Source organism: Ceratotherium simum, chromosome 33 (genome assembly GCF_057802395.1).
Source record: "Ceratotherium simum simum isolate JZ-2026a chromosome 33, ASM5780239v1, whole genome shotgun sequence".
Lineage (NCBI taxonomy): Eukaryota > Metazoa > Chordata > Mammalia > Perissodactyla > Rhinocerotidae > Ceratotherium > Ceratotherium simum.
The window spans coordinates 27,790,916-27,917,840 of NC_141932.1; the positions used below are offsets into that span (position 1 = coordinate 27,790,916).

Below are 126,925 nucleotides of genomic sequence, written 5' to 3' on the forward strand. Positions count from 1 at the left end.
TCTGCTCTAACTACACCGCTTCTCTTTTATGTAAAGATGTTTTTTCTTAGTCCAGGGCTTATTAAATCTTCCCAAGAAAATCCCCTTAACACCAAGAAACTGGGAAAGCTCACTCATGGGACTCTGGGGCAGAAGCAAATCAACTACTCCACAAAAGGAATTTGCTTTGAAATCTTATTTTCAAAGTTATGGTTATTTACCTTCTTCTCCATAGTAAACCTCTGATTAAATGTAAAATAAATACATAATTTTCCAGAAAAATCAGTTTTTTCACCAAATCCTTCAATAAAGCTGATGCTCCTTGAAGATGCAACATTCCTTTACCTACTTCAGGGTTGCGGCGAGTGAGGCTCTCGGTCACATCCAATCATCCAGACAGCCGCCACCTCGCCTCAGGCCCGCAGGCACACACGAGAGGCGCACACTCGCCACACAGTCAGGCGCCTGCGTCCTCACACACACAGCGAGTGACTCACGTCCATGTCTGCAGGGAAGGCCCAAGGAAACAAATCTACCAGAACTGCGCCCCATACAATTTCAGTCAGTTACAGACACGCTCACAGAAACACAGTCTCACGCACTCCCAGGCAACCCCATTACCGCAAAGGCCCCCACAGCATTCTCAGTCCTACACAGCCCGACGCACAGTCCCAGTCATAAAATCTCCTTCACAGCCCGCATTCTGGTCCTCGCAGTCCCACGATCTCCAACTCAAACCAGCTCCGCCCAGTGAAACAATCGCAGCGGAACCACTCCACAGACACACACACAGCGCGGTCCGTGGTCACAGGACTCCCCAGACGGCCCCACGGAGAGTCACATTTACGCCCATCCCGCTTTAACGCTCCTGCCGTGACTTTCTGGGGACAAAAGGCCGGGAACCCCGCCCTGACCGGAGCCAGACTGGATCCCCGGCGCCCTCTACTAGCCGGCGGGACTGACGTTCCGCCTCTTGGAGCTGGCCGCGCCTGCGCCCTCGGCGCGTGCAGCCGGAGCTCCCAGTGACCCCCGCGCGCGACCCGTTAGGCCCCGGAGACTGTGGGTTTGACTGGGCCGCGGGGCCCTCGCTTCCGCTGGGCATCACCGCGAGACCGGTTCGGCGCCCAGGTGAGCAGTCCGGGCTCGGAGCGTTGGTTCCGGCCGTCTGTCGGAAAAGCGTTGCGGCCCGGGGATGAGGAGAAGGAAAGGAGGCGCTGCAGCACCGCAGAGCGTCGGGACCCCGCGCCTCAGTCCCGAGAGTGCGCGAGAGCGGCGGTGGGGCGGCCGTGTGCGGCTGTGTGTCTGTGGGCGTGACGGGGCTGGGGCGTGGCATCGGGACTGTGCGGTTGGGAGGCCCGGTTGGGTGATGGCGTTTGTGAGACTCAGGTGGGTGCAGAGCCTCTAGCGTGAGCGCAGGTTGCCGTGGCCGCGAACTGTGTGACTCCGACCCTGGCGTCACAGCTGAGCCCTCTGCCCTCAGCCGCACGGGCCCAGCCGCGGAGAGGGCCCGCAGTCGGACATCCGAGCGCCGGAGTCAAGACCCCCAGCGCCGAGGCTCAGACCCGAGCTCGGGACCGGAGAGTTAGACGTGGACGTGCCCGGGCTGACTCCTGGGAGTCCTCCCAGCGCACGCCGTCCTCGGGCGCGGACACGCGGCCTCGCTCGCACGCTTACGGCGCCGAGGGGTCCCACTGCAGGTTCCAGAACCACCGAGTTCCCGCCGGGACACTGCTGTGAAGTCCGCTTCCCGTCCCGCACCTCCGCGCCCCTGGCCTTTCCCCAGTGCTGGGAGGGGTCAGCAGTACTCTCCCCCTCTTCCAGCGCTCTGGACGTGGTGGGGGGGGCGGGGACAGGTGCGGGGGGTGGGGACAGGTGTGGGCGGGGCGTGCCCTGCTTTAGCCAGGCTGTTGTCCTAAGATCCGCTTCTTCCCCATCTTGTCAAACTGGACGAGAAGGGTCCTGAGGAGGAGGAGGAATGAGTTACTGTTGCCCATCTTGAGGGTCAAGGTCAAGGCGAGTGGGTATTTCCTCTGGTTCTGTGGAATGCGTTTTTATTTTTTAGGACATGGGACCGTTTGCCTCCTCCTCCTTAAATGGCCTGTCCGTTGAATTATTACCTACGCCCTCTCCCTGGTGCCTATGTGCACATGTCCATTTGGCAGACACTTCCCATTCTTCTGTGAGCTTTCTTTTTATAACTATGTGTAAAGCTCTTGGAACAGTGCCTGATACTTCGTAAGTACTTAGTAAACATTAACTATTTGTTGTTATGTGGTGGTTTTCAGAGATTTCCCATCCGCTTCCAATAGAGGAAGAGAAATGAAAATACCATGCTAATTGTGATGGGCACTTTTTTTAAAAAAATGAGAAGCTCAAATGGTCTAGATAAGTTTTTTTTTTTTATTGAGGTAACATTGGTTTATAACATTATATAAATTTCAAGTGTACATCGTTATATTTCGACTTCTGTATAGACTGCATCGTGTTCACCACCAAAAGTCTAGTTGCCATCTGTCACTGTACATATTTGCCCCTTTACCCCTTTTGCCGTCCTCCCAGCCTCCTTCCCCTCTGGTAACCACCAGTCTATTCTCCATATCTGTGTGCTTGTTTCTTGTTGTTTTTATCTTCCACATATGAGTGAAATCATATGACTTATTTCACTTAGCATAATACCCTCAAGGTCCATCCATGTTGTCACAAATGGCAGGATTTCATCTTTTTTATGGCTGAGTAGTATTCCATCATATATATGTATACCACATCTTCTTTATTCATTCATCTGTTGATGGGCACTTAGGTTGTTTCCAAGTCTTGGTTGTTCTGAATAATGCTACAATGAACGTAGGGTTGCATATATCTTTTTAAATTACTGTTTTTGTGTTCTTTGGGTAAATACCCAGAAGTGGAATAGCTGGATCATATGGTAGTTCTATTTTTAATTTTTTGAGGAATCTCCATATTGTTTTCCATAGTGCCTGCACCAGTTTACATTCCCACCAGCAGTATACAAGGGTTCCCTTTTCTCCACATCCTCCCCAACACTTGTTATTTCTTGGCTTTTTAGTAATAGCCATTCTGATGGGCATGAAGTGATATCTCATTGTGGTCTTGATTTATATTTCCCTAATAATTAGTGATGTTGAACATCTTTTCATATGCCTGTTGGCCATCTGTCTATCTTCTTTGAAAAAATGTTGAGATCCTCTGCCCATTTTTTTTTTTTTTTTTGTGAGGAAGATCAGCCCTGAGCTAACATCCATGCCAGTCCTCCTCCTTTTGCTGAAGAGGACTGGACCTGAGCTAGCATCCGAGCTGAGCTTCCTTCACTTTATGTGGCACGCGGCCACAGCATGGCCTGACAAGCGGTGCGTCGTGTGCTCCTGGGATCCAAACCCAGGCCGCCAGCAGCGTAGCACGCGCACTTAACTGCTAAGCCACGGGGCCGGCCCCATCTGCCCATTTTTTAATTGGGTTGTTTGTTTTTCTGTTGTTGGGTTGTATGAGTTCTTTATATATTTTGGATATTAAGGAATTCTTAAACAAAGGTAATTTAAACCCATTTGGGGCTTTCATGGAACCAGAAACCCCTTGAAATTATGAGTAAAATTGTGGTAAATATTTCTTAATATACCATTGTTCTGGGGAGGAAGTCCATAATTTAAGGAGATTATCAAACATGACCCAAAAAGATTCAGATCCACTGGCCTAGAATCAAAGACTGTAATATCTGAGAATGTTCTTTGGGATAACTTATATAAAATTAGTGTCTTACAATGGGAAATTATTAAATAAATCACAATCCATCCATGTGATGCAATTTTATGCCATTGGTATTATGCGAATCATGAGAAGGAAAAAAAGTAGATGATCGATTTTAAGCAAGGTGTTTGTAAGACATTTTGCAAAGATTATATCTAATATGAAATTTTAATTATTCAGTAGAGAAAGGCAGAGATAAAGCATCTATTTGTACCAAATACTGTTCTGTATAGTTTGGAATAATTTGGGAATGCTGCTTACTTTGATTGTGTTCAGGCACAGAAGAAAAATAGTGAAGGAAGCTCGTTGTTTTTGATGAAGAACAGTAAAAGAATTGATGAATGTTATTTATTTCTACCATGCCAGGGTTTTTTTTTGTGGAACCCCCTCATGTTACAGGCCTATAGCCTCACATTTCTGTTAACAACTAGAAGATACTCCCTCTCCCCAACTCTGTTTTTTGTTTTATTTGTATGGAAATAGTTTAATTTTTGTTTTTGATGATAGAATTAATGCAGGTTTATTGTAAAAAGAAAACAAAATACAGAGACCTTATAAGGAACTTATAAAGAAGAAAATTTTAATTGCCCATCGATTGTCCCACCATCGAGAGTTAATGAATATTACTATTTTGATGATTGTTTTTCCAGATATTTTTCTGTGCACTTGTGTACATATGTTTGCTTTGCAAAATAGAATCACAAAAATTGATTATTTAAGGTGATAAAAACTATCCAACACTTTGAAAAAGAAATCCAGTACAGTCATAAGATTTATTATATTGTTATGCCTGTACAGAGTAAAGGGAAGTGCAGTTGTTCCCCTCTAATTTGAAAAACACTTCAAGAATTTACACCTTTTAGGATTATGGAGACATTGATTAAAACAATTACTAGAGCAACAAATTATTAAGATATCCCTTCAGAAATAGAGACTTTCTTTTAGTGGTTTAAGGTTACTCCTAATTACAGATTTATAATAACAGGGGAAAAAAGTGGTAGTAGTGACATATTCAGACATTATACAGAAGAACTTGAAACGTTTGTAATGTGTTCAGTATGACACCTTATCAAATCAAATTTCTTGAGTTTTATGATGCTAAATGGTGTCTCCTTGCAGCTGCTAGGGATGGAGAGCAAGAGAGGCCTTGTTCTACTGCTTACTTCTTGATTTTTGTGAATCTTTTTTTTTTTTAAGATTTTTTATTTATTTATTTTTTCCCCCCAGAGCCCCAGTAGATAGTTGTATGTCATAGCTGCACATCCTACTAGTTGCTGTATGTGGGACGTGACCTCAGCATGGCCAGAGAAGCGGTGCGTCGGTGCGGTGCGTCGGTGCACGCCCGGGATCCGAACCCGGGCCGCCAGCAGCGGAGCGCATGCACTTAACCGCTAAGCCACGGGGCGGCCCTCTTGATTTTTGTGAATCTATTTTACTAACATTATTAAGAAAAATTACATTCTCAAGCCTAGTTCTAAAATGTATTAATATTGTAAGAAAGAGCAGTGCTGAAAATCTCAAGAAATTTACTATAAGGAAAAAAGAGAAAGGGCATCCTCATATTAAAATTATTAAAGAAAATTATTAAAGAAAATTTATCAAAAATTTTTAAATTTTTTAATTAAAAATTATTTAATATTTTATTTAATAAATGGAATAAGGAGCATGTGATTTTTTTTATTTTATTCAGTGCTTATAATAAGCCATTTTAAGTGCTTTATATGTATTATATTATTTAACCTTCATAACAGCCCTATGAGATAGATACTGTTATTATTCTCTAGTTTAATCTATGAGGAAACAGAGGCACTGAAAATTAAGTAACATGTCCAAAGTCTCCTAGTTGATAACTGTCAGAGCTTTGATTCATATCCTGGATCCTGACAACAAAGCCTGTATTCTTCATATATGAACCACTTTCCAAAATTGTGCATATTCTTTTTAGTCTACCTACTTGGTAATTTATCGTGGATATCATGGATACCAGTATCATCATTATTAATAATTACATAATATGCCTTCATATAGTGAAACATAATTTATTTAGCTTGTTGCCCACAGTTAGGTATTCTGACTTTTGGTTATAAGTTATTCTGTGATGAACTTCCTTGCATATATCTCTTTGTGTACTTCTACAAATATTTCAGAAGGATAAATTCCTAGAAATGGAATTTCTAGGTTGAATTATCAGACATTTATAGAGTACTCACAATATGCCAGATCCTGTGCTAGTGCTTGGGGAAAGTACAGTGACTAAAATGACGTCTTGCTATCCTTAAGTTGCTTATTATCTATTGAGGTAGATAAACCTCTGCAGGAATAAGACTAAGACAAGTGTGATAAAGGTCATTGAAACAGTCAGATGGCATGGCTTGGGAGTTCCTGGGAAGGAGACGTCTCTGATTATAGCAAGCACTGTCAGGTTGTGACCAAATAATACCACACCCTTCGGATTTCTGTGGAGGTAAATGGATTTTATGAAATAAGCTTTATGCCTCACAGTTGTTATTCTCATGATGTTGATGCAAAGTGAGACCAACAGGGCAAGAAGCTTCAGTAGCTCTTTGGAGGACATCATGGCTAAAATCACTGGTTCAGAAGCAAGATAAATGCATCAGTCAAGAAGCTATGAGAGGCAGCAGCAGTGAAACAAGGCGTTAGTTGGGGATGTTTAACCATTCTTTTCCTGACAAAACTCCAAGGTACATGAACAACTTACAAATCGTAGAGTTTGTTCAGGTATGGGGAGCTGAAATGAAAAACACGGCAGCTTTTTTCTCCAAGTTCAAGGGATGACTGCTCTAAAAAGTGAGTCTCTTTCACCTATTTGAAGAAAAGCTTCCTGTTTGCAAAATGTAAAAAATATATTTCCAAAGTGTATATCACCATATAAAATTATGAAGTAAATACAAGCAAAAAGAAGAAAATTAAGATCACAATGTTGAAATAAGCAACCTTTGCAGATTTTTTTCTATCTGTTGATGCCTGTTAGTGCCTCTTTATGCTGATATATATGTATACTTTACCAATATAATCATAATGTCCATTTTATTTTATTTTTCTAAAGACTACATATCTTCAATATTTTGTATGTCCTCATATATTTTCTAAACCTTAGCGTTTAGTGATTACTCTGCACATACACAAATATGTATATGCATACAGTTATTTATGCCCTGCCATAACAGGATCACACTACTCACAACCATTATTACCTACATTCTTCACTCAACACGTAGCAAACATATTTCCATCTTTCCGATTAAAGATCTACGTCATCATTTTTAAATGGCAAGTTTTTTCACTCTATGGATGCTTTATAATTTATTTAATCTATTTCCTACCGAAGGACATTGAGGTTCTTTCCAGCTTTTTTCATTATGAGTAATGTCTGTCAGCACAGTCTTACATCTTTGTCTACATAAACAATTATTTTCTTTAATCCCAAAAATAGAATTTCTCAGTCAAAGGGTTTAAGTGCATGGTTTAAATGCTGCTTGTATGTACTTTTAAATTTACAAAGTCTGCAGGTTAGAATATTCATTTCCTCACAAACTGGTTAATATGGGCATCAGTACTCAAAGTGAGATTTAATATCCTTTGGTGATTCGATGTGTTATTTCTATTTGTTAGTGAGTCATGCATGCTCATGTTTCTCTCATTGGAACAAGAGATTCGTGGTTTCAGAGGCAAGAGCTGGAGCTGAATGACAGCTGACTTTGTGGTTAGAAAAATGAGGAGTCCAGATGCAGCTTTGCTATTTACTAACTGAATTTCTGCAAGTGATTTCAGCTCTTTTAGCATGAATTTTCTGATCCAGTGCATAGATAGGGTAATTATTATTCTACATAGCAATCCTGAGGATACAGTTACTGTATATAAAATAGGCATCACATGAAAATTCTTGATATATAGATATGTGTTACCATCTGCCTGTTGAGAGCATGAATCCACACTTCTTTAGACTAGGTTGTAAGAAAGAGAATGGCAAATGAAAGTCATTTTGGAAAGCAATGTGGATGATTCTAATTGAAAATGGTTGAAGAGCCCACAAGATTCTGGAAGTTATTATTATGGCTGCAGGCAGGCAGGGCTGCCAATGCAGCAGTTTTGCAGTGGTAATGGCTGCCAGAGTTGGTCCTTATGAATTTCTCTCTTTGTATCTGATGAATCCAAGCAGGCCTGTGAGAATTTCTTTGAAAGAAATCCTGTTTAGATGATGTGGCCTCTTACTAGCCCTGAAATTTACAAGTAGGGATTAGATTTGTCAAGATTCCCTCAAATCTTCCTCAGTGTGTGTGCGCGCGCATGCGTGTGTGTGTGTGTGTGTTGTGGGGAGGTCAAGGGAGGGGAAAGGACATATTAGCTCGAGTCATTTTGGGAGTTCTGAGGCCTGTCTGATCTCATGGCCTCCTTTTCTGCCCCCTAGCATTGGCCTCTGTGAACTCTGCTTCTCCATGCAAGAAAACCCCAAGGAGGACTGACCAGTTCTTGAATTTCTAAACCATGGCCCATGTAAGTTACTCTGTCTTTCTCCTGGAAATACTGTCATGTTAAGATCCTATGAACATTTCTCTATCCTGAAACTTTCTACCTATCAGAGCCACATCTAATAACCTTCTCCCAGTTCCTCCAAATCCAGTGAGGGATGAGGCTAAATAGAACAATGCCTATCCTATGAGTCCTCTTTTTTCTGGTCTTTGTTCACATATTCATTGAACAAATCATTCAGCATCTTTCATATGTGCTCAGTCTTTTGCTAAGAGATGCAGTGGAACAGAAATGAAATCCCTTGAGAGAGATGTTTGGCCATTTTGTGAGTTGATGAGAGAGGATGGGATCATTTGACTACTCGTGGGAAAACTCTGAACTTTTCTGGACTTGAGTTTTCCAAGTATATAAGGTAAGATTTGCTGTTGGTTGGCCTCAGCCTCAATGTATGGTGAGATCTCATGCTCTGTGAGGCTTTTAGGACTGGGTAGGGATGTGGTTGGGTGTTGCATGCAGAGAGATCAGGGATCTTCTCCTGGAATCCCTAAGAGTTATCCACCAGGAGCAGGGTTCCATTTGTAGGTGAACAGGATGTGCTGGTCTAGAATGACATCTTTGTGATTCTCGATCACCAGTATCCAGAATCTACATCAGTATGCTCCATCTCAGGATCAAGGAATGCATACAGTGAGGGATGGAAAATGATAGCCAGTAAGAAGATCATGCAGATACATAATAGTTATAGACCCTCAGAATTGAGGAGGACCTTAAATATTTTATATAGACCCAAAATATTTAAGTATAGAAGAGTGACTAAGTCTCATATGTCCATTGCATAGACTGTTATACAACCAGTTTTTTTTTGAAGTTCATTAAAGAATCTCATAAATGGGAAAATGCTTGTGATATGATCTGATTCAATGATGAACTTCGAAGAAATTCTTTAATTGTATTCAGATCCTTTTCTAACATAGATGTATTATAGGGAAACTTGTTTTAAAATCTGTTCTATAAGGGGAAAGGGTGGAAGAACTCACACTTCTTGAGAATTTATGAGGGAGGTATGTAGCAGGCAGAAGGTTTATATAAGGTATTTCAGTTAATTGGAAAACTCATTGTTTTTTTCTCTTTCCCACACATCTTTGGATAATTAAGATATGCCAGAGTACACAAGAGGCTATCTCTGTAGCAGCAGGATCCCTCAAGAGAACACATAGGCATGCTGCTTAGGGCACGCTCTTTTCCTAACTCACTACGTTGCAGGCTTCCAGCCCAAGCCTGTTTGCTTGCCATATGGTCTGTTTCCTTAGTATCTCTTCCATCTTTTCTCCTTCCATCTTAAAAACGAATTTTCTTGAATTTTAATTGTATTATACGGTTTGTCATTTCAGGGATCGGTGATGTTCAGTGATGTGTCCATAGTCTTCTCTCAGGAGGAATGGGAATACCTGGACTTGGAACAGAGGGACTTGTACAGAGATGTAATGTTGGAGAACTACAGCAACTTCGTCTCATTGGGTAAAGTGATCTGCCTCTCGTAATTTAGACTCTGTTCTCTGTAGTATCAGCTTTCTTCTCTAGAAATTTCAGGAGTATATTTCAAGAAATTATATGAATTTCTGCTCCCTGTTCTCAAGGGAATGATTTGAGCCTCATTTGTTTGGAAGTGAGCACCTCCATTAAGCGTATTCATCTTCTGTATCCTTAAGTGGCTTTCAGGCCTTCCTTAATGATGAAAGGGCTGGATTAGAAACCTGGGTGATTTACAGCCTTACCAGTGTCAAAGAAATCAGGTTTCATTTTGCGTTTGAACTCAGAATTGCTCTAGGTGTTTTGTTATTTGTTGGTATACCTATAAGGAAAACAGCTACAACCTGTATCTTGGTTTTTCTCTGACTGGTGGTAAGTTGGATCAATGGGATTTATTTACAATTCAAAAGAACTTATTCCTTTTGTTAATAAACAAAGACATTCACTTTTACCTACTTTTATGATTGAATGTTAAAAATCCAAGAACTTTGCATTTAACATTGTATGAATATCCTAAGAAATAACGATAAATGCCTTAGGAAGCTTCTTGTTTTCCTCTCAGCAAAATAACAGTAAAAATAAATAATAGCTAAAAAAAATATGTAGTGCTTAGTATATAATCTAGGCAATGTTGAGATATAGATGTGTATTAATATAACCTTCACAACAATCATGTAAGATATGTATAATTATTATCACTATTTTATAGATGAGGAAAATAAAGCATAGAGGTAACTTGTCCAAGGTCACACAACTGAGTTGTGGCAGAGGCAGGATCTGAACCCAGGCAGTCTGAGCTCTCAACCACTGTTGCCTCTCAAGAAGGAGTACTTGTATGAATATAAATTAAAATAAGACCTTTTCCCTCCCTCTCTAATCTCTGTTTATTATGTAACCTTAATGTGAATGTTTTTTAACCATCTTGCCCTTTTTTGTTCTAAAGGCCTTATCAATTACCATTTGACCAATAGTTTATTAAAACTTTAACCAAGACTGAATCAAAGTTGTTTCAAATTTATTTTTTATTTCTATATCACCTTACATTTCTTTTCTTCTAACCAGGACGCTTCATTTCTAAACCAGATGTAATTTCCTTATTGGAGCAAGGAAAAGAGCCCTGGAAAGTTGTGAGGAAAGGAAGACGACGATATCCAGGTGAGTGAGGGCCAGTCGTGCAGGAGGAGGCCATCATCAGAGGAAACCGCCCAGCTACTTAGGCAAGAGGCACACCCTTCTGATGTTGTTTAGAAAGCCCTCTATAAACGTCCATGGCCTGAGGAGAAAAAGTCTGAGACCTGGGGAGCAAATCCAGATCATAGTTGGGGGTACTAACAGAACTACTTCTTTATCCCATTTACCATTCTTCCTTTTTTTTTTGTTCTCTCCACTTTTCCCTCCCTTTGAAGGGGGCATGGGGTGGAGAAGTGCTCCCTTTGTTGCTGTTGACAGCCATTCTATCTATATTTTGATTCAGTTGCTTTCTTCTTTTGCGTTTATAGATAGACAAATAGTTAGCCCAACCCCTGAGCTGGACATTATGCTAGACACTATTGATACAGTGGTAAATAAAACCAATAGAGTATCTGTCCCCATGGAATTTACCTCATAATAAGAGAAACATAGTAACTGTAAATAAATAGAAAATATAATGTCAGGTAATAAGAGAGAGCTATGAAGAAAAGTGAGCAGAGTAAGGGAATAGAGAATGGGGTGGGATGGGAAGGCTGTTTTAGTTATGGTCAGAGAAGCCTTTTTTTTCTAACTTTCTCATAAATTTTTAAATGGGAAATAGTAGACCACACAGAAAAATATGCTTGACATTGTAATAATATATGTTTTATCAACAATTAAAGTTTCATATGAATTACTCTAGAAGACAGATCCTTGGATTCTTATCTGCCTTTTTCCATGTGTGTATATATGGAAATGTGATAGACTATAGGAAGAAGGATCCCTTGGTGTAGCTTCTACCCCTGTGCTATTTTCATCTCTTTTTGAACCTCTTGTTAAAAAAAGATCCTTAAAATTCTTTATATAGAGATATATGTTATCATTTCGTATTTTGCTCTTTGTATATTCTTAAGTCTGGCTGAGGAGACTCTTTTTAGGCTAAAAGTTCTTATTTTGTAACAATAGGGCCATTTTAATGCCCACGCTATTTATAATCTTATATCTCCTGACTCGTTTTCTACCAAAGGAAAGAAAAACATGCCTTTTTTTCCCAATCCTAACTTATTTTCTTATTTACATTTAGGTAATTAAATGACATTTACAACTATTAGTAGTAAAAAACAAAACGAAATGCAGAGGTTCCAAGTGAATAAGAAAATATCAGTTTAGTCTGTAAACATTTAGCCATAATAACAATTGTTGACTCAAAGTTAGATGTCTTAAATAAGATCATTCATTTTTTTTTCTTTTCTTCCTTTGTTTCTTTCTTCAAGTTTTATTGAAGTATAACATGCATACAGAAGAGTGGGCCAACGAAGGAAAGCTTTTTTGAGGAAGTAATATTTGAGGGGAGACGTGAAGGGCTCAAGCCGTGTGACTTTCTAGGGGAAGAACATTCTGAACAGATAGAAAAGACCTAAAGAGGAAGTTACCTTTGCATGTTTGAGAAATAGCAAGAAGGCCATTATGGCTAGAACAGGGAAGGAGAAGGGAAAGTAACAAGAGATGAGATCAGAGTCCGGCAAAGGCCAGATAATATAATCATTAAGAGAAATTGGAAACTATGGTCTGCTTTATGTTCTAAAATGATCCCTCTGGTTGAGTACAGAAGCAGGAATGACGGGTATGGAGGCAATTTCACCTGTTCAGACTAGAGGTAATGGTGGGTGGATAAGAAAGGCAATGGTAGGAGATAGTAAGAAGCTGATAGACTTGTGATATGTATGAAGGTAGTGCCAAAAAGAACATGCCTATGGGATTATAAGTGGAGTAAGTGGGAAAGAGTAAAATCAGAGGAGGAGCTAAGGGTGTTAGCTTGAACAGCTGGGTGAATGGAAGCACAGTTTACTGAGGTGGGGAAGATAGAGCAGGTTTGAAGGTCAACATTAAGAGTTTCTGTTTTGAATATTTTAAGTTTGAGATGTGTATTATTCTTCCAGTTTGAGATGTTGAGTAGGCAGCTGAATATGTACACCTGGAGTCAGGGAGAGATTATGGCCTGATATACACCTGGGTGTCTTTACTTTATGGTTGAAATTGAAATCCATGGGTCTGAATGTCATCATCTGAAGAAGGCAGGCAGACAGAAGAAAGCCGATAGGCGAACTCCATCAGACAGGCACTCCACCATTTAGACCTTTGAAAGAGGGGGCAGCAAAGGAGATGGAGAAGGAGCAGGCACTGATATAAAATGAAAACAAAAGAAAATGTTTCAGGTGGGAGGGATAGAGAACGAGGACTGAGAATTGACCCCAGGTTCTGGCAAATGGAGAATGCTGGTGACCTTGTCAAGAGTGATTTTAGTAGAGTCAGGGTGAAAACGTGATTGGAATGACTTAATGAGAAAAGAGTAGATGAGGCAGGGATGAGAATGAGTATAAGACAACTCTTTGAAGGAATTATGTATGAAGGGAAGCTGGGAAATAGAGTTCATTGTTACCCTGGGGATATGGGTTATAAGCAGTGTATTTTATGATATGAAATATTAGAACATGTTTGTGTGCTTAGGGGAATGATTCTATAGGTAGGGAAAATTGATGCAATAGAGAGAGAGCATAATTGTGGGAGCAGTGTCTTTGAGGTTGAGTTGGAGGAAGAGGATAGGATCCAGGGAACAAGAGGGAATAAAAGAGAAAACAGGGCCGGCCCCGTGGCTTAGCGGTTAAGTGCGCGCACTCTGATGCTGGCGGTCCGGGTTCAGATCCCGGTCGCGCACCGACGTACCGCTTCTCCGGCCATGCTGAGGCCGCGTCCCACATACAGCAACTAGAAGGATGTGCAGCTATGACATACAACTATCTACTGGGGCTTTGGGGGAAAAAATAAATAAATAAAATTATTAAAAAAGAAAACAATGTAATTATGAACGCAGGTAGGTTGGTCAGTGTGGTGGAGAGGACAGAATATTCTTCTAATGTTGCTATTTTCTCAGTGAAATAAGAAAGATGATGATGAATAGAACATGAAGATTGTTCAAGATTAGCATTCAGTATGGACTTATTCAGGATGTGATTAAAATTGGTTCTCAGAAGTACAGTTCCTTGGATGTCAAGTTTTATTATTTTCAGATCTTTGTACACTGTCCCCAGTGTTGAAATGCAAATAGGACTTCCTTGGAACCAAATCTTCTATATCCCAGACCTTCTTGTATCAACAAAGCAGGGTGGTTAAAAAATAAAATGCCCAGGGGCCTGCCCAGTGGCGTAGTGGTTAAGTACACGTGCTCCACTGCTGGTGGCCCAGGTTCGGATCCCCGGCAGTGCACTGATGCACCGCTTGTCAAGCCATGCTGTGGCGGCATCCCATATAAAGTGGAGGAAGACAGCCCTGGATGTTAGCCCAGGGCCAGTCTTCCTCAGCAAAAAGAGGAGGATTGGCATGGATGTTAGCTCAGGGCTGATATTCCTCACAAAAAACCTCACAAAAAAAAATAATAATAAAATAAAATGCAATGCCCAAACAGACTAAGTAATAAGTCCAGGTGATTTATGTGACATTTTTCATTCAATTAAAGCTGGTTCTCTTTAAAGGGGGAACTGCCTTTATGTTTTTATATTTATGTATTTTTAGCTAATTAAAGAAAAGACATATTTTTCTATATTCTCATCAGCAATCTTTAATAAAATAGAAATCCTTTGATCCAATCCGTTGGTAGTTGGTCTATTAATTCGTAAAAATGTGTTAGATATTTTATGTACATACCATAAAAGTATTAACTCTCAACATTAAAATGTATGCCAATACTTTTGATATGTATCCAAGCCTTCCTTTTTATTGTCTCATATTTAATTTTTCATCTAAACTGCATACATAAAGCATAGTCTATTATTTCTAGTTTTAAATTTTTTTAAGTAGAACAAGAACCAGACTTGCAATATGAGTGCAGAACCCTTCTTGTTATGTTTTCCCCTGTCTTTTACTATTATCCTTCCCACACTAAATGTTTGACCACCGTGATTTTTAACAATGTGTATTTATGACCAGTTTTTCCAGAGTGTTCCATTTCATTTTCATAGAATCAGTCTCTTCTCTTAGTTACTTATGAGTTTACATATTATTTAATTAAATTAGGTACTTTCAGGGAAAAAGTGAAACTGGCTTAAACTTGTTTGGAACAAACACAGTTAACTCTTGTGAGGCAGGAGAGCTTTGTCAACTTGTCCTGTGGATGTAGCTATATCCCCAAGACTTGACTAGCCACTAGCATGTCTCTCATGCCCTAGCCTCCATGTCTATTGCTTACTCTGGTGGCAGACGAATAGTTGCTGCCTGGCCTAAGGGAAATAATTTGCAGGATTCAGTATACCTGGCCACTTTGAACACAGTATTTACTCTGTTGTTAGCTATTGTGTCCGTACCTGCTCAACTTCTCAGCGTGAACACCCCTGGTAGGCCACTCTCGCCTTATGCAGAGTAATCTCCCTTTTGTGATTCAGTATATGATTTCTTTAGAAAATCTAATGCCAAATGCTTCATGAGTGTTTTAGAGTTTTCCTCATAAAGGTTACATATATATTTTAAGTTTGCTTTTTGTTACTGTCTTGACTGGGATCTTTTTTCTCCCTTATATTTTATTGTTAAATATGTATATAAAGGCTATTAGTTTTTGTATTTTGAATTTATGTCCTATTAACTTAATTCTGATACCATTTATATTATTTAAACCTCTTAAGTTTTCCAATTATACAGTCATATGGAAATAGTTTTACCTCCTTTTCAATTCTTCTACCTCTGATTTCTTTCTAATATTTAAGTGTGTTGACTAATAAGCTGCCTTTTTGTGTTAAGATTATATATTTTTTCATTTTAGGGAAAGGATCATTCCTGTTTTATGGAGCTGTTTTTTTAAAATCAGGAATGGTTCGTTTTTCACTTGTCTTTTCAGCATCTTTGGAGTTGATATGTCATTTTTTCCCCCCTCCTCTGCTCTGTTAATATGTTGAGTTATCTTAATAGATTTTCCCATATTGGACCACTTTAACATTCTTTTTTTTTTTTAAAGATTTTATTTATTCATTTTTTTCCCCCCAAAGCCCCAGTAGATAGTTGTATGTCATAGGTTCACATCCTTCTAGTTGCTGTACGTGGGACTCGGCCTCGGGTTGGACGGAGAAGTGGTGCCTTGGGGCGTGCCCGGGATCCGAACCCGGGCCGCCAGCATCAGAGCGCACACACTTAACCGCTAAGCCACAGAGCCGGCCCAGTTTAACATTCTTTGAATAAATAACGCTGGGTCTTTCAGTGTACTGTTTTATTAGATGTTGAGAGTTTTTACATCAGTTTTCAGGAAATTAGTATATAGTTTTCTTTTTATGAACAATCTTTATTTAGCACGATATTACTTCATGAAAATAGTTTGGAAGTCCTCCTTTTTATTAGTTCTCAGTCTAAATAGAATTTGGATGGCCTATTCTTTAAAGCTTTAATAACCTTTTTAAAGCCTTTTTCCTGAGAGAAGGAGATGGTAAGTCTGACCACATTGTCTATTTGCTCTATGGAAATTAGTCTATTATACAGGATATCTCTTCTATGGTCAGTTTTGGTAAATTATATTTACCTAGAAAATTATTCATTTTAGCTATGTTTTAAAATTTATTGGCAAACTAATCTTTTTTCCAACTATCTTCTGTATTCATGATTATTTTCATCTTGCCATTTCTTATTTTTATGTCTTTGCTTTCTTGGCTGTTTTCATTATATTAACTAATGGTTTATCTATTTTGCTGATTTGTTTTTTAAAAGAGTCTGTTTTTACTTTATGTGTTAGTTCTTTTTTTCTGTTTTCTAACTAATATAATTATGCTTTTATATCAGTTAATTTCTTCCTTCTGCTTTGCTTCAGTTTATTCTTTTTCTAATTTGTTTTTTTTTTTTATGAGGAAGATTGGCCCTGAGCTAACATCGGTTACCAATCTTCCTCTTTTTGCGGAGGAAGGTTAGCCCTGAGCTAACATCTGTGCCAGTCTTCCTCTATTTTGTGTATAGGATGCCACCACAGTATGGCTTGATGAGCGGTGCGTAGGTCCACACCCGGGATCCAAACCCACAAACCCTGGGCCACCGAAGGGGAGCACGTGAACTTAATCACTGTGCCACTGGGCCAGCCCCTGATTTTAATTTTTTTATACAGACTATATTATAATTGAAAACATCATCCTTTTTCTCTCTCATACACAACTCATTCAGCACTTAAATTTTCCTCTGGCTATTTCTCCTACTGGCTTACCATCCTCTGGTCTATGTGACCTTTGTTAGCAAGTTCTTCACAATGAACTGCAAGACGCTTTGTCTCTGTTAGTGAATTCTTTACATTTCACATCTTTTTTTTTAACTAAGGATTTCATAAGAACTTCAATAAGGTATAAACTTGTTTCCCTGTCTGAAAATTCACTGGGACACATTTCTAGAAAATATAGGAATGGCCTTGCCCCTGAGGGGAGGGAAGGGAGAAGACCTGAGCAAGAGGATGAAAGAACAGAACCAGCTGAGCATTTGTAAAATGGATCAGTGATAGGATAGGTTGAAAGGGAGATTCAATAAGTAGATCTCCTCAGTACCTTGTTATGATATGGAGACAAAGAAAAAGTAACCCTTAGCTATTTGAAGGAGGGAATGGGCAGTGCAGAGAATACTGCATAGATAAGGTATAAGCAGTGGAAGGATGCATAGTAATAGATAACCACCACTGTCAATTTATATATTTAGCTGGGCTAGCTTGCATGAATAAAGGGAGTATTTAATCATTGTAGTAAGGTCTGAGAGATTAGAGGCAGAGAAATATATTCAGAATAAGTATATAACTGTGGGAATTAAATGAGTGAAACCTGTTATATGCTATGGTTTTATTATTTAATAGAAAGTAAAGTAGAGGGCCGGCCCCGTGGCTTAGCAGTTAAGTGCGTGCGCTCCGCTACTGGTGGCCCGAGTTCGGATCCTGGGCGTGCACCGACGCACCGCTTCTCCGACCATGCTGAGGCTGCCTCCCACATACAGCAACTAGAAGGATGTACAACTGTGACATACAACTATCTGCTGGGGCTTTGGGGCAAAAAAAAAAAAAGGAGCAGGATTGGCAATAGATGTTAGCTCAGAGCCAGTCTTCCTCAGCAAAAAGAGGAGGATTAGCATGGATGTTAGCTCAGGGCTGATCTTCCTCACAAAAAAAAAAAAAGAAAGAAAAGAAAGTAGAGATTATTTCTCCCCTTAAAGAGGTTTAGGGGTAAGAAAATACGCAGAATAATAATTGGAAAAATTAATAAATATATAATTTCAATATAGATAGACGTTGATCTATAATACATAACAGCAACACAGATATATAATAACAACATGGATTTAGAGACTGTCAGTAGAGTCAGCCTTAAAGGAAGTGACTTTAACCTAAGACCTCAGGATGAGAAGGAGCCAGCCATGCAAAGAGCGCAATCAGAAGATCTGTGGGAGCTAGAGCGGACTGTGAAACATCCTCAGAGGTGAAAGTAAGTTGGGACGTGTTCTAAGATCTGAAAAGCGGCTTCTCTGCTTTTCAGCGGTAGAAAGTAGCAGTAAAGGTGAAATGGTTTGAGGTGTGTTATAGGTAAGCAGAGGCCTTTTAACCACAGGGAGTTTTATTTTATTCTAAGAATAAAGAGAAATTGTTGAAAAAAGTTAAGTATGAATTCTCAACCTTTCTCCTGCATCAGAATTGTATGGAGAATATTAAATATAGGGCTGCCCAGGACTGTAAAATCTGATCCAAGTGGTTTAGGTGATATTTAAACCTTAATATTTGTAACAAGCTCCCTGGTGATTCTGATTCACATCTCAATTTGAGAACCACTGACAGGGCCGGCCCTGTGGCGTAGCAGTTAAGTACGCGCGCTCTGCTGCTGGCGGCCCGGGTTCGGATCCCGGGTGCGCTCCGACGCACTGCTTGTCTAGCCATGCTGAGGCTGTGTCCCACATACAGCAACTAGAAGGATGTGCAGCTATGACATACAACTATCTACTGGGGCTTTGGGGGAAAAATAAATAAATAAAATTATGAGAGAACCACTGACTTAAAACGTTTACTTCGTCACCAGTCTCACTTTCTTAGATGAACTTGCGTTTTTCCTGGTGTTCCCTTATGTTTGTTTGTTTTCAAATTGTATAACAATACTCTTAGAATTTCATTGGGCATTACTTTGGTTATCTTTTATTTTTATTGTAGAAATTTTACTTCTTTTACAATGTTAGCTCTCTTATTTTCTTTCAGATTTGGAGACCCAGTATGAGACCAGGAAGTTATCCTCAGAAAATGACATTTATGAAATAAACTTATCCCAGTGGAAGATAATGGAAAGAATTAAAAACCATGGCCTTAAGGACCTCATTTTAAAAAATGATTGGGAGTCCAAAAGAAAATTTGAAGGGCAAGAAGGATATTTCGGTCAAGTGAAAATTACATCTCAAAAAGTGTCCTCTTACCAGAAACGCACATCTCTTACTCCACATCAGAGAATTCATTTTGTTGAGAAACCCTATGAATGTAAGGAATGTGGGAAGGCCTTTAGAGTACGCCAACAACTTACTTTTCATCACAGAATTCATACTGGTGAAAAGCCCTATGAATGTAAGGAATGTGGGATGGCCTTCAGACAAACTGCACACCTTACTCGACATCAGAGACTTCATTCTGGTGAAAAACTGTATGAATGTAAGGAATGTGGAGAATCTTTCATGTGTGGCCCAGACCTTAGAGTACATCAGAAAATTCATATTGGTGAGAAGCCCTATGAATGTAAAGAATGTGGAAAGGCCTTCAGAGTGCGTGGACAGCTTACTCTCCATCAGAGGATTCATACTGGTGAGAAACCCTATGTATGTACAGAATGTGGAAAGGCCTTTAGACAATATGCACACCTTACCCGACATCAGAAACTTAATATTGCTGACAAACTCTATGAATGTAAAGAATGTGGGAAGGCCTTTTTGTGTGGCTCTGGCCTAAGAGTACATCACAAACTTCATACTGGTGAGAAACCCTATGAATGTAAGGAATGTGGGAAGGCTTTTAGAGTACGGCAACAGCTAACACTCCACCAGAGAATTCATACTGGTGAGAAACCCTATGAATGTAAGGAATGTGGAAAGACCTTTAGTCGTGGTTATCATCTTATTCTTCATCACAGAATTCATACTGGTGAGAAACCTTATGAATGTAAGGAGTGCTGGAAGGCCTTTAGTCGTTACTCACAACTTATTTCACATCAGAGTATTCATATTGGTGTTAAACCCTATGACTGTAAGGAATGTGGGAAGGCCTTTAGACTACTCTCACAACTTACACAACATCAGAGTATTCATATTGGTGAGAAGCCCTATAAATGTAAGGAATGTGGGAAGGCCTTTAGGTTGCGCCAAAAACTTACTCTACATCAGAGCATTCATACTGGTGAAAAACCCTTTGAATGTAAGGAATGTAGGAAGGCCTTTAGACTTAATTCATCCCTTATTCAACATCTGAGAATTCATTCTGGTGAGAAACCCTATGAATGTAAGGAATGTAAGAAGGCCTTTAGACAACATTCACACCTTACCCATCATCTGAAAATTCATAATGTTAAAATATAAGAAAATCTTTTTGTTCTGTGTTGTAGAACACTCTATGAATGTACTAAGTAATCCCTTTTGCTTCATACATGTAATTGACTTGGCGTAAGAGGTTTTATATCTTAAAAGAATAAGTTAATTTAATATATTCTACCATCACTCAAACCTGATGAACTTCACATTCATTCTAAAAACTAATCCTATTAATATAACAAATGTGGGAAAGACACATTGTCATCTCTATCCCATTACTTTCCTACTTGTGTTATATTGAACAAGGTGATTAACTGCTCTGTGATATAAGTTATTCATTTATAAAATGGTACTATAATACTGCGGCAGAGTAAAAATTGCTGCAAATTCATTGACACTCCTCCCATTAAAAGGTGGAATCCCGGGCCAGCCCTGTGGCGTAGTGGTTAAGTGCACACATTCTGCTGCTGGTGGCCTGGGTTCGGGTCCTGGGTATGCTCCAATGCACCACTTGTCAGGCCATGCTGTGGCGGCCATGACATATAAAGCCATGCTGTGGCTTCCTCGCATATAAAGTGGAGGAAGATGGGCACAGATGTTAGCCCAGGGCCAGTGTTCCTCAGCAAAAAAAAAAAAAAGAGGAGGATTGGCATGGATGTTAGCTCAGGGCTGATCTTCCTCACAAAAAAAAAAAAAAAAAAGAGGTGGAATCCACATCCTTTACCCTTGAATCTGGGCAGACTGTGACTTTGACCAGTAGAATATAGTAGAAGTACTGCTGTGACAGTTCCTGGACCAAGGCTTTACTGGTAGATTTTACTTCATCTCCTGGAATACTCTCTCAAGTTCAGACCTTGAACTGTTGTGTTGAACAGTCTGGCTACTCTGCTGAAGAGACCACATGGAGAGGACCTGGGACTGCATAGAGAGGGAGAGAGACACTCTGCTGAGTCCAGTCTTCCAGACATGCCCAAGACATCAAACATTTGAGTGAAATAGTTTCAGTGGCCACCAGCTGGATGCCACCAAGTGACCTCCGCTGACGCTATACAGAACAGAAGAATCGACCAGATGAGCCCCTACCCAAATTCCTGACCTGCAAAATAATGAGATATATTAAAATGGTTGTTGTTTTAAGCCACTAAATTTTGTTTTTTATTATTATCATCGTTAATATTACTCTTTTGAAAATTCCTATAAAACACTATGGGCACAATGAATATAGAAGTGCCCTCCACCAACAGTCATCCTTATTGAATTTCAGATAACTTATTCTTGTTAAAATAGTGAAAGTAAGAAATGCTTTTTCAGATTGTTCATAAAAAAGCAGATATTCTACAATCTACATTCTCTGGCCCCAGACTAAATTTAATTTAAAACTAACAAAGGATAACAAAAAGAACTATTTGGGAATTTAAGATCACCTGTATTATAATTCCTGCAATAATTATTTTTAAATCCATTGTAGCCTTTTTTTTTTTTTTTGGTGAGGAAGATTCTCCCTGAGCTAACATCTGTTGCCAGTCTTCTTTTTTTGCTTGAGGAAGATTAGCCCTGAGCTAACTTCTGTGCCTCTGCCTCTATTTTGTCTGTGGGTAGTCACCTCAGCATGGCTGACAAGTGGTGTAGATGTGCCCCTAGGATCCGAACCTGTGAACCCAGGCCACTGAAGTGGAGCACGCTAAACTTAACCACTACACCATGGGACCAGCCCCCGTTGCAGGCTTTTTTTTGATGCTCAGATTGTCCTATCTTTGGCCAATGGGAATTTCCTCAAATTGGGTCCTGTGTTCTTTTTGTCATGACCGCTATAGCCTTTGACAGCTGCTTTTTCTGACCAAATGCATTGGTCAGCTCTGGACCACATTAGGGCATTTATTGATCAATAAAGGGGGAAAGTGGAGCATTTTTCTTGCCTTTCCTTTATGAACTATGTTTTAAGACAACCAAAAGTTGGTGAAGGACAGTTCTTTATTATTAGAGAATTCTAGCTAATAAAGGTGAAAGGAATGATAGAATTTGAAAAATCACACTTTTTAAATTTATGAAATAATGAACCTTGGTGGTGATACCAGTGGATGTGAAGACCATTGGGTGAAAGATTGATAGGAAGCCTTTTAACAGATGGAGTACAATGACAATACCCACTAATCTGTATTAACATCTTTAAATTAGATCAGCCAGGCTCTGTGCTTCTTGATGTGATGCAATGGATGTACACAGCACCACCTGTGAAGTATTCTTGTCCAAGATATTGATCCTGAAGGATAATTTAATCTCTAAAGGTAATTACCAGTTTACAGGAAATGGAGATTAAAGAAATTAATAACACAAAGAAGCAAACAACCAAATCCAGAATGTGGGAAATTCCACATAATAAATGGTCTAGTTTTTTAAGCAGTATATGTCAAGACAAAATAAAAACATAATCTTACAAGTTAAAAGAGACTTAAGAGACATAACGATTAAATACATTACATGGAATTTACTGAGATCCCTGTGTTAAAATGTACTGAGAATTTGTTTTAATCAGGTGTGGTTAGACATGCGGACACGGAAATGATTGTCGTGAAGGAAGAAGTTTATACTCCGAGATCCCTAGAAATAGCAGGCACCACGTGCCACGCAGGTCCACGTGGGGAACACTCAATTCTTTTGGGAGGGGGAAGAGGGGAGAGGGCAGAGCATGGTTCAGAGCCTTTACTGGAGGTTTCCTGTGAAGGAAGGGATGGGTACTGGTTAGGTACACTGAGCGAGTTTAGGATTGGATGGTTGGAATAATTTTGGTGGGCTCTGACCTATAGGGGTAGTCCCTAGTTGTCCGGTACCTGGGGTGATTTAGGGCAGGGGGAATATTGGCTCGGTGTGTGAGAGTTTGATAAAGGAGATGGTCGGGGGACGGGGGTATCATTTGCTGCCTCTGGGAATTTGCTATCCTTGAGAGGGGTAGTCTTTCCAGGATCAAGTCACCAAATGCCAGAGCATCAAGAATACAGAAAATATAGTCAATACAATCCTGATTTGGACAAATAAGTGAAAAATTTTTTAGATTATTGTGAAAATGTAAACCTAGAGTGAGTACTAAATTATATGAAGCAGTTATTGTTCATTTTCATAGGCATGATGATGGCATGGGTGTGGGAGTGTGTACGTGTGTGTAAGTCCTTATGCATTAGAGATCTATACTGAGGTATTCAAGGGTGAAATCACGTCACATCTATGATTTGCTTTATAATACTTCAGGAAAACAAAAGGTGGGAGTGATAGATGAAACGAGATTGGCAAAATGTTGCCAAGGGGTCGAAGCTGGATAATGAGTGCATAGGATTCATTGTGCTATTCTTACTACCTTTGCATATATTTGAAAATTTCCACAGTAAAGGTTTTTTTAAGTAGAAAATCAAATCTGAAATTTTGGACTACTTAGTGATAAATGATAATGTGGTGCCTACAAATAAAAATTTGTAGCAAATCACCAAAGCTCTATTTAATAGAAAATTAATCACCTTAATACATTTAGAAAACCTGGTTTGAGGAACTAGTTTGTCTTGTTTACCACTCAGTCTCCACACCTACGGTGCCTATCATATAACAGGCAATTGATAAATGTGTTGAAAAAAATAAGCATTAACTTAAGCTAGAAAATAATTTTTTTAAAAAACTAAGGTAAGTAGAAGGAAGTAATTCATACAATAAAAATAGAATAGTTAGTAAAACAGTAGACTTTATCCACAGGTGTTCTTTTTGAAAAGACCGTGAATATAGAATTGGCAGTTATTATTGAGGAAAAAAGCTGCCTCAGTACAGCTTTATTTATGGGAAAGGTGAAATAGCTACCTATATCAAGGAGAATTAAAAGTTTTTAAAGTTATATGTGTATTACTATATACATATATTTCAATATGTATAAAAATACAGAGAATGAATTATCTAAAGAAACCTAAATGATCTAAGTTCAAGATACTATAGAAAACCTGAATAGATCTATAAACAAAGGAAAAAATGTAAATGTAGTTATGATCGTGTTTTTTAAAAACTAGATTCAATAGTTTTGCAAGCCATAAAAAGTTTTAAAGAATAGATAACCTCTAACAAATTTTTGCCAGATCATTCTATAAGGCAATATCCCAATAATAAAATTGGAAGAGGATAACCCCTAAAAAGCAAAATCGGGACCAGTATCACTTAAGATACAGGCAAACATTCTAAATAAAGTTCAATAAATTGAACTCAGTAGTTTATTAAAACAATTATGAAACATAAAACGATCTACCAGGAATATCCAGGGGCCTGACCTATTGTGGTTTAATTAGGTATTCAGATTTTAGGTTTTCTAACTTGGGCAATGTAACAATGTTGGAAAAAATGAAAATGAGCCAGCCCCAATATCTTCTAGAATGTTTCTCACTCTCGATTATCTTACCTTCATCAACTTTATAAAAGGAATAAACAATAGATATGAAAAATAGGCATTCAACACTTAAAAATTATTACCTTCCACAAAGTAGAAATGAGTATTGCCACAACACTTCGTTTTCAACCAAACCTGTAATGTTGCTGTAGGCATACATTAAGACTTGTACCTACAAGTCCATTTTGCTCCGAGTGGGCAGATTGGGAAGATGCATTGAATAATCATTCATCATCTAGAATAATACATTTTTCCCACTCATGATTTCAAACTGTTTTTAATTTGTAAACAGTACATACAATGTTTACGCAAAAATGTAACATAAAAAAAGTCTTTTAAGTGCTATAATACAGTTAGTTTTTGCTAATAAGTCAATGTGTTTCTCCTCCATGGTTACATTTTCATGTAAACAGAGGTCTTCTGGAGACAGCACATTAACTCAGAATTTCTGAGACCGTGTTCCACAAAACAATAGTGCTTAATGGTACTTGAAGAAAACGAAATTGTGGCCAAGCAAGCATGGAGCTCTGTATACTGTATTTCTTGGGAAAAAATTATTCACACTAAGTGCCTATCAAAAGACTATCAAAGAAATGTTTCATTTTGTCTAACCCAGTGTACGTCAGACTTCACTAGAGAATTCCCATTCCCAATACCTATTGCAGGTGTGATTCCACTCGGGCGGATGTTGCCGTAACCAGAAGGAGTGGCTTCAAGGATGGAAATGTCCTCGTTATGGCAGGTGTGTGCTTACCTGTGTGGTGAGGAAAGCAACTCACATCATGCTGTCCAGTTGTTAGCTACTTGCTTTTTCTTAAAATTTAAAATGGTGCTTTTCAATAGAGTAGAAAGCCTCAGCCCTATTCTTTATATAAATACACTATATATATTTAGACCTTTTATTGGTCAATATTTAGGTTATATACAATTTCTCACTGAAAAATATCTTATAGATATGTGTGTTTCTTGCTATACATAAGCAAGAGTTTCTCTGAGGTATTTACCAAAAAGTGGAATTGTTCAGTCAGATTGTATTCACTTTCAACCTCACTAGATAATGCCGTGAAAGTGGAGAGCATCATTGTGCCAATTTACAACCCTTTCAACCAGTGAAATATTATTTCCTTATATCCCCACTTCTGGTATGTGCTTTAATATTTTTGTGGTTAATAGTGAGTTGAGCATCTTTCCACATCTCTTTATTGCTAAATACTGTAACTTGCCAATTCATGTCTTTTGCCCATATTCCTTTTTTTAAGAACATTCATGTAAGAATTGTGGGCTTAAAAATAACGTTCTAGTTAGTAATTCTTTACTTAGTAATGTAAATGATGGACTTACCTTCTCCCAGATTGTGGCTTATGTCTGTTTTTATGGTGATATTGTCATATTAAAAATTTAAATATGGATACAATCATAGCTTTCATTATTACCCAATAATCTTTTTAATTTATATTTTGCTAGACTTGGTTTTCTAGGAAGTTATGTCAACTGCAAATAGACATAATCTTGTCTTTTTCTGAATATTTATAGTGATTATTAATTATTCTTACTGTAATAGAAAGAATTTCCAGAACAAGATTTAGAATTAGTGGTGATAGCAGGCATCTAATTGTTTTCCCCAATTTAATGGAAATTTCTTAGTGCAATGTTTGCTCTAGGTTTGAGGTAAACAGACTTTGTGTGGCTCAGTTGTTTCCTTCAGTCTCTATTTAACTTTCTTATTAGAAATGCCTGCTGAATATTGTCAGATGCCATTTTGGCACACTGATATAATGTTTTTCTTCTTGAATGTGTTAATTTGATAAGTTGTACTTTGGTCATTAAGACAGTATGGTATTGGTGCAAGAATAAACAAGTAGACCAATGAAACAAAATAAAGAGCCCTGAAGTAGACCTACATATATGTGGCCATATGATTTATGACAAAGTCTCCTCTGCAATGTGGTTGGGAAATGGTGGTCTTTTCGATAAGTAGCTCTAGGTCAGTTGCATATCCATATTGATAAATTAATCTTGGCTCTTACCTCTACTACACACAAATCAATTCCAGATGCATTAGTGATCTAATCGTAAAAGATAAAGGCTTTAGAAGAAAACGTAGAATATCTTTCTAGCCTTGAGGTGGCAAAGATTTTTTAAACAGAACACAAGAAGCACTAACCATATGGAGAAAAAAATGGTAAATTTTATTATATTAAATGTAAGAATCTGTTTTCATCAAAAGACACCATTAAGAAAGTGAAAAAGCAAGCCACAGAGTGGGAGAATATATCCACAATACATTTATTTGACTGAAGACTCATCCAGAATATCTGAAGAACCCCTACAGATCAATAAAAAGACAACCAAATAGGAAATGGGTAAAAAAATAAGCACTTCAAAAAAATGGATATCCAAATGGCCAATAAAGATATCAAAGGGGGGCTGGCCTGGTGCGTAGTGGTTAAGTTGGCACACTCCTCTTCGGAGGCCCATTCGCAGGTTCAGATCCCAGGTGCAGACCTACACACCACTCATCAAGCCATGCTGCCATGGCACCCTATATATAAAGTAGAGGAAGACTGGCACAGATGTTAGCTCAGCGACAATCTTCCTCAAGCAAAAAGAGGAGGATTGGCAACAGATGTTAGCTCAGGGCCAATCTGCCTCTCACACACACACACACACACACACAAAGATATAAAAAGACACTCAAGTTCACTAATTATCAAGAAAATGGAAAAATTAAAACCACAATGTGATATGACTATACAAACCAGAATAGCTAATGAAAAAAATGTGCACAAAGTGCTTGTGCATAATGCATACCTACAGTGTGCCCCAGAGTGCTCTAGCCTTTGACAACATGCTAGGGAATGTTAAAGACAAGATCCCCAATCACCAAGAAAATCTGGGGAGCAGACAAGTGAGTACCTAACTTCAGATACTGATAAGGGCCATGAAGAGAAAAGATATCGGGAGGGAGAATTACTGGAGGGGGACAATTCAGTTGGTCATTTCATCTGAAGTACGTACAGTATCCATAGTGGTACCAGTACAGGTTTTATACAAGAATAGCGAGGCTAACACTGAAAAAGAATAGCTACCAAAGGATGCTAGTCCTACCAGATATTTAAAAATACTAAAAAGTCTCTATAATCAAAATGATGTGCTACTCATGCATCAACAGACCAGGAGAATAGAACAGAAAATTCGTAAATTGGGCCGGCCCTGTGGCTTGGTGGTTAAGTGCGCGTGCTGCAATGCTGGTGGCCCGGGTTCGGATCCCGGGTGCGCATCGAGGCACCACTTCTCCGTCCATCCTGAGGCCGAGTCCCACATACAGCAACTAGAAGGATGTGCAGCTATGACATACAACTATCTACTGGGGCTTTGGGGGGAAAAAATTAAATAAATAAAATCTTTAAAAAAAAAAAAAGAAAAGAAAAGAAAATTCATAAATAGACCCAAATATACAAAGAATTTAGTACCTGAAAGAATAGGGGAAGTGACATTTCTCTGAGAATACCTTTTTGTATATTTTTTACTATGGAAACTATGTTAATGTTTTACATATTTTAAAAATCAATATCAACAAAGAGGGGAGAGACCCTAAATTGGAATATAAGCAAATCAAATATTTCCCCCACACTAAAGGGGAAAAAAGAACTAACCCAGGCAACTTTTGAAGACAATTTGACCATATTCCCTCAGGCTAAGACAGAAAAAAAACTTGTAAATAAATAAACTCCCAATTAGTAGGACTGATTTACACAGTTATATAGATTAACAATTCTGAAACTACTTCATATATTCTAGAATCAAGCAAAAAAGTAAATACATTGTAGCTGTAAGTGAATATAATGGGAGCAAGTTTATCATTGCTGGAGAAGGAAGTTGCAATATGGAAAGGAGGCGGCTAGAATGAACCCTGTGGTGCCGGATAGCAATTAGAGGTATCATTATAAAGTTACGGTTTTTAAAAATATATAGATAAATATAGAAATACATAGGTGTATGTATACATGTATTCATATTATATACAAATATATATTCATATTATATACAAATATATATTCATATTATATACAAATATATATATTCATATCCATATATGAATATATATATTTCCTAGTGGAGAGGACATGGAAGCAATGACATCTTAGTAACAGTGAGCATATCCAGCACCCGGATCCAAGGAAACAAAGCTCCCTAGAAAAACAGCATATGTCAGTGCTGAGCAAAGAAAACACAAATGAGATTAGAATATTTTGTGGGGGCAGAAAGTAGGAAGTGCTCAAACAATAATTGAAATATCTCAAAAAGTCACAGTGTCAGTCTGAAGGAGTTCCCAGTTGCCAAATCTGGGACAATCTGAGCATCAAAATATGTCATGATAGTAACAAATTGAGTAAAACCATTGAGTAACCCAGGGACTAAAATAAGAATCCATGAAACATGCTTTATAGTAGAATGCCAACTTACTAATTTACAAAGAAATGATGGAATTAGAAAATCACCATCAATTAACCATCACAGTAATAATTGATTCTGGTAAGAATCAATGGATGCTAAAACTAGTGGGTAAAAGTTTGATGAGAAACAGATGTTGATTATCATTCTAAAATGTCTCTCCACAAAGGGAAAAATAGTAACATTGCAATGAAGAAACCTGGAGGCACCACCTTAACCAAGTAATCAAAGTTAACATTACCGGTGTGGGACAAAATGACATCCTGTACCTCCTGTTATAATGCACTGAGAAGAACAGAGCAACTCCTGTGATATTCCAGCCAAAGGGCATAACCAGAATCTAATCATAAGGAAATCACAGAAAAAAATGCAGACTGAGCAATGTTCCACAAAATAAATGGCCTTCAAAAATGTCAAGGTCAAGAAAGACAAAGCTTGAGGAATTATCTCAGATTAAAGGAGACTAGAGACATGACAATTAAATGTAACATATGATCCTGGACCAGAAAAAAATTTTTTTCTCTAAAGGCTTTATTGAAACCATCATGAAATTTGAATAAGGTTTGTAGATCAAATAAAAGTATTGTATCTGTGTAAATTTCCTAATTTTGATCATTATTTACTGTGATTATGGAAGAGAATGTCTTTGCTTTTAGGATGTATTAACACTGAAGCATTTAGAGGAAAAGGAACCTGTGTGTGCAACTGACCTCTCTGAATGAAATTCCAATTGTTCAGAAAAAAATAGACTCAAAAAGCAAATGCGATAATTGTCGGCAATCGCGGAATCTATATGAAAGGTATGAGGAATTCTTTGTGCTGTTCTTGCAACTTTTCTGTAAGTTTGAAATTATTTCAAAATAAAAAGTTTTACTAACAAAGAGCAGGTTTGCATTCTGCCTCCTCCATTAATTGCTCCATGATGTTGGGCAAGTTATTTCACTTCACTGTGCCTCTGCGTCTGTCACGTGAGTATCCAAACAGCACCCACATAATGGGGTCGTTATAAGGAATAATTAATACATGTAACATTCTTAAAATTAGGCCTGGCAAATAAAAAGAGCACTATAAATTTTAACTTTTAAAATTTGTATTTGAAAATTTGTCTTTTTTTACCTCCAAGAAAATTTCTTCTCTTTTTTTTCTTTGCATTCCCTCTCCTTCCTTATTATTGATTTCTCCTTCTAGAATTCCTATTGGACATTAGAATTTCTGGTGCTGCCTTTCACATGTCATTTTCTCTCTTGTTTTCCATCTTTATTCTTTTGTACAGAGTTTTGGGAGAAACTCTAAGATCGATTTTTCTATTCTTTTAGTCACTCCCCCACTATCTTCAGTCTGCTATTCAGCCAAGAAGAGTTATTTAATTCATGTGTTTAATCTCCAAGAGAGCAGATTGTGTGTGTGAGTGTTTTTAACTCTAATCTGGTTTTATGTACATTCTTTCTTTCTAATATTTCAGGGGGTGAGGATTGAGGCAGGGTGGGAGATGTAGAGGCCTAATAGAGTTTTAAGGGCTGTGCTCCATGTTCCTGAGGTCCAGACATTGGGATCCTTGAAACACTCTAGTATCATTATAATAAATTTCACTTTCACTTGTTACTTCTTAATTAATAAGGTCTAATGAAAGTTTTCTGCATTCATTATCTTGTTCTATAGCCTCATACTTTGTTTTAGATAAACTTTTTCTTTTAGAATGGTTTTAGATTTATAGAAAAGTTGCAAAAATAGTTGAGTTCCCAAATAAAGAGCACCCAGTTTCCCCTTTTGTTAACATCTTACATTACTATGGTACATTTGTCACAACTAATAAACCAATAACGATACCTTATTATTAGCTAAAGCCCATACTCCAGTCAAATTTCCTTGTTTTTATCTAACGTCCTTCTTCTGCACCAGAATCTCATCCAGGATACCACATTACATTTAGTCACCCTGTCTCCTTATGCTCCTCAAGACTGTGACAGTTTCTCAGAGTTCACTTGTTTTTGATGTCTTTGACAGTTGTGAGGAGTACTGGTCAGTTGTTTTACAGAATGTCCCTGACATTGGGATTGCCTAATATTTTTCTCCTAGTTAGGCTGGAGGTTTGGATTTTCAGGGGAGGAAGACCACATGAACTGCCATTCCCACAACATCATATCAAAGGTGCATGCTATCAACATAACTGACGTATCACTGATGATGTTAACCTGGAACACCTAGCTGAGGTAGTGTTTGCCAGATTTCTCCACTGTAGTGTTACTTTTTCCCCCTTCCCATACTGTACTCTGGGAAGGAAGTCACTATGCACAGCCCACACTTAATGGGTGGGGAGTAAAGCTCCAACTACTTGAGGAGGGGTAATCCACACAAATTGTTTAGAATTCTTCTACGTGGGAGATTTGTCCATTCTTCTCCATTTGTTTATTTATGTATTCAACCATTTGTTTATGTCAGGATGGACTCATGGATATTTATTTTATACTTTGGGTTATAACACCCGAAGTTACCCAACCCTATGTTACCTTTTTTTTGCTCAAATTGTTCCAGCTTGCTGTTGTGAGCTCTTTCATTTGCCTCCTGTGTCCCTTTGACGTACCTCCATCAGTTTGTATTTTTAGCACTTCTTTTACTTTCTGATACTACAAGATATTCCAGGCTCATCTTGTATGTTTCCTGCCCAGCTCTCAGCAGGTAGAGCTAGAAAATGTATTTGTGTATACTAACGCAAGTATATATACAGATCTATAAATATATATATGTGTGTGTATATTAGCTAAACGTGAGTTCATATTGATTTCTCTGACTCTAATCCAGTAGCACATAGTTCATTCTAGCCTTCCGCCACTGGCTGGGCCAGAACCTCCCTCTCCAAGAAGAAACCCCACTGTCTACCATCCATTTATTTATTTGTTCAATACCAGTATACATGTACAATGGTTTCAGAATTGTTTACCCATACAATTTTACCGATTAGAGTACAGTGTTTATGTACATTTGTCTTTAGACTTATAGTTTCTACTCATTTCCAAAGTTCCTTAGGTCAGCTTCTTTTTTTCCCCATACTCTTCAGTGACGTTTATCATACATTCATAGTACAGTTTGATTCTTTTGTCGCTATTTGAATTTCATCCCGGGATCCCTCAGGATGGACCTAATTGATTTTTTTAAATGCATATACATTAAGGTTCACTATTTGTGTTGTGATGTTCTATAGATTTGGACAAACGCTTAGTATCATGTATCTGCTACTATAGCAACATACAGAATAGTTTCACCACTCTAAAACATTCCCCTGTGCTTCACATATTCAACTTTCCCAAATCCCTAAATCTCTGGCAATCAGTGAACTGTTTTACATCTCTATAGTTTACCTTTTTCAGAATGTCGTATAAATAGAATCACAGAATGTAGCCTTTTCAGACTAGCTTCTTTCACTTAGCAATATGCTTTGTGCAAGTTGTTTCTTTAAGACTTGCTTCTTTCACTTAGTAACACGTATTTAGTTGCTGGATCACATGGTAAGACTATGTTTATCTCCACAAGAAATTAATAAAGTATCTTCCAAAGTGGCTGTACCGTTTGGCATTCCCACCGGAAATGAATGAGAGTTCCTGGTGCTCTGTACCCTTGCCAGCAATTTGTATTGTCAATTTTTTGGATTTTAGCCCTTCTATTAGGTGAGTAGTTGTTATGGACTGAATGTTTATGTCTCCCTAAAATTCATATGTTAAAAACATAACCCCCGGGCCGGCCCGGTGGCTTAGCGGTTAAGTGCGCGCGCTCTGCTGCTGGCGGCCCGGGTTCGGATCCCGGGCGTGCACCGACGCACCGCTTCTCCAGCCATGCTGAGGCCGCGTCCCACATACAGCAACTAGAAGGACGTGCAGCTATGACATACAACTATCTGCTGGGGCTTTGGGGGAAAAAATAAATAAATAAAATCTTTAAAAAAAAAAAAAACATAACCCCCGATGTGATACTTTTAAGAGGTGAAGCCTTTACAGGTAATTAGGTCAGGAAGGTGGAGCTCTTGTGAATGGGATTAGTGCTCTTACAAGAAGAGAGAGGTGAGCTTGCTTCTGCTCTCTCTGCGCTCTGCCATGTGAAGAGGAAACAAGAAGATGGCCATCTGCACTCCAGGAAGTGATCCCTCACCAGACACCAAATCTGCCAGTGCCTTGATCTTGATCTACTGGCCAGCCTCCAGAACTGTGAGAAATAAATGTTTGTTGTTTATGCCACCCGGTCTATGGTAATTTGTTATAGAAGCCCAAATTGACTAAGATAGCAGTGGTATCTCATTGTTGTTTTAGTTTGCAATTCCATAATGACAAATGATGTTGAGCATATTTTCATATGCTTATTTGCCATCTGTATATCTTCTTTGGTGAGGTGTGTGCTCAAAGCTTTTGCTCTTTTTTCAAATGGGTTGTTTATTTTCTTATTGTTGAGTTTTAAAAGTTTTTTATATATTCTGGATATGAACTTTTATTAGATAAGTATTTGTAAATATTTTCTTCCAGTCTATGGTTTGTCTTTTCATTCTCTTAACAGTGTCTTTCACAGAGCAAAAGTTTTAAATATTTAATAAAGTCTAACTTATCAGTTTTTTCTTTCATGCTTTTGGTGTTGTACCTAAAAACTCATCAACCATCCTAAGGTCACCAGATTTTCTCTTATTTTTTTTTCTAGAAGTTTTATAGTTTTGTGTTATACATTTAGGGCTGTGATCCATTTTGAGTTAATTTCTGTGTAAGGCGTAAGTTCTGTGTCAAGGTTTTGGGTTTTTTGTTTTATTTTTGCATATGGGCATCCAATTGTTCTGCACCATTTGTTGAAAAGATTATACTTTCTCCATCTAATTTCCTTTGCTTCTTTGTCAAAGATCAGTTGATTAAATTTGTGTGGGTCGGGACCGGCCCCGTTGTTTAGCGGTTAAGTGCGCGCGCTCCGCTACTGGCAGCCCCGGTTCGGATCCCAGGCGCGCACCAACGCACCGCTTGTCCGGCCATGCTGAGGCCGCGTCCCACATACAGCAACTAGAAGGATGTGCAGCTATGACATACAACTATCTACTGGGGGCTTTGGGGGAAAAAAAGGAGGAGGATTGGCAATAGATGTTAGCTCAAGGCCGGTCTCCCTCAGCAAAAAGAGGAGGATTGGCATGGATGTTAGCTCAGGGCTGATCTTCACACACACACACACAAAAAAATTTGTGTGAGTCTATTGCTGGGCTCTCTCTTCTGTGCCACCAATATATGTGTCTATCTTTTCACCAATACCATGCTGTTGTGACAGCTCTAGCATTACAGAAAGTCTTGAAACCAGTAACATGAGTTATCCAAACATCAGCTTTTTATATAACCCCATACTTTTATTTGGAACATTTTTGTTTCTTGAATAAATCATACTTGTCCTTTAAGATTCAGTTCAAACATGAGCTGTGGAAACCATGTACCCATCATTTTAATTCTCATTGCATCCTGTGCTTACCCTGATTATTGTACTTATTGCTATATGCATATAATCTCTTTCTATAATTTTGATGCTCAGAATCTGCCAGTCTTATCAAAGTGGATAATCAAGAAAATCTGCTGTACTGAGTGGAACAGACTGGATATCTGAAGTGTCTATATAACATTCTCACCCAATAGTTGGCTATACTACACTCAAATCTCTGAAGGAGTTTTTTACACCCACATGTCTCCAGTCATTCATTATTTATATGTTTAAGCACCTGGTATTTGCCAGGAATTAGGTGAGATGTTGCTGATAAACTGACAAATAAGAGCCCTGATCAAGCCAGTCCTATCAGTCCAATTTCGTACCTAACATATTGTATTAAAATGGTCATTTTTCAGTTCTTGGCTGTGAGCTCATTGAGGGCAGTAACTGGGTTTGTTGGGGTTTTTTTTGGTGATTTTACTTATTAATTAACTAATTTATTCATATCTCTGATGCATAATAATGCCTGGTCTATGTGTGTGAAAAATATTTGGTGAATAAATTATGAAGGACTTTTGGGGCCAGCCCAGTGGTGCAGTGGTTAAGTGCGCACACTCCGCTTCAGTGGCCCAGGGTTTGCAGGTTCGGATCCGCGGCACACACCGATGTACCGCTTGTCAAGCCCTTGCTGTGGGGGCGTCCCATATAAAGTAGAGGAAGATGGGCACAGATGTTAGCCCAGGGCCAATCTTCCTCAGCACAAAAGAGGAGGACTGGCATTGGATGTTAGCTCAGGGCTGATCTTCCTCACCAAAAAAAAATAAATAAATAAAATAAAATTATGAAGGACTTTTGTTTCAGTTAAATGTAACTAAGAAAAAGTATTAACTTTTTCAAAGTAGTAACACCTGAAGACAGGGTGGTACCAAAAGGCTAATTAGATCATTAAAGCAAAAGAAAAATGTGGCTGTCTTAGATTCACAAAAATAAAATACCATCATAGCAGGACACAGTGCCACTTTCCACGGAGATGTCCTGAACCTGCAGATTCTTTTTCTGGAATTCAGTCAAGTACAGGATGAACACTGTAATAAACGAAATGTATTCCTAAGTGCTAGATAGGTCAACTGTATTACAAACTTAATTGATTAACTTGCTTTATTAAGATGGCGAGCTAGCACACGATTGTGAGCTAACAACAATCCTAGTGAACTAGAAAGACAAGGGAGGTATGCATTCCAGGAATTAAAAAATAAAAAAGGCTCCTAACCACGATGGAGTAACAGATATCCAACTAGGCTTCTTGCCACAAACAATCCAAAAACAAGGCAAAATATACGAGGCAATGGTTTTCACACATTGGACAACAGGCAATGCAGGACTATGCTCATTGACAGAAGAGAAAAACACGAAGCCCATGATTGCCTCTGCTTTCTGCCTGGCACCACTTTCTGGAACATGGTATGGGGAGGATAGCTCAAGTAAACTCAGAATCTCACTGAGCTGAGGAGGCCAAGAATAGAGTTTGGGGATGCTAAGATGGCTGGAATATGTAGGGTAGGGTCAAGAGAATCATTTTCTGCAAAAAAGGAGCCCCAGAACTGTGCATAGGGATCTCCTTACACTTTTAATTAATACTAAGTTGTGCATGTGCAGGGACAGACTCCACAAAGCCTAGCAGAGAACAGCTGCTGGGGAGCTGTGAGCTGAACAGAGAATCTAGAAGTCACACAGTGTGGGAAATAGGAAGTTCCAAACACTCAGTGAACAGACACTTCTGAACACCCTGGTAGTCAGTTGACACCCTAGGAAGGCCACACTTTAAGAGCAGGGTTAAGCGAGCTCTAAAGCAAAGGCTACTCTAGATCTACCAGACGAAAGCTCTAAAGTAGGCCTTGAAGGGATCAAACTGATCTGCTGGTAAATTCACTGGCTGCTATAAAAAATCCATACTCTTTAAAGCAAGATAACAAAATCTGAACTCTCAACAAATAGCATCCACAATGTACAACATACAATGAGAAATGACCAGTCATTTTAAAAACCAGAAAAATGTGATCCATAAGGAGGAAAAAAGCAACCAATGGAAATAGTACTTGAGATTACCCAGATACTGGAATTAGAAGGTAGTATAAATATGTTTATTAACTTAATGGAAAATATGGTCAGAATGAATAAGTGGACAGAAACCTCAGAAGAAAAATGGAAAGTATAAAAAATAGACCTGGGAATGAGAGTTTTATAACTGAAATGAAAATTTCACAGAATGAACATAAGAGCAGATGGGAGAAATCAAAAGAAAGGGTCAGTGATCTCCATGATAGATCAATAATAATTATCCAATCTGAAGTACAAAAAGGAAAAAGATTGAAAAAAGAAACAAAGGTACTTATGGAACAATACTATTAAGTGACCTACTGTACTTCTAAGTAGAGTCCTAGAATGAGAGGATTGATAGAATGTGGTAGAACAAAAACTATGACCAAAATCCCCCAAATTTGATAAATAGAAAATCTTGTAATCAGAAAAAAACAACACATAACATTGGGAAACAAAAATATGAAGGATTCCTACTCAATCAGAAACAAGAGAAGCCAAAAGACAATGGAATCATATCTTTAAAGCACTAAAGAAAAAAATGTCAACTCAGAATTCTATCTCCAGAGAAAATATCCTTTTAAAATGAAGATAAAATACAGATATTTTCAGTTAAAGGAAATTTAGATCATAACTAGCAGAACTGCAGTACAGAAAATGCTAAAGGAAGTTCTTTAGGTTGAAGGGAGTTGACATTAGTTGAAAAAAAAGACCAACATGAAGGAAGGAAGAGCATCAGAAATGGTAAATATGTGGGTATATATAAAATGTTTTCTTCTCTAAATGTTATTAAAACATATGACTTTAAAAGAAAATAATGCAACACTATGTGATGGGATTTATAATGTACGCAGCTGAAATACGTATGACAACAGTAGGACAAAGAATAAGGAGTGTAAATGAAAGACTATTGTTACAAAGTTCTTATATTTTACACGGAGTGGTGCAACATTAATTCTAAGTAGAACTGTGTTAAATTAGGATCCATATTTTAATCCCTAGAGCAACCTCTAACAAATGCATAGAGGTACAGCTGAAGAGCCAATGAAAGAATTCATATACATCAGAAAAAATTGATCAACCTCTCCAAAAAAGGCAGGAAAGGAGAAATATTTAATAAAAAATGTGGCAAATAGAAATCAACAATATAGTAAACCTAAATCCAACCAAATTTATAATTATATAAACATAAATAAACTTAATATTTCAATGAAAAGCCAAAGACTATCATACTGGATAAAAAATGTGAAACCAAAACTACATGATATCTACCAGAAATGTATATGAAATATAAAATCTGATAGGTTCAAGGAAAAAATATGGAAGTAGATCAACCATCCAAACAGTAAGCATAAGAAAACTAGAGTGACTATAATATACAAAATAGATGTTAAGACAAGAGACTAGAGAAACCTTTCATAATAGAAGGTTCAGTTCATGGGGGACACACAATCGTAAATGTGTATACACTATATAACAGAGCTTCAAAATACATGAAGCAAAAAGTGAGCAAACTAAAGGGAGAAATAGACAAATCCATAATCGTAGTTTTCATGTATCTCCTATTTCATATACAGTTACTGCTTGCAAAATGGGACTTAAGATTGGCCTAGACATTTTTAAATGATTTCTAAAGTTTTATACTCTTGGAAGAAGAACAAATTCTTCCGTTTATTAACTAACATATCAAAGAATTTGAGATGGGGAGGATGCTGCAGTGTGGTCCCTGGCGGGCTTATCCCGTGTCTTTCCTGAACAAACCCAGGACAGGAGAAACTTAATTACTCCTCATCTGAGAAAGACTTCTGAAGATACTCTTCCTAATGCTCACTTTTCAGTCCTCCTCATCAGGAAGGCAAACAATTATAAATGCATGTGCTTAATGGAGCTTGAAAATACTTGAAGCAAAAACCTGATAGAACTAAACGGAAAATAGAAATAGACACACCTCTCAGTAATTACAGAACTAGATTTTTAAAAATCGGTAAGGATAAAGAAAACCTGAGTGACAATATCAACCACCTTAACCTAATAGACTTTTATAGAACAATACGTTCACAACTGCAGGAGGGAAGAGAAAAAAACCGCAAGGAAGGAGGGAAGGAAGCAGGGAGCGCAAGCAGGCACGAGCGACCTTTGTGTGTCTAGGTTCTGCTCCAGGTTCTATAGGGTTCGGGGCATATTTTTATTGAGTACTTATGTATAACCACATCCCACTTGGGTATATATACTGAGCACCTGCTGTACGCCTAATACATATATTAGGGCCTGCTGGTACCTAGACCTCTTTCTAAGCCCTGGTAGGGCTTCCTCAGCGACAATCACAAACTCGACCTCGCAGAGCGCGCTTTGTTCAAGCCGGGGCAGCCCCTCGGGGTAGCCCCTCCCCCGCCAGCCCATCTTCAAGCGCCTGGCCCGGCTCCCACGCTTGCGCACTCCGCGCAGCCCCTTGGGGCGGTGACCAGGCCCTCCCTACCACGGACTACATTTCCCACAGGCCTCTGCGACGAGTTTCCTTCCGGCTTCCTTGCTGGTGTGGGCTCCGAGAGGTGAGTTGGTCGCGTGCATTGAGGAAATGGGCGCGGGGGCGGCGCGGGGGCGGCGCGGGGGCGGCGCGGGCCTGGGTGTGAACCGGGTTGCAGTGACTGTGGAGTTTGTGACGCTCACTGGGCACTGGGTGCCCTGAGGCGTCCCCTGCCCCGCCCCCCGCTTCAGGGCCGCACAGATCAGCGGCCCAGAATGGCTCCGAGTTAGTTGTCTGGGAAGGCCCCCAACAAAAAGACGCAGTCTGGAGAACGACTGCAGGTCTCAGAACCACAGCGTAACCAGCGCTCTCCCGCGAGGAAGCTGCCGTGGACTCAGGGACAGATTCCAGTGCTGGCCTTTGTACTCGGGCCTTTCTCTCTGATCCCGGGAAGGGCCAGCTCTACCCCAGGCCCCGTCTTCCCCTCGGGTTATGTGTGTGTGGACAGTGGGGGCGAGTGGGGTAGGGGGGTGTGTCGTCCGTTAGCCAGGCCGGCCGAGCTCCAAGGATGGCTCCACGTCTCAGGGTTCCGGCCTCCTTCCCCCATCTTCCTGATCTTTGGGAAGGAGAGAGAACGGAGGAAATAATTATAGATGAGTTTGTGTTTCCTCTTTGTTCCATGAAATATGATTTTTATTTTTCCGGGCACGGGAACATTTGCTTCTACTGTGAAAGCGTGAAAATCAGCTCGGACTGAACAGTTAACAAGCAGCCCTGCCGTTAATCAGGCTGGGAGAGAAGAGACAGTTAAAGCCAGCTGCAAAGTTATAGAAAATGCTATGGCTCCCCAGGTCATGCAGCAGTTGTAAAATGCCATAACGACTCCTCCTTTGAGAGATTACAGCTGTCTTACCAGTGATGCTCCAGACCCGCTTTGGTGTTTTTATTACTGGGGCTACCCAATTGCTGAGCTGTCCTGCTTCATGATAGCACTCAATGTCCAGTTAATCCCTGCCTCTCCCAAGTTCACCCCAGAAACAGCAACCATTCCCGAGCTGCTCCCCGCTTCCCTCCAATCCTCCTCAGAATCCTTCTACTGGAACTCAACCTTTTACAAAAGAGCTTTTCTTCTCCCTCTCCTCCATCGCATTCCAGACGTTGACGTTCCTGTGGAATTTCCTCTCTCTGGAGGCAATAAATCTGATTTTGTGAGACTATACAGGCTTGTTCCAGGTAGACTTGAGCTGATTAGGCTTTAACATGGGTAATATCCTATCCTTGACCTGGTGCATTGCCCTTCCTTCCCAGTGAACTGTGGGGGTGATGAGGGTAACCTCCCCCTCGGTGGCTATTCACGTGAACATTTAGTTCCTGTTGTGACATGCTTTTTCTCATCATTTGAATGGCCTCCAAGTAAACCTCCTCAACAGAGGCCACCTGCAGAGCTTTATTCTAGGCTGTGATTTGTTGAGAAGGTTAGAGTTGAGTTGGAATCATACACTACGTGTCTTTGATCTTCTCCATTGCCCTGAGTTCAGAAGCAAGGAAAGATAGGAGATGGTTTGATTGGTGACAGAGTCTTCTGCTTTTGAGGCTTTTAAGAAATGGAAGTATGATAGTTTTTAACAGAGAGGTCTGTGTTAAGAAGGATAGGAAGGGAAGACATTAGTAGAAATTTGAGAAGTGGTTTCAGGTTTTTGACAGTGTTTGTTTCAGGCCACATATTTATGTGGTCTTATGAGAAGCAGTTTAGTGTAGTGGCAATAGTACGGGTTATGGAGTTAAATGACCAGGGTTCTAATCCTAAACCTGCCACTTAGAGTTGGGTGAATTTGGGGCAATTTATTTCATCTCTTTGTGCCACAGTTTCTTCATCTGTAAAAGGAGGATAATGATAGAACCTCTGTATAGCATTGCTTTGAATAGATGAATTAATATATGTAAAGTCCTCAGATAATGCTTGACATACAATAAGTGCTCAATAGATTTAATTGGTACTCTTATGTTGTAATTCCATGTTTTTCCTCATCACCCAGATCCAAAAATTGTGAGGATTTTGTACTTCATCCCTCCACATACCCCCGTTTTGTAAATTGTTGTTTGGAGGAACTGCCTGTCAGTGTGAAGTTTTGAAATTTATTAGTTAGCATTATAAGAAAAAGCAGGGCTGAGAAGCTCAAATTTTTTATGGAAGAAAAAAGAAAGAGCAGAAGAGAATTTTCTTTAATAATTATGGGAAGGAGAGTATGTAGTATTCATCTTCAGTGATATAGCTGACTTTTATTGAATGTTTGTTTGCTACTTTAGTGCTTTATCATATATAGTGTCTTATTCAATCCTCATAGCAACCGTTTGAGAAAGAACTGGTAATCATCACTATTTATTATTATATTTTTTTAGTGAGGAAGACTGGCCCTGAGCTAACGTCTGTCGCCAGTCTTCCTCTGTTTGCTGAGGAAGATTGGCTCTGAGCTAACATCTGTGCCCATCTTCCTCTATTTTTTATGTGTGGGACACCACCACAGCATGGCTTGATGAGCGGTGTGTTGGTCTGCGCCCAGGATTCGAACCTGCAAGCCCCAGGCCGCCAAAGCAGAGCGTGTGAACTTAACCACTACGCCACTGGGCTGGCCCCGTTATCACCATTTTATAGGGGAGGAAACTAAGGCTGAAAAGTTAAGTAACATGTTCAAGATCACACAGTTAATAACTATCAGAGCTGAGATTTGTATCCTGAAAGTTTGACACCAAAGCCTATATTAGTAATTACAACAGTATGCCAAGTCTCATCGTTATATATACTTTAAAAACAAATCCTTCCTACCTTACTCAGTAATCCATCATGATGGAGGGAGGAGATATTAATCTGATGACAGCAAACACTGTCAAGTTAGGTCCAGGTTATACTGAAGCTGTGGGGTCTGTGGAGGTAAATGGATTTCCTACAGTAGGGTTTTTGCCTTACGATGTTTGTATTAATGATGTTCTATGAAAGTGAGACTAGTAGGACAAGAAGATCCCACAGCCATGGGAGAGCTGCATAGGGATCTTAGCCAAAGGATTGGCTCAGAAGTAAAATAAACCCACTTGTCAGAAAGATGTGAAAGGAGGCAGCCGTAAGACAGCCATCAGTGGGGAAAAGACGCCAGTCAGGGACTTCTTGCCCTCCTTTTCTGGCTGGTGCTCCAGCATCCATGGGCAAATTAAATCCTAGAGTTGGTTCATGAATTAGAAGCTGAAATAAAAAAGAAAGTCACTCAGGAAAAACAACAGCTGTGTTTAGAGTATCCAGAGCTTTCTTCTCAGTTCAACAGAAGACTGAAAGAGACCCTTGACTGGGAAAGTCTGTCCTTCTTTGGAGTATTTGTGGACTTGGGGTCACGCTATGTTTAGTTTGATGATGAGTGTCACTGGCTGTCACTGTAAACATTTGAACTGGTCCTTCCTGGCATACATGTGATTTTTTTTTCTGTCAAAATAGTTTAATGCCACATATGTTGGGATTTTTTGTTTCAAACACACGGCTTCACTCATTTCATCAAAATTATGGCAACATCATCACTTCTTAATATTTGCATGGTTTTCAATACTATAGGTGCACTACAGTTTATTTAATCATTTCTCTGATTAGATTCTTTTCAGCTTTTCCCATTATATGTAACCATATCTGTCAACATCCCTCTGCAAACGTTTTTATGTACAAATAGTTCATTGAGTCCCAGAAGTGGAGTTTCTGCTTCACGGTTTTCAGGTTACAAGATTTAAATGCTGCTTCACATAGTTCTAAATTTGCATCCACCTAGTGTCCATTTCCCTGTGACCTTGCTAATAAGTCTTTTAGATCTTTCAATCTAATCACTGTAAAAAGATATTTTTTGGTCATTTAACACGCATATCCTTAATTACTGGTGAGGTTTGGTATCTTTTGAAACGTTATTTCTATTTTTTAGTGAATTGCCCTTGCTCAGGTTTCCCTCAGTGAAGTAGGAATCCTAGCCTTCAGAGGCAAAAACCAAAGTTGAAAGATGGCTTCTTAGTTAGAGAAACGTGGGTGCAGAACAGAGCTCCGCCACTTAATAACTGCGAATTTGGGCAAACAGTTTGACCCCTGAGCATCAGTTTCCTGAGCTCTTGGAAGGCGAGAAGAACTCCTTTGCAGAACAGTGCTGAGGATCAGCACCCATCACATGAAAGTTCTCAGTGACTGTTTGTTGTTGACTAACTGTCTCGATCATGGATCCCCGCCTCCCCTGGATACTGGGTGGCAGAGGATGTCATGGTGTGAGAAGTCCTGACTGGGATACAGTAGTGAGCTCTCCTGGCTGGGAAGAGCCCAGAGCTGCCAGGCTCAATCTGTGTGGTTTTCTGTCTTTGTGTTCAGGAAGTTCAGGCAGGATCCTGGGGGCTCAGAGGAGGCTCTATTTGAATAGTGTGGCCCTTTCTCAGCCCTGAAAAGTTCTTCTGGAGGGGGGAGGAGCTGCTCAGGACAGGTTGGAGTACTCCAGTGTCAGGACCAGATCCACGTTGCCAGATGGGGAACTGGTCAGAAACCCTCCTGTAGAAGTATCTGGGCTTCTATACCAAGTCCATCATTGTTTAGCTGGGTTTCTTCAGGGCTTGGATTTCTTCAGACTCTATACTCTCCTCTAGTTTGTGTGGGTTTAGTAGTGGGAATAGTTTGGAAGTAAGAATGGAAGGGAAAAAAGCTTATATTAACATAAGTCATTTGGGAGCTCTCAGTTACAGCTGGTTTCATGCCTTCTTTTTCTTCTTCCAGCTCTGGCTTATCTGGACTCTGCAGTCGTCCAACAGAGGAATCTTGAGGACTGACCAGTTCTTGCAGTTTGAAACCATGGCCCATGTAAGTTGATGTTTCTTCCTCCTTTTTGAGATATTGTCAATTTCTAGTTCATGTGTACATACTCATTTCTTATCCTGAAATTTCCTGTTTAACAAAACTCCATCCAAGAACCTGCTCTAGTTCCCCTCATTCCTGTGAGGGCTGGGGACAAATAGCCCAGTATCCCGTCTCTGCATCCTTCCCTTTTTTCCACTAATGTGGACCATCTCCTCTGTACAAAATCTTCTGTTGGGAGCCATGAGCAAGCAAAAGTGAAATGCTTGAGAAAAATGTAGGCTTTCTCTGCAGGATGTCCCCTCTAGTAACATTTTCCAATAGAACAGCTTTTGATTTTAATAATTAAACTTCAGAGAATGTATATTTCTCTGAATACAGTGATTTTTAGCCTAGTTGTATGAAGGAAAAATTTGTGTCCCCAATACACAGTTTGACATTTTTTTAAAGTGTTTTTAACTTTTTATTGACATATAATGTACATGGAGAAAAGTACACCAATCATAAGTGTACAGCTGAATGAATTTTCACAAATTGAGTATATCTGTGCTGCCAGCACTCAGGTCAAGAAAGAGAACATTACTAGCACCTCAGATGCCCACCTTTGAGTCCCTCAGTCCCCACCCAGTCCAAATGTAACCTCTACCCTCACTTCAAATACCATAAATTAATTTTGCCTGTTTTTAGAACTTTATATAAGTGAAATCATATAGTTCAAGGCACCATTTTTTAACAAAAACAGTGTGCAGGAAGAGTCTTGTTATATTCCAAATACAGTTGCTAGACCGTCAGAACCATTTGTGGATGTTTTGAAATGCATGCAAGGATCGTGAAAGGGGGTGTGTACAGGTGGTGCTGCTGGTCGTAAAAGAGGCATCAGAGCGTCATACTGAGCGTGCGCCATTCCTGCCTTGATGCATTTTCGTGGTGCACCTCATATGTGGCCATTGTTTTTGTCTAGTATAAAATGAGTTCCTGAAAAGTTGGAAAAGTATTTAAGAAAATTGTGGAGAAACAAACAAAGCAAGGGAGAAAAATGAGTTCAGTAAAAGAGACAATGAAAATACTAAAGCCAGAGATACCATGTGTGCACTGACCCATGTACTCTAGTTCTATACTGGGGGGAGATGTGAAGCTAGTCAGAGGGTTGGAATTGATGTATAATGCATTATAATTCTTTGCGTTAAAATGATGGGAAAATCGGCCCCTGGTTAAAAATGTAGTGTTACCATGTCTGAGGTTCAGGAATGGGTTATTGATGTTAAGTGAGAGATCCCTGTTTTGAGCTTTCCTTGAAGATCTGTGGTTTGATGAAAGAGAGAATTTGGTGCTATTTGACTGCTTACAGGGAAACTCCAAACTTCTCCACACACCTGAGTTTTCCAAGTGCATAAGATGGGATTTATTATTGGTTGATCTCAGTCTCTGTATGTGTTGAGATCTTATGGTTTGTAAGGCTTTTAGGATTGGGTGGATTAGGTAGGGATGTGGTTGGGGGCTTGCAAGGCCTAAAATTTCATGTGCCGCCTTGATATCTTTGTCAAGGCCTCAAAGGCCTACCCATGAGTTCCTCTGCTCTCGCCAGATATGCCCCCCATCTGGTGGAAAAGACTCCCTACTTGGCTAGTTCCCCTATCAGGCAGACCAGCCAGACTCCTCCTGGTCCTCATCCTAATGGGTTTCACCTCCCTGCCAGCCCACAGAATTACTCAGACAAGCCCATCACATCCTCCTTCGGGAACCAGGGAACATCTCACCCTCCTTTTACTACAAAGCCTGCCTCCCACACACCCTGCTTGTTCACTGTATTCCTGAGTGCAACCCCTGTGTGGCCCTGCATGCCATGTGGTGTCCTCCTCCCCCGGGCTGTGAGTATATGTGACTGATAAACTGCTGTCAGTCTCATCTGTCCAGTGTCGGATATTCAGCCATCTCATACTGTTTAGGGTGAGGATCCCTCCCTCACCAGTGGTGTGAATAGGCCGTGATCAGAACAGGACTGCAGACAGAGAGATCAAGAATCATGTCCAGGAAACCCTGAGAGACGAATACCAGGAGCAGAGTCCATTGTGTAGTTTTACAGGATGTGCTGGTTTAGAGAAGAGTTTCTCAACCTTGGAACTATTAATATTTTGAGCCAGAAAATCTTTTATTTTGTGTGTCCTCTGCATTGTAGCATGTCTAACAGTATCCCTAGCCTCTACGAATCAGATGCTTATCACCCTCACACCCCCTCCCCCCAGTTGTGACAACTAAAATTGTCTCCAGACATAGCCAGATGTCTTCTGGAGAGTAAAATCACTCCTCATTGAAAACCACTGGTCCAGACTGATATCTTCACGATTCAGTGAGGGATGGTGGATGATAAAATAGTAAGAAGGTCATCTGGATGCGTAAGTAATAGGTAATGTAGACTGTGAGAGTTGAGGAAGATTTTTGAGTTTATATTGAATTAAAACATCTAAATAGAAAAAAAAAAGAGAAATTGTATCTAAAATATTCAAAATGTGGACTACCATGTAGCCAATTTTAAAACATTTACTAAAGAGTTGGTCATAACAGGGAAAATGTTTATAATAAAATCTGACTTTACGGACTTGTCTATTTTTTTAGAGATTTTGTAGTACATGTAGAAGAAATTTTTATCAATATTTTTTCATCATCATTAAAGGGAAAAGAAGATAGAAGACCTCGTATTTCTTAAGAATTTGTGTTGGAGACACAGCTTGCAGAAGGCTGTTTCATTTAATTGGGACTTTTTTTGGTTATTTTATTTATTTCCAGATATTTTTGGGTAGAAATTTAATCTTAAGGTAGCCACAGGGCTATTCAAGACATGAGCCCTCTGCTTCAGTGATACTAATTTTCTTACTGTCCCCTATGCATGTCATAAGTTTTCAGCCCTACCCTATTGCTTGCTATGTGGCCCCCTGTCTGCAATGCAATCCTCGATCTCGTCTCTTTCTATTTGAAAAATATTTCATTTATTTTCACAAGTAATACATGAGTTTTATTTTTTCAGGGTTCAGTGACGTTCAGGGATGTGGCCATAGACTTCTCCCAGGAAGAATGGGAATTCCTGGACTCAGCTCAGAGGGACTTATATAGGGATGTGATGTGGGAGAATTATAGCAACTTCATCTCACTAGGTAAGGCTGTTTATCCTGAATTATATTGGCTTTCTCTACTGTCAGTTTCAGACTTAATGTTCTGAGAAACTGGATAAGTTCTTTCTCTCTGTTCCAAAGGAATGTTTTAAGCTTTGTTAGGTTATAGAAATAGGCCCCTCCATTTAACACTTCTTCACTCCCATCTGTTATATCCTTCAGACTTTCTTCAGGCTCTGTGATTTCCTTGTTTCCTTAGTATCCAAGGGGCTGGGTTTCAATTCTGGGTTGCTTACAACAGAAACACTGTTCAAGAAACCAGATTTCACATTGTATTAGAGCTTAGAATTGATGTAGATGCTTAACAGTCCTTTCTGATCCACCTAGACACGGGGGTTCGGAGTCTCTCTAAAAATGAAAGGAGCCTGTAGAGCTTATGTAGTATGAGATAGATCCACCAAGGTTATTTAAAACTCAAGTAAACACCTTCTGTTTCCTGTAACAGACATACTCAGTTCTACCTGCTTTGTGGTTGAACATTAAAATCTAAGAATTCTGCATTTAATGTTGAATGACTATCTTAGAAAGGATTTGAGGATGTCTCAGGAAGCCTCTTATTCTCCTCTCAGCAAATTGGTAACAATAAAAATTAATAGCTAATACATACACGTGTGTGTATATACATATAACTGTATATACTTGTGCTTAGGTACTATTCTGAGCATTGTACATTATTAATTAATCCTCACAACAACTCTGTGAGAAATATACTACTATTATCCTCATTTCAGATGAGAAAACTTAGGCACAAGTGGTTAATAATTTGCCGAGGTAATGTAGCAATAAAGGGAGGATTTGAACCCAGGCAATCTGGATTTGGATTCTGTGTCTCAACCACTACACAAGACTGCCTCTCAATGGAACTTGTATGAGTTTAAATTATATTAAGGCCTGTTCTTAACCATCTGGTGTCCATCTCTTGTGGTCCTGAGGTTACCCTAATATGAATATTCTTCAGCTGCCTTGCATTTCTTTGCTTGTAGGCTTTATAAAGTACCATTTTGATCTATAGGTAATTATAAATTTAACCAAATCTGAACCTAAGGACTTTTAAGCTTATAGTTTCATATCACATTATCTTTTAAGCAGGACCTTTCATTTCTAAACCAGACACAGTTACCTTATTGGATGAAGGGAAGGAGCCCTGGATGGTTGTAAGGGAAGGGACAAGAAGACACTACCCTGGTGAGTGAGGGCTGAGCAGGCATGGGGAAGTCATTACTACAGGTGATAGCCAAGCTTGTTAGGGTAGAGGCACACCCTTGAGATGTCACTGGGGATCTCTCTTCAAAAGGCCATGGCCTGTAGTGGAAAGGCCTGAGACCCAGGAAGCAAATTAAAATCTTTTAAGTCCGGACTAGCAAAGGAACTTCCTATTGACCTGGATTACAGCTCTCTGTTTCTCGTCTCTCATATTTCTCTCCCACTTCAAAGCGAGGAGTTGTTCTCAGTAAAAGAAGAAAAAATGACAGTAAATATAAGAGCTGAAATCAACAAAATAGAAAAAGAAAAGAAATAGAAAAAAATTAATAAAGCCAAAACTTGATTTTTTGAAAAAATCAACAAAGTTGATAAACACCTAGCTTAACTAATCAAGAAAAAAAGAGAGACAACATAAATTATTAATACCAGAAATGAGAGGGGTTCACTTCACATCCTATAGCCATTAAAAGAATAATAAGAGAAAACCATGAATAACTTTATGCCAATGAATTTGACCACTTAAATGAAATGGAAAAATTCCTTTAAAAATACAACTTACCAGAACTAACACAAGATAAAAAAAAGAAAATATGAATAACCTTACATCTATGAAAGTAATTGAACTCATTATCAGAAGTCTTTCCACAAAGAAAATGCCAGGCCTGGATGATTTCACTGGTGAATTTTATTAAATATTTAAGGAAGAAATAGTGGTAATATTATGCAAATTCCTTCAGAAAAGGAAAGAACACCTCCCAACTCATTTTATGAGACTAGTGTAACTTTTTTTTTTTATTTTTTGGTGAGGAAGATCAACCCTGAGCTAACATCCATGCCAATGTTCCTCTTTTTTTTTTTTTTTGTTGAGGAATACTGGCCCTGCGCTAACATCCACGCCCATCTTCCTCCACTTTATGTGGGATGCCGCCACAGCATGGCCTGACAAGCGGTGCATCGGTGTGCGTCCGGGATCCGAACCCGGGCCGCCAGCAGCAGAGCGTGTGCACTTAACCACTACACCACTGGGCCGGCCCCGAGACTAGTGTAACTCTTATACTATAACCTGACAAACAAATTAGCAAAGGGAAAAAAATATTACAGACTCATATCCTTCATGAACATACATGTAAAATCCTTAACAAAGTATTAGCAAATCAAATCCAGCAGTATATAAAAATGATAAAGGGACTGGCCCAGTGGCGTATTTAAGGTCACACACTCTGCTTCAGTGGCCTGGAGTTCATGGGTTCGGATCCTGGGCGTGGACCTACACACTGCTCATCAAACCATGCTGTGGTGGCATCCCACACGCAAAACAGAAGAAGATTGGCACAGATGTGAGCTCAGGGCCAATCTTCCTCAAGCAAAAGAGGAGGATTGGCAACGGATGTCAACTCAGGGCCTGTCTTCCTCACCAAAAAAAACCCCACAAAAAACAAACTACAATAATCAATACATTGTGGTCTTGGATAAGGATCAACGAACAGAACACAGACCCTAGGTATAGACCTCACATACACTTAAAGGGTCGTTTATTTTTTGACAAAGGCATCAAAGCATCCAATGGGGAAAGGAAAATGCTTTCGTCAAATGGTGCTAGAATAACTGGAAACAAATCTCAACCCCTACCTTATACCAAAATTAATTTGAGATGAATTTTAGACCTAAGTATAAAAAGTAAATGTAAAAAATATAAAAAGCCAAAATAAAAGCTAAATATAAAAAATAGAATTAAAATTAAAAAACTAAATATAAATTTTATAAAAAATATAAAAGCTACCTATAAAGTTTTTAGAGGAAAACATGGGAATGACTTGGTAGTAGGCAGAGATTTCTTAGGTGAAAGCAATAAACCATAAAAATAAAAAATTGATAAATCAGACTTTATCCAAATTAAAAACTTTGTCTCATCAAAATATACCAATAAAAAAGTGAGTAGATAAGTCACAGACTGGGAGAAAAAAGTAGTAAAACATCCGGCAAAAAACCCTTATCCAGTGTATATACTACGACTCAATGCTATACGATCATGTGTCGCTTAACGACAGGGATACGTTCTGAGAAATGCATTGTCAGTTGATTTTGTCGTTGTGCAAACATCGTAGAGTACACATACACAGATGATAGACGATATTGCCTACTACACACCTAGGCTATATAGTACTCATCTTATAGGCCCACCGTCATATATGCGGTCCGTTGTTGACCAAAACATTGTTATGGGACACGTGATTGTAATGATAACCCGATCAAAAATGGGTAAAAGGTGCATCCATACTATAGAGTAGTACTCAGCAGCAAAAAGGAATAAACTAGTGATACACACAGCATCTTGGGTGAACCTCAAGTTTTTCTCTAAGTGAGAAAAACTGATCATAAAAGGTTATGTACCACCCAACTCCAATTGTGGAATATTAATGAAATAACAAAATTATAGAGATGGGAAATGGATTAGTGGTTGCCAGGGCTAGAGATGTAGAGAGGGGAGGGAGTGGTTAGGACTATAAAGGAGTAACACGAGGGAGTCTTGTGGTTGTGGTACGGTTGAGTGTCTTGTTTGTGGTGGTGGTTACACAAGGCTAGACGTGATAAAATTGTATAGAACCGTATACATACACACATGAGGGCATGTATACCTGGTGAAGTCTAATTAAGCTAAATAACGTTAATTTCTTGATTTGAATATTGTATTATAGTTATATAAGAGACTTTTCCTGTACATTTCTTTGCAACCTCCTGTGAATCTTTAATTATTTCAAAATAAAAAGTAAACAAAAATCTCCCATTGGGGTTGATGGGTAAAATATTTGAACAAAGAGAGGCGCTATTCTTTTTCTTGCTCAGTGACTGCAATTCATCTGTATCTAAATCTGTATTAGCTTGAGCTGCCTTAACAAAATACCATAGACTGGGGGACTTAAACACCAGTAGTTTGTTTTCTCACAGTTCCGAAGGCTAGAAATCCAAGGTTAGCATTTTTGGGCTCTGGTGAGGGCTCTATTCCTGGCTTGCAGATGGCCCCCTTCTCATACTGTCCTCACATGGTGGGCAGAGAGAGATCTTTTTCTTTCTCTTATAAGACCACCAATCCTCTCGGATTAGGACTCCACACTTATGACTTCATTTGACCTTAATTACCTCCTAAAAGCACTGTCTCCAGATAGCGGCACACTGGGGGTTAGGGCTTCAACGTATGATTTTAGAGGAACACAATTCAGTCCATAGCAATGTCTATCTATATTGGATCCAGTTTCTATTTTGATTAGTTTATGTATTTATTTTGTTGCCTAAAAATAAATTCAGTCATTTATTAAGGGCTGGGCAGTCTAATCTCGTGTAGGCTAGCCTGGATTTAGGGGGTCAGCTACCCAGGCTTATCAATGGGAGCTGTATTGAGTGCCCAGTCTGAACCAAGCACTGTGCTAGACACCAGTTGACAGTTGTGAACAAGAGTGATGGGTCCCAGCAGTCGTGTTGTTTGCATCATAATAGGAGTAAGGACAGTAAGTAGCCAAGTAAATAAATAGTGTTAGGTAGTGACAAGCATTATTAAAAAAAGTGAGGAGAGTTAGGGAATAGAAATTGGCAGGTGTAGACGGGTTGGTTTTAGGGTGGTCAGGGCTTTTTGAGGGGATGTTATTTGAATGGAGACATGAAAAAAGAGCTCAGGCCGTATGAATATTTCAAGCAAGAGCAGTCCTGAGAGAGCAGCAAATGCAAAGGCCTTGGGTCGGGGGGCAGAAGCTTTGTATGTTTGAGGAACAGCGAGAAGATTCCTGAAGAACAGCCAGGATGATTAGAATGGTGAGGAGGATTACTCTCACTAGCACGGAGACTGCTAAAATTCTACTTGGATCTTTAGCCTTTTAGAAGTTGCTTTCTGTGTAATTGCTTGCCTGTGGTAGATGTACACTTTAAGAGTCAGCAGATGTCTTAGGGGAGAGTCCATGCAGAATGTCGGCTTAATTCAACGTTTGCTTTCTCACCAGGACCTTGGTGTCTAAGCCTGGCTGCTTTGGTCGTTCAGTAGTGTCCTAAAACAAATTTTATTTTAATTAACCTTTTTAGTTGTTTTTAGTGGGTTAGTCTGATAACAGCTTCTCCAGGATAGGCAGAAACAGAAGTCGCCTTTCCCATCTTTTGTTATAGTATTTCTATATTTTAGATCAAATAACATGTAATTTATGTTCTGTAACCATAATCCTTACATTATTAGCAGTGTATTAGTACTAGTCGTAGAGTTAAAAAGATTCAATGCTCATACCAATCCTTATGATTTAGTTTTGTTTTTCTTTCTTTGGAGGTCTGTCTTGCTTTTCTTTAGTTTATTCTTTATTGTATTCCTCAAGAAAGGCTCATGGGTCCTAATGAAATTTATATACTTAGTAATTTACTTTATTTAAATATACCTGCATACACACACATATTTAAGTTTTAGAATAACAACATCCAATTATCAACAGTATGTTTAATGAGAATTTTTAATATTTTTATTCAGTTTGTTGTCATCAATATCATACTATTTTAATTATTGAAGCTTTTCATGGTTAATTATTTGCTAGTGTCAAGAACTGTGAAGCGTCTGCAATTTTACCCCACTTGCAAGCTAACGAGTTAGCCTGCCACAGTGTTGTGGATGCTGCGGAAGACACAAGACTCCTAAGCCGTAGACAAAGGGTTTTATTGCTCACGGCACAACAAACAGCAGTATATTGGCATCGGTCCCCTTTGCCTACAGGTCCCATGGGGGTGATGTGGATGGGTCTCAGTGGATCCCTGAACACGCAGTGAGCTGCATTATAGGAGAGGAACCCTGAGCTTAGGGAACCAGATCTCTCATAATGGGCAGTAAGCACGTATGACCTTTGCTCCGAGGGAGATAATACCTTTGTTATACTGAGCAGTTAGCAGACCTGCCTATTTATCCAGAGAGAGATACTATCTCTACCTTCCAAGGCTGTTTGTTATACAAATGTTCTTGAAAAGATAGCCCAGAATAAAGGTAGTCAGTGCTTTTCATTGCAAGATGTGCAAAAATGGTGAGTTGAGCTGAATACCTAGTTGCTATTTTTCATTTTGTTTGAATGCTTTCCTTTTTTTTATTATCATCTTAGCTAATGGTTAATATGTTTCACTGATTTTTTTTTTAAACAACCTCGGTTTCTTGTGTATTAATTTAATTCTTTTTCTGTTATCTAATTAATGAAATTCTGCTTTTATTTTAAGTTATTCACTCCTGCGTTCCTTAGTATATTTGGTGTTCTTTTTCTAACGTTTGAGTGGGCTACTCGTATTTTTTTCCTTCATTTTTATTGCTCTGAGAATTTAAATATATCAGTGAATTTTCTTCTAAGATCTGTAGCAATATTTCATAGGTTCTTGATAATGTAGTATTTTCAATATTATTTTCTAGAAATTCTACAATTTAGTAGAGAGTTTTTAAAATTTGAAGTGAAGATGTCTCTTGGTTTTATGATTCTATTATTTCTCAGTTTGTTTCATAGTCATCAGACTATTGCTTGAGTCATTTCGACAGTTTTATACATTTATACTATAGTCACAGAAAAAAACTTTCCTGTCTCTCCTATGCCATTTTTCCCCATCTCTTTGCTTACTTCATTCCGCATTTAGATTTTCTTCCTGCAAGTCCTCTATCTGGATCACTTTCTTCGAGCCCACGTCCAACATAGCCTTTACTTTTACTCTCTTGCACTCAGGTGATACCCGTCCCCATTCCATATTTGACAGTCATTCTGCTATACTCAATATCTATCTACCCATGCCTTTTTGCTCAGGATTTCATAAGCTTGTCAGTGTTAGCATGATTGAAAAATATTTGAGATTGTTTTTTGGAAAGTCCAAAAGTTGCTTTGGCTATGTGGATGGGAAAGGAGCACCTAGGGAAGATATGAAGGAACAAATATTGGAGTAAATGTAGTGTTGATAAGTAATAGTATAAACTCTAGTGGAGGTAAGCAAGTCATTGCATGTAGTGCAGTGTAGAAGATTAGAGACAGATGTACATATTTGTTAGTGATTACATAATTCTGGGAATTAATTATGAGTAGCATCTATTGTGTATTTGGGGTTTGTTATTTAATGGTAAATGAATAGAAATTGTTTCTTCCACTGGAGAAACTTAGGGGTAAGACACTAACAGAATAACAAATGAGAAAATTAATAAATACATTATTCCAAAATTGAGAAGAAAAGTGTTCTATAGAAGAGGAGCAGGTTGCTGGGCTAGAGCATAAAGTGTGTAGATTTAAATAAGGTCAGCAGGAATAGCCTCTCTGAAGAAGTCGTGTTTGAGACCTGAGGATGAAAGAAGCCCACCACGCAAAGTCAGAGGATTTCTCGAAAAAGAGGAACCTGTGAACAGTGCTATTTGATGGGAACTAACAATTGTAGTGCGTTTTGTGAGCTGAAAAGAGGCCTTTATGGCATGAATGGAGAGAGTAAATGGGAGAGGAGTTGATAAGCAGAAGCCTTATTATCCACACTCAGGTAATTATATTTTATTCTAATAAAGAGAAATCACTGAAAACATTGAAGTAGGGATACTCAAACATTGATCAGCATCAGAACCATTTGTTGAAGAATATAAATAAAAACAAAACAAAAACATGCCCAGAACCTAGTCCTGTAGATTTGGTTTCAGTCCATTACGGATCCCTCTCTGTGGGTTTAACAAGCCGTCATGTGATTCTTATCCACACCTCAATCGGGCCTCCAGTGGTTTCACTCATTTCCCTGATCACCAGCCTCACCTCCATTCCTGGACTCTCTTTATTTGCTGTGTTTCCTTTGCCTTTTTTTGAAATGTATGAAAATATAGTGTGTTCCATAATACAATTAATAACCCATAATACAAATTTGCTAAATAGTGATATGAAACAGAATGATATCAGTATAATGTGGAAGTTGGTTCACAGGTAATTTTCCTAGTTGAATGGAGCCAGAACAGTAGAAGTAGATTTATAGCATTCAGCAGGAAAGGCAAAAGCCTCCGTTTGATGCTTTATTGTTAGAAGCCCTTTCACCTCTATATTAAGAAAATTAATAATAAATGCCTGCACACAGGGTTCCCTCCCCAGAGACATATACCATCAACCTTGCGTGGCTCCTAGCGAAAGACTGGTTACACTTCACCCTATTGCCACCTTAATGGTAGCCTCACTGGCTCAGGGCTTTATTTTCATGTGCAGTGTCTCAGCACCTGAAATCTGGCATTTCCACTTTATTTTTATGCATTGTAATATCCGTGAAGTGGCCTTCAGCCATGCTGATTGCCTTTTGGGTTATCTCTTGTGATGTCAGTTATTATATTTGTTAATGCTCTGCTAATAAAGTTGCATAGGTTTGAGTGGACTTCTCCAGCCCTATTTTCCTCATAAACTCTAATTTTTGGTGTGTAATTTTGCAGAAGATAAGGTTTTTTTAGGTACACATATGTGGTATTGTAGCAGAAACGCCTATGCTCTAGAGATGTTTAATCCATTCACTTGTAATAGGCATTATTTTAAGTGCTTTTAATTTCTCTATAGAAGTTTTCTTCTGGAACAGGAAAACAGCACGTGTTTGCTTTCTTGTTTTCTTTCAGATTTGGAGTCCAGATACAGGACCAATACCTTATCTCCAGAAAAGGACATTTATGAAATATATTCATTCCAATGGGAGATAATGGAAAGAATTAAAAGCTATAGCCTTCAGGACTCCATTTTTAGAAATGATTGGGAATGCAAAAGCAAGATTGAGGGGCAAAAGGAACCACAAGAGGGATATTTTGGGCAAGTGAAAATTACTTCTGAAAAAATGACCACTTACAAAAAGCATAATTTTCTTGCTGAGTATCAGCGAGTTCATAATGGAGAAAAGTTATATGAATGTAAGGAATGTAGGAAGACCTTTATTCGTCGTTCAACACTAAGTCAACACCTGAGAATTCATACTGGTGAGAAACCTTATAAATGTAAGGACTGTGGGCAGGCCTTTAGACAGCGTGCCCACCTTATTCGACATCACAAACTTCATACTGGTGAGAAACCCTATGAATGTAAGGAATGTGGGAAGGCCTTTACAGTGCTCCAAGAGCTTACTCAACATCAGAGACTTCATACTGGTGAAAAGCCCTATGAATGTAAGGAATGTGGAAAGGCCTTTAGAGTACATCAGCAACTTGCTCGACATCAGAGAATTCACACTGGTGAGAAACCCTATGAATGTAAGGCATGTGGGAAGACCTTTAGGCAGTGTACACACCTTACTCGACATCAGAGACTTCATACTGCTGAGAAGCTCTATGAATGTAAGGAATGTGGGAAAGGCTTCGTATGTGGTCCAGACCTTAGAGTACATCAGAAAATTCATTTTGGTGAGAAACCCTATGAATGTAAGGAATGTGGAAAGGCTTTTAGAATATGCCAACAGCTTACTGTCCATCAGAGTATTCATACTGGTGAGAAACCCTATGAATGTAAGGAATGTGGGAAGACCTTTCGATTAAGGCAACAACTTGTTCGCCATCAGAGAATTCATACTCGTGAGAAACCCTACGAATGTATGGAATGTTGGAAGACCTTTAGTAGCTACTCACAACTTATTTCACATCAGAGCATTCATATTGGTGAGAGACCTTATGAATGTGAAGAATGTGGTAAGGCCTTTAGACTGCTCTCACAACTTACTCAACATCAGAGTATTCATACCGGTGAGAAACCTTATGAATGTAAGGAATGTAGAAAACCTTTTAGACTGCTCTCACAACTTACTCAGCATCAGAGTATTCATACTGGTGAGAAACCTTATGAATGTAAGGAATGTGGTAAGGCTTTTAGACTTTATTCATTTCTTACTCAACACCAGAGAATTCATACTGGTGAGAAACCCTACAAATGTAAGGAATGTAAAAAGGCCTTTAGACAACATTCACACCTTACTCAACATCAGAAAATTCATAACGGAATTTAATAAAGCCTTCAAATGTACATTGTTACAGAACATCAGAAAATTCATTTTTGAGAATTGTTTAATGCTCACAACTAAGCATAAGAAATTTTATATTACAGAAAAAATATGTTGCTTTAAAAGCCTTCCATCACCGGTCAAACATTATTTATCTTCAGCAAATCCATTTAAGATGATAATATAGTGAATGTAGGAAAATCTTTAGCCTTATCTATCATTGTCTCTATTTCACCACTTTATTACCAGTGTGTTATTGGACAAGGTACTTAAACTTCTCTGCCTCATTTTGCTCACTTGTAAAATGGTGATAATAGTACCTATGTATATTAGTTATTTATTGCTGTGTAATAAATTACCACAAACTTAGTAGCTTAAAATAATACACATTTATTATCTCACAATTTCTATGGGTCATGAGTCTGGGCATAACGTAGTTGGGTCCCCTGCTTCAGGGTCTCTCACAAGGCTAAAATCAAGGTTTCCGTCAGGGCTGGATCTCATCTGAAGGCTTGACTGGGGAAGGGATCCACTTCCAACCTTACATGGTTGTTGGCTGAAGGCTGACCTCATTCCTTGCCACATGGGCCTCTTCAGCATGGCTGCTTGCTTTATTAAAGCTTACAAGCCAAGAAAGCAATAGAGTCTGCTAACATCACAGAAGTTCTCTTCTTGTGTAATCTAATCACTCGAGTAACATGTCATCACCTATGCTGTTTTCTGGTTAGAAGCAAGTTAAACTGCCCTACACTCAAGGGAAGAGGATTACACAAGAGTATGAATACCAGGAGGCAGGGACCATTGGGGGCCAATTCAGAGTCAGCCTACCACATTGTATAATAGAATTGTTGTAAGGAATAAGTTGTTAATACTTGGAAAATAGCAGCCACATAGCATGTTTTCTGTAAATATTATCTACAGTTGTTATTATCATCGTTACTATTAGTGAATTTGTATGAAAGGAATATCCTATAGAAGTAATAAATGTAGAAATGCCTCCTGTCACTGCTCAGCACTTACTAAACAAGATAATTTATTCTGGATAAAATCGAGAGGTTATATTGAAGTGAGAAGTTCTTCATCACTTAAGTTGCATTAGAAATTTTATGCTGAAAAGAAGCATTATGTGAGTGTCATGAATGTGAGGTTGATAAGAGTACAACTGTTGAAGAATCAAAGAGAAATATGAAATTATTTTCACATAATAAATTCCAAAAAGTAAATATTTTATAATTCCTATTGTCTGACCGCTGTTCAAGATTAATTAGAAACTGTCAAGAACATGGCAGAAAGGAAACTAACCACTTGGAAATTTAATATTGTGTGTGTGCATGTTCGTGTGTGTGTGTAAAATTCTTGTATAAAAGAAAGAAAATGTCATTCCATTTCAGTCAGTATATTTTTTGATGCTCAAATCACCTCATCTTCAGCCAGTGGGAGTTGGGTCTCTTGACGTGACTCCGATAGTAGTTTGATAGTTTGCTTGGTTATGGCTGCACAATTTGCTCAGACATGGAAGATGTTTGGGCACCAATTCATTCCAAAATCTATAAATAAGAGAAAAAATAAGCATTTATTTTGCTTTTCCCATGTGAACCAAGTTTCAGGGCCACCAAAAGCTCATAGAATTAAAGTGTGTATGTGTTTTTTTAATTTAAGAAATCTAACCAGTAAATACAGAAAGATTGATAGGATTAGAAAAATCTTTCTAGTTCCCTAATGGAATAATGGCCCAGAAAATGACCTTCAATGGATAGTAAAACTATTAGGTGAAAGATTTTTATAGTGAGAACTTTATAGTGGATTTATCAAGCTGACCATCTCTGAACTCTTTGATCAATTTTAACCTCTATAAAAGTGGGACTATCAGACAATATGCACCTCCTGATATAATGCATAGGAAATACACACCACTGCCTATGAAGCTTTATTGCCAAAATAATGACTGAAGGAATCAAACCATTAAATCAAATTCTTTAAAACTAAGAATTTGGGGAATAGATGAATGGAGTTAATGGCACCACAAGGAAGCAGCCAAGCAGATCCAGAATGTGTAAAATTCTAGAAAACAAGTGACCTGATTTCTTCAACTAATGAATGGCACGAAAAAGAAAAGAAGGGCAACTGTTAACAGATTAAAAGAGACTTGAGAGACATCACTTAAATTCAATATGTAGGCATTACTCGGACCTGTGTAAAAAGACATTCTGGAGACGGGGAAACATGGACGTGCATTGAATTTTCGGTGATATTTAGAAATATTAATTTTGTTAGGGATGATAATATCAGTGTGGTTATTAAAAAAGAAAAGATCATGTGTTAGAGATACATACTTACATATTTATGAAATGATAAGATATCCAGATTTGCATTACAATACTCCAGCAAGAGAAAACAAATTGGCAAAGAGCCGGGAAGTAGATGTTGATAATTACTGAAGTGGAGCGGTTTGTTTGTGGGGTTCATTGTTCTAATATTTGTACTTTTTTATGTATTCGAAAGTTTCAATAATAAAGTTTAAAATCAAAACTGAAATTACGGACTAATTAGAAATGATTGTTAATGAGATGCCTGCATATCTGAACTTGTCAGATGTCACCAAAGTTCTATTCAGTGGGAAATGAATGCCCTTTAATGCATTAATGCGTTAAGGAAACTTGGTGGGCCGTCTTCACCTTCTTCACTTATCTGCAGCAGTCAGCACTGGACCTCTCAGATAGATAAATGTGTTAAAGGAATGAATAAGCGTTTATGTCAAGAAACCAGAAACAGAACAAAATAAAACCAACACAAGAGAAGCAAAGTACAATTAAATGGAGAAATTAAGAGTCTAGACAATGGTAGACTTAATCCAATGTTAATGACTATATTTTTGCAGATCTAATCAAGGGGAAAAGTGCAAGATAATACATTTAGAGCATTAGCAACGATAAAAGTGACATAACTAGAGACTACTAAGGATATTTTGTTTTAATTATGAGGTAAGACTATATGTATGTACTATATATATTCCAATACATGTAAAAATATAGAGGGATTACATTTCTTTCTACAAGAATGTGTTACTACAACTGACTGCTGTAGAACCCAAATAGACCGACAAACAAATGTGTGTGTATGAAGTTCTTGTTTAAGAAAAAAAATCTGATAGTTGTAGCCTTAAGAAATAGATAATCCTTAACAAGATTTTACCAATTAATTTTACACAGCTAAAATAATCCTGATACAAAAATGGGTGAAGATAGCTCCTAAAAAGCAAAACGTAGACCAGCTTCCTTTATGAAAATTCTGTTCTTCATATTTCTAAAGAAAATATATTTAGAATTTATTTTGAAGTCAGTCTTCACTAATAGGTCAGTGCGTTGCCTTTCCCAAGTAGCAGATATCCCAGGAGACCTGTGTTTAACATGGCATAGGGCCGTAACCTGACATTTTCCACAAGTTTGCTTCAGGGAATACTACTCCTTGAGGATATGTGAAAAAAACGATTTTTTGGGAAAAAGTGTAAATGAAGCAAAGCACAAAAAATCTACTTTTGGGGAAATCCAAGTCCACATTATCAGCTTGTCAAAGGATGTAGCAAAGAAATTTATCTTTAAGAGTGTATCTCAAACTTACTTCACTGTGGAATTCTCACTCCAAGTCTCTCTTAACGCTGTTAGAATGTGAAGCACTTGGGTAGAATGTGAAGCACTTGGGTAGAATGTGAAGCACTATGGTTTGCTACCATAACCACAACGAATGTCTTCCAGGACGTCATTTCAGACAGTGTGGTGAGTGAGTGTGTTGGGAAGGGGTGAGGAAGGGCACTTGCCGTTGCAGCTCACATCCTACTCTGAAGCAGCTTCCCACTTTTCTCTAGAATGGAATAAATTCTAGCCTGGTCCTTGATAATGTGTATACTGAACATGCTGAAATATTCTATTAAACACTGATTAGGTCATAAACGACTTTTCATTGTAATAAAAATGCTGTGTTGAATACCGTTTTGTGTATTTTCTTATTTAAAGAGTTAAGAATCTCTCAAAGCTGCATATCTAGAGTGAAATGTTCGCTGTGGGCTGTATATATATAGTTCCAGGTCACAGATTGCCGGATTGTTCTCATCATTGCACCAATTTTGAATCCCTTCAATTTTTTTTTTTTTCTTTAGGAGCACAAATTGCTCTTTGTTTTTTTGTGAGGAAGATCAGCCCTGAGCTAACATCCGTGCTAATCCTCCTCCTTTTGCTGAGGTAGACCAGCTCTGAGCTAACATCTATTGCCAATCCTCCTTTTTCCCCCCCCCCAAAGCCCCAGTAGATAGTTGTATGTCATAGCTGCACATCCTTCTAGTTGCTGTATGTGGGACGCGAGGCCGGAGAAGCGGTGCGTCCCTGCGCGCCCGGGATCCGAACCTGGGCCACCAGCAGTGGAGCGCGCACACTTAACCACTAAGCCACGGGGCCGGCCCTAAAGTGTGATTTTAACACTTCAAATAAACTGAGGATTCTCTCAACTGCATTTGTTAAAGAAAGCCAATACGTTTTTGAATGTGAGAGAACTGAAGAATACTGAATGCCAACAAAACCACAAAAATTTCGTAATCACTCAGTTCAAACAATAAAAATGCTGGAGAACAATTTCATGATAATTACAACTCTCACTATAATGTCTGTTATAATGGACTTGCTAAACTTAACAACCAAGATACTATACAATGGATGTAGATTATTTTGTCACATTCTGCATTCCATCTTGGGATCATCTGGCCTCCTAAATATTTTTAAATTTGTATACATTAAGGCTTACTCTTCATGCCTTAAAGTTCTATGGGTTTGACAGATCTTAATGTCTTGATTCACCGTTACAGTATCATATGGAACAGTTTCATTACCCTAAAAAATCTGGTGTGCTTCACTTAGTCAGCTCCCCCCTCCCGCCCCCATCCTTGAACTCCTGGCAACTACTCACCTAATTACCATTTCCATAGTTTTGCATTTTCCAGAATGTCATATAATTGGAATCATACACTATGTAAATTTTTCAGGCTGGCTTCTTTGACTTAGTAATATACATTTAAAATTCCTCTATGTCTTTTCATAGCTTGATAGTTAATTTACTTTTATTGCCAAATAATACTCCTTTTTATAGATGTATCACAGTTTTTGCTTATCCATTCACCTATTGAAGGACACGCTCATTGCTTCCAGCTTTTTGGCGGTTATGTATAAAGTGACTATAAATATTCACATGCAGGTTTTTGTGTGGACGTAAGTTGTCAACTCAATTGGGTAAACATTAAGGAGCGCAATTGCTGGATCGTATGGTAAGATGATGTTTAGTTTTGTAAGAAACTACCAAACTGTCTTCCTCAGTGGCTGTATCATTTTTCATTCCTACCAATAATTAATGAGCGTTCCTGCTGCTCCTCATGTTGGTATTGGCAGCAGTTAGTACTGTCAAGGTTTTTGGGAATATTAGCCATTCTAACAAGTGGATACTACATCTCATTGTTCTACTCTGCAATTCTTAATGACCAAACACAATGTTGAGCATCTTTTCATGTTTATTTGCCATCTGTAATGTCTTTGGTGAGATGTTTACCTGGATCTTTTGCCCATTTTTAAATTGGTTTTTGTTTTGTCTTCTCGGTGAGTTTTAAGAGTTCTTTTTATATACAATCCTTAATCAGATATGTGGTTTGCAAATATTTTCTCCAAGTCTGTGACTTACCTTTTCATTCTCTTTACAGTGTATTTCACAGAGCAGACATTTTTAACTTTAATAAAGCCCAACTAATCATTGTTTCCTTTCATGGATCTTGCTATTGCCATTGTATCTAAAAATTCATCATAAACCCAAGGTCAAGTACATTTTCTCCTGCTTTTTCTTCAATATGTTATAGTCTAAAAGTTTACATTTAGATCTATGGTCATTTTAATTTTTCTGTAAGGTATAAGAAAGGTCTGTGTCTAGGTTCTTTTTTTTAATATGTACATCCAATTGTTCCAGCACCATTTGTTAAAGAGACTATCCTTTCTCTATTGCCTTTGCTACTTTGTCAAAGATCTGTTGACTGCATTTGTGTGGGTCCATTTCTGGGCTCTCTATTCTGTTCAGTTGATAAATGTGTCTTTTCTTTCTCAAATACCATGTGGTCTTGATTACTGTAGCTTTATAGTAAGTCTTGAAAATACGTAATGTGAGCCAAATTTGTTCTTCCTCTTTAGTATTGTGTTGGCTATTCTGGGGATTTTGCCTTTCCATATAAACTTTAGAGTAACTTTGCTGATATCTATCTACAAAATAATTTTCTGGCGTTTTGACTGACATTGTGCTGCATCTGCAGATGAAGTCTGGAAAAATTGACTTCTTCACAATGTTGAGTATTTTGATTCATGAACTTAGATTATCTTTCCATTTATTTAGTTCTTTGATTTATTTTGTCAGAGTTTTGTAGTTTTCCACATACAGATCCTACAGATATTTTCTTAGACTTTGTTATGGATCTGTCAAAGTAACACAAGTGCAGCACAGGGTGCCAGATAGTGAGCCATGGTTCAACAACAGACCACAAGAGAAATTGAAATAGAGTTTATTACTCACAGGTCCTGGAGGAAGTACCAGGCATGACTCATGGGGAGGTCAAGGCAGAGCACAGACAGAAGGAGAGAGAGATAGGACCTGGGGCACATACCTTTATTAGGGTCCATGGTGGAGTGCCTTGGTGTTCCTGGGCTAAGGTTGGATTAGCGAATTCAAATCAAAAGAGTGGAGTTTTGGTAAGCCCCACAGGGGTCTTACCTAAGGGGTGCACAAGAAGGCGCTTGGAGACAGGGGAGACTGTTGATCACAAGGGCTATTGAGGAAGTCTTATAAGGAACTTACATTTGCTGTGACTCCATGGGCTGTTCTCGAGTGCATGCACTTGCATGAGGGGGCTAGTGTCAGTTTAAGGTCCCTGTGGGCTGCTTGACCAAACATCCAAATGGACGCCAAGGCAGCAATACTATGGGTGGCTTAACTAAACTCGCAACAGATTTATACCTGTTTTTTTTCATGCTAATATAAATGGTACTGCATATTTAATTTCAAATTCCAATTGTTCATTACTGGTATACAGGAAATTGACTTTTGTATATGTTATGAGGTTCCTGGATTCGATCGGAGACGTAAAAGACACTCTCCACTCCAAACAAATGAACTGAAGGTATATTTTATTATATAGAAGATAGTAAAGGTGATAGTCTGCAAACAGATCCGAATAGGTCAAATATTAAGAGGGAAAAAACATCAGCTCGACTGGCAAGGGAAGATATCCACATCGGCTGAAGAGAAATGACACAAATCAACCAGAAAGAGAAACACCAGGTTGACCGAAAAGAGAACACATCAGATCAATGACTTCATATCAAATCAATGACTTCACATCAAATCAGTTACTCACAACATCCACACCCCACTGCCGGAAGAGTCCTGTCAATCGACGCGGCTGGGCAAGGATCACACGTCCTGGGCAAGGCGTCCCTTCCACAGGTGGAACTCTCACCAGGTCTCAGTTTCCAACAGTTTTTATACCATCAATAATTTTCAGAGTAAGCAATTAGAGTTTGCAGAGCAAGCATTTAGTGTTTCCATGCACAAATGGTTATCAGTGGCGTACGTGCACTGAGCCCTCTGGCTAACGTCCCAGCCCAGTAATTGTGTACGTGCATTGTTCTCTTTGGTTATCGTCCTAGCCCAGCACAGATGGCCAGTCCATCCCGTGCTACGACGCTCCAAGAGCCTTGAAATGTTACAACTTGCAACTCTCTCCGTGGGAGAAGGGCCAGTTCCCACCACACAAAAAGCACCTTTATATTTCTTTGTGTGCTGGTGGCTGTAGGTCAATGGAACAGCCAAACATGGCTGTACTCATGTCAAGACAGTATATTAACCTGGTATTCTGTGACCTTTATACTTGCATATTAGTTCCAGGAATTCCTTCTTGATCCTTTGGGGTTACATAGATTATTGTGTCATCTATGAACAAACAAAGTTTTAGTTCCTCCTTCCAGTCTGTATAACTGTTATTTAATTTTCTTGTCTTATTAAACTAGTAAGGACTTCTAGTATGATGTTGAATAGGAATGGTGAGAGGGGATATCCTTTCCTTGTTCCTGACCTTAGGGGGAAAACATGCAGTTTCTCCCCATTAAGTATGACGTTAGCTGTAGGGTTTTTGTAGATGCTCTTTATCAAGTTGAAGTTCTCTTTTCCTAATTTTCTGGGATTTTTTTGTTTTTTTATCATGAATGGAGATTGGATTTTGTCAAATGCTTTTTTTTTTTCTTGGTGAGGAAGATTGGCCCTAAGCTAACATCCATTGCCAATCTTCCTCTTTTTGCTGAGGAAGATTAGCCCTGAGCTAACATCTGTGCCCATCTTCCTCTATTTTGTATATGGGACGCCGCCACAGCATGGTTTGATGAGCAGTGTGTAGGTCTGTGCCCAGGATCTGAACCTGTGAACCCAAGGCCACCGAAGTGGAGCGCATGAACTTAATCACTACACCACTGGGCTGGCCCCCCCAAATACTTTTTCTGTCATTGATATGATTATTTGATCATCTTCTTTGGTCTGTTTATGTGGTGGATTACATCAATTGATTTTCAAATGTTGGCCAACCTTGCATAGCTGGACTAAATCCCACTTGGTCATAGTGTATAATTCCTTTAATACATTGTTGGATTCAACTTGCTCATACTTTTTTCTGAGACTTTTTGCATCCATGTTGATGAGACATATTGGTCTTTAGTTTTCCTTTCTTGTAATATTTTTTTCTGGTTTTGGTATTAAGATAATGCTGGCCTCATAAAATGAGTTATTAGCGTTCTCTCATGATTCTATTTTCTGGAAGAGATTGTGGAAATTGGTATCATTTGTTCCCTAAATGTTTGGTAGCATTCACTGTTGAAACCCACCTGTGCCTGGTCTTTCTTCTTTGAGGAGATATTATTGCTTCAGTCACTTCGATATAAAGAGCTATTTGGTTATCTCTTTCTCCTTGTGTGAGTTTTGGTAGTTTGTGTCTTCAAGGAATTGGTTCACTTCATCTAAATTATCAAAGTTGTAGACATAGAGGTGTTCATAATATTCCCTTATTATTGCTTTAATGTCTATGCAATCAGAATTGAAGACCCTTCTTTCACTTCTGATACTGGTGATTTGTGTCTTCTTTTTTCTTGATTACCCTGGCTAGAGATTTATCAATTTTATTCATCTTTTTTACAACCATTGCCAACCTTCCTTTTTGCTTGAGGAAGATTCGCCCTGAGCTAACATCTGAGCCAGTCTCCATAATAGTATGTGTATTATCATTATCATCCTCATCAACAGTTAATAGGTCAATCAGGATCTGTTCTAAACACTTTACATGTATTAATTCATTGAACTGATGATTCTTCGTACAATCTTTAGAAGCAGCCTAGGAAGCTCAGGAACAGTTAGTTGATGAGTGGGCACTTTTTCAAGCAAGCACAGAACTTTTATACAAATTGAGAACACACTGAGCCATAAAACAAATTTCAACACATTTCAAAAGGATTAGAATCATATAGGATATGACTATCGTAGTAATAATTGATTCAATGAATAATCATCAATGGATATTAAACCTTTGATGTCAAATGGGATATTCATTTTAAATATCTAAACTCTTCCCACATATTACTTATCACAAAGAGAAAAATATTCTTTCCAGTGGAGAATCCTGAAAGCACCACCTTAATCAGGTGATTAAAATTACCATCACCAATAATAGGACAGAGTCACATCATGTACTCCCTGACATGCCTGAAGAGTTATTATATACTACTTGTGTTAATAATTCATAGGGGCGGCCCGGTGGCTTAGCGGTTAAGTGCCCGCGCTCCGCTACTGGCGACCCGGGTTTAGATCCCAGGCACGCACCGACGCACTGCTTGTCCGGCCAAGCTGAGGCCACATCCCACATACAGCAACTAGAAGGATGTGCAACTGTGACATACAACTATCTACTGGGGCTTTGGGGGAAAAAAAAAGAGGAGGATTGGCAATAGATGTTAGCTCAGAGCCGGTCTTCCTCAGCAAAAACAGGATTAGCATGGATGTTAGCTCAGGGCTGATCTTCCTCACAAAAAAAAATCATGAATGCAAAGAGGCATATTCTGAACCTAATCATGAGGAAACATTTAACAAACTCAAATTGAGTGATGTAATTTAGCACATTAACAGATTAAATAAGTATTTAGACAAATTTAAGAGAGTACAGCAGTGTAGACACAAAGTAGACACAAATCAGAAAAGGAATGCAAAACAATTATTGAACAGATCATCTCTTTTATACATTGAGGGCCTCCAAAAGAACTTTACAAAAGCGGCCCAGAAGAGAACCAGCCAAGTGCAGACAGCAGTGTGGCTGAGGAAGACCAGCTCTGAGCTAACATCTATTGCCAATCCTCCTCTTTTTTTCCCCCAAAGCCCCAGTAGATAGTTGTATGTCACAGTTGCACATCCTTCTAGTTGCTGTATGTGGCAAGTAGGAACTTGATCTCTTTTTCTCTCCAACACTTAAGCTCATCCATGAAGCAACCAGAAACCAGGGTCAGCGAGCTAGGAGAGGAGAAAAAGGCCTGGAGAGGCAGAAGCTGTCCATGTCTTCCTTCCTCATCTGCCATCTTACCCACCTTGCAACATGCCTCAACTAAGGGAGGGAGAAGCCCCATCTGTAAACAATGCTTATGGTTTTGCTCTCTACACTGGACTGAGTCAGGGTACAGTCTGTGCATTTCATCCAGGGTCAGAGAAAGTATTTGTTTCATCAAATAAATTTAACGGGACAGTGTCAGACAAGGAATCTGCCATATCATCCTCCAAGTTGTGATTACTCATTACAATTCACGTACTTCACCCAGACTCTAGTGCAGTTGGAAGCTGGCATGCAATCGGGTTTCCACCAGGCACTACTGGCACCTTGAGGTGGAGGAGGTTAGCATAATAGGGTGAACATCATGGAGTGGACTTACACAAACCTAGACAACATGGCCTACTACACACTAGGCTATATGGTACTAATCTTAAGAGACCACCATCCGTTATGCAGTCCGTCGTTGACTGAAACGTCGTTATGTGGCGCACAACTGTACCGTGTGAAGCACTGTTCAAGGAAGAGTGTGTCTGGCTTTTATCAGCGGACATGTGCTGTGTCTGGGCGTTTATCCTGACTACTTTCTTCAGGCCTGTGCAGCCCATAAGCCTCATTCCTTGGCCTCTGAGAATTCTTCAAATTACAAAATATCCTTTATTAAATCCCTTGCTGGTGAAAATACTACATAGAATGGGTTTTATCTCCAATTGTTGTTCTCTATTTTACTAATGAAGAGATATCAATGAAAAAACTGTATGAAAATACAACACACCAGGTAAAAGAATTAAATCAGCATTTTTCAGTAGTTTTAGATCCTACATATTGTTAATTACAGAAAGACGTATCACCATTTGTGTTACTTAGAACCCCATAATACTATGTACCATCCACGTGCACATCTAAGTACTGGTTTTATAAACACTCAGTGCACTAAGTCATCGCCTCTGCAGACACTGGGAGAAGAGGACTGAAGAAGGGAAAAGAGACTTCACCTGTTCCTGAAATGATTCACTTTTATAAAATTTTAATCACAAAACAAGATGCCTAATTACCAAGTAGTAGTTACACAGGTGTTACTGTTTTTCTGTATTATTTATTCAAGAAGATTTAAAAGCATAAAATAAAATATAGTAAAATTTTGGAAAATGAGGTGAAAGAGGCACAGAACCAGAAAAGTAGGTATTATATAGTAGAAACATCATTATTTAAAATAGGGGTGAGCAAACTACAACCTGCAGGCCAAATGTGGCCTGTTGCTTGTTTTTGTAAATAAAGTTTTATTGGAACCCAGCCATGCCCATTTGCTTACAGGTCAGGATCTCTCACCTTCAGCACTACTGACATTCTGGACCAGATAATCCTGTTGTGGGGGCTGCACTATAAACTGGAGGATGTTTAGCAGCATCCCTGACCTTAACCCACCAGGTGCCAGCAGCACCCCCTTTCACAGTGACAACTAAAAATGTCTCCTGGGGTTGGGGGCAGGGAAGGCAAAATTAGCCCTGGTAGAACGGCTGGTTTATGTATTCTATGTTTTCACATACAAAGGCAGAGTAGAGACTATGATCACAAAGCCTAAAATATTTACTATCTGGCCCTTCACAGAAAAAGTTCGTTGACTTCTTTTGCCATAAAAAGGGAAAAGATACATGTTAGACGAAGCAAACAAACCACAAAGTATATGACAAAGCACCTCCTTAAAGTTTCTACAAATTACCTCAAAAACTACTCCAATTAAAAAAAAGGAACAGGGCCGGCTCCGTGGCTCAGCGGTTAAGTGCGCGCACTCTGATGCTGGCCGCCCGGGTTCGGATCCCGGGAGCGCCCCGAGGCACCACTTCTCCGTCCAACGTGAGGCCGAGTCCCACGTACAGCAACTAGAAGGATGTGACCCTATGACATACAACTATCTACTGGGGCTTTGGGGGGAAAAAACTGAATAAATAAAATCTTTAAAAAAAAAAAAAAGGGAACAGATAAAAAGAAGCAATTCGCAGAAATAAAATTCAAATGACTCTTAGGCATGGAAGATGCTCAACCTCACTGACAGTCAAGAAAATGCAGACTGAAGGCACATTTTTTTGTTCACCCAATTTAACAAGGTTCAGTCCTGGTTGAAGTTGTCGGGAATGGACACACGTTCCTGTGGAGGTTAACACGCATTTCACAGTAAGGCATTAACTTCTACATGGAAATAACTACGTGGCAAGGTAAGGCATCCAACAGGTAGGAATCCACCCATGCTACAGAAATAAACACAACATGCAACAATACATTTGTAGTAAAATTATTTTTGTACAATTATTTGTAAAAGTCTAAAGCTAAATAGTTACATCTATAGGTACTGACTGGAAGGATGTCGGTGGTATGTCACAAAGTGAGGAGGGCACACGTCAACGCGTAAGACAATCCCATCTAAACTACCCCCTGCCGCCTGACACACACACATCACCAGAACAAACCTCCTAGATGTATGTTTCCTGAGTATGGAGAAACGCATGGAAGGCTTCCAATGTTGGCACTTCAGAGAATAAGTGTGTATATATATATTTTTTCTTTCTAAACTTTTGCAGTATACCCCTGGTTTTTGGTAAAACATGTTATATAAATTCGGAATAGAACTTTCAAATCTTGAAAAGAAAAATATGTATACATGGGCAAAACATGAAAGAGAACCATCTCAACATTGATTATAACTCAAAAAAGGTTAGAAATTGTAATGAAACCAGTACTGTGGTCATGCCTAGTTTTGCCTGGCTTTACTCATTCTTCAATTCTCCTAAAGGGCACAACATCCCTTCTTAGAATATGTACAACTTACAAGAACAGACTTATGAAATATACCAGTGCAGATAATATTTAATCACTTCCCCCTTTTAAAAAATGCTCGAATTTGTTATAAATTGTCCTCCAATGGGCTGAGGACTGATTTATCACATTAATACATTTACATAAAACATTTAAAATATGTATTATTTTTATAAAGCATGGGGTGAAGTGGAATCCACTGGATGATGATGATTGCAAATGTAACGTCCACAGACCATGAGGTAGGATTACGTGGAGAGCTGCAGGGACTTCGCAGCAGGTGAAGGTGCATACGCTGTAATAGTTTCCTGTTTACTACTTTCAGTGGGCCATAGTTATTTTAGTGTCTAGTTCTCAATGTGTAAACACTACATTTATATATTACATTCTTAAAGAATTGGACAGGTTAGGTCATGATTTTATTCTAGATAAAAAAACCCTATTTTCTTCTTTTAATAAGTTGCTAGATTTGACTTGCTATTTCAATTGGAATATTCATACACCATGAGTACAAAGCTGATTTGATTTGGATGTTGTCTTTTTCCAAATTTGGCAAAAGGGTATCAGGGTTATACTGGCCTCACAGCTGTGACTCTGTATCTTGAAGACTTGGAAGATTTTATCTGTAAGATACTCCACTTCTAGAGGAGTTACATGGTGTAGCTCTTTAATCAGTTTTTTTCTGGGTTCCTACTTTATTCAGGAAAATAATACTTTTTCAGGATTTCAGAAATACTGTAAAAAGCTGAATATAAACATACACTATAAAATGCTGAATGTAAAGGAACACTTCCTACATCTTACTAAACAAAGTTGTATATATATAAACACAAAAATATGTTTAGGACAATATTTAAGAAAACGCTTTTCCACAATTTCAGATATACTATAAAAAAGCTGATTATAAACATTTTCTCATCTTACTAAAGCTGAATAAATGTGTGTAGATATATACAAAAATTTTTTCCCCAGAACTCAGATATATTATAAAAAGTTGAGTATCAACCTGTACCAGATGTGCACGGAGTTTCTCATTTCATACAAACCCAGGGACAGGGCAGGTCTGAACTGTTTCATCAGCTCAGCAACACCAAGGACACAGGTGACTCGTCTCTCCCATGCCAAGCTCAGCCCCTCCGCCCTGGCTGCAGAATGGCCACGATGCCAGGTACCACACAGACAGCCAGACACACATCCTGTATATGCGTAGACTGTTTCCTCCTATTTTGTTAGGAAAGAACATTGAACTGAGGCCCATGTGCAGCCGTCTGCATGGATCTTCTGTGGCCAGGCCCGTGATACACACGCCCAGATGCAAAGTGAGCTAGGAGAGCCGGCATCTGGCACGTGGGCAGCAGGCGATCCCCGCAAACGGAGAACGGTTAACACTGATGGATGGCAACCCAGTGTCTGCCACAACACTGCCTTCTTTCTTTAAATCGCCTCCATTTTTGTAGTTACATATCCTTTCTCATTCACGTGCTTGAGATTTTTCTTTTATGGTGTAATCTTTTTCATTTCTTTCAAGGTTTTTTTCTTTTTTTGCTCTGCACTTATTTTTTTAGAGCTTTTCTACATCCTAGAGTTGAGTGCTTATTCATTCTCTCATTCCTCTGATCAACAGATGTTTACCGGGAACCTACTAGAAACAGGCAGTGCACCAAGTACTGTGGAGTTAGAATGAATCCTCGCCTTTGGCTGTCCCCGTTTTCTACACATATTGAAGGGAGTTAATCTTCCTCAGAGTGCAGCTTTGTTGCATCCTCCATATTTCAACATGTAGTTGTCTGTCATTCATTCCTAATGGTAATTTGCCTTGATTTCCTTTTTAATGTAAAAATTATTTAAACAGGTATCTTTTAAACGTCCTCGTGGAGGAATAGATTTTGGCTAAGGCTTTGTTATTTTCTAATTCTCCAGAACAGAGTCAGAGATTGTGGCATATGTCCCTTGTTTTGGGGAAGGTTTTAATAAATCATCTAAATCTTCCCTCGGAACTCACAGCAACCCACCTTTATTCTACTGGGGTTCTTTACATTATGAATTCCCTGATGGGGAAAAGGGGCAACCTACGAATGAAAGCTTCAGTTTTTAATTTTTCTCCAGAAGGAATTACAGAACACTCAATAAAGAAAGAGATGATGTAAGGTGTCCTACAGTCACTGAACACATAGGGCCTTCTTCTCATATGATCTCTAATAAACACAATTATGAAAATAAACAAAAGTACAATAAAAGCAGCTCTTACTTAACACACTTTCAATATGAGCCAGACACTATTCTAAGGGATATAAGGTAAATATTTAATCTTCACAATGCTACTAAGAAATATGGTCCTAATATTACTAATTTATAATGAGGAAACTTAGACATGGTTAAGTAATTTGCCCTATAAGAAATGAGTTATAATGGTGAAGGCAGGTAAAGAAGAGACATTGGTTAAATCTTTTCCCACTCTGATTCAATCTAGGTTAATTTAGAGAATGAGCTTGCAAACATTTAACGAGATTTGAGCAGGATGGAAGAATGTGCTGCGTTTTTAACATTAATGAAGCCTTCCTCAAGTATGAGTTATCATATGAATAACTTGTTAGCTAAAACAAATTGTTGTCCCACATATATGACATTTATACTATGAATCCTGATTTCCCATAAGGGCTAATAACCCTGATGTTGAGGAAAGTTTGAATGATTAATGTCTCTATCACATTCACTGCTTCCTAAGACTTCCCACTTTCCTTATATTCATGGAGCTTTTCACCAATTGAACTCTGATGTTTAATAAATTCTGAAACACAAATAAACCCCTCCCAATTCCTAACATTTACAAGGCTTCTCATCAGTAACAAATGTCAAATAAACTCTGTCCCTTAAATAAAGGCCTTACCTCCACAGTGTGAACTCTGATATAAGTAAGCTCTTATCCTCAAATGCTTTCCCATGTTCCTTATGATCACAGGGGTTTTTGTTTGTTTTACTAGTATGAATTTTCAGATGTCAAGTGTTTTCACATGTCTTCACTCACTCCTCTGTCTCGTATGAATTCTCTGATGTTGACTAAGGTGTGAGCCACGAAAAAAGGCCTTCCCACACTCCTTACATTCATAGGGTTTCTCACCAGTATGAATCTTCTGGTGTCGATTAAGTTCTGAGCCACGACTAAAGGCCTTCCCGCATTCCTTACACTCATAGGGTTTCTCACCACTGTGACTTCTCTCATGATGAGTAAGTTGTGACTTTCGAATAAAAGCCTTCCCACACTCCTTACATTTATGGGGTCTCTCACCAGTGTGGACTTTTTGATGTCGAATAAGTTCTGTGCTACAAGTGAAGGCCATTTCACATTCCCTACACTTATAGGGTTTCTCACCAGTGTGAGCTCTCTGATGTCGAGTCAGTTCTGAGCCACGACGAAAGGACTTCCCACATTGCTTACATTTATACGGTTTCTCATCAGTATGAACAATCTGATGTCGAATAAGTTGTGAATCAGAGATAAAACCTTTCCCACATTCCTTACATTTATGAGGTTTCTCACCAGTATGAATTCTTTGATGCAGACTCAGTCGTGAGGCACAACTATACACCTTCCCACATTCCTTACATTCACAGCGCCTTTCACCAGTGTGGATTATCTGATGAAGACTAAGCTGTGTATCATAACGAAAAGCTTTCCCACATTCCTTACATTCATGGGGTTTCTCACCAGTGTGGATTCTCTGATGTCGAAAAAGGTGTGAGGGACGGGTAAAGGCCTTCCCACATTCCTTACATTCATAGTATTTCTCATCAGTATGAATTCTCTGATGTAAATTAAGTTGTGAGGTCGACGGAAAGGCGTTCCCACACTCCTTACATTTATAGGGTTTCTCGCCTATATGATTCTTTTGATGTTTACTAAGTTGTGAGCTAGAATGAAAGGCTTTGCCACATTCCTTACATTTATGAGGTTTCTCACCAGTATTAATGCTCTGAGGTTTAGTAATTTCAGAGTCATGAATCAAGGCACGTTTCTTATTTTCATTACTTTTTCTGCTTTCGTGAATTCTCTGATGCTTAATTAAGTCTGACCTACTATTAAAGGCTTTCCCACATTCTCCACATTTAGAGTCTTTTTCCTTATTGTGACTTCCTTCACGTTGAATACGGTGTGAGTGGTACCTGAAAGCTTCCTTACATTCCTTGTGTTCACAGGACTGTGCTCCAGCATGCACCGTCTGAGGTCCTCTATCAACTGGGCACTGAGTGGGCATGGGCCTTTCTTCAGAGGTTATTACAGCTTGTCTGAAATGTCCCTCCTGCTGTCTCTCCAGGGGGCACTTGACTTCTCTGTTATTTCTGACCCTAGTGCACTCAAGGTTAGAGTTTGTAAGTCTTTTTGTTATTTCTGGTTGTAATGATTTAACTTCATAACTGTCCTCTTTTGGAGATAAATTCTTGGTTTCTCTTCTGGACTCCCAATCTGTAAGATAACAAGAAAGAAAATAGGAGAGATTTTCATGTTGCAGAAGGAAAGTTCTAAGGTAGAAATGACAAACTAAAAACAGTGGATAATTTAAATAGCTCGTAACACTGCATTGCAATTTGTAAAAAAAAAAAAAAGGGGGGGAGGGGAGGATGAGAATAGAGAAAATGAGGGGAGCTCGTGAAGGAAGTGGTTCTTCACCTCCAGAGAGAATTGGAATCAGCTGGGGGAACTTGTTATAAGTACGCTGTCCAGGAACCACCTAAGACCAAATAAATGAGAATCTAAAGGAGTAGGACATTGCATCTAACAGCAAGTCCTCTCATGTCTAGCCTCAAACCAGTGCTCGCTTCGGCAGCACATATACTAAAATTCTAGCCTCAAACCATATCCAGATTTTGACTACTTCTTTTTTTTTTTTTTAAGATTTTATTTATTTATTTTTCCCCCCCACAAAGCCCCAGTAGATAGGTGTATGTCATAGCTGCACATCCTTCCAGTTGCTGTATGTGGGACACGGCCTCAGCATGGCCGGAGAAGCGGTGCGTCAGTGCGTGCCCGGGATCCGAACCCGGGCCACCAGCAGCGGAGCGTGTGCACTTAACCGCTAAGCCACAGGGCCGGCCCTGGATTTTGACTACTTCTCTATCAGTATCTCTACCACCTTGTCCCAAGCCATGTCTCACCAAGATTAACACAACACTATCCTAACGGGTTTCCCTACTTCCACAGTTGCCCTCTTAATATCCCATACCCAACACAGTATGTTAAAATAAGTTGGATCACGCCATTCACCTCCTCAAAATCCACCACTGGATTTCCCTTTCATGCAGAGTAAAGTCAAGTCCTTATGTGGTCTACTAGGCCTTCCTGAACTTGTCCTGCAACACCCCTTTCTGACCTCCTTGCCCATCTCCTCCCCTTAGCTGACTCTGCTCCAGCTCCCTGACCAACCGGATGTTCTTCACACCTGCCAAGCACACCCCTCCTTCAGAATCTCTGCTGCCAATATCTTCCCCAAGATATCAATATAGCTCATTCAATTACTTCATTCTGACCTGTATTCAAATGCCAACTTATGAGACCACTCTTTACAAAATAGGACCCTCATCACTCTACTTACACTATTTTTTGCAGTGTACTTATGATCACATGTCATTTTATCTATTTCCAACATTATTATAAAAACTTTCAAACATACAGAAAAATGAAAAGAATTGGACAGTGAACCCCCATATTCCCACTACCTAGATTCTACAGTAACTATTTGGCTCTACTGGCCTTATCACATGTCTATCTACCCTTCTATGCATCTGTCCATCTTGCAGACATCAGTATACTTCACCTCTTAACAGATTAGATTATACTCTAACCTGTTTACTTCTGTATTGTCTGGCCTCTCTTCACTGTACACGCACAGAGTAAACACTTAATAACTATTTGTTTGATGAATGAATGGCCACTGGAATTTTTATTAATCTCCCTCAGTGATTCTGAGGCAACTCAAAGGGTGGGACTCACTGTTTAAATACAGTGCCTTCTGGGCCGGCCCCGTGGCTTAGCGGTTAACTGCACGCGCTCCGCTGCTGGCGGCCCGGGTTCGGATCCCGGGCGCGCACCCACGCACCGCTTCTCCGGCCACGCTGAGGCTGCGTCCCACATACAGCAACTAGAAGGATGTGCAACTGTGACATACAACTATCTGCTGGGGCTTTGGGGGAAAAAATAAATAAATTAAATTAAATACAGTGCCTTCTCCCTGCACTTACAATAAAATACAAAATTTCTTCCCAATCCTGCAAAACTCTGCACTATCAGGACCCTGCTTCCCTATTCCCTTCATTTTGAGGTGCCTTCACTCACCATGAGCCCACTAGACTGGCCTCCATTTGACTCCAAGATCACCCCAATTACCTTCTCATCCTAGCCCCTTTCAGGAAATGCTTCATCTCCCACGAATGCGCTGTTCCAGGATCTCTGCATGGCCACCTTCGCTCATTCTAAATGTCTTAATTTTCTGTCAAGTACCCTGTTCTCTGCCCTCATAATCTTTTCCTGAATTCTGGAATTACATATTTATTCACCAGTTTATCTACTGGTAAAATTTCTCCCAATGTGGCCTAGAACTAGCATAATACTTATTTTACTCACTATGATATAACCAATTCCCAGCACATAGTTTAATTAACGTTAAATAAACTAATCACTAGATTAAGGGTATTCAGGCGGAAATAAAGGACAACATGCCAAAGATAATGAAAGAAGGAGAGTGACTTGAGAATCAGAGTACTTTCTCCATGCTTTTAATTATTTAACAGGTGATGGAGGTGTCTTCCTGCCTCTGATCCCTCCCAGCTTCAATATGCTCTCCCTACATCACTTCCATGTACATGGCAGTAATGCACAAGCAAGCCAGCACCATTAGCGTAAATCTGTACATGTACCTACACAGGTCCCCTAGAATATTGACAGCTTTACACAACAATAAAAATCTTATGTAATTCTGAGAAAATTCTAATGGAAAATGAAGATACTATGGCAACCATTTATGAGAGGTTGTATGGTGTTGCGACAAAGAATACAACTCTAGAGCCAGAATGCTCGGGTGTGAATCCTAGTCTCCAGATTTGCTAGCTGGATGACACTGGACAGTTATTTAACTACTTAGAAATCAAGAAGGCTGGTCTGAGACAAGAGAGTTGCTTGTTCTCCAGATGCTCAACGTGAGGTGTCAGAGCTTTACGCAGGCACCTAAATTAAAGAGCAGCAACAAGAAAAACAAAAGACAAATCCCAGAAACAACCACCACCATCTCAGTGAGAGAGAAATAAGATACCAGACTTGGGTGGGCCAAATGGGTGAAGGGGGTCAATTGCATAGGATGGATGGTAACTAGACTTTTGGCGATCACTTTGTAGTGTACACAGATGTCAAATTATAATATACACCTGAAACTTATATAATGTTATATACCAATTTTAGCTCAATTAAGGAAAAAAAGATACCAGACTTGTGACAATATATTATCTAAAATGTCCACTTTTCGACAAAAAATTATGAGACGTACAAAGAAACAGGAAAGATGTCACATACACAGAAAAAAAAAAGCAGCCAAAAGACAACGTAACCGAGGGGGCCCAGTTAATGGACTTAATAGACAAGACTTTAAATAAGCTACTATAAATATAAATTTAGTTCAAAGAACTAAAGGAAGTCATATCTAGACAATTAAAGGAAAGTATAAGAATGATGTCTCACTAAATAAAGAATATCAACAAACAGATAGAAATTATAAAATACAGGGCCAGCCCTGGTGGCCTGGTGGTTAAGTTCGGTGCACTCCGCTTTGGTGGCCTGGCTTCGGTTCCCAAGTATGGACCTACACCACCTGTCCATTAGTGGCCATGCTGTGGTGGCAGCTCACATACAGAAAGAGGAGGATTGGCAACAGATGTTAGCTCAGGGCGAATCTCCTCAACAACAACAAACAACAACAACCAAACAGAAATTTGAGTTGAAAAGTACAGTAACTAAAATGAAAAATTCACCAGCAGAGCTCAGCAACAGATTTGAGCTTGCAGAAGAAAGGATCAGCAAACACGAAGACAGGTAAATAGAGAGCCTATTTCAGTGTGTGGTACAGAAATAAAAAGGAATAAAAAATAAAAATAAACAGAGCCTTAGAGACCTGAGGGATACCATAAAGCGTACATACCAAATATATGCATAAAGGGAGTCTCTGAATGGGAACAAGAAAGGAGTAGAAAAACATGTGAAGAAACAATGTCCACCAACTCCCCATATCTGATGAAAAACATTACATGTACACATCTAAGAAGCTCAATGAACTCCAAGTTGAATAAACTTGCTATAACCTTGGAATAAATTTGATCCAAACCTAGACACATCACAGGCAACTCATAAAAGTCAAAGATAAAATCTTAAAGCATCGAGAGAGAAGCAATTCATTACATATAAGGGATCCTCAATAAGACCAGCAGCTGAAACCATGGAGACTAGAAGACAGTAGAATGACATAGTTGGTGCTGGGAAAAAAGGGCTGTCAATCAAGAATTCTATATCAAAACTATCTTTCATAAATAAAAGAAAAATTAAGAGGGGCCGGCCCTGTAGGTTAGCGGTTAAGTGCGCGCGCTCCACTACCGGTGGCCCGGGGTTCGGATCCGGGCGCGCACCGATGCACCGCTTGTCTGGCGACGCTGAGGCAGTGTCCCACATACAGCAACTAGAAGGATGTGCAACCATGACACACAACTAGCTACTGGGGCTTTGGGGAGAAAAAGGGAAAAAGAAATAAAGGAAGATTTGCAATAGATGTTAGCTGAGGGCCAGTCTTCCTCAGCAAAAAGAGGAGGATTGGCATGGATGTTAGCTCAGGGCTAATCTTCCTCACCAAAAAAAAAAGAAAAAAGAAAGAAAGAAAAATTAAGATATTTCCAGTTTATTTTTAAAACAAAGGGAATTTATCACTAGCAGATCTCCCCTACAAGAAATACTAAAGGGAGTTGTTTAGGCTGAAATGAAAGGACAAAAGATAACTTGAATTCACACAAAGAAATAAAAACCACCAGTAAAGGTAACTACATAGGTATATATAAGACGGTACAAAAGTATTTGCTTCTTCTATCTGACTTAAAAGACAACTACATAAAGCAATAATTATACAAATGTGTTGATGGTGTATTAGTTTCCTGTTTCTGATATAACAAATCACCACAAATGTAGTGGCTTAAAACATCTGAGATTTATTACCTTACATGTAGTGCTGGAAGAAGGTCAGAAGTCTGACAGGTCTCAACAGGCCAAAATGAATGTGTTGGTGGCCAGGCTGTGCTCCTTTCTAGAGGCTCTAGGGAAGAATCTGTTTCCTTGCTTTTTCCAACTCCTAGAGACTGCCCACATTCCTTAGCTCATCACGGTCCCCTTCCTCCATCTTCAAAAACAGCATACTGCATCTCTCTCTGCATCTCTTCTGTTGTCACACCTCTGACTTTCAAGAACCCTTGTGATTACATTGAGCCCATGTGAATAATCTAGGATAATCTCCCTAATTTAAGGCCAGCTGATTTGCAACCTTAATTCGTCTTTCCATGTAAGGACAACATATTCACAGGTTCCAGGGATTAAGATGTGGACATTTTTGAGGGAGTCATTATCCTGTCTACCAATATTGGCTTATAATGTACTAGGGTGTGATCTGCATGACAATAATATAAAGAAGGCAGGAGGGAACAGGGGTATACTGTGGCACAGTTTTTTAATAAGATTAAAGTTTAGTTAGTATTAATCTAAACTAATAAATAAAATCTTTAAAAAAAAAAAAAAAAAAAGGGCCGGCTCCGTGGCTTAGCGGTTAAGTGCGCGCGCTCTGATGCTGGCGGCCCGGGTTCGGATCCCGGGAGCGCCCCGAGGCACCACTTCTCCGTCCAACGCGAGGCCGAGTCCCACGTACAGCAACTAGAAGGATGTGAACCTATGACATACAACTCTCTACTGGGGCTTTGGGGGGAAAAAACTGAATAAATAAAATCTTTAAACTAAATTGTTTTAAGATGCTAATTGAAATTTCCAGGGCAACTGCTGAGAGAATAACTCTAAAAACTATAGTAAAAGAACAATAAGAAAACTAAACTGGAACTCTAGAAAATATCTCTTTAATATAAACTATAATAATGGAAGAACGGAAGTATAAAACAAAAATAACACATGTAGAAAACAAAATACCACAATGCCAGACATAAATCCTACCCTATCAGTAATTACATTAAATGTAAACATATTAAATACTCCAAACAGATGGCAGAAATAGGAAGGATGTCTTAAAAAAACATGATCCAAGTATATGCTGTCTACAAGAGACACAATAAATTCAAGGACACAAAACGGGTGACAGAAAAGGATAAAAAAAGATATACTATGCAGGGCCGGCTCCGTGGCTTAGCGGTTAAGTGCGCGCGCTCTGATGCTGGCGGCCCGGGTTTGGATCCCGGGCGCGCCCCGAGGCACCACTTCTCCGTCCAGCGCGAGGCCGAGTCCCACGTACAGCAACTAGAAGGATGTGAACCTATGACATACAACTATCTGCTGGGGCTTTGGGGGGAAAAAATGAATAAATAAAATCTTTAAAAAAAAAAAAAAAAAAGATATACTATGCAAAGAGGAATCAAAAGTAAGCTGCAATAACTATACTATTATCAGATAAAATAGACTTTAGAACAAAAATTGTAACTAGAGAAGGACATTTTATAATATAAGGGGGTTAATCTATCAGGAAATTATATTGTAAGCATACGTGCATGTAATAATAGAGCCCCAAAGTACATGAAGCAAAAACTAACAGAATTGAAGGGAAAAACAGACAATTCAACAAATTGGAGCCTTCAATGCTCTACTTTCAATAATGGACAGATCAACCAGCCAGAAGATCAACAAGGTAACAGAAAACAACATACTCTTAAATAACCAACGCGTCAAAGAAGAAATCACAAGAGAAATTGGAAAATACTTCTGAGTTGGACAAAAGGAAAACTCAACATACCAAAACTTAGGAAATATAGTTAAAACAGATCTTACAGGGAAATTTACAGCTTAAAATGACTATTAAAAAAAATAAGAAAGATCTCAAATCAATAATCTAATTGTACACTTAAGGAAGTACATAAAGAAGAGCAAACTAAACACAAAGACAGAGGAAGGAAATAATGAAGATTAGAGGGGAGATGAACAAAGTAGAAAAAGAAAAACAGAGAAAAATCAAGTGTAACTACAAGTTGGCTCTTTGAAAAGATCAACAAAACCGACAAACTTTTAGCTAGACTGACCGAAAAAGAGAGAGAGGCTCACACTAATATCAAGAATGAAAGAGGGGCTATCACTACCAACCTTAAGAAATAAAAAGGATTATAAGTAGCTTAGTGGTTGCCTAGGGCTGGGTGTGGGGATTGACTGCTAATGGGCATGGGGTCTCATTTCAAAATGAGGCTGTTGTCACAGTTGCAAAACTCTGTGAATATACTAAAAACCATGGCACTGTACACTTTAAATGAGTGAATTTTATGATACGTGAATTATATCTCAATAGAGCTGTTTTTAAAAGTCTGGACAACACTGGACCCAAAGTGCAGGGAAAATGGTTGTCTCGTGGGAAAGAGGAAGCCACTTCTTTCCTGAAATCAGCGGGAAATGTGAGGAAGGGCAGCAAGAGAATGGTAAGCAGAGTAAAAATCTGCGGCCTCACGCTGAAGCATCCTTACTTTCTTCTCCAGATATCAGGCCCTTCCAGGGAGCTTCCCTACCAACATCAGAAGTGCGCCTTCTCACCAGCCAGCTGAGTGACCACTGCCACGGCTTCTCCCACACGAGTCACCATCACTCACCTGGACACCATTCTTTTGTCTCCTTCCTCTCAACCATCCAGGGCTCCTTCTTCTGCTCCAATAAGGAGATTACATCCGGCTTAGAATCAGAAAGTCCTGCTCAAGAAAAAAAAAAAAAGGGAGGACAAAGTTATATTGTGGGTGTCTCAGAATGAAAATCAGTCCATGATTATCAAGAAAGCGGAGTTAGTAGAGTAAGGGTCAAAGGTCAGAGGAACAAAAAAGATAAAGTTGTCCAATGGAGCAGCCAATTTCTAACTTCACAAGGGACAAACCATTCTTTGGTAAGCAAGAATCATTAATTCAGCCAGGCATTTGAAAAGCACTCACGAGAAATTCATAACAAAAAACATACAAATTCCAGAAGGCCAATTCTGAAGTTTGGGGGGCAGACAAACCTACCCAGTGAGATCAGGTTCTTATAATTCTCCAACATTACATCTCGGTACAAATCCTTCTGAGCAGAGTGCAAACATTCCCACTCCTTTTGAGAGAAGTAAATGGCCACATCTTTGAAGTTCAAGCCCTGGAACGGCAGATAAATATACCATTTGTGAAATTAATAGGCAAAATCTTTACAATGGAAGAAAAGAAAATGAAGAAAGCAATTCAGTAGGGGAACACCGCTGGGAAAACAGGCTGTGCTGGACCCTTCAAGGTGGACGGGTCAGTGTGGAAGCAAGAGTGATCAGGGCACACATCATTCTTGGTGCACACGTCATTCTTAAACATGCCTACAACTATCTTCCATTATCGACCCAGGTCTGGGAATACACAGAGTCCAGATAATCGGTGTTTCTCAATTCAATAAAACTGTAACCACAAGTACACAGCACACTCTATGTTCATCACACAACACTTGTGACCATCTCCTTCCCATTCTCCCAATAAAGAAATTTTTTAAAAAGCTTGATTCAGGGGCCGGCCCTGTGGCTTAGCGGTTAAGTGTGCGTGCTCCGCTACTGGCGCCCCGGGGTTCGGATCCCGGGCGCGCACCGACGCACCGCTTCTCGGGCCATGCTGAGGCCGAGTCCCACATACAGCAACTAGAAGGATGTGCAACTACGACATACAACTATCTACTGGGGCTTTGGGGAAAAATAAATAAATAAATAAAATTATTAAAAAAAAAAAAAGCTTGATTCAAAAATAACTTATAAAACTTCTATTTCTGAGAACAGGATTTGAATATAACTTAGTGACTTAATAATTTCTTAAAAACTCAGGCTCAGGGGCCGGCCCCGTGGCATAGCGGTTAAGTGCACGCGCTCCGCGGCTGGCAGCCCGGGGTTCGGATCCCGGGCGCGCACCAACGCACCGCTTGTCAGGCTATGCTGTGGCGATGTCTCACATAAAGTGGAGGAAAATCAGCACGACGTTAGCTAAGGGCCAGTCTTCCTCAGCACAAAGAGGAGGATTGGCATGGATGTTAACTCAGGGCTGATCCTCCTCAGGAAAAAAAAAAAAAACAAAAACCTCAGGCTCATAAATATGCCAGAATATTAAATCCTAATCACTTTTCTATGTCACCACAAATTATAAAATAGACATCATTTTCACCGGCTATATTCTTATGTATTCAATGTTCTTATTTTGGCACACTAGTTTGGACAAGTTCTCTAAATTTCTTTTGTAGTTATGAGAGTCATTACTTCTCAACAATTTATACATCTAGCTATATTGTTCCTGTTACCATAAATTGTCCCTAACTATACTGTCTCAGTTCCTGAGCTACCAGAACTGATGGAGGAAGATCCACACTCACACTGATGTGACCCAAGACAAGCACACACTACACAAGTTCAAAATGGACCCATTCACTGGCGTCTACCTGGCACAGTCTCCTTGGACTATCACATAACTCCATACACTCAATCTATCAATCCCTATCATCTCCCCAGTCCTAAAAATCTCAGAGAGCTCGAGATATGGGCAAATACTGAGACTGCAACAAATTAACACCAATTACCTTCTTGTCTAATTGGAAACTCAAGTTTACAACATGGGATCCCACATAACCATTACCTCCACTTCATCACATCACAGCTCTAACAAGGGAGGTATAAAATTCCCCGCAAGGGTTGGTTTTTCCACTCCATCAGTACGCCTGGCGGAAGGATATGCACTTAAGGTATTCTAAGTGGTTCGCTGAATGAATACCTCAACATGTGTTGAAGAATAGAGGGACACGTGGGACAGAAGCCTTTGGTAGCATCACTCACTGGAATGGGAAGAATCGGGAAACGAGTTCCTTGGAGGGGCTCAGGGAAGAAGGAAGTTTTAGGAAAAAGAAATACACTGTTCAAATCTTCCAAAATGAAAAATGCATTCAATGAAGGAGGGGAGAAATATCAATTCACATAAATAATGGCTTTCAGGGTTGCAAAAACAGATCTCTTATACCCTGGGTTCATCCTAGAGAAATTCAGAGCTGGAGGAGGCAAAGGAGGAAAAAGCAAAAGCAGCCCTGAGACACCAGGCGACCTGAGTCTCCCAAGGACTGCGAATGAACTCTCCTCCCCTCCCCTCCCATCTTCCTGCTTTTGGCGCCCCAGCTCTCCCTCTCCCTCACAGACACACACATACACACAGTCTCTCCCTCTCCCTCACAGACACACACACACACAGTCTCTCCCTCTCCCTCTCCCTCATAGATGCACACACACACACAGTCTCTCCCTCCCTCACAGACACACACACACACACAGTCTCTCCTCTCCTCTCCCTCATAGACGCACACACACACACAGTCTCTCCCTCTCCCTCACAGACACACACACACACACAGTCTCTCCCTCTCCCTCACAGACACACACACACACACAGTCTCTCCTCTCCCTCTCCCTCATATGCACACACACACACAGTCTCTCCCTCTCCCTCACAGACACACACATACACACAGTCTCTCCCTCTCCCTCACAGACACACACATACACACAGTCTCTCCCTCTCCCTCACAGACACACACACACACAGTCTCTCCCTCTCCCTCTCCCTCATAGATGCACACACACACACAGTCTCTCCCTCTCCCTCACAGACACACACATACACACAGTCTCTCCCTCTCCCTCACAGACACACACATACACACAGTCTCTCCCTCTCCCTCTCCCTCATAGATGCACACACACACACAGTCTCTCCCTCCCTCACAGACACACACACACACACAGTCTCTCCCTCTCCCTCATAGACGCACACACACACACAGTCTCTCCCTCTCCCTCACAGACACACACATACACAGTCTCTCCCTCTCCCTCACAGACACACACATACACACAGTCTCTCCCTCTCCCTCACAGACACACACATACACACAGTCTCTCCCTCTCCCTCACAGACACACACACACACAGTCTCTCCCTCTCCCTCTCCCTCATAGATGCACACACACACAGTCTCTCCTCTCCCTCACAGACACACACACACACACAGTCTCTCCCTCTCCCTCACAGACACACACACACACACAGTCTCTCCCTCTCCCTCTCCCTCATAGACGCACACACACACACAGTCTCTCCCTCTCCCTCACAGACACACACACACACACAGTCTCTCCCTCTCCCTCACAGACACACACACACACACAGTCTCTCCCTCTCCCTCTCCCTCACAGACACACACACACACACACAGTCTCTCCCTCTCCCTCTCCCTCACAGACGCACACACAGTCTCTCCCTCTCCCTCATAGACGCACACACACACACAGTCTCTCTCCTCTCCCTCACAGACACACACACACACACACAGTCTCTCCCTCCCTCACAGACACACACACACACACACACAGTCTCTCCCTCTCCCTCATAGACGCACACACACACACAGTCTCTCCCTCTCCCTCACAGACACACACACACAGTCTCTCCCTCTCCCTCACAGACGCACACACACAGTCTCTCCCTCCCTCACAGACACACACACACACAGTCTCTCCCTCTCCCTCACAGCCACACACACACACTCTCTCTCTCTCCCTCACAGACACACACACACACACAGTCTCTCCCTCCCTCACAGACACACACACACACAGTCTCTCCCTCTCCCTCACAGACACACACACACACAGTCTCTCCCTCTCCCTCACAGACACACACACACACACAGTCTCTCCCTCCCTCACAGACACACACACACACACAGTCTCTCCCTCTCCCTCATAGACACACACACACACACAGTCTCTCCCTCCCTCACAGACACACACACACACACAGTCTCTCCCTCTCCCTCACAGACACACACACAGTCTCTCCCTCTCCCTCATAGGCACACACACACACAGTCTCTCCTTCTCCCTCACAGGCACACACACACAGTCTCTCCCTCTCCCTCACAGACACACACACACACACAGTCTCTCCCTCTCCCTCATAGACGCACACACACACACAGTCTCTCCCTCCCTCACAGACACACACACACACACAGTCTCTCCCTCTCCCTCACAGACGCACACACACAGTCTCTCCCTCTCCCTCACAGACGCACACACAGTCTCTCCCTCTCCCTCACAGACGCACACACACAGTCTCTCTCTCTCTATTTGAGGGGGAATAACAAACCCTTACCTTCCTGAACCCCAGGGAATCCAACTGTATATAACCTATGCAGAAGGAACAACCTTCCCACCATCAGGAGCTGATGAGCCCAGAAGAGCGGGCCTGCTCTGACCTATGCCAGGCAGACCCTTGAACCACAACCTGGAAAACACGGAGCTCCTCGGCCATGGAGGCATCCCAAAGACATGACGGAGCCCTCAGGCCCAGAAACACAGGACACCAGGGCAGGCCCAGCCCTGGACAACGGTTTCTGCAACAGAGGTCTCCAGCTTCCCCCAGGCCTAACAGACTCAGTGCATCAGGTACCTCCTTGGCTTTGTTCCCATATCCCAGAACTAGGGCCCTTAGAACCCAGACTGAAACGTCTTTCCACGAAGACCCTGTCCAGAAGCACCAATCTTGAGCTGGACAACCCACCAGGATCAGCAGGTCCTGAGCAGCCTCAGCAGAGGCAACCCTGGATGCAGGCTGCAATGGCTTTACATGAAACCACAATTCTCAGAATCCTCGTGGCCAGCACATCCTGGTTCCTGACCAAGATCACCCATGGCTTTCCTGCCTGATATTCTTCCCTCTCACCCCTACCCACCAGCCTCACCGCTGATAGGCAGTGTTCACTGCGTCTCAGGTACAATTACTACGCATGAAGCACTATAAGTTCCTGGTGCCTTATATGTATTAATCCTCGGGAGAGGCCCACGAATCCTAACTCAAAGAAAACTTTAGCTTAGAGAAGTGAATCATTTACTCAGATTTGCAGTTAGTGGTGACACTGCTGGGTTTTGAATCTAGATTTCTCCAACTCTGCAAATGACTGCCTTCCACTTCTGGCTCTTGCAGATGCAGCCAGGGACTTCCTGATCGTTTAAAAGAACCCTGAGCTAGGCTCTGCACTTATGGGAACAGAAAATGCTTGGTCTGCTCTGTTTGTCACTGCAGACCACAGTGCTCTGAAGGGAAATCAAAGGTAGAAGGAAAAGGGAGGAAAGAAGCAGTTCTGCAAACAAAATTCCTTTATCCAAAAATATCCATCAAAATCCTCCATGACTCCGGCTCTGTGTGCGCACTGGGGACATGATGACTCTGACCCAGCTGTTGCCCTTAAAAAGCTCAGAATCAGGGAGGAAAAACAAAAAAGTAGACAATCACAGGACATCAAGCTCTGTGGGGGACTGGTTACTGTGACTAATTGCCAGCTGAAAAATAATGTACTGAATATTAAAAACATTTTGGAATGCAATGATGAGCTGGCAAAGAAGGAACATAATCTTCAGAGTCTAAAGCAAAAGTGGGCACCAAGAGGGGTGTGCTGAGCCACTGATGCTTATTTTACCAGAGAACCTCTGCTGAGCCTGGATGACCATGAGCTTTGACACTCGTGACCTTAAAGAGCAGGGGGAGAAGAAACCAAGCTACAGCTGGTCAAGATGGGAGTCTGACTGGTTCTGCACTGCAAAGACCTGGGACCTCCAGGACCACGCCCTCAGAGCAAGGGAAAAGTAGAAGTAACACTCCCATCCTCGGGGGCTGCAAGGAAAACAGCCTGACTGGAACCCTGGCAGTTGGTGTAAGGAAAATTCTGCGAGGACTTGTAACCACAAGTCAGCCCTCCCACAGGTCTGCAGCTCACATCCACATTACTAAGGTGAATCTAAAAAACTGGCCATCTATGAATCTACTTTACGGTGGTTCTGGTTTGGCAGTGCTCTTGGCAGAAGCAAACACAGACCTGCCCTAGAGGAACAACCTTCAACCAGGCTTCAAGAATCCACGGGTAGAATTCTAACGAAAATGACCCAAAAGTCAAAAATAATAAAACAGCACAACATTGTGAATGCACTAAATGCCACTGAACTGTACACTATAAAAGGGTTAACTGTATGTTATGTGAATTTCAGCTAAATAAAAAATTAAATAAAAATGAAACTTGCAAAGAGGCATAATTCCATGATGAAAGAGTCAGGAAAATCAGTCATGCAACTGTTTCAACTTTTCATTATATTTGAAAATTTCCATAATAAAATATTGGAGGGAAAATAACACACCTCCAAAGAGTCATCTGTTACATAGAGAATACTAAAGAATATAAAATAAGTATATTATATGTTTTTTAAACAGGAGGTAAGATGGTAAGAAACAAAACTTCACAAAAATGACAGGTAGATTTAAAAGAGAAAAATAAAACTTCCAGAACAAAAAACATAATCTTAAAATTAAATCATACAATGGCTGGAATAAATATCTCCGAAGAGAAAAATTACTGGACTAAAAGATATAAAAAGAGATTATGTAGAATGCTATCAAGAAAGACAACATGGAAAAGTACAAGAGAGGTTAAGAAGATAAAGTGAGTTTAACAGGTATCTAATTAGAGTTCTGGAAGGAAAAAGGAGAAAAAACTGAGAAAAGGCTGTAATTGAAGACATAATGGCTAAGAAATTTTCAGATCTGACAAAAGGAAGCATTATTCAGAAGCCCAAGGAGTCTCAAACAGGATAAATAAAAAGAAATTCTAGACAATTATATCAACTCTACAGAGCATTAAAAACAAAGACAATATGTTAAAAGTAGTTTGAGATTAAAGACTGATTGTCTACAAAGGAACAACAATCTGATTGGCAGATGTAAACCAGAAGATAGCAGCATATCCTAGTCTGCTGAGAGAAAATTATCTTTCACAAATAAAAACATTTTCAAAACAACAGCAATTCATTCAAGTATGGACCTCCATCTGAAGCAAGAGATCCTAGGTAGAGGTTTTGAGATATAAGAATGGTGAACAAAGAAAGTGGTAACCTAAGCTAACATCTGAATGTATAAAATAATAAAAATGTTTTATGGGTTAAAAAAAATGATGGGAGAAAAATATCTGACAATATAAGTTGTTTGATCACTTGGAACATCCTAGTTCCTTATGCTATTCAGCAAGAGTATAAAGATGTTCTTTAGTTTCAGACAGTGGTAAATTAAGAAGGTATGTTAAAATTTCTAAGATAATCACTAAATATACAAAACTAGTTTATAACTTTCAAACTCATGCAGGGGAAACTGAAATGAGATTTTACAAAATACAGAAAAGAGGGGCTGGCCTGGTGGTGCAAGCGGTTAAGTGTGCACGCTCCGCTTCCGCGGCCCGGGGTCCGCAGGTTCAGATCCTGGGCGCACACCAACGCACCGCTTGTCACGCCATGCTGTGGCGGCGTCCCATATAAAGCAGAGGAAGATGGGCATGGATGTTAGCCCAGGGCCAATCTTCCTCAGCAAAAAAGAGGAGGATCAGCATTGGATGTTAGCTCAGGGCTGATCTCCCTCACACACACACACACACACACACACACACACACACACACACAACCCAGAAAAGCTAGAATAAAAAGCACAAACTAAGTCAATAATGATACTTTGAATTGTATCAGTAATTACAACCATTAATGGACTAAATGCTCTCATTAAAAGATAAAGTTGGTCAAAAACCAAAGCTCAGTTACATGCTGTTTACAAGAGACACATCCAAAACATAAATATCCAGACAGACTGGAAGTAGAAGGCTAAAAGATAACTTGTGTACACACCTAATAAAAAATAAATATCTATTAAATATAGACACACACATATGAAACCGAGGAAGCAGTTCACCATTCCCTGGATTAGGATGAACCCCCGCCCGTACCCACAAGGTCAACATGGAACCAGAGTCTCTGAGCTTGCCTTGCAGAACAGCAAGAGACAGCTGATAAGAGAGGAGCTTGCTGACAGCGCCCCCCTGACCGAGCATCTCACAGGAGACTGAGAAGCTAAAATGCCCCATTGTAAACTTTACATGGCAGACTAAGAATCCACCGCATGCAACACATAGAACACCCACCCCCCGAATTTACACATGTGACCCATGAAGAGATATGAAAGACAGTCGCCCCTGCACAGAGGACTCTCAGAAATTCAGCCCCCAAGGCCACATGCTCCCCCTCCCTGTCTTATTCTCACAATGTGCTTTGGAAAAACGCTTAGAACTGCACATAGGCAAGCTAATCTGTAACCGGCAGAAAGAATAACTGTTAGCAGAAAATTTATGTCCTCTGCCCAAACTGTTCCTTCTGTCCCAGACAAGGAAGAAACTGAGGTTTTCTTGGGTTCCTCAGGAACGCTGCATTCAGCAGATGCGGAGAGGCGCCCCATGTTCTGCCGTCATCCATCACCTGACAGTTCTGAGCCCTCCCCAACCCCATTTGCCTTTATAAGTCACTTCCAAATCAGTTCCTCTTTAAGGTGGATTTTTTTTAGGACAACAGGCCACCATCTTCCTATTTGCTAGCTTATCGCTTATTGAAGTTCTTTCTCTGCCACCATCTGCCTGGCCTTTGTTCTTTCAGCGAGCAGATCAAGCTCTTGCTCGGTAACACATACACATAAATAAAATAATAATTATGACAAACCTTCATCATTATGGGAGAACACATCACTCAAAATAATTGATAGACACAACAGACAAAAAGTCAGTAGAAATAGGAAATATTTAACTAACAAAATAAAATTAACAAGCTTGACTTAATGGCCACATATAGAACGATGTACCCAATTCTTTTCAATCATATCTGGAGGATTCAGAAAAACTGACCACGGGCCAGCTCCGTGGCTTAGCGGTTAAGTGCGCGCGCTCTGATGCTGGCGGCCCGGGTTCGGATCCCGGGCGCGCCCCAAGGCACCGCTTCTCCGTCCAGTGCGAGGCTGAGTCCCACGTACAGCAACTAGAAGGATGTGAACCTATGACATACAACTATCTGCTGGGGCTTTGGGGGGAAAAAAGTGAATAAATAAAATCTTTAAAAAAAAAAAACAGAAAAACTGACCACGTTGGGCCTTAACACAAGACACAAACATTTTACATGAATACACACTAATAAAAAGATGCACAGTAATAGGAGTGCCTATGGGGGGTGGTAAATGGAATGGTAAATAACTAAATAATTAATCAGAACAAGAGAATGGCCTTGCTCAGACCAACGATAACAACATGCCATGAAGTAAGAATTATGATTAACGTAACACTGCACTTGAAGCCTCTCCCCATCCTATCAAGGGAAACTAGTGCAGTAAGACAAGAATTAAAACTAAATACAGGCTGAAAAAAGAAGGAAAACAATATTTACAGATAATACAATTGTTCACATACAAAGTGTCCTTATTCATCAATGATATAATTATCTAGTTAGATACCCCTAAATCCAAAAGAATCTACCAGATATTATAATAAATGAGAGTTCAGCAAGTTGGATGGATATAAAAATCAATATCTAAAAATCAATCTCATGTCTGTACACAAGAAACAATGAGAAAATTATGCTTAAAAATTAATACCATTTACAAAACACAAAAATAACTAGGAATAAAGTTAACAAAAGATGTCTAAGACTTTAAAAATTTTATTGAAAACCATTATATAAGACTTAAATAAGCAGAGTTATACCAGTTAGAGGCAGAGGCAGACTCAATACTATAAAAATGTCAACCTCCCCTAAACTCATCAAGGATTCAACGCAGTGCAAACTCATATCCCAAATGGATTTCTATGGAACTTGATCAGCCAATTCCTAAATTTATATGGAGAAGCCAAAAGCCAGGGAACAGATAAGAGAATCCTAGAGAACAAGACTACAATAGAGCACATGACTTACCAAATATCAAACATTAATACAAAGCTGTCTTAATTAAGACAATGTGGTTTTGGTGCAGTGACAGATAAACAGACCAGTATGGAAAGACAAACTGATCAGTGTATAGAAAGGACAGAACACATCAATACATATATATGGAAACTTAATTTATGACAGAATTGCCACTGAAGTACAGAGGGGAAAGGATGACTGTGGATTAAGAAATCTGGCCTCCAAAGAGAGGGCTTGCCTTTGTCTAGCTGATGGGATGTCACCGCTAAACACCTGGATTTTCCCAAGTGACAGGAGTGTCTCTGTCATTTACAGTAGGCTCCTAAGACCACGTGTGTAAGTTTATGCTAATGAGATGGCTCAGGGTGGGCGCTGGGCATGCCAGAGAGACCAACCATGTAATGAGAGCCTTCAGGCTTTGGGCCAAGTGATACCAGCTCGACCTCCAGGCAAGTAGGGAGGGGAGACGCTGGAAACTGAGCTCAATCACACAGGAAATGATTCAATCATGCCTATGTAATGAAGCCTCAATAAAAACTCTGGACACTGAAGCTTGGGTGAGCTTCCCTGGTTGGCTATACTCTGCATGTTGCCACATATCGATAACTGGGAAGGATAAACTTCGAGCCTGGAACCCTCCCTGATTCCACCCTATTCATCTCTTCCCTTGGCTGATTTTAATATATCCTTTCCCTATAATCAATGTCACCATGAATATATCTTTCAGTGAGTTCTGTGAGCTTTTCTGGTGAATTACTGAACCTGAGGATGGTTGTGGGAACCCTTCAATTTATAGCCAGCTGGTCTGAAGTGAGGGTGGCCCTGGGTACCCTTAAACTTGCAGCTGGTGTCTGAAGTGAGGGCAGTCTTGTGGGGCCTGTTCCCTCAGACTGTGCAGTTTGCCTACTTCTCTGCAATGGCCTTTTCAATAAATGATGCTGGGATATAGTTATCCAAGTGGAAAAAGTGAAGCTGGACCCCTACCATATACCATATCCTAAAATCAATCCCAAGTGAATTAAAAACTTAAACACAAAATGCAAAACAATATCATTCATTCATAGAAAACATTATGGGAGAATTATCTTTACTCTTAAGAGAAAAGAGATTTCTTAAACAAGACATAAATTAGTAAAGGAAAGGAAAACTGTTAAATTTGACAGTGTGGGGGGAAGAGGGAGAATCTCCCTCTGCCCTTTTCCTTAAGGTTCTTATGGCTGGCCAAATAATTAACAAGACAGGTTAGCAGGAGAAAATAATACCAAGTTTAATAACATGTATACATGGGAGAAAGCAGGGACACTGTGTTTCTCCACACAATAGCAGAAATTCTTGTCTTAAATACAATGTTCAGCCAATGACAAAGGAGGATGTTGGGGATGGGGGGAGTCAGTTACAGGAGATTACCACTAAAGCACAGTAAACAAGAGTAAGGTTATTATGCAGATTTAAGGCCTCACCTTCCACATTGATAAGCCTCTAGAAATGAGGCCATCCCCCCCATTCCCAAAACAGAGAGGGAGATACCTTTACAAATGGAGATTTCCCTTATAAATGCAAATGTTTGTCTGGCAACTCCTTGCAGGGGCATCCAGAGAATGTGGCCAGAGAGACAGAACTTCCGATAAGAGGGGCTTGTTGGTGCATTTCCTATTGTAACATTTATCCTACATTATCTTTACAGCCATCATGATAGATCTGTTCCAGGAAGGAGTTACTATGTCAAATTCTTTAGGCAGTTAGTGGGGGAGGTCAAATGTCCCTAGAGAAAATAACCAAGGTAAAGAGATCGATTTCAGGGTGGCCAAATCTTGATCTCCCACAGTCCCGCCTTTGAAACTAAAAGTTTCACAGTCCTTTTGAAACTTAAAGAAGTTTCATAGTCCAGAAGCTGAGTTGGTAGGTTGTTTCATCTCACTGAACACATTTCTTAGTCCTGATAATAGATCAGTATAATTAAGTTTATTTTAGAAGGTGGTGATGCAGGTGGGCTCTCAAGGTTATGCCTATATTATGGAAGCAAGCAATCAAGTATTTAATAGAAGCATTTCTATGTAAACAAAAGAAAAACAAGGTTAATGGTTGTAGCAAATTGTAAACCAGTTTCTGAGTTCAGAGGACAGCCAGTTAAGATGATTTTTAGATGTCAGCATCAAAGTATCTTTTGCAGTTTAAAATGTCTCTGATGGTGTTTAAAATGTCTCTGATGGTGTCGTCAGGTCATCTCTTAAGTTTATATCAAGTCCATCAGCTTCAGTTTGTAAGACTTCAGGAAAAAGGGCAGGTTTAGTTTTCAGTGATTCCAAATGAAAATGATGGGAAAAAAATGAAAAACATTAGTTTGGAGATCTGTAGCCAGATATTTTAGGAGACTAGAAGAAATCAGGATCCAGTCCACTAAATAGATATAAAACAAAAACCTCAAAAGACAATTAACAAAACTAGGATCTAATATCTGCAAATGTATACTATAGTTTTTACTGAAATATAATTTTTCTTTCTAAAATCACCCTCATTTTTATTAAGATAGCCAAATTAAAACTAACTAGTTTGCAAAGTAAGTCTAGTTCCAATAGAGTTGGCCCAATTATTTACATAAGTACAGCAAGAATAGCAGTTGATCACATAGGCTCTTTTAAATCTGCTTTGCTGGCACTTTTTATAAGGAATCTCAGATTGAACTTTAAAGGCCTCTCCAGGCCAGGAAAGCCAAGCCAAGAATTTTGTCATCAGACTTTGCCTGTAATACGTACAGATTTGGGTGAATTTCTCTCTTCCGAGGTTCCCCCAAAATACTGAGGTTCCTTGTACCTGCCAGATAAGTGACATTCTTTACTTATCCTGGTAAGTGCTGCTTGGAACATAAAGGTACCAGGCCAATATTTCCACGTGGCTTTATTCCATAAAGTCCAATCTTCATTCCTCAAAAGCTGTATGGTTATATCGCAAATATGATGTTTCAGTCACAACCTTGGTAATATAACCAGTGTTTCCAATTGTGTCCTGTTATAAGGAGAACAGATTCTTATTGAACTTATGCAAATAACTACATTGCCAAGAAAACAATACTCACTTGCTAAGAGTTTCTAAATTGGAGGGATCAGATAGAGAGAAAAAGATAAATATTTCAATTTTACTTAAAAAAGTATCATTTACCTAATTGCTATAAGTCATAGCTAGCTCAGGAGAAAACAGAAAACGTTTTCCTTAAATCTGAAAAAACAAAACATTAAAAATTCAGCAATAATTCAAATGAAAAATCATAAAAATTATAATCATCCTTATCAGTTCATTCAGTCCTGTGTAATCCATTCTTTTTTTTTTTTTTTTTTAAAGATTTTATTTATTCAGTTTTTTCCCCCCAAAGCCCCAGTAGATAGTTGTATGTCATAGGTTCACATCCTTCTAGTTGCTGTACGTGGGACTCGGCCTCGCGTTGGACGGAGAAGTGGTGCCTCGGGGCGCTCCCGGGATCCGAACCCTGGCCGCCAGCATCAGAGCGCGCGCACCCAACCGCCAAGCCACGGAGCCGGCCCTGTGTAATCCATTCTTAATCCCAATCTTTTTGTTAGCAGCTTCATGAAGTTATCAGTTTTTCCATCAGATTTCTGTAATTTCTTACCAAGTTCACTTTTATGATCAGAAAGCTTGTCAGAAACTTGTATTCTAGAGTAAGTGTTAAAGTCCTTTCCATGAACTTCTCTGAAGATGAAACATATTTTGCAAAAGCATTAGTGCAAAGAAATAAGTCTGTAAACAACAAGACCTCAAAATGGCAATTCACAAGGAAATTTGGTTAATTTTGTGACATACAACATTTTAAATAATAACCAGAATTATGACTGATAACCAGGACAGATCAGAATTTCAGTAATGTTATACAATTTTAAAACACCTATGTCAATAACATTTGCCCACATAATAGCACCTAAGGAGACTTATCATCACTTGTCTGACAATGCTTTCCATGTAATTTAACATATTGAATAAGCCTAATAAGTTAAGTATCTTTCTCCTTATAGGAAGAGAGCAAATTTCTTTGAGAAGTTCCAGGGCCCTTTGAAAATTCTCAAAGAAAAAAAGTAAAACAAAAGACTTTATTTAAGATATGAATTTTGGGGAGCTTGTCAAAAATATAAAAAGTTAAAGCAAACAGAGCATTAACAGTCCAAAAAGCCTTAATAGAGAGACCTCAGTCTTTTGAACACAGGAAATTATTTTAATAAAACATAGATTTTCTGTCTTTTAGGTAGACTTACCCAAAGGTAAAGAAAAGTCTTTTGTAACCTCTTTATCAAGTTTAAGCAAATTATCCTTTTAAGAGACAGAAGACCAAATTTTAATTTTGCACCAGCTTACTTCTGCTACTAAAACTCATTTACTTAATTAAATTCATTTCAATCTTAGCCAACTTGACGATGCAAAAACTCCTTTTCCAGAATTCCTCTTCCACAAACCTATCTTTCTTTTTACATTCAGAATTTGTCCCATGTCTTTCTTTTCCCTCCTAGTACTTGAGGACAAATTTATTTTTCTTAACCAAACAAAATATTTCCATTCTTTGTATCTTTTTTATACATCTTACTTTCCTTGTACACAGACATATTTTTCTTAATTTTTAGTAGCTTCAATCACATATACTAATTAGAAATTTTAACTCTTAGAAACCCCAATTTGTAAGTAAAAACTAAGTAAACAATTATAAACTTTCTTTTACATTAGTATCTTGCGGCTTGGAAAATTTATGAACACTTCATAACTTCTAGAAATATGTTACTTTATAGTACAATCTTTTAATAAAACACGTTTATCAATAGACCCAAAACACCTTTTAGTTTTTCTGTAATGAAAAGCCAAAAGTAGACAAATGTACATTTAGCAACCAATGTCTAATATCTTATGTTATTTGGAAATGATCTACTCAACTGAATTTTTATTATAAAATTTAGCAAAACTCTAGTTTTAAGTCACCAAAAAGAGTTTGGAAGCTGTAACCACCATAACACATAATTATTGTTTAAAGTTCATCCAACATTCATCTTTTTCACAACTATTTAGTTACTTATTCCCAATAATTATTTAGATTGCCTATAAGACTTAAGACATTAGATAAAATTAGCCATCATTTAAATTACTATTTTTGTTAACCAGTTCTGTAATAGAAATAACATCAGTTTTTTCCTACAAAATTTCATGTAAATTTTATCACCTCTTATACCTTTAAACATAGTTATCATTAAGATTTTTATCAATAGGTCTTGGTCTAATTTTGGACAAGGGAAGCATTCCCAGTCTGACATTTTAAAACATCAGGCAAAGTTGATGTAACCTCTTTATATAAAATTAGCTCAAACATTCCAACCTTTATAATCTGATCAACACTTACACTTTTACATGTTCTCAATTCAATTGTAACCTGAGTCAAGGTCTTAAGGCTAGTCAAATTTTTCCCTTCCTTTTTCTGGCCATTTTTTTTTTTTTGGGTACCAATTAAACAATTGTGTGAGAGCTCTCAAAACATTTTTTTTCCCCCCAATTTAGAAGTTTTCCCAATTCAAAGGATCCGTCGTCTGGCCATTGACGAGTAGGATCTTCATTTGTATATTTATTCCAATAGTGACTCGAACCAATAAGCCTTTTGAAAGAAAGACCCGAAGGTAACTTTCCACGCTTAGAATAAATCTTTACCATGGACGCAAGAGGCGTCCCTGGTGAGGGCACAGATGATGTAGCCCCCATGATCCACAGAATTCACTCCCAAAGATATTCAGAGAAAGTAAAGACCTTCGTTGCACAGGTGGTAAGAATGGTGTCTCCAGTCTCCCACAATAGTGTGGGACGCCTCCAGTCACAGACCCGCTAATCTGTGACACCGGGCAGGCGATACTGGAATGGGATTTTTCCAGCACTAACAAGCAACAAAGGTTAAGACAACAAAAGCCCTTATGGACTGGGCCCTTTATGACAAACTCCCCTGAGAGCTTGGCACAGCCAGACAAAGACAGTTCGGAACCCCAGTCTACTTGACTAGCCACCAAGGTGCACTCCAGTAAATGCACCTTCCGTATGGTGGAGACCAAGGAGAATATTCTCACTGGTCACAAAGCCAAGTTCTCAGGACACAGAACAAGACAGAGATTACTCTGGGAGGAAAAGGGATTGTCGGGGGAAGAGGGAGGATCTTCCTCTGCCCTTTTCTTTAAGGTTCTTATGGCTGGCCAAATAATTAACAAGACAAGTTAGCAGAAGAAAATAATACTAAGTTTAATAACATGTATACATGGGAGAAAGCAGGGACACTGCGTTTCTCCACACAATAGCAGAAATTTTCGTCTTAAATACCAGGTTTAGCCAACGACAAAGGAGGATGTTGGGGGTGGGGGGAGTCAGTTACAGGAGATTACCACTAAAGCACAGTAAACAAGAGTAAGGTTATTATGCAGATTTAAGGCCTCACCTTCCACATTGGTAAGCCTCTAGAAAGGAGGCCATCCCTCCCATTCCCAAAACAGAGAGGGAGATACCTTTACAAATGGAGATTTCCCTTATAAATGTAAATGTTTGTCTGGCAACTCCTTGCAGGGCCATCCAGAGAATGTGGCCAGAGAGACAGAACTTCCGATAAGAGGGGCTTGTTGGTGCATTTCCTATTGTAACATTTATCCTACATTATCTTTACAGCCATCATGATAGATCTGTTCCAGGAAGGAGTTACTATGTCAAATTCTTTAGGCAGTTAGTGGGGGAGGTCAAATGTCCCCAGAGAAAACAACCAAGGTAAAGAGATCGATTTCAGGGTGGCCAAATCTTGATCTCCCACAACAGCATTAAAACTGATAATTTCTACCATCATTTAAAGGCTAGAAGTCAAGCCACTGAGAGAAAGCACGTACAGCACATATAATTGACAAAAAAATGACAATCCACAATATTTAAGAAATGCCTACAACACACTAAAGGTAACGAAAACCTGAAAATATAAAACTTAATAGAAAAATTAGAAAATGACATGATATGGTACTTCAGAGAAGAGAAAGCATGACGGGGGCTCAACCTCATTTGGTACCAAAATATGCAAATTTAAAATCAGAATAATATATCAATTCATACCCTCCAAATGGGTAAAAATTTAGAAGTCTGACAATACCAAACATTGATAAAGATATGAAGAAACAGGATTTATAAATGGGTATAAACACTGGAAAACAACTGGACAGTGTCTAGTAAGGCTGAAGACGCACATAGCCTATGACTCAACAATTTTATTTCGAGTTATACACCTAGAGAAATTCTTACACATGACACCAAGAGATAAGTTCAAGAATGTTCACAGGAATGTTTGTAATATAAAAGAAAAAAAGACGTATTTGTATAATGGATGGCTATGTAGTAGGTAGTAGGATAAATTCACAGTATGTATGAATCTCCTGAATACACACTGAGAGACAAGTAATGAAGTTGCAGAAGATTCTCAACAGTATGACTTTATTTATATCAAATTTAAAAATGAAAAGCAAGGGAATGAAAAACAAAATTCAGAACAGTCACCTCTGAGGAGTAGAGAAGGGGATTGGATCGGGATGACTCACGGCACACGTGGGTTTTCAACAATAATTAACGTGCTACTTCTTAAATATGGGTGTTTGATCATTTGTCATACCTTCTACATCTTCTGTAATTCAATATTTAACAACAGCAGTTTTACAGAGACAGTCACAATACAGTGTGATAAGAATCACGACAAATGTAGCAGAAGGGAATGTAGTCACTCAGAGTCACCAAGCATAATCAGGAGACTAAAGTAGGCTTCGAAGAACTCAGAGAAAGGGGTGGTGTGGGATAAGTGCCCCTCTTGTGTTTCTTGCGCAAGACGCAAGAGACAGCACCGTGCATTCTGGGAACCGCTAGAGTAGAGTCAGGGGGGAGCAGAGAGAGACAAGGCTGGAAAGAAGGATCAGATCATGAGCCGTTTAGACTTGTTCTCACAGGTGAGGGGTTTTAAGCAGGACAAGTTAGCTCCAGTTACAAGCAGAAGAATCTTGCTATGGGAAATGAGCAAATACTGACTAACTTAGGTTAAGGGGTATGTGAAAATTTCATGTATCATGTAGAAGATTAATTGGGGCCCAGAAAAGGAACAAGATTCCACCAAAATCACTAGATGTTGGGAAGACCGGGAGGTAAGAGCTGGGGGACCTCCAGGTTGCCAGTTTAAGTATACACTCAAGTGAATTTCCATTACCATCATATTCCCCAAACCTTGCAGACCACACTATACAGAGGAAGTTATGAGGAAGCCCTGTCACAGAGTTAATAAATAACAGAAACGGGGTACGACTTTACCCTTTTATAACAGTGCACGGCTTCTCATTAACACAGAGAAAGGACCCTTGCCACTCTGAGGAGAGGAGGAAACAGAGGGAGAAACGAATGGTCAAGGGTTGAAGGGCAAGGGAGGTAGAGTTCCTTCCTCACAAAATGTGCTGAGAATGGATGCCGTCCTCTTCTGAGAATCTGAGGAAGGTTCTGGCCAGGATGGGAATGGGAAGACAAACTCAACAAGTTCTCACAGAGTTCAAAAGAAAAAGAAGAAAAGAAGAAACAGATTAATCCAGCATAGCAAGAATATTTCTTAGTCTTTAGAGAGAAAGGAATCCTTGAGAACTGACTGGCCAGAATTAAGGAAAGAGGAGCCACACTCAGACACATCCAGGGAACAAACCCTGAACATACTACAAATACTCTGCCATTGTTTAAAATTAATTACTCCAGGGCCGGCCCCGAGGCTTGGCGGTTAACTGCACGCACTCCGCTGCTGGCGCGCCAGGTTCGGATCCCGGGCGCGCACCGACACACTGCTTGTCCGGCCATGCTGAGGCCGCGTCCCACATACAGCAACTAGAAGGATGTGCAGCTATGACATACAACTATCTACTGGGGCTTTGGGGGAAAATAAATAAATAAAATTAAAAAAAAAATTAATTACTCCAAAGTCACAAAAAAAGCCTAAATAAACACCCCAAATTAGGACTTTTACAGCCAACATTCTCTGGTCATATCTCACACCAGATACTTTAAAGATTAAATTGTTTGGACAAAAGTACTTGAGGAAAATATGAGAGACTTTTCTATTTTTGTAGTAAGGAAGACCTTCTTGCACGACATAAAGGGAAGAAAACATTTTTTGAAAGCTCTGAATCTAAAAACACACAAAATAGATCAACTGTGAAAAAATATTCCTAAAACAACTTACAAATGACAAAGAGAAAACATGCTTAAGGTATAAACTTGTTTAAAATAAACCAAAAAAAAATAAAATAACACTCTTTGACAAGTGGGCAAAGGAAATCAGTAGGCAATTTAGAAATTCCAGTTGTACCATTTATTAACTGTGTAATTTTGGGGCAACAGACTTACATAATCTATTTCCTCATTTGTCCACTTAGAATAATACCATATTTCATCAATTCTGAGATGCCACTAATTATACAGCCACTATTACTTTATACACCAGGAAAGAAAAAAATGCCATCAATGAAACTGCGACTTGCCAGGAATTGTAAAACCTATCCTGACTTCAGAGAAGTTAAAATGTGAAAAAAAAAAAAGCGCATCACAGAATCAATGAAATACAGTTCTACCTGTCTCATGGGGTTGTTATATGGATTTAACAAGATAACACATGTAAAGAACTTCGAACTACAAGTGGCTCAAAGTAAACATTCAATAAGTGAGTTGCTTCTATCAGTAACATGATCCTATTCTGAAAACAAAATTACATACCCAACAGCATCCATTTATGATAAAAACTCTGAATAAAATGGGTATAGAAGGAAAGTACCTCAACATAATAAAGGCCATATATGAGAAACCCACAGCTAATATCATCCTCAATGGTGAAAAACTGAAACCTATGCCTCTAAGAACAGGAACCAGACAAGGATGCCCACTCTCACCACTCCTATTTAACATAGAACTGGAAGTCCTAGCCAGAGCAAACAGGCAAGAAGAAGAAATAAAAGGGATCCAAATTGGAAAGGAAGAAGTGAAACTCTCACTATTTGCAGATGACATGATTTTATATATAGAAAACCCTAAAGAATCCACCAAAAAACTTTTAGAAGTAATAAACGAATACGGTAAACTTGCAGGATACAAAATCAACATACAAAAATCAGTTGCATTTCTATACACTAACAACAAAGTAGCAGAAAGAGAAATTAAGAATACAATCCCATTTACGATTGCAACAAAAAGAATAAAATACCTAGGAATAAACTTAAGCAAAGAGATGAAAGATCTGTACACCGAAAACTATAAAACATTGCTGACAGAAACTGAAGAAGACACAAAGAAATGGAAAGATATTCCGTGCTCTTGGATTGGAAGAATTAACATAATTAAGATGTCCATACTTCCTAAAGCAATCTATAGATTCAATGCAACCCCTATCAAAGTTCCAACAACATTTTTCAAAGAAATAGAACAAAGAATCCTAAAATTTATATGGAACAACAAAAGACCCCGAATAGCTAAAGGAATCCTGAGAAAAAAGAACAAAGCTGGAGGCATCACACTCCCTGATTTCAAAATATACTACAAAGCTATAGTAACCAAAACAGCATGGTACTGGCACAAAAACAGACACATAGATCAAAGGAATAGAATCGAAAGCCCAGAAATAAATCCACAGGGCCGGCCCCATGGCTTAGTGGTTGAGTGCGCGCCCTCCGCTGCTGGTGGCCCGGGTTCGGATCCCGGCCGCGCACTGCTTCTCCGGCCATGCCGAGGCTGTGTCCCACATACAGCAACTAGAAGGATGCGCAGCTATGACATACAGCTATCTACTGGGGCTTTGGGGGAAAAATAAATAAATAAAATTTAAAAAATTTAAGAAATAAATCCACAGATCTATGGACAGCTAATCTTTAACAAAGGAGCCAAGAACATATAATGGAGAAAGGAAAGTCTCTTCAACAAATGGTGCTGGGAAAACTGGACAGCCACATGCAAAAAAATGAAAATAGACCATTATCTTACGCCATACACAAAAATGAACTCAAAATGGATTAAAGACTTGAATGTAAGACCTGAAACCATGCAAGTTCTAGAAGAAAACATAAGCAGTACGCTCTTCGACATCGGTCTTAGCAACATATTTTCAAGCACCATGTCTGACTGGGCAAGAGAAATGATAGAAAAAATAAACAAATGGAACTACATCAAACTAAAAAGCTTCTGCACAGCAAAGGAAACCATCAACAAAATGAAAAGACAACCTAACAATTGGGAGAAGATATTTGCAAACCATACATCTGATAAGGAGTTAATCTCCAAAATATATAAAGAACTCATGTATCTCAACAAGAAAAAAACTAACAATGCAATTAAAAAGTGGGCAAAAGTCCTGAACAGACATTTCTCCAAAGAAGACATACAGATGGCCAACAGACACATGAAAAGTTGTTCAGCATCATTAACTATCAGGGAAATGCAAATCAAAACTACAATGAGGTATCACCTCACACCCGTCAGAATGGCTATAATCAACAAGACAGGAAAAAAACAAATGTTGGAGAGGATGTGGAGAGAAGGGAACTCTCATCCACTGCTGGTGGGAGTGCAAACTGGCGCAGCCACTATGGAAAACTGTATGGAGATTCCTCAAAAAATTAAGGATAGAACTACCATACGATCAGCTATTCCACTGCTGGGTAGCTTTCCAAAGAATGTGAAAACACCAATGCATAAAAATACATGCACTCTTGTGTTCATTGCAGCGTTATTCACAATAGGCAAGACGTGGAAGCAATCTAAGTGCCCATCAAGGGACGAATGGATAAAGAAGATGTGGTATATATACACAATGGAATACTACTCAGCCATAAAAAACGATGAAATCCAGCCATTTGTGACAACATGGATGGACACTGAGGGTATTATGCAAAGTGAAATAAGTCAGAGGGAAAAGGTCAAATACTGTACATCTCACTCATTAAGTAGTAGATAATAACAACAAACAAACACATAGAGACAGAGATTGGATTGGTGGTTACCAGAGGGGAAGGAGGGAGGAAGGAGGGTGAAAGGGATAATTAGGCACATGTGTGCGGTGACGGATTATAATTAGTATTTGGGTGGTGAACATGAGAACATGATGTAATCCATGCAGAAATGGAAGTATAATGATGTACAGCTGAAATTTATATAATGTTATAAACCAATGTTACCACAATAAACCAAAAAAAATAAAATAAAATTACATACCCACATATATGTGTAGACAAAATAATTTGAAAATATTAATAGTGACTACCTCTAGATGGTGGGACCATGGGTGACAAACTTTCTTAATAATTTTCTCCAGTTAAGAAATTTTTTGCAAGAATCCTATATTACGTTAATCATTAGAAAGAGAGCAATTAGGGCCAGCCCTGTGGCTTAGCGGTTAAGTGCGCGTGCTCTGCTACTGGCAGCCCGGGTTCGGATCCCAGGCGCGCACCAACTCACCGCTTGTCCCACCATGCTGAGGCGGCGTCCCACATACAGCAACTAGAAGGATATGCAACTACCACATACAACTATATACTGGGGCTTTGGGGAGAAAAAGGGAAAAAAAGGAGGCGGATTAGCAATAGATGTTAGCTCAGGGCCGGTCCGTCTCAGAAAAAAAAAAAAAGAGAGAATGACTGGCATGGATGTTAGCTCAGGGCTGATCTTTCTCACCAAAAAAAAAAAAAAAAAGAAACAGAGCGATTATCTTATTTCTATCTTGGAAAAGAAATATCTAGAGCTGAAGGGGTCTGGCAGGCGTTCCAGGCTGTTAGAAATTTGGAAGCAAACAGGCTATTGCATGTGACCCTGGAGGGGACAACAACGAAATTAGTGAGACTGAACTGAGTAAACTTATTCTGTTCTTCAACTTCCCTGCCAAATCACTGAGGCACAATCTGTCAAGAGTACTCTGGGAATGAACAAAATCCAGGAAAATGGAAATTCTCGATCAGATGAGACAATGTGTGCAAAGCAGACAGCTCCGGTCTAGGCTCCTGGCAGGTTTAGGAAAACTGCTCCATATATGTCGTTTCCTCCTCTCTTCCGCTTTCTCCAAATCACTGTTGTAAATCTTTTGGATAGAATCCTCAAAGAGGATAGTGTCCTGAAAACCAAGAAGCCCTTTCCAAGAAGAAAGTGCCATGGGGCCGGCCCCGTGGCTTAGCGGTTAAGTGCGCGCACTCTGCTGCTGGCGACCCGGGTTCGGGTCCCGGGCGCGCACCGACGCACTGCCTCTCCGGCCATGTTGAGGCCGCGTCCCACATACAGCAACTAGAAGGTTGTGCAGCTATGACATACAACTATCTGCTGGGGCTTTGGGGGGAAAAATAAATAAATAAAATCTTTAAAAAAAAAAAAAAGAAAGTGCCAAATACACCTTACCTCTCCCATGACTTCTGATGCACAGCGGCTCTTCTCTTCTCCTCTTCCGGATTCTTAGAGAAGGAAAAAGGTGGAAAAGGGTTCAGAAACTATGAGACAACAGTCCCTTCCTGGAGCCCAGAGGAGGCGAAGTCCGAATCAATCCCTGCCCCACCCCAGGCACTGGGAGGGAGCCAAAGCCACAGAAGCCTGCAACTCCACCACCCTCTCCCATCACCACAAAGACGAGCAGGCGACGCTAGGGGCCCACACAGGAGTCCTGGGAGAGCATCCCAGACTCGGGCCTCCTTCCCCCATCACAGCCTGACTGGATTCTTCCAGGCCCAGTATGTTACACTGAGCCCAGGTCTGTGGCTGCAAGACACAGCCTAAGCGGATCCACTTGTCCGAATCGCACACTCCTGTGCTCTGGGCTGGGGGCACCTCTACGGGCCTGGACTCCCGACAGCCACAGGGTGAAAGAAGAAAAAAGTGGCAGTAGGAGGGGCACCCGGTCCCAATCTCTAGAAACCCGCTGGACACCAGAAATAGCTCCGGGGAGAAAGCCATTCACTGCGCTGGAGACCGACTGGCGGCGGCGGCGTCAGCTTCGGCCGGTCTGGAGCGCGCGAGGCCGTGGGGGTCTGGGGTGAACTCCCAGAACCCATCCTCCGGCGGACCCCCCCAGCGTCCACCAAGGACGTACAAAGGGGGCCCCCTCCAGTTCCAGCCGCAAAGGCAGAGTGGGCGCCGCGGCCACCGGTCGCCGAGCCCCGGACGTCGGGGCGCGATCCTCGCAGGCAGGAGGCCACACGGCTGCGGCACCCTCGGCCGCCAGCCCCCCAGCCCGCTCCCGCGCCGGCCCGAAACCACCCCCACCCCCTGCGGACGCGCGGCCGCCGTCCGCGACTGTCCCAGCGGGGACACGCGGCCCGGACGTGCCCGACGGCCGTCCGTACTGAAGACCCCAGCCCCGCCCGGGGTCCTCGCACTCCCGTCTGATCCAGTCCGCCGCAAACCAGTGAGCTAGGCCGCCGGACCCTTTGCGGCCGAACTCCCGCCAACCTACCAGCGGCCAGCCGACTTCGGCGGGAAGCGCCCGTGCCGCGGAGCCCTCAGGAAAACGTAGTCCCGAGGAGGAAAAACCCAGCCAGGGCCGGCCGGCACCACAGTCGTGCGCCCAGAGCCGCGCCGCGTTCAGGGAAGCCCGGTCCAGGCCGCGCGGCCGCGCCTGCGCTTCCTCCGAGCACCTGGGCGAACCCGCGGCTCCGGGCGGCAAGCGGCCGCCGGCGGGCGAGGAAAGGCTGTGGGCCCTGGAGGCTTCTGGGAAAGGCGGCGCTCAGCCGGGGAGAGCGGGGAGGGGGCTGGGGGGCGGTCCTCCCCAGGACGGCTCCCCCCATGCCGCGAGCTAGGAGTCCTCCCGGACCTGGGCGGTTCAGCCCTTGGCGCCCCACGATGCTGGTGGAGCTGGGAGCTCAGGTTTCCCCCGAGAAGCCCCTCTCCAGTCGCGGGCGCCGCCGGGAAGTGCAGTCCTCAGTCGGGAAGGCCCCCGCGCCGCAGGCAGGTGCCCTGGCTTTTCGGCACCATTCAGGCGGGGTGGTAGGGACGCCCAGTAGGGGCTGGGCCCACCCTGGAGGCGTCTGGGAAATGCAGTCCTGGCTTAGCGGGCTGGGGATGTGGAGGAGGAGAGGCTGAAGTGGGGCAGTCTGCAGCTCAGGATCGGGGAACCTGAGAAGGGCCTGGGGGAGGTTTGTTAACCAAAATGAGCAGCTTTACGAGGCAAAGATAAGTTTTAAAGAAAAGAGAGACTTTACTAAAAGGTTTGCAAACCGGGAAAGTACACCTCAACCCGCAAGTTGATAGGTGGGCCCCGCCCCTCCGTCTTGGGGTGGCTGGATTTTAAAGGCAAAAATTGCAGAGTGTGCAAGGTTAAGGCTGAGTCCAGTTCTGATTGGTCGCCCTTTCCAGCTACAGTGTGTCTTGTGCCCGGGGCTTTCTAAACGTCCTAACTGCAGGGAAAGACTACTGCATTGCTCTCCAGCCATGTGCTGACAGTTAAGGTTAAAAGGTAATTTTTTATTTCTGCCCATAGTTCAGCCTTGATGTGGTCATGGTGACCTTCACGACGACTCTGGCCTCGTTCTTATCTCTTTCTTTTAACCGATTGAAGGAGGACAACCCTGGGTCTGGAATGGAAATAATGGAATACCAAAACTAACCTCTATATACCACGTAATACTGTTTTCAAATTTTGTATAAGTACATAAATACAAAAAAAAAAGCCACTTGGGTAATAAGATCTCTGAAAAGTTACACTAACATTTGTTAACAGTAGTTAATTTCTAGGACGTGTAATTACGAATTTTTTTCTTTTTACTTTAAGAGTATTCCCTTATATTTTGGGCATAGTCATGTTCTTCTTATGAAACATTATGTATTAAATTTTGTTAAATATAAAGTGAATAAGTATAGACTCTGAAATTGATGAGCTAGAAAACAGAAAAGTGGGCCAGATTTTTAAAATTTGCAATTTGGTTCTAAAGGATAAATGAAACACAATATTGATAAACAATAACAAAACAGGAAATTAAATCAAAATGAAAACATTAGAAATGAGAAAGATTAAACCATAGACACATAATTTAAAAGAACTTTGAGGCTATGTGCAACTCTATAACCATAGTAGAGGAAATTGTAGCTTTTCTAGTAAAATTTAAATTACTAATTTCTACTAAGAACTAGAAAACCTGAACAGAACAATAACCATAATAAAATTTAAATATATCTTAAAATATGTACTAAAGGTACATATTAAAAAGGTACCAGATGGTTATAGCTGAGTTTTAGCTAATTTTTGATCTAATGATGATTATGCAGTTTACTCAGATCCTAGGAAAAGATGGAATGTTCTCTAATTAATTTTGTCTAACTAGTATAAAACCTGATAAAAACAGGCCAAAAGAAAAGCGTTAATCAGTTTCATTTGTGTTAAAAGATAAACTGAAGCACGTTAAAATTTTCAGGAGTTTATTTGAGCATACGTGGATTTGAATCATGCAGTGTCAAACCAAAAGTGGTTAGGTGCACTCCACCAACAGGAGCTATTGGAAAGATTTTTATAGAGAAGACTGCTAAGCAAAGCAAGGAAATGATTTGATTGGCTATCACTGAAGCAGTTGCCTTACTTGGGAGAGCTAAATTGGCTGTTTGTGATTGGTTGTTCTTAAGTTTTATTTTCTTATATTTGGGTGCATTTACTCTGGGTTGGGTTTTGGTTTGCTTACATAGGCTACCAAGGTATTAGAGCCACCTCGTTCAAATGGCGTCCTTGTTTAATTACTTTAACATTTGTGATTATAAATGCAAAAATACCAAATAAAAGGCTGATTTCAACAATGTAGTATAAAATTTGAACAACGAATTATGTCAAAAGATTTCCTAATGTTAGAAGAACATTAAGAAATCCAATGACAAAATGCATTGCATGAACAAATTAAAGGAGATAAAAGCAATACATATATCAAATGATGCCAATAAGATAATGTGGTAGACAGAATAATGCCCCTTCCCCCGGAAGATGTTCAAGTCCTAATCCCCAGAACCTGTGAATGACTATGTTATCTTACATGGCAAAAGAGACTTTTCAGATATGCTTAAATTAAAGATCTTTTGAGATGAGAAGATTATCCTGGATTATCTGAGTAGGCCCAGTGTAATCACAAGGGTCCTTATAAGAGGAAGGCAGGAGGGTCAGAGTCAGAGAGGAGAAGTGAAGACAAGGAAAGTTTGGAACCATGTGCTCTGAAGATGGAGTAAGGAGCCATGAGCCAAGGGATACAGGCAGCTTCTAGAAGCTGGAAAAGGAAGGAAATATGTTCTCCTCTAGAGCAACAGAAAGAATGCAGCTCTGTCAACACCTTGAATTTAGCCCATAAGATCCATTTCAGACTTCTGACCCCAATCTCTGGATGAGGAAATCTTTCCTCAGAGCAGGAGGAGGATGGAATGACCTGTCATTCATCAGAAAGCCATGTCCTTGATAAGTTAGTCCTTCTGCCTTACTTCCTGAGATACTACCCCACGAACTCGCCACCCCCACCACAACCAGGATATTTTGCATTCCTTCTCCTGAAACTTCTCTTCCAGAAACAAATTGAGGAACTGGTTCTCTGGTTCTCCTGTTCCAATGGGGTCTTTGGGTACCTCCTCAAGCAGCTCACTGCCCTCCCACATTTATTTCTCCCATATGATAGAGTGGAGTCACTTATTAGGCACATTTTCTTCAATAGTTTATTTTGAAGTTTTTCAAATCTCCGGAAGCACTGAAATAATAGTACAAAGAACTCTTGCGTGTGCCTATCCCCTGGATTCACCAACTGTTAACAACTTGGCACTTTTGATAACCTCTCTACCATTTGAAAATAAATTCAAGTATCCTGATACTTCACTAGTAAATATGTCAGCGTGTAGCTCCTAAAAACAAGGACATTTTCTTACCACACAGCACTAAACAGAGTCTCACACACATATCACCACGTACCAGAAAACACAGTGTCTCACACTCACATCAGTAAACACAGTACGACATCCCACACACCTCTGAACACACGCCATGATCAGACCTAAGGAAATTAATAATTCCACAGTTCACTCATATGCAAATTTCCCCCAAACATCCCCGAAATGTCTTATATAAGTTTTTCTTTAAGTAGGACACAAACTTCATGCGTTGCATTGGATGTTATGTCTCTTTAGTCTCTTAATCTAGAACAGTCCCTCCACCTTTTTTTTTCACTTTAAAATTTTATTGTTCTTTTTTTATTGATGTCATAATAGTTTATAACATTGTGAACTTTTAGTTGTACATTATTGTTTGTCAGTCACCATATAAATGCGTCCCTTCACCCCTTGTTCCACCCCCGAACCTCCTTCCCCCTGGTAACCACCAAACTATTCTGTGTGTTAGTTTATCTTCCACATATGAGTGAAATCATGCAGTGTTTGTCTTTCCGGCTTGTTTCGCTTAACATAATACCCTCCAGGTCTATCCATGTTGTTGCAAATGGGACGATTTTGTCTTTTTTATGGCTGAGTAGTGTTCCATTGTATATATATATATATACCACATCTTCTTGATCCAATCATCAGTCGAAGGACACAGGTTGCTTCCACTTCTTGGCTATAGTGAATAATGCTGCAGTGAACATAGGGGTGCATAAGCCTCTTTGGATTGTTGATTTCATGTTCGTTGGATAGATACCCAGTAGTGGGATAGCTGGATCATAGGGTATTTCTATTTTTAATTTTTTGAGGAATCTCCATACTGTTTTCCATAGAGGCTGCACCAGTTTGCATTCCCACCAGCAGTGAATGAGGGTTCCCTTTTCTCCACAACCTCTCCAACATTTGTTATTTTTTGTCTTGGTAATTATAGCCATTCTAATGGGTGTAAGGTGATATCTTAGTATTGTTTTGATTTGCATTTCCCTGAAGGTTAGTGATGTTGAACATCTTTTCATGTGCCTATTGGCCATCTGTATATCTTCCTTGGAAAAATGTCTGTTCATATCCTCTGCCCATTTTTTGATTGGGTGGTTTGTTTTTTTGTTGTTCAGTTGTGTGAGTTCTTTATATGTTATGGAGATTAACCCCTTTTTGGATATATGCTTTGCAAATACTTTCTCCCAGCTGGTGGGTTGTCTTTTCATTTTGTTTCTGGTTTCCTTTGCCTTGCAGGAGCTCTTTAGTCTGATGAAGTCCTGCTTGTTTATTTTTTCTTCCTCCACCTTTTTGTTTTCTCTAGACATTGATATTTTTAAGAATCTAGGTTAGTTGTTCTACAGAACACATAAGACATTTCTGGATTTGTCTGGTTATTTCCTTCTGGTAAAATCCAGGTGAAACACATTTAGTAAGGATACTACATAGACAACGTTGTGTCTTCTTGTATCGCGTTGGGAGAAACATGAGGTCCGGTCATTTCACTATTGGTGATGCTAAATTTGATCACTTAGTTAAGGTGGTAATGGCCAGGTATCTCCATTGTAAAGTTATATTTTTTCCTTTCTAATTGGTAAGTAGCCTGAGGGCTCATAACTTAGGACCATATGAATCTCCTATTTCCCAACAATCATATTCATATTTAATATAAGGTGTGTGTTACTTCTTCACATAAATTAATGTGTTACTCTTTCATATAAATATGAATCATGAAATTATATTTTGTATATGGACTTTTTATTATATATCCATGTTAATGGTGTACTGTTGACACATATATATGTATACACATCATTCTTCAATGTTGGATAATCAATCCTTGTTATCTACTTTGTGAACCATTTAAGATATTTTATAGGGTAATTTAGAATACAACCAATTTTGATTTTGTTCGTGGCTTTTGAGTTTAACTTCCGTAAAAATACAATATTACTGTAAACAGATATTCATTTTCAAGTCATTGAGCTTCTCCATCGTGCCCAATGTTCTGTTAGGAGGACTGATGGGCAGAAACACATATCTTGGAGAGAAAGACGAGAGTCTTTATTGTAGAGCTTATGATCTGTCAAGGAGGCAGATGGCAAACTGTCCTGCCTATGAGACTTTTAGGAGTTGGGTATCATGGAGAATTTAAGTGCGAAGGTCTTGGTGAATGATGGTGGGCTTTTGCCAAAAATGGATGAGAAGCGTTTTATACTAGCACCCAATTCCTTTAGTCAGTTTGTGTCAGTTTGGGTTCAATCAGAAAACAGAAATCGCACCAGAATTTAAACAGAAGTTTGATATAAAGAATTATTAAGAATGATGAGAGTAACTAAAAAGACATCAAAGAACTCTAAAGGGCCCTTTAGGGTACTTTTGCCATAAGCAAGCACCTTTGCCCTAGACATCTTTGCTGCAAGCATTTTCGCTGCCAACATTTTCACCGTATAGCTAATTGTAAGGCAATTTTGCCATAAAAGATAAAATAACTGGTTGACAGTTTGGTTTGACAATTTGGTTTCAACTGGTTGACAGTTTAGTTTCATTTCTCCATTGACGCAGTACTCCCATTTTTTTTTTTTTTAAAGATTTTATTTATTTATTTTCCCCCCAAAGCCCCAGTAGATAGTTGTATGTCATAGCTGCACCTCCTTCCAGTTGCTGCATGTGGGACACAGCCTCAGCATGGCCAGAGAAGCAGCGCATCAGTGCACGCCCGGGATCTGAACCCGGGCCGCCAGCAGCGGAGCGCACGCACCCAACCGCTAAGCCACGGGGCCGGCCCTCCCCAACTCCCATTTTTATATTATATAAATCTCAGCTTTGCATTTCCTATAGAACTTCGGAACGTGTGTCACCAGACATGAGACAAGAACAAAGAACAGTGTAGAAGGCTTTGTATTATATAAAAGTCTATTTTGTATTGCACAATGCAATACAAAGCTCAGTTACAAATATGCATCCTAGGGCCCAGTCTGGTGGTGCAGTGGTTAAGTTCGGCACGCTCTGCTTTGGTGGCCTGGGGTTGGCAGGTTCAGATCCTGGGCTCAGACCTACTCCGCTCATCAAGCCATGCTGTGGCAGCGTCCCACATACAAAATAGAGGAAGATGGGCACAGATGTTATCTCAGGGCCACTCTTCCTCAAGCAAAAAGAGGAAGATTGGCAAAAGGTGTTAGCTCACGGCCAATCTTCCTCACCAACAAACAAACAAACATAACAAATATGCATCCTAGTATTTGGAAACTGATAGCTCTCTTAATGAAGGAAGAAATTTTAGCGAAAAAGAAAAAGTGTGATGGATATTGAATGAGATGAATCAACAAGCCAAAAAAAATAAGTACAATGCTACAAATGAAAGACTTTGAAGACAAGAGCTTAGGTACAACCCACAAAGTAAAATCAGTTGTTTGCACAGTATTGCCATGAATCTACACACACTTTAAATGTATTCAAATATTTTGCATTTTGCAATAAAGTTTTAAATTTTATTATTCATTTTTCATGTTTTGTTATGTCCTTTTTAATGTCCCTTTTTTATTTTTCTTCATTTCATCTTTTACAGCAAAATTGCCTTATGGCCAATTAGTTATGCAGTGAAAATGTCTGCAGTGAAAATGCGTGCGGCAAAGGTGTCTACAGCAAAGATGCTTACAGCGAAAATACCAGACACGGGCTGAGGGAGAGTACCTAAGGAAGGACAAATTTGGAAGGAGGGTCCCTCCCAGAGGCTGGGTTTCAGGCCTCTTTGGAGAAGATATAGTTCCATCCCACTGGACGGTAGAGAAGTTTGCTGGGTTGCCAAGTACTCAGAGTGGGAGTGGCACTGCAGGCCTGAGGGCTGAGATACATGGTATCCACATCAGGAGGGCTGCAGGAAGTAGCCTTCCATGGCACACGCAAGCCAAAGCTGATGGGCAGGCAGACAGAGAGAGCTGGGATGCCACTTGTGCGCATGAGGTCTAGAGCCCACAGGCCCTCAGCAAGGTAGTCACTGGGCCCAGGCCAGGTCAGCAAGATCTCCAAGAGACTGCGTGCTCTGGAGCACTGCTGTGCTGAGCATCACTGACTGTTTTGACATACACACACCCCACAGACCATGAAGCAAGAGCAAGAAAAAGCAAGATATAGCAACCAGAACCAAGAAGAGAGGCCCTTTCCTCCTGCAGCGCCCTCTGCTGACAAGGCTTCACATCGTACTCACTGTAAAGAAGAAATGCTTCAAGAATCCTGTCCGTTTTCACAGAGCAGGTACTGAAGGGTAAATTTGGAGCTCAGAGGCAATAAACTGATAACTGGGCACAGTCAACTCCTTTGGCTACTCAGTTTCTACACACTTTTGTACACACATTTGAGCCTCCCATACAACAACAAAACAATTCCATATTTCTACCTAGCAAGATACAGCTAGCCAAATGAGAAAATGCACAATCCCAACAGTTGACTATATTAATTATTAATTAATTTACGGCTATATTAATTACTCCTCAAATTCACTTACAGTCCCACTGAATATTCTGTTGCCTAAAGAATAAATTGTAAAGTTGACCTCCAACAACGTGTATATAAAATAAAAATGAGGACAGAGAAGGAAAAGGTGGGTAGAATATATAAATAAACACATATAACAAGCAAAGAGAAAATATGCAAAGCTACTATAGTCCTCATGTCTGTTATTGGATATGAGGTCATAGTTGATGTCTATGGTTTGCATCTTCAATGACCCTTTCCATATTTCCATTGCCTTCAGTGACAGCCTCAGATGCTCTAGGTTCTTTACCTGGTAGAGTAACCCAAACCCTCATTCCTGAAGATTCTGAGTCTTTAATCTTTTTATTGCTGTCATTTTTCCATTAACCTTTACTACTGGGCATAGAAGTACTAAGATGAATGCCAGAGAATCTCTTGGGTTTCAGATATAGCCCTCCTTACGTCCATTGTATAGCAGTAACCTGATTCCTCCTTGGTAATTAGGATCGATCATTCCAGGCAGTAGATTAACTTTTTTTTTCCCCCTTTTAAGTCAGCGGTATAAGGAGCCCAAAATGTTCAAGAAATAAGTCTCATCTTCCAATTCAGTAGGACCATTGCCATTGGTGTGTCCCCAGGTGGAAATAGTGCCCCCTTGGGTACTAATCTCTCCATACTAGCAAAGCTCAAATTTTGTGAGTCTGCTATTAGGTGTTAGTTATAGTGACAGAAGCCTCTCCCACTTCACCCCTTCATTCCTGGAGCATGCATTTTGGGTGTGGGGGAGGCCATAATGGTCTCTGATTCAAATATATTCTGAATCCTGTAAAACAGAACTCCAGCCTTTCAGGATGATATCTCCAGCTGGCACTGTAACTGAATTTTCAGTAAGGCATTCCACCTTTCAGTTGGGCCAGCTGATTCCAGGTGATGGAACATGTGTAAGACAAGTTAATTCTATGGGCATGATGCATTGCTGCACTTCCTTTGCTGTGAAATGAGTTTCTTGTTTAGACAAAATGCTGTGTGAGATGCGGTGATGGTGGATAAAGCATTCTTTGAGTCTGTGGTTGGTGATGCTGGCAGAAACATTATAGGCAGGGAAAGAAAATCTAAGATAATATGTGTCTATACTTGTGAGGAGGAATCTCTGTCCCATCCATGATGGAAAAGGTCCAGTGTACTCAGCCTTCTACCAGGTGGCTGGCTGGTCCTCACGGGGAATGGTGCCATATCAAGGACTCAAGGGTGGTCTGCTGTTGGCAAAAATTAAGGGGAAGGACTGTGCTAGCTGATTGTATCTCTTTTATGAAGAAACCGAATACTTTCAAACACCCCTCACCCACGAATTAAAATATTTATATCTGATGGCCAGATTCATGACACATGGTCTCCCCTAGTCACAAGGTAGGCTGGGAAATAAAATATTGAATTCTTCCAACATTTATAATGGAAATCAGCAAAGAAAAGGTGGGCTGAGGCTGTCTGTTGTGTCTGTCAAACATCAGTGTCTAATACAAGCACCAACACCAGAGAATGGGTTTCTTGTAGGACAGATACAAACTTGATCCCCAGAATGAAGATTCCAGGCAAAGAGACAATGTTTCTGAGCTTAAGACATGGGCAGAAATCACAGAACTAAAGATACCTGCAAGTCAGATTCCTTGGAGGGAAGTAAGAGGACAGGCCTCAGGAACAAAAATCACTCTTGGGAGGAACCTCTGGCCACACCTGTGAGGAAGGGCCAAGGTGAGACTTCCTGGAGGGCAGTTGCTGGTGATGCTTTAAATGGAGCATTTTTTCTACCACAACCAAGAAAGGGTGTAGACTCTGGGGCCTGTGGACCAAGCTGAGAGTGACAGGTGGATGGGAGTTGGGTAGCACAGGAGGGAGAAGTTTCTACTCCACAACTTAAATAGCTCATTTGTCATTGAAACTCTGAAAAATGTTATACATGATGTTCATTGAAAGTGTGTGTCTAGACACAGTATAGAGAATTACTATTTCCTTTATGTTTTGTTTGGTTATGATTATGGAACTACAAAAAGTTGTGAGTGTAATAGTAATTCTGTATATCATTCACTCCTATGTGCTTGTTAATGAAAAATGTGAACAGTTTTTACATTATTTTCTTCTTCTATGTTTGTTCTGATTATATTGATGAAAATCTAACTTCATATCTGTTGAAACTAAAAATAAAATGGGGCTTGTGTTTTGTATGCTTTTTTTTAATTTTTCAAGCAATTTATGTTTCTTATATTTTCTAAAAGTCTTGGTTCATAGCAGATTGCAAATTTTTAGAAAGGAAAGAAAACATGTTGTCTTTCACCACAGTCAATTTGAGAAGCACTACTTTATTTTTATTTATTTATTTTTTTGTGAGGAAGATCAGCCCTGAGCTAACATCCATGCTAATCCTCCTCTTTTTGCTGAGGAAGACCGGCTCTGAGCTAACATCTATTGCCAATCCTCCTCCTTTTTCCCCCCCCTTTTCTCCCCCAAGCCCCAGTAGATAGCTGTATGTCATAATTGCACATCCTTCTAGTTGCTGTATGTGGGACACCGCCTCAGCATGGCCGGAGAAGCGGTGTGTCGGTGCGCAACCGGGATCCGAACCCGGGCCCCCGCTAGCGGAGCGTGTGCACTTAACCGCTAAGCCACGGGGCTGGCCAGAGAAGCACTACTTCAAAAAACAAATGATGGGATGGGATATTTACTTGGTCTTCTTTGAAGAAATATCTAAATGGTTTTCTGTATTCTAATTGATAGGACCAAAGACTCCCAAGAAAATAAGATCACATTTACATCCTTAATGAAAATTTCAAGCCCAGCAATAATCTCCCTCCCGTAGCACTTGTATGTTCCCAAATAACTAAGGATCAGACCAGTGTCCTAACTAAGAGTGCAAAAGATGAATTCTTTTGTCCAGAGGTGCCCCTCTTCTACCTCTAACACTGGGGGCATCAGCCATCCCGTGGGACATGCCTTATTGCCTTCTGTGCAAACTCAACCACCTGTTGTGTTCACCGTCACTTCATCGTTTTGATTTAAAGATCAGACCAGTTCAGGTGCCTCATATTTCAGATAATACTTACGACTTATTCCCTACCCTCAGTATTTGTCTCTTTAAGCAACTCCCAGACGTAGCAGAAATCACACTTGCATGTTAGACACCAGGAGACCTTAGAAAGTTCTTGTCCAACATGCAACCAGAAAGTAAAATTTCACAAAGGTTGAGGCTAATATAGCACATTTGTATGTGACTTGGGCCTCCATAATACATGCGGAGGTATCATCAGTGGTAAGAAACAACTGGAACGGGGCTCTGGTCACAGTGTAGCTCTCTGCCAAGCTCATTTAACAGAGACTATATTGGGAGTATTACATCAAATGGCTGCTCATCTTGCTATCGGTCGTTAAATTTAGTTAGAGGAGAAATAGCAGTTGGCTATCTGGGAACACTAAAGCAGTCACTAATTACGTCTCAGCTGCTGAAGCTTTCCCTTGGCTTTTACGCTGGCATGCCGCCAAAGCCTGGTGCAGCTAAAGCTTATCTTTACTTGTTGGTATACAAAGTTATCAGTGTAAATTGCCACTGTGGCTAATTTTTCATGGCTTGCCAAGCCAAGAAAAACGAAACTACTGAGACTGAATTAACAGCATCAAAAATTAAGAACTTTCATAAACATATACTTTTTATAGGACCCAGCCAATCCACTCCGAGGTATTTATCCAAGAGAAATGAACACATAGATCTATACAAAGACTTGTATATAAATAATGTTCATGGGAGCTTTATTTGTAAGAGTGCCAAACTGGAAACAACCCAACTATTTACCAACAGGTGATTGGATAAACAAATTGTGGTACTCTTACCCAGCAATAAAAAGAAACAAACTATTGCTACACACAACAACATGGATGAATCTCGCAATATCTGGGCAAACGAAGCCAGACACCAAAGATATTGTATGATTCCACTTACATGAAGTTCTAAAACAAGCAAAACTAATCTATGGAGATGGAACTCAGCAGAGTGATTACTTCAGAAGTGGTTACTGTCTGGGAAGGAGCCAAGGGAACTTTCTTAGGGAATGGAAATATCTATTTCTTGATCTGGGTGTTAGATACACAATTATATACAAATGATGCATACCTTTTACTATATGTAAATTATACCTCAATTTTTAAAAAGGGAAAGAGTAAAAAAACCTTTCGTCATTAAGGAAGAGGGTGGGGATGTTTTAGCAACATGAGTCAGAGACAGAGCAAAGGTAAGAGGTAATGATGGGCAAACAGCCTGATACATGTGGACTAATCCAGGCTCTACAAATATTTCAGACCTGTGTATAGGCTTTAAAATATGAGAACTACAATATGAAAATTACCAGTTATAATCAAAGCTCTCTAAAATTCCATTTGGCAGGTTTAATATGCAATACAATATTATGTAGATATATAAAAATACTTTTAATGTAGGCTGTATGTGTTTTTTACTGCATTTATTTGATTTTAAGTGTGCTGAAGGCTTCATAAGTCCTTCAAGTTGATTTCAATCTTAAAATTGCCCTGATCCTTCCTTCATTTGCTCTCTCCCCTCTCTGTTTTTTCTCCCTAATTCCCACACTTCTGAGTTGGAAATAATCTTCTACCCCAAGGATCTGGGCCTCTGCCTTCCACATTTCAACTTGGTTCAGCACACAACAGTCCCTATTCAATTCCTAGTGAAAGGACTTTTCCCCCGCCCCAGTGAAGATCAACAGGGCATGGGATTCTCTTTTATTAGAGATCTTTAACTCATTCTCCCTGGTCTACAGACCTCAAAACCATCAAAGTTTCCCACAAACAAAACTAACCAAAATCTATGTTGTGTTTGGGCAAACTCTGAGGACACTTACACTAAATCCAAAGAGAAAGGCCAATGTAACATGATTAAATAAAGCATGTACCCATCCTTCTTACTTGAGCAAAACCCTACACACTCTACCTAGTAATGCTTGGGACACAGTTCACATAGAAATGGTGACTTCTAACTAACCCTTTGAAAATCATAGGACAGCTTAACTGTACCCTTCCATCAGAATTTCATCTGAAAACTTAGACTGACTTTTACAGACATCATATCTCAATCACAGGCTTGGGAAGTAGGTGGTTATTATTTTTTTTTCAGAGATGCTTCTTTTGGAAGTCATTTAGTCAAGTTTTAGGACATTATTTAGACTTGAGAATTATAAGTAATGCAGCTCTACTGAGAAATGTAGACAATAGATTGGTATCTCCTAAATTTGTCTTTGGTTTTACTGGGTTTTGTTTGATGTTTTTACCTCAGGTGCACTTATATTAATAACTACCCTTGGGTTCTACACATGCTCATCTTTAGTCCATTCAGGGCCTACATTAGGTTATTTAGTTGGTTAGTATGGTAGGTTGTGATATTATAACATATTTTTTACCATTCCCCTCTGGGCCCCTCTGGGCCCCTCCTTAGACGACGATTATGCTTTCTGTCCATTAATATCAGGCTCGGTAATGCACGAAAGGGCCATGTGCCAGTTCAGAGCAGAAGCTTTAAGAGCTATTGTAGGGTTTCACCATCTCTCTTTTCCCTCTGCCATGAAGACGGCCGTGTTCTGTATAAATGCTGCTTCTTCCTGGGTCCTGGCATAATGACGACATGGAACAGAACAGCTGCCAACTTACAATGGACATGCATATGAGTGAGAAATAATTCTTTGTTGTTGTAAGTCACTAAGATTTTGGGGTCATTTGTCACAACATCATAATTTATCCTAAACTGATTAATGAAGTTAGTTATTTTAAATAATATTATAAGCACTCATGAACCCACCACCCAGCATAATATCTATAACTTTGATAATAACCTATATATAACTATATATAACCCCTCCTCCTACCCCTTCCTCTCCCAATGGAGTAATTATTATCCTGAATCCCGTGTTCACTAGTCGTTTGCTTTGCTTTTGTGTAGTTTTACTGTATCTATATGTTTTGCTAAAAAGTGTATTTTTAGTTAATTATTTTTTACTTCATAAAAAAGTTAATTTATTATATGTAATCTTTGGAATTTCAGCTTCTAATTGTATAACTGAGATTTTCTGTATTGTTGTGTCTATTGCATTTCATTCATTTTGACTGCTATATAATAAGTATTCCATTGTGAGAATAAAGCATTTCTCCTGTTGATGGACATCTGGGTTGTTTCTATGCTTTGGCTATTGAGAACAGTGCAGCAATGAACATTCTTGTACATGTCTGCTGGTGTACATGTGTAAGAGCTTATCTTGGGTATATTCCTACGAGTGGAGTTCCTGGGCATATAAGTGTTCAGCCATAGAAGATAAACTGCCGAACTATTTTCCAAGATGGCTCACTAATTTATGTTCCTATTAGAACTGGGAGAAGATAATGCATACATGTGACAAAGGATATGTATCCAGAATATATATCCACAAATTAATAAAGACAGACAATCCAATAAATATATGAGCAATAGACTACAATAGGCACTTCACAAAGGAAGATATCTAAATGGTCAACAATGTACAAAAAGGTATTCCACAACATTAGTCAACAGAAAAATGCAATAAGATACCACTACACTCCCAAATATCTTTTTATAATTGGTTTCCTCAAAAAAGGATCCAAATAGGGTTCACACATTGCATTTGATTATGTCTCTCAAGTTTCTTTTAATCTAGAATGTTCCTCTCTTTATTTTCATGGCATTAACTTACTGAAATGGATAGATCAGATGTCTTGCAGAATATACAACATTTAGGATTTGCCTGATTGCTTCTTTTTGGCATTACTTAACTTTTTCTCTACATTTTATGTGTATTAGAAATTACATGTTTGATTAGATTCCAATGAGACATTATTGACTCTGTTTTGTGTAACACCAATCAGCACATAATATTTAGTTGTCCTACTTTGAGGCCAAGATTGACCAGTGGTAAAACTGATCTTTCCATTTTAAAGTTGCATTTTATGTAGGGCGACACTTTGGTATCCTAAAAATATCCATTTCTCAATCAACCATTTATTTAGGGTTTTAGCATACATTGATGATTATTGCTTGAATCAATTGTTTCATTTAAGGTTGTAAAATGTTGATTTTCTAATTCTAGCATTCTCACACTTATTTACTAGAATTATTCTGCATAGAACTTTTCTTTATAAACAATTTAGCTATTTGCAAACTCTATTAGGACTATTTGGGTACTATGAAATACTCTTCATACAGAGAAGGCAAGATAAATTTTTAATTCTTTCTCTTTAATTATCATATTTTCAGTGTAAGGATTGGTGCACTAGCCAGTAGTGAAAATGAGTTTTGAGTTTTGATCTCTTGCTTCCTATTTTTTCAGCATCATTTGATCTTATGGATATTCACAAATTGTTATACTTCAATCCTCTGTAGTCGTTAGTCTTTTTCTTGTTAAAATTGTCTTGTCTTTGGCCAGGGAGAGGCCCTTCAAGTTGGCTCCTGTGTCCTTCGGAATGACTCCTGTAGTCTTTGATAACTTTCTTGCCTTCTGACACACTGAAAGGCCCCAGGCTTTTGTAACTGGTGTCCGGTTTAGCTGCAATGTAAGGAGAGGGCAGTTTAAGATATCAATCTACTGATATTTGGTTGATTCTTTATGGTCAACTTCTGTAAATGTTCCATGTTTGCTTGGAAAGAATGTATAATATTCTGAAGTTGTCAGGTGCCTGCTTTAGATACATCCAATAGGTCAAATATGTTAATTGTGCTGTTCAAATTATCTAACAGCAGCCTACTAACCTTTCATTTGCTCCATTAGTCAAGTAGCGAGATTGTAAAATCTCCCCTCACTATAGTCATTTTACCTCTATCTCCTCTCTATTTACTCTCAGAATTTTACTTATCATCCTGAAACTACTCTTGTCAAGGTCACCAATGACTTGAACATTGCTAAATAACTCAATGGTCAGTTTCTCAGTCTTCTTTTTACTTGACCAAGTAGCAAAATTTGAAGAAGTTCATCCCTCTCTCCCTTTTAAAACACTTTCTTCACTTTGCTTCCAGTACATTACTCTCTCTGGTGTTTTTTTTTTTTTTTAATAATTTTATTTATTTATTTTTCCCCCAAAGCCCCAGTAGATAGCTGTATGTCATAGTTGCACATCCTTCTAGTTGCTGTATGTGGGACGCGGCCTCAGCATGGCCGGAGAAGTGGTGCGTCGGTGCGCGCCCGGGATCCGAACCCGGGCCACCAGTAGTGGAGCACACGCACTTAACCGCCAAGCCACGGGGCCGGCTCTCTCTCTGGGTTTTTGTCCTAATTCCCTGGCTCCACTTTCTTTTCTCCTATGCTGCTTCCTCTTCATTTATCTGACCTTCAAATGCTGGAGTTCCCTCCAGATATCAGTCCTCTCAGATCTCTTCTCATCTAGTCTCATGGCTTTAAATATAATTAATATTCTAAAAGCTCATGAAAGTATATCTCTTGTCAGACTTCTCCGCTGGATTCCAGATCTATATATCCAATTGTCTGGTAGACTCTATGCTTGGAAATCTAGGCATCTCCCCAGTAAGCTGTCCATCTAGAATCCCAAACCAGTTTGTCCTGTGGCTTTCCATCTCAGCAGATGGAAACTGCATCTTTCAAGTTGATCAGGCCAAAACTCTTGGCATCATCTTTGATTCTTTTCTTCCTCTACTGAACCACACCAAATCTATCAGCCAATCTATACAGCTCTACCTTGAAAACATCTCAAGAAACTGACTACTTCTCAATACATCAACCAACATCACCCAGAGACAAGCCACTACTACCTCAAGCCTCTTGATTTGCATCTCTGGTTCCACACTTGCTCCGCTGCCCTCTCTTATTAATAGGTCCTATAAGACAATCCCTTTAAAACGTAAGTCAGGGGCCGGCCCGGTGGCTTAGCGGTTAAGCGCACGCGCTCCACTGCTGGCGGCCCGGGTTCGGATCTCGGGTACGCACCGCTTCTCCGGCCATGCTGAGGCCGCGTCCCACATACAGCAACTAGAAGGATGTGCAGCTATGACATACAACTATCTACTGGGGCTTTGGGGGAGAAAATAAATAAATAAATAAAATCTTTAAAAAAAAAAAAACAAAAAAAAACGTAAGTCAGGGCCGGCCCCGTGGCTTAGCGGTTAAGTGCACGTGCTCCGCTGCTGGCGGCCCGGGGTTCGGATCCCGGGCGCGCACCGACGCACCGCTTGTCTGGCCATGCTGAGGCCGCATCCCACATACAGCAACTAGAAGGATGTGCAACTATGACATACAACTATCTACTGGGGCTTTGCGGGGGAAAAATAAATTAAAAAAAAGAAAAAAAGAATTCACACCAAAAAAAAAAAAACGTTAAGTCAGATTGTGTCAATCCTCTGCTTAAAGCCTTCTCAGAGTTTCTGATTCCTTGCAAAACAAAAGCCAAATCCTTTCCTACACTCATCTTCAAGGCACCACTTAATCTGGCCCTCAATCTCTTTCTAACTTCATCAGTTAGTACTCTCTTCTTTCCTCACTTTTCTCTGACCATAATGCCCTGCTCCTTACCATTCCTTGAACATGTCAGGCATGCTCTCACTGCAGGGTCTTTGAAGTTTCTGTTCTCTATGGCTAAATGTTCTTTATGCAAATTTCTCCGTGACTCATTCCCTCACCTCCTTTATTTTTTTTTAAAGATTTTACTTATTTATTTTTCCCCCCCAAAGCCCCAGTAGATAGTTGTATGTCATAGCTGCACATCCTTCTAGTTGCTGTATGTGGGACGAGGCCTCAGCATGGCCGGAGAGGCGGTGCGTTGGTGCGCACCCGGGATCCGAACCCGGGCCGCCAGCAGCGGAGCGCGAGCACTTAACCACTAAGCCACGGGGCCGGCTCCCTCACCTCCTTTAATTCTTTGCTCAAATGTCATCTTCTAGTTCCACTTTCAGTAGTGGCAAACTAGCTTATTTCAGAGTAATCCATACAAAGATAATTATAAACTCTGCACCATGTATATTTTACACACACATCCCACCCCCTGTGTGAAGGCAGTGGGGAGCAACTAAAAGCAGGCAATATGGAGGGAAGTCGACCCTTGAAAACAGAAAAGTACACTGTGAGGCATTAACATTCATACAGATTATCACCTAAGGGTACTTCCCAGCCTCTGCGGCATGGGGTAGCTAAATGCAAGCAGAAAGCCACAGTCTTACTGGCTTGAGAAGTTGGAAGGTGAAGTTTGAGGCTACTGCAGTGGTTTAAAAATGAAGAGTTAAATTCCAGAAAGGAGGGAGCTGTAAAGAGAAGAGACTCAAGATCTACATGTAAATTCTGCCCAAATCTTTGACTGGTGCCTGAACCTCGCAAGTTTGTGGAAACTCCAAAGAGCCTAGGGAAGTCAACAGCTAGGAAACTAAAAGAATGGAGAAGATATTTCAGCTACTGCTTATCTCAGCGGAGACACATTGCATTTTAAATCCAGCCAAGGTAACTTTTTAGGACAAAAGTCAACACTCTTCAGAGAAGTATAACAAAATTCAGAGTGTCTACAACATACCATTTACAACATTCAGTATAACGTCAAAATTACTAGATAAGCAAAAGATATAGGAAAGGTGAGCAAGAGTTAGGAGGAAGTCTTCAATAGAGAATAACTAAAATAATTTGGCTGTTGCAGTTACAAAGTAGGGTATTTTTTAATGTGTGTGTGCATGTGTGTGTTAAAATATAAATAACATAAAACTTACCACTTTAACCATTTTTATGTGTACAACTCAGTGGCATTAAGTACATTCACAATATTGTGTAATCATCATCACTATTTCTGGAATTTTTTCATCACCCCAAACAGAACCACTGTACCCATTAAACAATAACTCTCCCTATATCCCTCTCCTACCCTGGTAATCTTTACTTTCTCTCTATGAATTTGCCTATACTAGGTACTTTATATAAGTGGAATCATACAACCTTTGTTCTTTTATGTCTGGTTTTATTTCACTTAGCATGATGTTTTCAAGGTTCATCTATATTGTAGTGTGTATCAGAATTTCTTTCTTTTGTATGGATGAATAATATTCCATTGTATGTATATACCACATTTTGTTTATCCGTTCATTAATGGACATTTGAGTTGTTACCATTTTTTGGCTATTGTGAATATGCTGGTGTGAACATTCGTGTACAAATAGCAATTTGAGTCCCTGCTTTCTTTTGGATAACATACTTAGGTCCGGAAATGCAGAATCACGTGGTAATTCTAAGTTTAACTTTTCTTTTCCTTTCTTTCTTTCTTTCTTTTTTTTTTTTTTGCTGAGGATGATTCACCCTGAGCTAACATCCACTGCCAATCTTCCTCTTTTTGTATGTGAGCCACTGCCACAGCATGGCCACTGACAGATGAGTGGTGTAGGTCCGTGCCCAGGAACCGAACCTTGGCTGCCAAAGCAGAGCAAGCCGAACT

At 39.8% G+C, this 126,925-nt stretch overlaps 3 protein-coding genes across 12 annotated transcripts; 2 read left to right on the top strand and 1 right to left on the bottom strand.

The window, feature by feature from the left end:
* The first annotated feature begins 956 nt into the window (after nt 1-956).
* On the top strand, nt 957-30,212 carry LOC106800061 (zinc finger protein 82 homolog). Of its 5 annotated transcripts, none has more exons than XR_015549588.1 (7): nt 958-1,107; nt 8,171-8,256; nt 9,624-9,750; nt 10,825-10,917; nt 19,169-19,759; nt 22,654-25,631; nt 30,001-30,212. XR_015549588.1 is itself a non-coding variant. In XM_087422204.1 (7 exons), exons 2-6 carry the CDS (start codon nt 8,248-8,250, stop codon nt 22,734-22,736), a joined length of 903 nt encoding a protein of 300 aa, XP_087278330.1. In that variant the 5' UTR covers nt 958-1,107; nt 8,171-8,247; the 3' UTR covers nt 22,737-22,763; nt 25,555-25,670. The 5 variants fall into 5 exon arrangements, 4 of the variants coding, with proteins under 4 accessions (XP_087278327.1, XP_087278330.1, XP_087278328.1 ...); XM_087422204.1 differs by lacking the exon at nt 30,001-30,212 and having other exon boundaries at nt 22,654-22,763; nt 25,555-25,670; XM_087422201.1 differs by lacking the exons at nt 22,654-25,631; nt 30,001-30,212 and having other exon boundaries at nt 957-1,107; nt 19,169-22,647.
* Nucleotides 30,213-39,401: 9,189 nt separating this feature from the next.
* On the top strand, nt 39,402-61,531 carry LOC101394340 (uncharacterized). Of its 4 annotated transcripts, XM_014794822.2 has the most exons (5): nt 39,402-39,420; nt 44,113-44,196; nt 47,213-47,339; nt 48,444-48,542; nt 56,164-61,531. In XM_014794822.2, the coding sequence occupies exons 2-5, from the start codon at nt 44,188-44,190 to the stop codon at nt 57,528-57,530; spliced, it is 1,602 nt and encodes a 533-aa protein (XP_014650308.1). In that variant the 5' UTR covers nt 39,402-39,420; nt 44,113-44,187; the 3' UTR covers nt 57,531-61,531. The 4 variants fall into 4 exon arrangements, with proteins under 4 accessions (XP_014650308.1, XP_087278307.1, XP_014650310.2 ...); XM_087422181.1 differs by lacking the exon at nt 39,402-39,420 and having other exon boundaries at nt 41,604-44,196; XM_014794824.2 differs by lacking the exon at nt 39,402-39,420 and having other exon boundaries at nt 41,604-44,196; nt 48,447-48,542.
* Nucleotides 61,532-64,706: 3,175 nt separating this feature from the next.
* LOC101394597 (uncharacterized) lies at nt 64,707-107,993 on the bottom strand. 3 transcript variants are annotated; one of them, XM_087422183.1, is made up of 6 exons: nt 107,571-107,993; nt 106,523-106,575; nt 96,708-96,787; nt 83,245-83,368; nt 82,843-82,938; nt 64,707-75,442 (listed from the first exon to the last, which is right to left on the bottom strand). In XM_087422183.1, the coding sequence occupies exons 3-6, from the start codon at nt 96,777-96,779 to the stop codon at nt 73,998-74,000; spliced, it is 1,737 nt and encodes a 578-aa protein (XP_087278309.1). In that variant the 5' UTR covers nt 96,780-96,787; nt 106,523-106,575; nt 107,571-107,993; the 3' UTR covers nt 64,707-73,997. The 3 variants fall into 3 exon arrangements, with proteins under 3 accessions (XP_087278309.1, XP_014650296.1, XP_087278310.1); XM_014794810.2 differs by lacking the exon at nt 96,708-96,787 and having other exon boundaries at nt 107,571-107,990; XM_087422184.1 differs by lacking the exons at nt 106,523-106,575; nt 107,571-107,993 and having other exon boundaries at nt 96,708-99,609.
* Between the last annotated feature and the right edge of the window lie 18,932 nt (nt 107,994-126,925).

What these genes read in the sequence shown, in the direction of transcription:
- LOC106800061 (XM_087422201.1), top strand. An exon ending in CAGCAACTTCGTCTCATTGG is followed by an intron (nt 9,751 to 10,824) that starts GTAAAGTGATCT and finishes TCTTCTAACCAG; the next exon opens with GACGCTTCATTTCTAAACCA. An exon ending in AGGAAGACGACGATATCCAG is followed by an intron (nt 10,918 to 19,168) that starts GTGAGTGAGGGC and finishes ATTTTCTTTCAG; the next exon opens with ATTTGGAGACCCAGTATGAG.
- LOC101394340 (XM_087422181.1), top strand. Translation starts at nt 44,026, where the DNA reads ATGGAAGGGAAAAAAGCTTATATTAACATAAGTCATTTGGGAGCTCTC. An exon ending in TAGCAACTTCATCTCACTAG is followed by an intron (nt 47,340 to 48,443) that starts GTAAGGCTGTTT and finishes TTATCTTTTAAG; the next exon opens with CAGGACCTTTCATTTCTAAA. An exon ending in GACAAGAAGACACTACCCTG is followed by an intron (nt 48,543 to 56,163) that starts GTGAGTGAGGGC and finishes GTTTTCTTTCAG; the next exon opens with ATTTGGAGTCCAGATACAGG.
- LOC101394597 (XM_087422183.1), bottom strand. Translation starts at nt 96,779, where the DNA reads ATGGAAAGGACTTTAACACTTACTCTAGAATACAAGTTTCTGACAAGC. An exon ending in TGATCATAAAAGTGAACTTG is followed by an intron (nt 83,369 to 96,707) that starts GTAAGAAATTAC and finishes CTGCCGTTCCAG; the next exon opens with GGCTTGAACTTCAAAGATGT. An exon ending in TAAGAACCTGATCTCACTGG is followed by an intron (nt 82,939 to 83,244) that starts GTAGGTTTGTCT and finishes TTTCTTGAGCAG; the next exon opens with GACTTTCTGATTCTAAGCCG.